At 39.9% G+C, this 137156-nt stretch overlaps 1 protein-coding gene and 1 long non-coding RNA gene across 4 annotated transcripts; both read left to right on the top strand.

Moving 5' to 3' along the window:
• The first annotated feature begins 1681 nt into the window (after positions 1-1681).
• LOC124144725 lies at positions 1682-6053 on the top strand. Of its 3 annotated transcripts, none has more exons than XR_007221916.1 (3): positions 1682-1700; positions 5628-5717; positions 5987-6053. It is a non-coding gene; the product is annotated as an uncharacterized LOC124144725 (long non-coding RNA). The 3 variants fall into 3 exon arrangements; XR_007221915.1 differs by lacking the exon at positions 1682-1700 and adding an exon at positions 3285-3784; XR_007221914.1 differs by lacking the exon at positions 1682-1700 and adding an exon at positions 3802-3889.
• A 33905-nt stretch (positions 6054-39958) lies between these two features.
• Positions 39959-108832, top strand: LOC124144757 (collagen alpha-2(IV) chain-like). The gene is made up of 41 exons (XM_048398681.1): positions 39959-40012; positions 56195-56287; positions 61592-61726; positions 66899-66943; positions 68981-69043; positions 76872-76994; positions 77640-77675; positions 78131-78193; positions 79059-79250; positions 80176-80229; positions 80878-80940; positions 81252-81296; positions 81915-82034; positions 82460-82664; positions 83147-83446; positions 83783-83961; positions 84707-84791; positions 85889-86004; positions 86161-86338; positions 86631-86747; positions 86855-86944; positions 87293-87400; positions 88057-88170; positions 88997-89158; positions 89669-89839; positions 90238-90381; positions 90667-90801; positions 91065-91240; positions 91739-91802; positions 92887-93066; positions 93650-93757; positions 96053-96124; positions 96774-96896; positions 97998-98102; positions 98990-99124; positions 99521-99655; positions 102800-102955; positions 103493-103609; positions 104053-104244; positions 105689-105975; positions 107480-108832. Exons 1-41 carry the CDS (start codon positions 40010-40012, stop codon positions 107735-107737), a joined length of 5247 nt encoding a protein of 1748 aa, XP_048254638.1. The 5' UTR covers positions 39959-40009; the 3' UTR covers positions 107738-108832.
• The last annotated feature ends 28324 nt before the right edge of the window (positions 108833-137156 follow it).

Raw genomic sequence — 137156 nt, 5'->3', positions numbered from 1 at the left:
CAGGCTCATTGACTTGGTTGATTGCATGTCCTGGAATCTCCTTTAAGTGTATCGATGCTCATGGTGTCGACCACTGGATTGTCTGATCCAGACTCCATTATTTACAGAAGCTGTCATAATTATAGCTGGAATATTGGAATAGTGTGGCGACAACACCCATACAAACCTGAAATAGCTATAAAAAGATAACTTATGGTATATGTCTACAAGAACACACACCATTGAATGTGTTAAATATTTACTTTTCTTTATAGACAAATTTGTTTATTATTTGTGAGTCTTATGTCACTAAGAATAGATTGTGTTAATCTAGTCGTCAGGACATGCTGTATTATATTCTGACACCCTGAGGGAATTTGGGGTTACAATTAATCCCATCAACAAGGGTAGATCAACTCAGTGGCCAGGTTCACAGCCTGTCGTACCGGCACTGGATTGTCTGGTCCAGATATGATTATTTACAGACTTTTTGAATATTGCTGAGTGGATCCTGTTGTACCCACACATCTTGGGTCGTTACTCGTAATATCAATCACTGGATTGTCTGGTCCAGATGTGATTATTTGCAGACTATTGGAATTTTTGCCTAGTGTAGCCTGTCGTACCCACACAGCGTGGGTCGTTACTCGTAATATCAATCACTGGATTGTCTGGTCCAGATGTGATTATTTGCAGACTATTGGAATTTTTGCCTAGTGTAGCCTGTCGTACCCACACAGCGTGGGTTGTTACTCGTAATATCAATCACTGGATTGTCTGGTCCAGATACGAATATTTACAGACTGTTGGAATTTTTGCCTAGTGTAGCCTGTCGTACCCACACAGCGTGGGTCGTTACTCGTAATATCAATCACTGGATTGTCTGGTCCAGATGTGATTATTTGCAGACTATTGGAATTTTTGCCTAGTGTAGCCTGTCGTACCCACACAGCGTGGGTCGTTTCTCGTAATATCAATCACTGGATTGTCTGGTCCAGATACGAATATTTACAGACTGTTGGAATTTTTGCCTAGTGTAGCCTGTCGTACCCACACAGCGTGGGTCGTTACTCGTAATATCAATCACTGGATTGTCTGGTCCAGATGTGATTATTTACAGACTGTTGGAATTTTTGCCTAGTGTAGCCTGTCGTACCCACACAGCGTGGGTCGTTACTGTAATATCAATCACCGGATTGTCTGGTCCAGATGTGATTATTTGCAGACTATTGGAATTTTTGCCTAGTGTAGCCTGTCGTACCCACACAGCGTGGGTTGTTACTCGTAATATCAATCACTGGATTGTCTGGTCCAGATACGAATATTTACAGACTGTTGGAATTTTTGCCTAGTGTAGCCTGTCGTACCCACACAGCGTGGGTCGTTACTCGTAATATCAATCACTGGATTGTCTGGTCCAGATGTGATTATTTACAGACTGTTGGAATTTTTGCCTAGTGTAGCCTGTCGTACCCACACAGCGTGGGTCGTTACTCGTAATATCAATCACTGGATTGTCTGGTCCAGATGTGATTATTTACAGACTGTTGGAATTTTTGCCTAGTGTAGCCTGTCGTACCCACACAGCGTGGGTCGTTACTCGTAATATCAATCGCTGGATTGTCTGGTCCAGATGTTACTATTTGCAGGTTAAAGTTCTCCTCTTGAGAGGGTCAAGTGGTCAAATAGCCTGTATACTGACCAGATACATCATAGCATGGGTAGATTTAGATTACAGGGTGTCTTAAGGGTGTTTTGTGTTGTTTCTGGTTAAAGTCCTCCTCTTGAGATTGGTCAAGTGGTCAAATAGACTGTATACTGACCAGATTCATCATAGCATGGGTAGATTTAGATTACAGGGTGTCTTAAGGGTGTTTTGTGTTGTTTCTGGTTAAAGTCCTCCTCTTGAGAGGGTCAAGTGGTCAAAAAGACTGTGTATACTGACCAGATACATCATAGCATTGCTAGATTTAGATTTACAGGGTGTCTTAAGGGTGTTTTGTGTTGTTTCTGGTTAAAGTCCTTCTCTTGAAATGGGTCAAGTAGTCAAATAGACTGTGTATACTGACCAGATACCTCATAGCATGGTCAGATTTAGATTACAGGGTGTCTTCAGGGTGTTTTGTGTTGTTTCTGGTTAAGATCCACCTCTTGAGAGGGTCAAGTAGTCAAATAGACTGTGTATACTGACCAAATACCTCATAGCATGGTCAGATTTAGATTATGGGGTGTCTTAAGGGTGTTTTGTGTTGTTTCTGGTTAAAGTCCTCCTCTTGAGATGGGTCAAGTGGTCAAATAGACTGTGTATACTGACCAGATACCTCATAGCATGGTCAGATTTAGATTATGGGGTGTCTTCAGGGTGTTTTGTGTTGTTTCTGGTTAAGATCCACCTCTTGAGAGGGTCAAGTGGTCAAATAGACTGTATACTGACCAGATTCATAGCATGGGTAGATTTAGATTATGGGGTGTCTTCAGGGTGTTTTGTGTTGTTTCTGGTTAAAGTCCTCCTCTTGAAATGGGTCAAGTGGTCAAATAGACTGTGTATACTGACCACATATGTCATAGCATGGTCAGATTTAGATTACAGGGTGTCTTCAGGGTGTTTTGTGTTGTTTCTGGTTAAAGTCCTCCTCTTGAGATGGGTCAAGTGGTCAAATAGACTGTGTATACTGACCAGATACCTCATAGCATGGTCAGATTTAGATTATGGGGTGTCTTAAGGGTGTTTTGTGTTGTTTCTGGTTAAAGTCCTCCTCTTGAGATGGGTCAAGTAGTCAAATAGACTATGAATACTTACCAGATACATCATAGCATGGTTAGATTTAGATTTACAGGGTGTCTTAAGGGTGTTTTGTGTTGTTTCTGGTTAAAGTCCTCCTCTTGAGATGGGTCAAGTGGTCAAATAGACTGTGTATACTGACCAGATACCTCATAGCATGGTCAGATTTAGACTATGGGGTGTCTTCAGGGTGTTTTGTGTTGTTTCTGGTTAAAGTCCTCCTCTTGAGATGGGTCAAGTGGTCAAATAGACTATGTATACTGACCAGATACCTCATAGCATGGTCAGATTTAGATTATGGGGTGTCTTCAGGGTGTTTTGTGTTGTTTCTGGTTAAGATTCACCTCTTGAGATGGGTCAAGTAGTCAAACAGACTGTATACTGACCAGATACCTCATAGCATAGGTCGTTTCTGGCTAAAGTCCTCCCCAAATCCACACAGATGACAAATCCACACAGATGACATATCTACACAGAGGACAGATTCACCCAAGGGTCCAGCACCTGACATCCACCAGTTTCTACCAGGTTTATGAGTGGCGTTGCTCCAGACAACTGGTTGATATGTCTGTGAGTACCAAGTATGCTGCCTCAAAGTCTTCGCAGGTTTGCCATGTTTGAGCTGAGGGGTTTGCTCCAATTATTCATAAAGATGGAGATGTCATGTAGCTGGAATATCTGTGACTGTGACAAACAAACAACAGTTTCTCAACTGTAGACAAGGGGGAGGTAATTTGCAACATTGGTGGAAGAGTAAGCTCCCTTCGGTCTGTTGTTCTGAGGAGGATATTTGAAATTATTTTCTTGACCCTGACCATTATTTTTTATTTGTTGGATCACAGATTGTCAAAGTCAGACATCTGAGTTGGGATCAGCCAGGATCAGCTGCACATTGGAAGCCCGCGCCATTCCCCAGACCCTTTGGTAGACTGTTTATCCTGGAAGAACAAGATTGTGTCGACAGGGTGGTCTCTACATCTTGACTTGTTTGCAATGTGTCTCGAGCACAAGCTCCCCATCCCTGTAAGTCCAGTACTCACTCACTCACTCACTCACTCACTCACTCACTGGACATGGGTCAAGTGGTAAAAAATACTCTGTTCTGTGATCAGATACATCATAGCATGGGTAGGTACAGATTACAGGTTGTCAAGGGTGGTTTGTGGTGTTTCTTGTCATTCTCTGGACATGGATCAAGAGGTCAAATAGACTGTTTTATAATGATGTGAGGTGAAAGTGGGGTTTAACATCACATGCTTATATAGCAACAAGCATGGATGTGTGTGTGTGTGTGTGTGTGTGTGTGTGTGTGTGTGTGTGTGTGCCAATTTTATTGTGGTATCCCACTGACATACCATTTCGCACTTTAACATGAATCTGCAACTCAGACACAGGATACTGACTCGAAGAGAACCAGTCCTTGTTTTAGCCCCTTATTGCCTAGCACCAGGCAGGGTAACAACAAGTCCCATTCTTTAATGTCCTTGGTATGACAGGGTTACATATCAAACCCCCGGCCTTTCGCCCTTTGGGCAGACGCTCTATCCACTAAACCACGGAGGAGGTTCTGTTGTTTAGTGGTCAGATACATCATAGCATGAGTAGACTTAGATTACAGGGTGTCTTAAGGGTGGTTTGTGGTGTTTATAGTTAAAGTCATATAGTTTCGCACTTCGGGCAGACGCTCTACCCACCAGCCCACGGAGGAGGTTCTGTTGTTTAGTGGTCAGATACATCACAGCATGAGTAGATTTAGATTACAGGGTGTCTAACTCTTTCAACACTGTAGGCCAGTAGACCAGCAAAGATGTCATGACTCCCCAGGCACCATAGGCTGGTCTACCAGCCAGCGTGTATACAAGTAAACAACAACAAATAAGTATACATCCTATACTCGCGTTAACAAGTCATGTGACTACCAGAAACAAGAGTTGATGTATTATGGGGTGTTTATTTAGAAAGTTTCTGTAGACAGCTGAATTTTCTTAAAGTAAACTTTGCATTGCAATTTGACTTTGTACACGCATCTGTAATGGCTGCGAGTCATGATTCAGATAGCGATGAGCTGTCAGACAATGATTTCATTGAATTTGTTGGTGGTTTTGATATGCTTGAACTAAATCCTGAGGGTGAACGGGAAATTCGCGAACTTGTCTGGTCCACACTCAATTATTTACAGACCGCCGTCATATAACTGGAATATACTGAGTGTAGCTTTGAACAACAAACAAACAAAATAAATATATGTATGTGTGTTACTTGATGCATGTCATCGTATTCCAATTGCTTGGATCGATGCTCTTGATGTCAGTCACTGGACTGTCTGGTCGATTATTTACAGATCACCGTCATATAGCTGAAATATTGCTGTTTGTAGCATAAACAATCTAAACAGTCCCCCTTTCTATTAGGGGGCATGTTTTTTTTTATATAGTTCAGCTCAACCTGATCTCAAATACAATATCATAGAACCAAACAAGTCATCAAAGTGTTATTTTTAGAAAAAAATTCATGTAAGGTGAAGAATAATCCAAGGGAGATAATCCACACATTCAACACCTGTCAGTCAACCTCCTACTATCACCTGTGCCATCTAGTGTTTGAAAACATGTTAGTTCGCTGTCTGTGTATGATATTGGATAGTAAAGTGATTTATTTCAGCCTTTTGTATTTTTTCCTCTCTTTTTTTCACTCGTCTTGCTAACCAAGGTTAACAAGAAGATATTTTTGGGGTGTTGCTGCTGCAAAATATGAACTTTTATTATTATTATTCTAGGATCAAATATAACATTCATATAACTCAAAGGCATTCATATTTCAACTATTCAACAAGAAAAACTGTTAAAATCCTTTGTTATATTTTCAGGCGAAGAAAACTGCCACATCCAAGGGAGATAATCCACTTTCATCGCACTTGCCAATCAAGCTCCTTCAGTAACCTTTGCTGTCTAGTGATGTAAGAATAATAAATCCTATTGTCTTTGTATGCTACATGATAATATTCTAATTTGTTTCATCCTTTTTGTGTTATTTCTCATATTTCCTTACCTTGGCTAACCAGTTTACCTGACCTAACGAGTATACCTCAAGTAGGCAGCAGCAGCAGCAGCCATTACACCCCTGTTCTGTTGTTCCATTGAAAAATATTACACAACAAGGTTAAATAGCAATCATGTTACCAAAATGAAACGTATTATTTGACAAATATTTTATTTATTGTTTCAGGTCCATGTCAATTCTCACCTGTGCAACACCTGGGTCACCTACTTTCCTCCATCTTCCCGAGGCAAGGGAATTAACTCATTATGCAAGTCCTGTTTCCACCCTTACCGAACTATGTTGGAATTTCATGGCTCGATCATAGCACCACCAGTGGCAATTCCGTGTTATGGCCCTACTATGTCCTTCCAACTGACCAGTCAGTTTCCACCTCCCTCTCATATCACTTCCATTTGCTTCAAACAATATGGCGGCGCACAGTCAAGATGATCTGATCAATAATCAAGACCTATATTGTAATAAAATGGGTCTTCGCCCAGTTGACGGTACACATGCTTTTGAAATCCTGCTGTTAAACGAAAACTGCACGATGGAATCCATGTTGTTTACGAACCGATTTTCTAGTTTCTTACACGATTTTGATTGGATTATGCAAAGACTCATTAGTCCAGCCACAATGTAACTCCAGAATTTCGAGCCTAGTTTATAGTCAGATAACTCCCTTGCCTCGGGAAGATGACTTTCCTCCTGCTGCCCGAAGATAAGAAAACATTAATTTGTCACTGTTATCACATTTTCTGTTACAGTCAATCTATTTATAGCTTCCTTATCTGTTACCTTGTCTGTTTTTCACTCATTGTTCACCTGTGATTACCTTTAATTAAAGAATGGTAGAAATTAAAACATTTTTTCATGAATTTTCAAGTACTACTCAAACATAAATATACCAGAACACTAAAGAAACAGGAATACTTTTCTTCAACAAGTCTCTGGGAACTTGGTGTGCAGGCGTTCAATGGCTGTGGGAACTTGATGTACCAAGGGAAATAACTCTGGTTGGCTTATGTTGAAAGAGTTAAGGGTGTTTGTGCTGTGTCTGGTTAAAGGTTCTACGACACAAAATCAGAATCAGTTGTGCCCGAGCCTTTCGTGGCCTTTCGTGGTCTTGCGAATAATGAATTTCTTTTACAATCATGGAGTTTGATTAATTCCAGCTTTTTCTTTGCTGTCAGTCATTTTACTTACTGGGATTTCTTGTATGTCTTAGCTTTAAGTACTTTATTATGGCTTTTGCCAATCTCACCATCTATTTTTACTTTTTCCCTGACAGCACATCCAAGCCCTCATCGAAGTTTCCAAATTAACTTTGCCCGACTCTTGCAGTTGACACGATGGACAGCACTGTGGGCTCTACCATGGAAGTTACGAGTAAAGGTTGCATCACAAGGTAATGACTAGGGCATTCACTCACCCACCCACCACTTCATTCACCCCTTCACTCTCCCACCCACCCACCCACCCATTCACTCTCCCACCCACTCACCCACCCATTCACTCACCCACCCACCCCTTCAGCCATTCACTCAGGTGGTCAGGCTCGATGACTTGGTTGATGATGTCATCGTTTCCCAATTGCGTGGATTGATGCTCATGATGTCAGTCACTGGATTGTCTGGTCCAGACTTGATTATTTACAGACTGCCGTCATAAAGCTGGAATATTGCGGAGTGCGGCATAAAACAACAAACAAACCAGGGCGGGTGGATGAGTGATTGTTCACCTGGGTAGATGGGTGATTGTTCACCTGGGTGGATGTGTGATTGTTCACCTGGGTAGATGTGTGATTGTTCACCTGGGTAGATGTGTAATTGTTCACCTGGGTAGATGTGTGATTGTTCACCTGGGTAGATTGGTGATTGTTTACCTGGGTGGATGGGTGATTGTTCACCTGGGTAGATGGGTGATTGTTTACCTGGGTAGATGTGTGAGTGTTCACCTGGGTAGATGGGTGATTGTTCACCTGGGTAGATGGATGATTGTTCACCTGGGTGGATGTGTGATTGTTCACCTGGGTAGATGGATGATTGTTCACCTGGGTGGATGGGTGATTGTCCACCTGGGTAGATGTGTGATTGTTCACCTGGGTAGATGGATGATTGTTCACCTGGGTGGATGGGTGATTGTTCACCTGGGTGGATGTGTGATTGTTCACCTGGGTAGATGTGTGATTGTTCACCTGGGTAGATGTGTGATTGTTCACCTGGGTAGATGGATGATTGTTCACCTGGGTAGATGGGTGATTGTTTACCTGGGTAGATGGGTGATTGTTTACCTGAGTAGATGGATGATTGTTTACCTGAGTAGATGGATGATTGTTTACCTGGGTGGATGAGTGATTGTTTACCTGTGTTGATGGGTGATTGTTTACCTGGGTGGATGGGTGATTTTTTACCTTGGTAGATGGATGATTGTTTACCTGGGTGGATGGGTGATTGTTTACCTGGATAGATGGGGTGATTGTTTACCTGGGTGGATGCATGATTGTTTACCTGGATAGACTGGGTGATTGTTTACCTTGTTGATGGGTGATTGGTAACCTGGGTGATTGGATGGGTAATAGTCAATGGTCCGATGGTGAACAGTTCTGATTATGACCAATTAGACAAGGTGACGACATGTTTATATACACTTAATATAGCACCTACCTGACCTTTTTGCACCTAGAAACTTGCATATTTATCTGTAGGATAGTTTTTATCTGTCGTCTTTATCCTGCTGAGAAAGCTGTCAAAGCTTCAGTGATGTCAATGTCACTTGTTATGAAAATAATAAGAGGGGTAGTTCCTGTCTATCAGATCCTGATGTCCTGTTTGTCTTCACCTCTGATGTAGCCGGGGGGTTTCATTACCCAAGAATCACACACGAACTCAGGCATCAAAGTTGCGACTAAAACAGTCGCCAATTCAACCTAAATTTCAATTTGTCTACTGTCTAAAATTCAGAGGTAGCCGAATGACTACCTTGAAAAATATCTTGTGGCGACTAAATTCTATTGCTTCACATTTGAAGACACAAAAATAAATAATAGGTGATTGTGGAAAACATGTCTGCTTATAATTGTACTTCCGTATAATTCCTCCTTAAGTCGACAATGAACAGAAATACATAAATATCAATGTAATTAGTATTTTATTTCAGTTGACAATGCTCACTGGATAAGCAAGGATATACCTAAGTAATCTAGTAATATAAATTGCATCATTGTTTGAGTCACAAATTACAAAAATTCAGTTGTTTCCATGAATATACAATTTTAAGACAAGTGCTATAACTTGTACATATAATAGTTACTTGATAAAAGATGATTTCAAATGCTTTTGGCTACCTACGATATTGACTTGACTTCTTGATTTTACCACTGGCTACCTGGAAAAAAATGCTTGTAGCCTAAAGGCTACTTGGTAGAAATTTAAACTTGAGGCCTGGTACTGATTGTCCAGAACACTTTTACATGCCCTTTGGAGTGTTCAAATTAAGCATGAAAGTCAAGGGGTCTTTGTCATAACCCTAATGGTTAGATAACATTTTTCCATACAGATATTTGTGCATTTTATAAGGATGATTATGCACAGTAAGTGTTGATATGTGTTAATATGTATACATATTCTAAAAACTTGTGAAAACTGTACTGGAGGCCGCCTGGACCTCAAATACAATAAACTTCTGTTATTCTGTTATTCTGTTATTCAGTATGTATTGAAGAAGAGCAACAAGTTTACTCAGGTCTGAGTTTCAAATTCTCATTTCAGGTCTTGCCTGATGACACAGCTCCATGCCTGTGAACTCCCTATACCATGCTGTGCTGTGCTGTGCCGTGCCGTGCCGTGCCGTGCTGTGCCGTGTGTGTGCCGTGCCGTGCTGTGCCGTGCCGTGTGTGTGCTGTGCCATCCCGTGCCGTGCCACACAATATGTCTTAATGTAACAAGTCTGTCCCAGACTGGGTAGGTTCCCCTTTTAGAGTCTTGGAGTTAGGGAACCAGGGATAGGGTACAATGCCCCTTTTAGAGTCTTGGGGTTAGGGAACCATGGATAGGGTACAATGCCCCTTTTAGAGTCTTGGGGTTAGGGAACCAGGGATAGGGTACAATGCCCCTTTTAGAGTCTTGGGGTTAGGGAACCAGGGATAGGGTACAATGCCCCTTTTAGAGTCTTGGAGTTAGGGAACCTGGGATAGGGTACAATGCCCCTTTTAGAGTCTTGGGGTTAGGGAACCATGGATAGGGTACAATGCCCCTTTTAGAGTCTTGGGGTTAGGGAACCAGGGATAGGGTACAATGCCCCTTTTAGAGTCTTGGGGTTAGGGAACCAGGGATAGGGTACAATGCCCCTTTTAGATTCTTGGTGTTAGGGAACCAGGGATAGGGTACAATGCCCCTTTTAGAGTCTTGGGGTTAGGGAACCATGGATAGGGTACAATGCCCCTTTTAGAGTCTTGGGGTTAGGGAACCAGGGGTAGGGTACAATGCCCCTTTTAGAGTCTTGGGGTTAGGGAACCAGGGATAGGGTACAATGCCCCTTTTAGAGTCTTGGGGTTAGGGAACCAGGGATAGGGTACAATGCCCCTTTTAGAGTCTTGGTGTTAGGGAACCAGGGATAGGGTACAATGCCCCTTTTAGAGTCTTGGGGTTAGGGAACCATGGATAGGGTACAATGCCCCTTTTAGAGTCTTGAGGTTAGGGAACAAGGGATAGGGTACAATGCCCCTTTTAGAGTCTTGGTGTTAGGGAACTAGGGATAGGGTACAATGCCCCTTTAAAGTCTTGGGGTTAGGGAACCAGGGATAGGGTACAATGCCCCTTTTAGAGTCTTGGGGTTAGGGGACCAGGGATAGGGTACAATGCCCCTTTTAGAGTCTTGGGGTTAGGGAACCAGGGATAGGGTACAATGCACCTTTAAGGGTCTTCTTATGAACCATGTCAAACTGCACCAATCTGTCCACATCTGTCAACAACCCTGATTATCTGGAAAGATAAACATAAATAAAGAATTGAATGTTGAATGTTGAATGTTGTTTATCCTAGTTTCGAAAGCCTGCACACAGGCTACACTGGTGTGGTGAGAATCTTTTAACCCCTTGTATACAATGTATGATGGGGGAGGGGGTCCATTAGTGACGGAGTGTTTTGAATCTGACAGTCAGTCAATCAAAGATATATTTGTGTTTATGAGATGCATTATGTCAGACAAAGTTAGTTTACACGATATCTTTTGAATCACAGATATCGACATAGACATACAGTAAAATATGTTTATAACGAACACGCTTATAACGAACTGACGGATATAACGAACTGATTTTTTTGTCCCGACTATTTGCTATAGTTATGTTGTATATATGCTTATAACGAACTACGGTTATAACAAACTAAAGTTAGTGGTCCATTTGAGTTCGTTATAACCGTAGTTTACTGTATAGACATATAGACATATGCATATGGACACAGACATATAGACATAAACATATAGACATTGACATATAGACGTATACAAAAAGACACAGACATATAGACATATTGACATAGACATATAGACATATACATATAGACACAGACATATAGACAAATAGACACAGACATATAGACATAGACATAAGCATATAGACATTGACATTTGACTATAGACATAGACGTATAAACGTATACATATAAATATAGACATATACATATAGACAAATAGATACATAGACATACACATATAAACGTAGACATATACATATAGACATTGACATAGATGTATACACATATAAACATAGACATATACATATAGACACAGACATATAGACAAATAGACACAGACATATAGACATAGACATATAGACATAAACATATAGACATTGACATATGACTATAGACATAGACGTATAAACGTATACATATAAACATAGACATATACATAAAGACAAATAGATACATAGACATAGACATAGATGTATAGACATATAAATATAGACATAGACATATAGACATATAAATATAGACATATAAACATAGACATATACATAAAGACAAATAGATACATAGACATACACATATAAACATAGACATATAGACATTGACATAGATGTATACACATATAAACATAGACATATACATATGGACACAGAGACATATAGACAAATAGACACAGACATATAGACAGACATATAGACATAAACATATAGATATTGACATATGACTATAGACATAGACGTATAAATGTATACATATAAACATAGACATATACATAAAGACATAGACATATAGACATTGACATAGATGTATACACATATAAATATAGACATAGACAAATAGACACATAGACATTAGTGCTGGGACGAGTCCAAATTTACTACCCGGGTACCCACCCCCTATTACCCGACCCTACCCGGGAACCTGCTGTAGGTCTCAAGAGATAGGTACAAAATGTCTGATTCGGAAACGTTTGACCGTACTCCTGTCAAAATGTATTTAGTTCAGGTATAAAATGATCTGGTCATGCATACACTGAAGTTGACTGAAGTTTTATTCATGCAAACATATAAAGTCAGAAGGAATGTGTGCATAGTCGGAAAGAAATGGGAACATTAGTCACTTATACTGTAACCATAGAGTTCCAGATACTTTTTTCCATTAAACAACATAATCACGTGACAAACCATGAGTAGTCCTGTGGGTACCCGGGTCCTACTCAGTACCCACACGACCTGAGTACCCGAGTACCTGAGGTACTCGTCCCAGGACTAATAGACACAGACAAAAGGACATAGACATGTAGACATATGCATATAGACAAAGACATACAGACATAGGCAAATAGACATATAGACATGGACATATCGACATAAACATATAGACATAGGCATATAGACCTAGACATACACATAGACATATAGACTTAGACATAGACATACAGACATAGACTTATAGACATAAACATACACATAGACATAGACTTAGACATAGACATATAGACATAGACTTATAGACATATAGACATAGGCATATAGACCTAGACATATAGACATAAACATACACATAGACATATAGACTTAGACATATAGAGATAGTCATATAGAAATAAACAAATACATAGAGACATTCACAAATAGACATAAACATACAGGCATAGACATAGACATACAGACATAGACATAGACACAGCCACATTGACATAGATTCAGAGACACGTAGACATAGACATATAGATATGGATTAATTTCAGTGATGTAAGGCCATAGGCCAAAATACATTTCAATAGCTTTTTTCGGAGGAAATCCAACATATTCACCAACTGATTTATAGAATGATAAATATTTGTGGGCTTAAAGTGCAACCCTGATGGTGTCAATATTACATGTAAAGTAATCTGTTAATCCATTGCCTGTTCTAACACAAGAGGATAGATTAGTGTACATTGACCCAGAATTATTTAGAAATTTCCCATGATGCCCATATAACTCTGGAATAGAACTGTATGACTGACAAGATCAAATGCTTTTGTAAAATCGATAAATATACAATAAAATCTTCCCTCTTTTTAGATAAATATTTTAGGAATCAGCCTGCAAGCAGAATATCTGGTCAACAGTTGAATAATTTGTCCTAAAACTGGCTTGCACAGATAACATGTTATTTCTATCACCCCACAACTCCAGTCTTTTCTTGAATACAACACAGAGTAGTTTACAAAATGAGTCAATAAGGGATATTCCTCTCTAATTATTAGGCTCTTGGATATTTCCTGCCTTGTGCTTGTGCAGTGGACAATAATACTGTTTGCCCACTGGGGGGGGGGGGGGGGGGGGGGAATGTATTTGATTTCAACGCTTATAAACAAGAATATATTTCTTCCTCTGTAAATGGTCTGTTTAGATCATTTGGGTTGTTAAAATGTTCTATGGGATGGAGACAGATTAATGTCAGTCATAGCTGAGAAATCAAATAAAGTGTCACTGACATACATGGTTACACCACAGTTCAACTTTTCAATTTTTCATGGTGATTGTACGACTGCTTCTCCCGCTTTGAAGGATTTTTCCAAAAACACCTGGGATCCTTTCTTGAATATATTTATACAGTTCTTTGTTGCTAAAAATAACCTTTTTTTCCCCTGAAAAAAAAACAGCTTCTTAAGATCATTTCATAGCCTCTTGTGAGTATCAAAGCTACATGTAGTACCGGTAGCTCTATGAGCCCTCAGGGCTGCATACTGTATTCGATGTAATAAGCGCCCGCCTCTGATTAGCGCCCATGGCGATATTTGCTAATATATTGGCTACTGAACAATCCCAGTTAGCACCCCTTCCGAATGATCAATGTACACAAGACTTATTTTTTCGCGTATAATACGTACTCGTGTGTTATATGCACCCTTAATTATGGGCAATTAAATTCTGGAAAAATTTATCTGCCGTACATAAACATTTCAGGCGGTCAGCATAAACCACGAAATATATCTTTCAACTCTGTTTTTTCCCCCACCAAAATAGTATTTTAATAAGAGCCCCCTATTTCTAATTTTGAGAGTGCATAGGCGCTTATTACGTCGAATACTTGTGCTGTTTTAGTCCTACCGAAATATCACAAACACAATACCCATTATTTATTTAACGATCATCATGTTGTATATTTACTTAGTTCTTGGTTTGGGGGAATCATTTATGAAGAAAAGGGGAGAGGTATGGCCACTCCAGACCAAGACGGAGTATGGCGGGTGTCCCACCTTATATGGTAACAGCTATAGGCAATATAATTAATGTTCATTACTTCTGATTACATTATCTGCCCATTGCTTGTGCTTGAAAAAAATACAAGGCAATGACAATGTAGTTTGTTCCCCATGCCAATCTTCTAAATTGGAAGAGAAGCGAAAACAGTGCCGACTACCCTCATCCTATTTTTGTACTTCCGTCACTGTCGTCTCGCCTCTCGCCTCTGGGTCGAGCTTCAGACCAGTATGGCGGTGCATGGTCACGTGACGTTATAGATAATTTATCAACGTAATATAAGTCTTTTTCTTTCTGTATCTGCTTTAAAATAGCAATCCCTGGCCTTATTAATACATATCAATTAGGAGTGAAATTATGACATTTCTTCCATTCGAAATCTGGCCCCATACACTGACGCTTGGGGCAGTAAACGTCATCTATAAGTTGACCCGTTTTGTGGCCAAATTCAACAGAAATTTGACCGCATAAAGCGCCTTTGTCAGCCGTCTCAGGACCAAGGTCACAGAGTTCAAGTACAGAGAGTGTGACGTCATCATCGCCAGTTCTGACGTCACAGGTTTCAAGTCGGCTGTCGGGAGTCCAACCAGTATCGAGAAGGCTTTAGTGTAAGCTTGGTTCCGTCTCTTAACGTCTCAAATATTGCGCTGGGAGAGAGGAAAACAAGTTCAAGCAGACTGGTTTTTATTAAAATATTCTACGCGTTCTTCTATAGACGTATCCAAGTTCAGTGCCTTGGGGCGTAAAGACGAAATCGTTATTTAATTTTGGTTCGTATTATAGACCAGCTACATTTGGAATGATATGTACCATACACAGCAAGCTGTGTGCATTGTTCATTCTTTTTTAAATTCATTCATACAGATACACATACATCTACATATTATTTTTATATATTTACTCACGGTAATGAATCTCTTGATTTTTCTTACGCCCCTTTTTATTAAGCATTCATTACTTGCAGCTCCTGTGCATAGCTTTGATAAAAGAAAATGGGAATGAGTCATCAGTAAACGTTTCCAAAAGTTTCAGTTTTCGCTCTGTAAATAAGTGAATCCTTAAAATCCTGAAAATTGCAAAAACGAATTTAGATTCAATCTAAATGTATATACTAGAACTACATATTCAGTACTGTCTTTTGCCATCTCTATCGTGAATAGTCTGACTCGGTGCCACTGATGCATGGGCATGCTTGCGACCCCTACGATGTATGTGTCGGCCACTCCCACGCTGAGAAACGCTAGCTCCTACGGGCCTGTTGTACATCACAAAACCACCCCCGGCGTCCTACTATTCCATAGTCTTTTGTATATTACCGTACATATTCATATTTAATCTGGCAATATCTAATTCATTTTTTACGAACCTCTCAACACGTGTAGATATGACTAGGGAAATTACATCCAAATTAACACATGTATTACTTATCTTTTGTAGAAATTGTACATGCATAGCTGAATGAAAAGTCAACCGTGGCGTTCAGTTTTATAAGACATTATGAAAGCGCGTGGAAACAGAAGCAATGTGCTACACGTCATACTTCGGATCAGGCATGACGCCACAGTTTCAAACCTGGCTTATGGGAACGGCTGTTTTAAAATATTTACCTGCCGCTTCAGTCAGTTCTATCATATTGAACACTACACCACACTCAGCCCCTCTTACCACAAGCTGCTGGGTACCGTAACGGCTTTTGTTCTGTTTGCCAGCCCCTTCAGTCAGTCAGTGAGACAATGTTTGTTTGTTTGTTTGTTAACGCCCTACACCGCAATATTACAACTATATGATGGCGGTCTGTTAATAATCAAACCTGGACCATTCAATCCAGTGATTGATATCATGAGCATCGATAGGGATGTGATGACATGCATCAGCAAAATCAACGAGTGTGAGCACCGGATCCCGTAGTCGCTTCGTAGGACAAGTATAGTCGCCATTTACGGCAAGAATCGGATACTGAAGACGTATTTTACCCCGGATCTTCACGGGTCAGTGAGACAATGAATACACCTGTCATGGAGTGAGTGAGTGAGTGAGTGAGTTAGTTGGCGTTAACGCCGCTTTTAACATGTTACAGTTATATCGCGTGTCAGCTTAATGTGGGAGGAGAGCCCGAAGTGATGTAGGTCTTAGACGTTTACCACCTCGGTGAAACCCACGAGCACGGGTATGGTGCTGACAAACCTTGAAACATACACAATCATAGGTTTCTGGCGTGCCACAGTGAATCGCGGCGCCTTAGACGATTGGGCCACCCGTGCCCCCTACCTGTCATGGAGCAATAGCATCGGCCAAACCCAGCCCACCCAACCCAACCCAACCCAACGCAAAGCCAAGCAAGCAAACAAGAAAGCAAACGAGCAAACAAACAAACAAACCAATCCTAGGCCAGCTATATGTACATAATGCGTGCAGTCAAGGATAACAAACCAGTGGTCGATAGCATGAGCAAATCTATCTAACACCAGGAGACATAGCACAGCACAGCACTGCACACAATCGCTAAGGTCACATATCTTAACCCGAGTTTAAGTTGAGTGGTTTTGCGACAGGCCTGGGGTTCTTTTGTGTCTTCCTGCATGGCCCTGAATCCCAACAGAAAACCTGCAGCTGAAGTTTTGTAACGTCGTGGCTAGCCTCTCATTATTTGAACAGTAGTCGTGACACAGTGGGGTATGTATGGTCTCAGAGGGCCCTTATAAAAGAACAAAATAGGGTCTGTATTGTCTGAGGGGGCCCTTATAAAAGAACAAAATAGGGTCTGTATTGTCTGAGGGGCCCCTTATAAAAGAACAAAATACTTGAAAATAGGGTCTGTATTGTCTGAGGGGGCCCTTATAAAAGAACAAAATAGGGTCTGTATTGTCTGAGGGGGCCCTTATAAAAGAACAAAATAGGGTCTGTATTGTTTCAGGGGGCCCTTATAAAAGAACAAAATAGGGTCTGTATTGTCTCAGAGGGCCCTTATAAAAGAACAAAATAGGGTCTGTATTGTCTGAGGGGGCCCTTATAAAAGAACAAAATAGGGTCTGTATTGTCTGAGGGGGCCCTTATAAAAGAACAAAATAGGGTCTGTATTGTCTGAGGGGGCCCTTATAAAAGAACAAAATAGGGTCTGTATTGTCTCAGGGGGCCCTTATAAAAGAACAAAATAGGGTCTGTATTGTCTCAGGGGGCCCTTATAAAAGAACAAAATAGGGTCTGTATTGTCTGAGGGGGCCCTTATAAAAGAACAAAATAGGGTCTGTATTGTCTCAGGGGGCCCTTATAAAAGAACAAAATAGGGTCTGTATTGTCTCAGGGGGCCCTTATAAAAGAACAAAATAGGGTCTGTATTGTCTGAGGGGGCCCTTATAAAAGAACAAAATAGGGTCTGTATTATCTCAGAGGGCCCTTATAAAAGAACAAAATAGGGTCTGTATTGTCACAGAGGGCCCTTATAAAAGAACTTCACCAGAATGTTTGTTTGTTTGTTGTTTAACGCCGCACTCGGCAATATTTGAGCTGTATGACGGCGATCTGTAAATAATCGCACGAGGCCCTAATGAAGACTATTGAAAATATTGGAACCCATGCAATTACGCTGTATTCATATAACACATCAACTTTGATTACTGGACAAAATAGTGTATGTGCTTTGCGACAGAAGTGTAGAATTTTTAATACATGAAGCAAAAATGTTCAGATGTTGTTAATGTTTGTTGTTTAATGCCGCACTCGGCAATAATCCAGCCATATAAAGGCTCTCTGTAAATAATGGAGCATTGACCAGATAATCCAGTGATTGACACCATGAGCATCGATACGCAAATGGGATACGAAGACATGCAGCAACCACGCTGGGATTAAGCATTGTCTCACAAACAATTAATTATGCTTCAGACTCTTCAAATTATAAGAAATTGGCTGATACCAAAAATTTGGAAAATAATATTCAGGCGCATAGTTAAAATAAACATCTGGTTTTGCAGCTGCAGCATGCGTGCAGACAAAATATCTAGTCTCCATATAAAAATCCAGCTATATGACGGCGGTCTGTAAATAATCGAGTCTGGACCAGACAATCCAGTGATTGACATCTTGAGCATGGATCTACGCAATTGGGATACGATAACTTACATCAACCAAGTCAGCTAGCCTGACCACCCGATCCCGTTTGTCGCCTCTTACGACCAGCACATTCGCCTTTTACGGCAAGCATCGGTTGCTGAAGACCTATTTCTACCCCGGATCTTCACAAGTCACATATACTTATCAAATCTGGCATGTTCAACTGCTTTCGCGAACCTCTCGAAATGTTTAGGTATGACAATGAAAATGACATGCTAAACATTATGTATGTGTATGAAATCGGTAGCGAGTCAAAGTTTTGAAAACAGAGATCCTGAGTTCGAATCCCAGCTTGTAACAACATTTTTAGTTATCGTTTGTAAATATTATAAATGCATAGCTGATGAATCTTTATTTGCTACACTTCATACCTAGCATCAGGCGTTAAGTCACAGTGTCAGACTTGGTTTCTGTGAACGGCTGTTTTCAAATATTTGTGTGGCTTCAGTCAGTTCTATCATATTGACCTGGCCAGCGGTTTTCATGGTACATGTGCTTTATACAAACTTGAAGCCCTGCACTGCCCTCCCCGCCCCGCCCGGCGACTAACGGGATCGGGTGGTCAGGCTCGCTGACTTGGTTGATACATGTCATCGATCCCCATTGCATGGATCGATGCTCATGATATTAATCACTGGATTGTCTGGTCCAGACTCGATTATTTACAGACCGCCGTCATATAGCTTGAATATTGCTGAGTGCGGCGTTAAACAACAAACCAACCAATCAACCAACCCACTGAATCTGGCATGTCCAATTCTTTCGCGAACCTCTCAAAATGTTTGGGTGTGAATAGGAAATTTTTTATTTGTGTCTGTGGCGCAGTTGGCAGCGCGTTATGTTGTTGAATACAGAGCTCATGAGTTCGAATCCTTGCTTGAGCCAATCTTTTTAATTATCTTTTGTAGATATATACATGCATAGCTTAATGAAATCTTTAACCGTGGCGTTAAAATGTTAAAAGCCACCATCAGGGCACGTGGAAAACAGAAGCCATGTAAATTATTTGTTTGCTTCACCTCATACTGAGGATCAGGCGATTCAGGTGTGAAGCCACTGTATCAAACCTGGTTTCTGTGGACGGCTGTTTTCAAATATTTCTCTGCCGCTTCAGTCAGTTCAATCGTATTTAATACCACATTCACTAACCACAAGCACAGGCTGCTGGGTACCAAAACGGATGTTTTTTCTAAAGTTTGTTAGCCTCTTCATTCAGTAAGTTTGTTCTGTTTGTTTGTTTGTTTGTTTAACGCCGCACTCAGCAATATCCAGCTCTATGACGGCGGTCTGTAAATAGCCGAGCCTGCACCAGACAATCCAGTGATTGATACCATGAGCGTCAACAAGTGTGAACTATAACAACAACCCATTCCACATTTTTATGTTTTATCACAATGTATAAGTATTTAAATATATTACTCACTTTTATACAATACAAAACAGCCTATCTGCCACGTGCATTACCGTAGTCATTTAAATACACTGATGGTCTTCTTTCATATATTTCGTGGCAATGTGCATTCAAACGCGCATCTTTGAAGTATGCATACAGTTATATACGGTACAAAATAGCCTATACGCCAAAAACATTACCGTAGTCATATAAATACATATACACGTATAGTTTTCTTTTGTATTTCGCGACAAAGTACATTGAAAAGCGCATCGATGAAGTAAACAATTGCTATATGCACTCCATTATCTGTTATCGTCTAGCTCTTTAGCTGTAGGAAATGCACGTCGTTAATAACACGTCGCGTGCGTGATACATTACCGTAGACACCAAAATAATCACAACTGAAACTTACGTTTCTCTGATTTAAGTCTCAGCTTTATCTTCCACTTTGTATCTTGATATCTATACTCTCAGCAGTCACCCGACTTACCGTATTTGCCGAAATTATTATATCATGAAAATTATAACTAAAACTACACATATGAATGTTTACCGACTTTATCGAAGTAAATGTCATATTCCTCATCTGAACACACTGCCGCAGTTTAACGTATATGGACTACGTATGTATTTTTCATTCTATCAAATCAGTATTAACGATAGTGGTAAATTCTTACCGTAGTTACCCATGCAAGTAGGCATGACACCCCACACATAGAATTGTCATGTAGGTTGTACTTACTCTATTAAAATGTTACAATTACTCAATTTATCTGTAAACTAATGATTTGTTATTGCTGTTCTTACTCTAGTAAATGTGTACCCCATTACATAAGAACTCTATGCGTATTTGCCCTGAGCTCCAGACCGTATCATTTCAAGATGTTACTGTAGGCACAATGGGACTGTTGGCACATTGGAAATGTAAAGAAATGTGTATTCGGGTGAAGTAGTTTAAGGAATTCGGACGCAAACATGCCGCCGTTCAAAGCCGCCGTGTTTCTCTATCACATCACTTGGGGCAGGCATGGTTCTACACGTTACGTGTGATAGTCACCGTTTCAACTTGTGGATAACTGACGTAGGACACTAAATGAAGTGTAATTCACATCAGTTTCAAGAGGGCAACACTATTTATATATTTGATATTCCAGGCAGCCAAGTACACTTACTGGACCTCAGCCTTGCTAGTCTAGCCAGCATGTACCCAAAGACAACTCTGCTGATCAATATGAAGTAAATATTTTGACACAACTGTCTAATTCTGTATGAAATCTGTCCGAAAGAGTTAACTCTATGCCCCTGAATCCTCTGCAGTTGCCTAAATTTAATTGCAAGGGACATTCTGCTGCTTTCGAAGCACAGTTTAAGACAATGGCTTCTCAGCTCTAACCCTCATGGCGCCTGCCCGTCATCTGGCTTCGCATGCCGCTCAGTGCCGCAGTGTGATGACGTCGCGGTGATACATTGTGTAACAACGTTCTCATTGCTGCACACAGTGTAACCAAATTGTATAACATTCAACTAGAGTTGATTGTCTCTGCAAAAGTATCTGAACTCAACAAATCCAAAAGGCATATGCACTGTGTAACCAACGATGTTTGTTGATTCTAACATTCTATGTTTGCTATGTATACTACTCAAAAGAAGTTAAGGATCACCCGATTCTTTCATATTGGTAATGTTAATCTGTCATGGCATTGTAATGTGAAAGAATCAGGTGATCTTTAACTCCTTTTGAGTAGTATATTTTACATTAACTGTAATATTGAAGCACATGAATGAGGCTGTTACAAAGATAATGTTACAGTCTGACGACAGTTTGGAATTATATATCTTGAAGAAATCCTAGTTGCATCCATATATGTTTCAGTGCCAGTGCTCTTTCCTTAGTGAAAAACGCAACTTCGGGATGATTAACATCGGAAATTTTCAAAGGACAAAACATAAAAGATGTTTCAACAGCTAAAACAAACCTCAAGTTACTCTGCTGGCTTGCTGCCGGCCGCATGGAACTCTAGGTAGGAGAGTGGTGACGTGCCTATACTCATGAACTAGTTCTGCTTTCGAAATGCACCACCTCCAACGCCAACTCTGCTAAATGGGACCAAGTATACTACCAGGCTTGGTTTTCACCTCTGTTGACAGTCGTGATAGTTCCTTTATTTCGGAATAATATGATCGGTTATTTGTCATTCCTGCAAGGTTCCTGACTGACAAGTGACAACCACGGGACCGTTCGTAAAGGAATGTGTGTACCTTACATTTCCTATAACATAATTTTAACAACCAGTGTGATGGTTCAGACGTGTATCTATATTCTCAGTAGACAGTATGTTATTATTTCGGATTTTTGAAGATGTAACAACTTTAAACAACAAACAAACAAACTAATATAGGTAGGCCAAATTACCCAACTTACCATTGCATACAGGTATCTGACAGCATGAGCAGTGTCATGAAAGCCGTGCCTTTGACAGCTTGAATAGGTATTAAATTAGATTTAGAGGATGAAATTTGGAAAGTCATGTATATATATATGAACTGTTTCAAACATCAAAGCGAATTCATATTTACAATGAAAACATTTTGTCATTCAGAAATCTATTATGTATAAATCTTGTGTAATTACTGTTACTATTTGTGTTACTAATTCAACCATTCGAGTTGTGTATGGATAAAATATTAAAAAGGCTGTTTAACCTTAGATCCATTTTGACAGTTTTCTCTCTTTAAAACACTCTATTCCCTTACTGAACTATATGCTCAGTATTGTGTTTGGTATATCACGCCTTGGTGTGAAAGGAACTTGTGAACATACCAAAATTAGTAAACTCCGCCAAATTCTAAGGGTGTTAGTCATGATAAACGTCTCATTTACTCGATTTAATCTTCCCAATCTTGATGTACTAAATCTACGTTCTAGTTCAGATCAATTCTGTATAAGAGAATATTATTATTTAGAAACTGAAACCACGTGCATCCATCATATGGCCACAACATAAGATCAGCTGTTTGACCTGACGTCATCCACAACACTACACTCGAGGTCAAATCACTCGCACCTGTCCAGACACACAGCGGCAGTGTTAGCCTACACAAATAAAATTACAGATAGCAACTCCATTGAACGAAAAAATAAAGCATTTACTCATAGCCATTAACATATCAAATAAAAGTTAAAGACTTGCGATTTATTATCATCATCGAGAGTAGACTCGACATAAATAATTTGTAAATCAAACCAATCATAGCGCAATCACAGTTTCATTGAAAGGAAAAACAAATCCAAATCGAACTATAGAGCACGTGGTAACCTTAAGTGGTTAACCCAAAAGCAAATATCAGTCATCAGTAATACTAAGGAACACATTTGCGACAAGACTGTGTGATGCTCTTGGGTCCATGGGGGCCTTTGAATGGTAGTTATTAGTATATTTGTGGGGCGCTTCCTTCAGTTTCTTTGCAGTGTGGGACTTTGCCATGGTGCGCCTGGTAAACAGCAGTCTTGCCAGATTATCTACCAATTCATGCACTTTGTGTTTCACCAGAGCAAAGTTCCGACATGATCCCTAGATCCTACTTTGAACACTTTGTAGATCTTTGTTTTAAGATAATGTTTATTAACATCCTTGTCACCCGAGGCTGCATGACATTCAAAGTCGCACATATCTACTTACACAACAAGTTACAACATCATCATAATTATAGGACAAGATTACACTATTTTGAAGAGTATAAAAAATGAAAGCCACCAGTGTGATCTCAATGGGCATCTTTCATAATTGCATTTAATACAGAACACCCAGCTGTTATATCTAACAATGGGTGAAGCTTTGGTGGCTATGATATCATATATGTAATGTCCAACAATGTTGAACATCATATAGAGTAAAACAGCCATTCCGACTTCCCAGCCCATACGATAAGAGTTTTATTCACCTCTACCATAAATAAAAGTTGTAAACCTGAGAGACTGTACAACAAAACCTGTTTCAATGTTGCATTGTCAGAAGCTGATGAATTTGTCTCTTTTTATCTGTAACATATTGAAACTTCCTACCGCAGGGAGTGAAAAACAACCTTGTACTTCCCCGTAACGCAGATCATACACCACTTATGTTTCTATATTTTCACATCATGTGAAGTGACATTTTCATGTCGGTTTTATATTTATGCCCTGAAGTTAATATTAGTTAGTCAATCGGTCAATTAATGTGCGATTTCCAAGATACATCTAAGAATTCGCAAGCGTATTTTCGCTTACGTTCAAGGTCATGCAAAGCAATTTTTAATTTATAGTTAAAATAGTGCGCTTAGAAATGGTTGAGTATATATAAATATAAAATACCATAATAAAAAAAATATTCTTTATATCCAACAAATATGTTTGCTCTTTAGTTTTGCGAATCTATCAAATGTATCTGTCATTGTGGTTTATTCCGCTCCTTCGTAAATCACCAAAACGAGGCAATTCTACGCCATTTCAAGGTAAGTCTTACACAGCACATACACAACAGCAGTAAAGCTGGAATGGCTATATCTCCCGTGAGAATTAATGGATCTTGTACATACTTAGCCCAATGATAGTATGATGGCTTCTTCAGAGATATTCCAAGTACGAATATTGTGTGTCTATTATTACGCGTCTTTAGTAAGTCACCAAATGAGACCATTCTACGCCATTTCATGGCAAGTCGTACACAGCGCATACACAACAGCAATATCCCTGGAAAGGCTATATCTCCAGTGAGAATTTGTATATCTTAAACATACCTACCCAATGACAGTATGATGGCTTCTTCGGAGATATTCCAAGTACGAATATTGTGTGTCTATTATTCCGCGTCTTTCGTAAGTCACCAAATGAGACCATTCTACGCCATTTCATGGCAAGTCGTACACAGCGCATACACAACAGCAATATCCCTGGAAAGGCTATATCTCCAGTGAGAATTTGTATATCTTAAACATACTGACCCCAATGATAGTATGATGGCTTCTTCGGAGATATTCCAAGTACGAATATTGTGTGTCTATTATTACGCGTCTTTAGTAAGTCACCAAATGAGACCATTCTACGCCATTTCATGGCAAGTTGTACACAGCGCATACACAACAGCAATATCACTGGAAAGGCTATATATCCCATGAGAATTTGTATATCTTAAACATACTGACCCGAATGATAGTATGATGGCTTCTTCGAAGATATTCCAAGTACGAATATTGTGTGTCTATTATTCCGCGTCTTTCGTAAGTCACCAAACGAGACCATTCTACGCCATTTCAAGGCAAGTTGTACACAGCGCATACACAACAGCAATATCACTGGAAAGGCTATATCTCCAGTGAGAATTTGTATATCTTAAAGATACCTACCCAATTGATAGTATGATGGCTTCTTCGAAGATATTCCAAGTACGAATATTGTGTGTCTATTATTACGCGTCCTTCGTAAGTCACCAAAGAGACCATTCTACGCCATTTCATGGCAAGTCGAATGCGCATACGCAACAGCAATATCCCTGGAAAGGCTATATCTCCAGTGAGAATTTGTATATCTTAAACATACTTACCCCAATGACAGTATGATGGCTTCTTCGGAGATATTCCAAGTACGAATATTGTGTGTCTATTATTACGCGTCTTTCGTAAGTCACCAAACGAGACCATTCTACGCCATTTCATAGCAAGTCGAATGCGCATACGCAACAGCAATATCCCTGGAAAGGCTATATCTCCAGTGAGAATTTGTATATCTTAAACATACTGACCCCAATGATAGTATGATGGCTTCTTCGGAGATATTCCAAGTACGAATATTGTGTGTCTTTTATTACGCGTCCTTCGTAAGTCACCAAACGAGACCATTCTACGCCATTTCAAGGCAAGTCGAATGGGCATACGCAACAGCAATATCACTGGGAAGGCTATATCTCCAGTGAGAATTTGTATATCTTAAACATACTTACCCCAATGACAGTATGATGGCTTCTTCGGAGATATTCCAAGTACGAATATTGTGTGTCTATTATTACGCGTCTTTCGTAAGTCACCAAACGAGACCATTCTATGCCATTTCATAGCAAGTCGAATGGGCATACACAACAGCAATATCCCTGGAAAGGCTATATCTCCCATGAGAATTTGTATATCTTAAACATACTTACCCCGATGATAGTACGATGGCTTCTTCGAATATATTCCAAGTACGAATATTGTGTGTCTATTATTCCGCGTCCTTCATAGATCGCAAAACGTGAGCATTGTACGCCATTTCAAGGCAAGTCGTATACAGCGCATACCCACAGCATCACTGGAAGGCTATATCTCCGTGAGAATTAGTGTATCTTATACATACTTACCCCAATGATAGTGTGATGGCTTCTTAGGAAATATTCCTAGAACCCCCATTCCCTATACTACTCTTAAGCTATCCGCATCCTTGGCTGCCAGTGAAAAGACCAGGATAGGGTCAGTGGAAAGTGATGTCTGTTTGACACCTGAATGTCATGCACAAGCATCACTTTGGTTTCAACACTGTCTGCCCCTTGCAATGATTGCACGTGGCATGTAAAAACTTGGCATGGTCCACTGTGGCTAACTGTGTCAATATCAGATAAAACTATGCATTGATTACCCCTGTAACACTGTATGCATTTCAACAAAATCTTGAAACTGTCCAAATTACGGGTGTGTCTGTGTTTTGATATTGTGCTTGTAAGCTATATAAATAGTTACATTTTGATTTATATTAATGTAAAACTACCAGTAATCCGTGGGGGTTCCGTGTAAGAATATGGGTCCCCAGCAACCCATGCTTGCTTTAAGGGGATCTGGTTGTCAGGCTCATTGACTTGGTTGTTTGCATGGCCTTGTATCTCAATTAATTGGATCAATGATCATAGTGTCGATCACTTGATTGTCTGATCCAGATTCGATTGTTTACAGATGGCCGTCATATAGCTGGGATATTACTAAGTGTGTCATTGAAAAACAACCACACCAACCTGAATTAGATATAAAATATAACTTTCGGTATATGTAAGAACACACACCATCAATTGTATAAATTAATTACTTTATAGATAAACGTGTTTATTGTTTGTGAGTCTTATTTCATGAAACATAAATCGTGTTATGCTTGTGTTTTGGTCATCAGGCATGTTAAAAGTAATATCAGTCACTGGATTGTCTGGTTCCGGTCATTTACACACGATTTGAATATTGCTTACTGCAGCCTTCAATTATTTGCATGTTGGTCTGGTGTCATAGCTTTAAATTGTGGCTGTAAGTTTGCAGATGTTTTAAAATTATACAGTTGATCCGGGTTATTCCGCTCAGAAAAATGATGTTATCTTCCCCATAAGATCTACCAAGCTGATTTAGTAAGGCAAACGACCCGCCATGTCAGACTTTTGACCAACCAAATTGGAAATACTGGATGGCCTGTCTCATCTTGCCGATCCGTCAAAACGAAAAATGTATGATTGAGGTAACCGTGAATGCAAGCATATTTAAGTTATACTGGACCTAATTCAATAACATTTACAAAAATAACACTGGGTATTACAGGTTTGACATATATTTGTCCATAGTTTTAATATTTCATTTCACCTTACTTATATTTCTACTTAAAAAGAATTTACACAATGTATACTGGCTATAATGTTTAGAAAAGACATCCAGGGGTGTCACGTGACTAAAATATAAATCAAACAACACGATGATGCACTTTCAGTTCTGTCATTTCTTCCCGAAAATACAATTCTGAAACCAAATCTCAGCTATATTTCCAAAAATGCCTGGTCTCTATATATGGCGAAATCCATAGTACATATAGTGTTAAGGATAAGAATGTGTAGATCGAATAGTGGTCTTGGTCAGTTTGCAGCCCACACTTTGATAATAACATGTCTTATTCATTTTTATGAATAAAAAAAATTGAATGCATACCAGAGATACTAAAAAACGTAATTTGTATAACTGAAGCAGTGTGCGCGTTAAGAGCTGGCGATAACTGGTACAGTACATGGACTATTTCCACTGATTTTCATTCCCTATCGTAGCTCATAGTTTCACAAAAATTCAAGTTATTGGTACAGTCAACCTTGTACTTGGAATATGTATGAAATAACATGAACAAATGGCGATAACTGGTCGGTGACCAGTTGTAGATTTTGTGATTTGAAAGCATGATGAAACAGGCTTGTGCTGGAGTATGGTAGAAGATGTGGTTTGGAAAGTTTGAAGCCCTTTTACAAAATTGAGTTCCAGAATTTTATACGGAGTGTATGGAGACATGCAAGAAGGGCTTCGGGGGTCCAGAAATATGCACTCGAGTACCCGAGGGGTAGGAGTACCCGCAATTATATATCTGTTAAAAAAATGGCAATCATCCTATCATATGCAGAATGAAAGAGTCACAATGACATGGTAGATCACTGAGAAAAACAATGTGATCGCGTATCAAATAAAATACCTTTGAAATTTGTATGCTGATTCGCTGAAGCTTCATTGAAATAAGAATTGTCAACTTGAGAAAATAAATCGCTTACATCTCAATATAACACACGCCATGTTCAGGGTTAAAAAAATATTGCTCACGAGATCGTCACGTGATCATTTGTTGCAATTGGTGATTGGCTGGATTTTGGCGGTGGATTCTTAGGTATACCTTTTCTGATAAGTAAGATCATTTGATGCCAGCGCCCAAGGAAATTGTCAATAAATGACAAAATATCACAAATTCACAAGTCAGTATTTACCTTTTTCTTAATTGAAAACAAAACATTGAAAGATTACAAGGCTTGTAAACAGTTGAGTAAGAGATAATTAAAATGAGATACAGTGCACAATGTTAATATTCAATAAAGTGATGTCCAGTTATTAATAACATGAAAATATTGAATTAATAATAATTAACGTCACGACGCTAATTTAGAATGACTAGGTATACTGCTTGCGACAGTTTAATAGTTTCGCAAAACATCCCTTTTAAACAAGAAATAAAGTACTTTTGTAAACCAGAAAATATCCTTATGAAATGGTTGTAAATAAGTGTATTAATACGAAACAATAACCAAAAGAAAAATTATTGACACTTTTATTTGATTTGATTTATTACTCATGAAAAAGAAAGTTACATAAACTCTATTAACTTATTGAAAGTCGACCCCAATTCCGCTTCCGCTTGTCTGAATTCCGCTTCCGGTGTGTTGAATTCCGCTTCCGGTGTGTCTGAATTCCGCTTCCGGTTTGTCTGAATTCCTCTTCCGGTGTACCTGTATTCCGCTTCCGGTCTGTCTAATTCCACTTCCGGTGTACCTGAATGCCGCTTCCGGTGAACCTAAATTCGGCTTCAGGTGTGTCTGAATTCCGCTTCCGGTCTAACTTAATGCCGCTTCCGGTCTAACTTAATGCCGCTTCCGGTGTACCTGAATTCCGCTTCAGGTGTGTCTGAATTCCGCTTCCGGTGTACCTGAATGTCGCTTCCGGTTTGTCTGAATTCCGCTTCCGGTCCTCGAATTCCACTTCCGGTGTACCTGAAATGCCGCTTCCGGTGTACCTGAATTCCGCTTCCGGTGTGTCTGAATTCCGCTTCCGGTTTGTCTGAAATTCCGCTTCCGGTGTAACTGAATTCCGCTTCCGGTGTACCTGTATTCCGCTTCCGGTCTGTCTAATTCCACTTCCGGTGTACCTGAATGCCGCTTCCGGTGTACCTAAATTCCGCTTCAGGTGTGTCTGAATTCCGCTTCCGGTGTACCTGAATGTCGCTTCCGGTTTGTCTGAATTCCGCTTCCGGTCTGTGTAATTCCACTTCCGGTGTACCTGAAATGCCGCTTCCGGTGTACCTGAATTCCGCTTCCAGTGTGTCTGAATTCCGCTTCCGGTTTGTCTGAATTCCGCTTCCGGTGTAACTGAATTCCGCTTCCGGTGTACCTGTATTCCGCTTCCGGTCTGTCTAATTCCACTTCCGGTGTACCTGAATGCCGCTTCCGGTGTACCTAAATTCCGCTTCAGGTGTGTCTGAATTCCGCTTCCGGTGTAACTGAATTCCGCTTCCGGTGTACCTGTATTCCGCTTCCGGTCTGTCTAATTCCACTTCCGGTGTACCTGAATGCTGCTTCCGGTGTACCTAAATTCCGCTTCAGGTGTGTCTGAATTCCGCTTCCGGTGTAACTGAATTCCTCTTCCGGTGTACCTTTATTCCGCTTCCGGTCTGTGTAATTCCACTTCCGGTGTACCTGAATTCCGCTCCCGGTGTACCTGACTTCCGCTTCCGGTGTGTCTGAATTCCGCTTCCGGGTTGTCTGAATTTTGCTTCCGGTGTACCTGAATTCCGCTTCAGGTGTGTCTCAATTCCGCTCTCCGGTGTAACTGAATTCCGCTTCCGGTCTGTCTAATTCCACTTCCGGTATACCTGAATGCCGCTTCCGGTGTGTCTGAATTCCACTTCCGGTGTGTCTGAATTCCGCTCCCGGTGTACCTGACTTCCGCTTCCGGTTTGTCTGAATTCAATTTCCGGTGTGTCTGAATTCCGCTTCCGGGTTGTCTGAATTCTGCTTCCGGTGTACCTGAATTCTACTATCAGGTGTGTCTGAATTCCGCTTCCGGTGTAACTGAATTCCGCTTCCGGTGTACCTGTATTCCGCTTCCGGTCTGTCTAATTCCACTTCCGGTGTACCTGAATGCTGCTTCCGGTGTACCTAAATTCCGCTTCAGGTGTGTCTGAATTCCGCTTCCGGTGTAACTGAATTCCTCTTCCGGTGTACCTTTATTCCGCTTCCGGTCTGTGTAATTCCACTTCCGGTGTACCTGAATTCCGCTCCCGGTGTACCTGACTTCCGCTTCCGGTGTGTCTGAATTCCGCTTCCGGGTTGTCTGAATTTTGCTTCCGGTGTACCTGAATTCCGCTTCAGGTGTGTCTCAATTCCGCTCTCCGGTGTAACTGAATTCCGCTTCCGGTCTGTCTAATTCCACTTCCGGTATACCTGAATGCCGCTTCCGGTGTGTCTGAATTCCACTTCCGGTGTGTCTGAATTCCGCTCCCGGTGTACCTGACTTCCGCTTCCGGTTTGTCTGAATTCAATTTCCGGTGTGTCTGAATTCCGCTTCCGGGTTGTCTGAATTCTGCTTCCGGTGTACCTGAATTCTACTATCAGGTGTGTCTGAATTCCGCTTCCGGTGTGTCTGAATTCCACTTCCGGTGTATCTTCCGGATATAACACTCACTCACTCACTCACTCACTCACTCACTCACTCACTCACTGTGCCTTTGGTTATGGAACCGGCAACGGTTGGGTTCCCCTTGGTGTCTTTGTTGGAGGAATGGGGAAACCTTTTTTGTAAATCCTCCACTAGCACTAGCTAGCTAGCTACACAGCTGAATGAATCGTCTACCGTGTCGTAAAATAAGGCATGATTAGTGTTCTTGGAAAACATAAGTAACGGAAATGATTTGTTTGCTGCACCTCATACCTAGGATCGGGCTTGAAGCCGCACTATCAAACTTGGTTTCCGTGAACGGCTATTTTTCAGATATTTTTCTGCCGCTTCACTCAATTTAGTCACATCAACAACTTCTCACGACAAGCACGGGCCGATGGGGGAGGGAAACGGCTGTTTTCAAACTATTTCTCTGCCGCTTCACTCAGTTCAGTCCTATCAACAACCCCTCTTACGACAAGTTGGTTGGTTGGTTGGTTGGTTGGTTGGTTGGTTGGTTGATTGATTTGTGTGTGTGTTGTTTAACGCCGCACTCAGCAATACTCCAGCTGAGTCTGGACCAGACAATCCAGTTATTGATATCATGAGCATCGATTCGAGCAATTGACATCGATGACATGCATCACCCACGTCAGCGATGTTCCGGGGTCAATACACATGACTTTCCCAAATGACAATGATCTGATAATGAATGAAACCTTAGTAGCTATGATACCATGTATATTATGTCCAACATTGTGCAACATAAACCAGAGCAAAACGGCCATTCAGCCTTCCAAACCACATACTGTATGTCACCTCTTCCATTAATACAAGTTGATAATGTAGAACCACTGCACAACAAAGCTGTCTTTAATCACGTGCACTAACGCTGTGTTTGACTGTCACTTTAGGCTGGCTACAGGTTGACATCCAACAGACTATCGCTCATGTGTAGCACAGCGCATACCATTCGTTCACGAGCTTCGTAGTAAAACAAATAAAACGTTTGTGTCCTAATGACAACGATAAGCAATTAATTATTTATAGTTCAAAAAGTGCGCTGAGAAATGGTGAGATCTATATAAATATAACATACAATATTCCACAAATATTATTCATACCCAACAAAGAGGGTCGCTCTTTCTGTTTTCGAATTGATCAATAGTATCTGTGTTTTGTGGTTTAGGCATCTTGTGCGTATTTACAAAACTTGAAATATCGTGCAACGTGCAACGCACGTATGGTATTCAATTTTAGGCCCCGGGAAGAAAACCTGCACTGGTGGTTAACGGGAGATGTTGCGACCTTATAACCTCCAAATATATTAGCCCACGGCCACACAAACGATCCTGTACGCGCACAGGCTAGAATGTGTTATTTCACAGCGCTAATGTGGCCAGCAGTCATCTTAGTCATATCGCGGTATATCCGAACGTGTATTAATAGAAAGGGTGTTTTCCAGACAATTCACACCCGTCTGCAAATCCGCTTTGGGCTACTTTTCTGTACTTTCGGAAGTTCTTATGTCTCCAGTTTCAGTCCGCAGTCTCTTGGCACTGCTCACTTTGGCCCAGGGGCACCCCGAACGGGTTCAAACCCCCTTTCCAGCAGGAACTCTTTTTTAAAGAACTTCTTAACAGTTACATGAACCCCCAACTCAACTCTCACCCCTCAACCCTGGCCAATCGATCCCCTCCCTTTTCACCGCCCGACTAATCGCTTTTCTCCCTTTCCCTTCTTTCGCTTCGATTATCCGGGCCCCGCTTTTACCCCGCTTCTTCCCCGCTTTTAACCCGCTATTCTTCCGCAGCTTTCGCTTATATCGCTTTTCCCCCTTTCCGTTCTTTTGGCTCGATTACCCGCCCTTTAAACTCGCTTTTGGTCGCTTTCACCCAGAATTCCGGCTTTGCTTTCAATATTGTCTTACATTTCATCACATTTTTTCAGAAAATTTCACTACAATTTTGAAATTTTGAATCAAATAAAATTTTCAAGTGTTCATTTTACCCATAGTTTTCAAACACAATATTGGGAATTAACTTCTCTTCTCATCTCTTCTCTTCTCTTCTCTTCTCTTCTCTTGCATTTCATTTCATCACATCACATTTTTCCAGAAAAATTCACTAAAAAAAAATATAGAGAATTTTAAAGTGTTCATTTTACTGCCTTCATAGTCTGTCTTACAGACCCTGATACAAATATTTATCAAATACAGCCCATGCAAGTCTATAATGTTTGGCAAGTCTAGATCACTGCAGTCTGAAAATGAAGAGAGTCACTGGGCTCCTTTTTATTATATTTTTATTAAGATAACTGAACAACTGTTTTTTTATGTACGATATGTTCATTTCAGAGACTAGATGTTAGTCTACTGCCTTCACTATGTGGCACAATTTGTTTCTTGTTTTTCTTGCGATTTCCTGTTGTCCTTCAATGCAGTTTTAACTCTCTTTCCAATTGTCACCATTTATATTTGTTACACCTCGTCTGCAGGTTTTATACTGTTAATTACTTTACCTTCACATCTTCTGTTGTCTAAAAACAAATGATTGCATAATTATACTTTATTTTTCCAATATAGGAAAAATCTTTTATTCATCGTACATGTAGTTCCATTTTTGTACTACTTCTTTCCACTTTTCGCACAAATCCACCACGTGACTACACCGGCTACACCAACTGCGCCGAACGCCAAAAAACGCAGTTTGGACAGCCGGCACCAAGCCACCCGGAAGGAAACAGCAAAGCACCAATCACAAGCGAGATCACTAATGCCAAAGGCCGTCATTTCCTCCATCAACTGGCCATGGCGGAGCACGGAGCCGAATGTCGCTGGCTGGCATCTTCACACCAAAGCGTGCTCGCTCGGTCTCGTCGCATCTCCATCGACGGAGAGGACAGTTATGCACATGCATCTGAAGGTAAGTTCATTCATATATTTCACTCCACGTCTTTTGTTTATCGCACAGAGCGGCCATTCTGTCAAACAGGGACGAAGCACGTTCCAAACCATATCCTCCCTTGGCTGTTTGCAAGTTCTTAATTTTCATCACAGAAATTGTCACCTGTTTTTGCCGCTCTCTTGTGCACATTGCAAGTGTTTTCGTGGCGAAGAAGCAGGCAGCGTGCTTCCTGTATTCTTGTAAGTATGTGTGTGTGTATTATAAATGCTTAACTTCACACACTGACCACGCCCTATAACAGTAATTGTACCGTATTTCATCCCACAGAAGAACTGCTCTATGTTATCATTAATCAACGTGCACCATTCACCACACCGCTCAGTGTAAACAAATCTAAGTATTCAACTACCGTATTTCCCACAAAACACGTCCTTTATTATGAGTATGTGTTGTTTATAGTACTTTTTTCTGTTGGAAATGTATTTGTTCAAAGTCCCACCCCACATTCAAACTAATACTTGTCTCTCATTGCTGGAAATCTGTAATTCTTTAAGCATGTATCACTTGTCTCAGCAATGGGCAAAGGGGAACATCTCTGTCATTCTTCAAGGTTCAAGCAACTTGGCGTCACCTCATGACCAAATGCGTTTACCTCATTGACTGATGCAGCTTTGTCAGCCATGTTCTTATGAATACAAATATACTGACCCAAATCCCTTCGCTGTTTTCTGGTTTGTATTCCAATTTATGGTCAAAATATAGCCGCAATATAAGTAATGATGTAGGTAGGGTAACCCAGACTTTCCCCCATATCATGTACACACTTTGGGCGTAGTACCAGATCTAGTAGATATTGAAGCTTGTAGAATCAAACATAAACTACCTCCCTGGTTGTTGTTCACATGGTGTCAGTTATCCCCTCTATATCATTAGGCATATCAATTCAACTTTCCATAGTCATTGTAATGTAATCTGTCCCAGGGATATGGGAGACAACTCTGATTGACTTGTTTAAATAGTGATTTGCAGGGCGCTTCAATTGAACAGTAAAGTTATAATGTTATGCTTTTCACTAAAAATCCATTTATTATAATTCATGTGTAATTTCTTGATATCCTCAATTGATCATAGTACATTTTAGAGTATTATTCTGTAGTATATTTCCATGTAAAACACTTGATATTTCAAGTAGAGTTTCTGTCAAACTCATTTCCATGTACATGCTGCTTGAAGTATAGCTACTATTCTTGTACTGTAAATAATGGCTAGTACATTTTAATGGATTTATGGTCCTGATGTTTATTAAAAATTAATATTGATCCTGTTAACCATTCTGTTGATCAATAACTATTGTAAAAGGGGGTAGGCTCATGTCATCTAGACCAGTGTTGACATAAATAACAGAGAGCACTAAGTAGGTACAAAGACACTTTATTGTAACTATGCCTATAATAGTCGATGAGTTGTATGTTGTATCTGTTGCACCAAGCCAAGTTGCAAACTTGATGAGAATACAAGTTTTGTCAGGCATGTTCTTACGAATACAAAGATACTGACCCAGATTCCTTCGCTGTTTTCAGTCAATCTGAGTGATTGTGAGCTGGGTAACATATGCATTTATTATGCTCCATTCATTGATCAAGTTGTTTGTCTTTATTCCATTGCTGCTGTACAGGCCTGCCGAATCAATGTCACACGACCTCGTCCCTCTCCCCCCTGGCTCCCTCCCCCCCCCCCCCCCCCTCCTGTCAAGTTCATTGTATCATCGATTATTACATTTAACATCTGCTTTTTCTTCTTCTAATAAACCTATTGTAAAAGTCTCTTTGTGTTACCACTTGATTGTAACCATGGTAACAGTTCTGTAATTATTCCAGTACCATGAACCAGGAAAAGTGACATCTTTATTGAAGCCTTTATATCTAAATTTCCAAGAAATAATTGATGTTTTTGTTGGTTACCAAGGTATCAGAGCATTAAGAGTGGTGGAGTAATTATATTTTAACTTGTTTTGGCTGTGAATCTCTTGTGCTCATTGTGTTGGACATTGTTGCAGACCCAAGATGGCTGTGCAGCGCCGACACAATCTCCTGACACAACTTACCACAGCCCCTGATATTTTCTTCTTTATGGAAGATTGTGAAAGGTAGGCGATTTTATACTTTGGTCTCATTGTGCTTAATAATATTTTTATGTGGTTTACTGTATTTGCAGTATTAAGCACCCTGCTCTATTAATAGCAAGGATTTATCTGGAATTCCAAACAACGTTCTGTTTGTTCCCTCGGCAGTCAAATTGGGAAAGAAATTGTATTACTGTTCCAAATTTGGGAACTTCAAATTGGGAATATGTTCAGTCTTTTGCTGCAGACTTGTGGTCGAATAGAGACAATCCCGAAATAGATTTACGCGACAGGTCCTTTTTTGTGTGTGTATATTACAGCAATGGTGAAAGAATAACTGTTTTTGTCAACAATGCAGTTTACTGGGCCAGGCTTAATTAGCACTAACTGGCTAAGGCTGCTGATTGTGGCACCCACTTCATAGGTTTTGTGTTCCTCTTCAGTCATCAGGACAAGTTGTGGTTGTGTTTGTGTGAGGGTAGGTTACCAGCAACTCTTTCTTATCAAGCACCCCTTTACAATCAAGCACCCCTATACAATCATTAGGGTTAGGTACCCCTTTCCGATCAAGCACCCCTTTACAATCATTAGGGTTAGGTACCCCTTTACCATCTTTAGCATTAGGTATCCCTTTTCGATCAAGCACCCCTATACAATCATTAGGGTTAGGCACCCCTTTCCGATCAAACACCCCTTTACAATCATTAGGGTTAGGTACCCCTTTCCGATCAAACACCCCTATACAATCATTAGGGTTAGGAACCCCTTTTCGATCAAGCACCCCTTTACAATCCTTAGGGTTAGGTACCCCTTTTCGATCAAGCACCCCTTTACAATCCTTAGGGTTAGCTGTGTGGTAGGGCATGGGTTAGCTATCTCTTTTAAGTGATCCAAAGTAATTTTTGGAAAATCTATTCCCTTTTTATCAAGTTTCGAGCACCGTCGAGCACCGTCTCTGACAACAAATGTAACTTGTGGTTGGTTTCAATAAGCGCCACGCCACACTTTGTCAATTTGCCAAGCTCCCGGGGTGCTTACTACAGCTAACATTTAGTTCTATGTCTATGTTTTTGTTTTAATTGTCTTGCAACCATGGATACATATGATACAAAGTATTCCAGAGAATCTCTTCATTTTCAGGAGAAATCTAGAGTTTTTCCGTAGTTTTGTAGACTTACTTGGGAGATTTCGGTTATTTCTTCTTTTAGTGTCTGTAGGAGAGACGAGTGCTGTTGTTCCTGACAAAGTATGACACCGACATCTGAAGTGTTTCAGCAGTGCATGTCCCTTTACCTTGTCCATATACCATGTCCATAACCCATGTCCATAACCCATGTCCGTTTACCATGTCCCAGACTTGTTTATTTACTGCCGTGGCAATGCTGGAATATTGCTGACTTAAGTGTATAACTTTTATTTTTATGGGAGAGTGCAAGGTCGGTGGTTCAATCCCCTGGTTGGACGGTAAAGGTTGTTAGCTTGTACAAGCAGACACACACACACACACACACACACACACACACACACACACACACACTCTCCGCTCCACTCCACTCTACTCCACTCAATGGGAGAACTCTGACAAAAATTAGTAGAACTGGATCTAATTGTGTCACCAACATCTGAAAGTGTTTCAGCACTACATGTCTATCAGTCTGTATACCGTGATATAACTGGAAGTCTGTTAAAAGCAGCATTAACACTCACTCACTCACTCACTCACTCACTCACTCACTCACCCGATACTCATCCCATTCTTAGCTCTATCAGTCTGTATACCATGATATAACTGGAAGTCTGTTCAAAGCAGCAGCACTCACTCACTCACTCACTCACTCACTCACTCACCCCGATACTTATCCCATTCTTGAATCTAGCCTGGAATTATCCCATTCTTGAATCTAGCCCGGAATTAACACACTTATGTAAAAATGTTTATTCAACCGTATGCATAACTTTATTAAAGAGACTATATGTAAATCTAAAAATGAATGCCTGGTTTGGCCTGATTTTGTTTCGAAGTGTGTCACCACCATACCCATGCATGCTCATGGAATTTAGTAAATGTCTAAGACCAATATCACATCATTGAACTCAACTGTGCTCCTTCAGGATATGGTACAAACAGCATGAATGTCGTTCATGATGTAATTTCAGTAACATTTGACAGAAAAATGTCAGCAATTAGTCCCACATTTACCTTCACGTCTTATGTTTTCTGTAAAAACAAATTGTTGCATAATTATTCTGTATTTTTCACATCAACCAATGTCTCAATTTGATCTTCTTCCTCAATAGGTCAACTCTTTTCTCCTCGTTTCCACTTTTCACACAAACCCACCACATGTGGACGTCCACCCAGCTCATGGTCTCCATTTCACCGACTACTACACTTGCACAAGTCTCTTAGAATATGGTTATTAGTTCCAATCGTAATTCCTTAAGTACATCAATAATAAGAGCATGTTGTCCCAATAAAAGACTGGCCTCGTTGTAGACAAGTCCATTATAATCCATTATAATGTACTTATCATTCAGTAGAGACTTGGAGCAAGTCTAACCGATTACCTGCCTTTCCGTAACCCAATCACAGGCTAGATCACCAACGGCCTCTATGAGCTGGCTAGTGCACATTTCTTGTGCCCAGCATCACCAACATGCTGGTTCTGTCTGGTCAAATCTCCATCGCTGGTCAGGGACAGCTGTAAGTTCCTTCGTATATTTGACTCAACAGTTTGTATTTCTTGCATGTAGCTGCCATTCTGTCAAGTAGGGAGGAAGCATGTTGGAAGCCATGTCACATGCCTTGGCCATTCGCAGGCCTCCAAGACATTGTCACCTGTCTTTGTCGCCCTCTTGTGCGCATTCCAATTGTTTTTGTGGCGAGGAAGCAGGCCCTCTATTCTGTATTCTGTATTCTTGTATGTATTATAAGTGCGTACCTTCACACACTGACCATGCCCAAACAGTGTAAACAAACATTAGTATTCAACTACCGTATTTCTGACAAAAAACAATTCCTTTATTATGAGTATTCATTCATTATGCTCCATTTATTGACCCAGTTCTTTGTCTTTATTCCATTGCTGCTGTACAGGCCTGCTGACCCGATGTCACACAACCACGGCCCTCTCCCCCTGACTCCCACTACCAAGGAAACAGTTTATTGTCTCATCTTTTTTTATCTTTAAAATCTCTTCTTTTTTTTAAACACACAACCTTAAAGTTAATAAAGACGCAACCTTAAAGTTAATAAGGTTGTCAGCACTAATCATTCGTGTTACCAGTTGATTGTATCCATGGTGACAGTACTGTTATTTTTCTAGTATCCTGAACGGGGAAAAATCCCATATTAACACCTTATTTATAAATATCCATTAAATTCAATTTGTAGTTTCTTTCTATGGTATCAGGGCATTAACATTTGTATAGTAATTATGGTTTATCTTTCTTCCTTTGGCTATCAATTAGTTGTGTTCATTGTGTTGGACATTGTTGCAGACCCAGACCAACATGGCTGTGCGGCCACTGACATGACCTCTCCCCAAATCATCCTGACACAGCCTCCTGAGATTGCCTCCTGACACATCAATCTGACACAGCCTCCTGACACAGCCTTCAGACACATCCTTCAGACACATCCTTCAGACACATCCTTCAGACACATCCTTCAGACACATCCTTCTGACACAACCTCCTCACAGCACCTTGATATTTACTTCTAGATGGAAGATTGTGTATGGTAGGTGATTTTATACCAATGGTAGCAGCTGTATTCGCCGTATTAAGCACCCCGCTCTGGTAATACATTCGCATGGTAAGGTACTGTTTTGTTTGTTTGTTTATTTTATATCACTATATTACTGTTATCAAACAAGGTTTGGTGCCGCCAATGTTGGAACCAAGTTTCTTCTCTATCGCTTTTTCTCCGACAACAAATTTAACTTGTGCCTGGTTTTTGTACCCACATTGTCAATTTTCCAGGCCCCTGGGCACTTATTATGGCGAATATGGTGCTAACATATTGCCTCTGAAAGTATCTATTTTCCAGGCCCCGTGGCACTTATTATGACGAATATGGTGCTAATATATTGCCTCTGAAATGAAAGTATGTTTACATTTTGTTTGAACTCTTCATTTTCAGGAAAAATCTATATTTGTCAAAGCATTATACACTTGCTTGGGAGCTCTTGGATATTTATGTTTCAGTACATAGTCTTATGAGACACTAGCCCTCTTGTACCTATCCAAGTATGTCAGAGTGGGTATGTGTATATGGAAAAAAATTCCGTATACCATGTATACCAGTGTTAAAATTACTATATCAAACCATTGCTGTTGGGGCTATCATAGCCTTGCTTCAAGTCTGTAGTGAATAAGTCCATTGATGCGCAGTAATTCTAACCTTTTAATAGGCAAGTCTATGGGGACAGTACTCTCAGGATGCCGGTTGTTTGTTGGGCCACCTTGTTTTTATTATTATATAGTCTGGGAATTATGGTTTTAACTAATATTCATTGGGTTTAGAGACTTGTGTAGGTCTAGGGTTTTCAGTATATATGTTACAGGAAACAAGTATAATCAGTGATTAAGTCTAATAACTGGAAATTTCAGTGATCATGTCTAATAACTGATTCACTCGGTGGTTATGTCTAATTACTGAAATCTTCAGTAATTAGACATAATCACTGAAATGAACCAAGGGATTTTATACTTATAATTATGAGTGAATGATATTCCACCGTGTAATATTTTTATTCATTATAAGGTCATGTGCATCTGACAACAATACCGCTTAAAAAAGTTAAGAACCTCCAGATTCTCTTATATTGCTATGGTTATACTTTCATGGCATTACTATGGTAATATAGAATCAGGTGGTCCATGACGTTATATGAGTAGTATAGATTATCACTTGTATGACCTAGATCAAACTAACCTAGTTTGCTTGATTCCATATGAAAACAGCAGAAGAGGAAAGGTTCTTTCGAAAAAAATATATTAATTTTTTTAAAGACATGTTTTCATTGACTAAGTGTTAGTGCTTCCATGTTTCTATTTTTTTTGGTCATTTTTCCAGATTTTTGCACACTATTTCAATAAGACAGAATAAAGCATCTGCTAGTCAGACTAAATTGACTTTATATCCTTGGTTGTTACCCTGACAACTGTTACCAAGCAACAGCAACAAGACTGCTACTGTCAGCTGTTTTCCATCTGTCAAGCCATCACCTTCCCCTTCCTCTAAATTTGTCTACCTCTCATCCCTCAGACAGGATGCTATGTCCTGCACCACTAGTGTTTAGTGTCAGACTGGGAAGAAGTATTTTATTGAAGTTAATTGAGAAATATATATATAAGTCTTTCCTGTGGTATGCTAAAAAAAAATTAAACATAAATCATCATGAATCTTTTAGTTATCCAATACTACGACATTATTTTATCGTGTTCTAATTATGGGATGTTCATAGGTTTTGTGGAAGATATTGTTTGTTTGCTCTAGAAATGAGATGAAGCTGGTATGCAGTGTGGCTCATGTCCAACATGAGCTAGAATAGAAAACAACCCAAACATTGTAAACAGGGACTGATTCCACGGTGATTGTCTTCAAAACCTAAGCTCTTTGATGGTGAAGGTTAGACCATGATAAAATTAAGCCCCCCCCCCCAAATGTTCTTTTGTACTGTGTTTTCCATAGTGGTGCTGTTGGATGCATGTCAGTACAGGTGGAAATGGTTAGTAGTAGTCTGTGTACAGTAAACAATAAGAAAACATGACACAAAACAAACCGTATTCACCGTATTAATCACTGTATTAACTTCTACACAAATCTGTAAATACACAGAAGGGGTATATTATTATCATGAGACTATTATCAAAAATGTTTTATTTACATCGACGTTTGAACTTTGTTTGTTCACTCTCAATCTCGAATCAGATTTAACTCATTGTTTGCTTTTAATAAGTGCGCCCCTTTGTGAATTTTGTAAGCTTTGGACATTTATTATGGCGAATATGGTATTACAGAAGTATTATGAAGATATCTCTAATAAATAAAGATGAGAAATATCAGGCAGATCAGGATGAAACTAAAGGATGAAGTCCTTGAAAGGCATTATGAAGTGGGAAGGACATGAAGTCATGAAACCTTATATGGAAAACAAGTTCTTAATTGTTTGTTCAGGGCTACTTCTTGGCCATCATCAGGTCAGTGATCAGGTCTCACACCCACGGACCTGTATATACTGTGTAAAGAGAGCAGAGCATGGTTGTATACAAGGAGCCATGATCCCAGGAGTGCTCACCCTTGGTATGCGAGATCCTTGTGGGAATATTGTAGTTACGCCCCCACATCTGTTTCCCTCATCAAGGCAGTGCAAGAAGTGGATAAGCTACTGAAACCTTGACACTCCTATCATTGAAGCGCAATCCATCAGTGAACCCTACCATGTACCCTTTGTCCTATCTCAAACACAGAGAGCACAAAGCATTGCAAAGTGCTGCCGTGACAGTTTGTTAGATTGTGTGGCAAAGGTTCCCACTTCTGTACTCAACAGTACATGATCCTGGTACTTGCGTAACAAAGTTGGACAGCTTTGTTGGGTCTTGTTGTCTTCTTGGCTAATTCACTGCTTGACAATTGAAATGTTAATTGTGAGATCATGAGACCTGCAGAAAGTTGCTTTAAGGTAGAGGCCTGAAAACTCCTTGAGGTCATGAAGTAGCTTACTGGTTTTAGGATTCACATGTCACTCAAACATTCTTGGTTCACTTCTCCTCTGTAGACATAACTTGTGAAGACCATTGTTTTTGTCAACATACATGTTGGTGGGGACTTGTTGTGAATCTCATTGACATTGCCAATTAACTCTATGAAGCAGTCATTGCCTTTGTGAACAAAATTTGACAGTAGTGCATAGTTTTCACTGACTTGGCAACATTTGTGTTAATAATAATAAATAATGACACATAAACATGTATGACATTTTCCCACCCAAATACAACAAATACATGTAATATTTCTTCCAAAATGTTGAAGTGAAGATATGTAAGTTTTCAACCGCCTCCAACTTTAATTGGGCATGAATTTTCCATGAAGGAAACTTTTCAAAGAAAGCAAAATTATTGCCTGAAGTTATGAAGCGGTACAAGTGTGTGCAAAGATTGCTCTACAGATATTCAGCTTTGTAAGAGAACCGCCAGGACATCCTGTTAGGAAAGCTTTAGGAAACAACGTCTGTTTTCCTCTCTGCAGGGTGAAAACAACAACACGAGTTTACAATAAACAGGAGTAACAGAAGGGGGATAGCTTTCATCAGTCTTGTTCTTTGACTCAAGTTTATGAAAGCAAAGTAACAATGATAGATTTAATGCTTTAGTATTTGCTGAAGTTAATATATTAATGACTTTCCATAACAAGTGTTTTTGTTTTTTTCCCAATTTCATATGTGTGTTTATTATGTACATTTCTGTTTGAATAGTGTTAATATATATGATATATTAAAAGGTCTAACAATTATGTGCTCACCATCTAATGCTGTACTCCTTCCATTATTCAAGACTTTCTACGAATATTTCTGCCGTGAAGATTCCGGGGTAGAATAGGTCTTCAGCAACCCATACTTGCCGTAAAAGGCGACTATGCTTGTCATGAATGGCGACTAACGTGATCGGGTGGTCAGGCTAGCTGACTTGGTTGATACGTGTCATCGATCCCAATTGCTTAGATCGATGCACATGATGTCAATCACTGGATTGTCTGGTCCAGACTTGATTATCTTACAGACCGCCGTCATATAGCTGTAATATTGCTGAGTGCAGCGTTAAACAACAACAAAAATTCAAATATTTCAAAGAGCGTCATACAACTCTTGCGTAAAACTTGCTTGATTTAGGTTACATCATTCAAGGCTTCAGTAATGCTTTCAAACATTTTACGGTATGTTTTTCAGGTGAACAATTGACTTGCTTTTGCATGTGTTTGTGATTCATGCCACAATTGGACAGGATACGCTAACCTTTACATAACTGTTTGATTGTGACCCATAAACATGTTCATGATAAAGTCGGATTCATACAATCGACTGATTTTAGCAGAGATTTCTTATGAATATGGAAAGGGTTTTATTTGGTAATATGACAAAAGATTGATCTCCAGTTCTGCACAGATAGATCAGTAATTGAGATGGGTTGTGTTTGTTACCTGGGCCCTGTTCCATAAAGCGATATTAGCACTAAGATGATCGTAACTCCCATACTTTAACATAGGTTTAGAATGATTGTAGCGCTAAATTCGCCTTGAGGAATGGTGCCCTGGCCAGGAGAGAGATACAGTGGTGCATACAGTGGTTTTCAGACTGGTATGACTAACATTAAAGTATTGTCATGCCTGAGGCTGCGGCAGTCACAATACGCCTACCTCACACGTCCATACAAATAGCAATATTTACAATAGTCTCGATACATTATGAATTGTATTACTTACATCTTTTTTGAAGAAATTGTCCATATTCCATGTGACTGGCTGACAAGAGTTTTTCACCCTGTTTGTGACATCGCTGGTGAAGTTAGTCTTGTTCTAATCCTATCGTGTGGTTAGATTTTACTCTTTGTTTTGTGATAGGCACTTAGCATGGTAAGGTAAAGCTTGCCCAAATAGTATCAGGTCAAGTCATTGCAAACCCTTGTACTTCAAAATCAATACAAAATTGAAATATGAGTCAAAACATGGGTAGGATTATGATAACACGAGTTGTAAATTTACAATGAATTGATACGGTGGTGAATTGTGACACTCCTGCTGACACTATTTTGTGATCTAGAGTTAGCCCCATTGATAAAGGAGATACCGCAATGCTGAAACTTGCATTGCAGCACCATTATATTAATTCTATATCCCATCTCTTTAAAGCCCTATTGGCTGTTCATCTCTGTATTCTCCACATGAGGATTTTGGGTGGTGGGGTAGCCTCGTGGTTAAAGCGTTTGCTTGTCACGCTGAGGACTTGGGTTTGATTCTCCAGTTGGGTACACTGTGTGAAGCCCATTTCTGGTGTCCCCCACCCTAATATATATACATACTCACTTTCTAACGCCATGATGATTTATTCAATGAAGTCTTTCAGTACACTATGACATGGAGACAACCCACCCATGTCATTTTCACCAAATGCCCTGTCTGATACTCTGTGACATGGAGATGATGCACCCATGTCATGTTTCCTACATGCGCTGTCTGATTCTCTGTGTCATGTTTCCTACATGCCCTGTCTGATTCTCTGTGTCATGTTTCCTACATGCCCTGTCTGATAATATATGACATAGAGATGACGCACCCATGTCAATTTCCCAGTCTGATTTGAAATCTGTAAGCTGAACATCAATTATCTTCACACATCTTCCTTCTCACCTAAAGAACTTACCAAGCAGGTGTTTCATCAAGTGTCTTTGACTTCATTTCAAAACTACATCTGCAATAATGTACATTCATGATTGAGTTTGTTGGTTTGCCAAGTTCCTAGAACTCTGAAAGATCTGGGTATTTAGGTCATGTTAACTGAATGCTATATATATATTTAGAGTCCGTGACCAACAGATTAAGTTAACTCATTATTTGAAGTATTTGTGTCCCATATTTGGAAACACCCCCTCCTAAAACAGCCAACATGATGAGGATGGAGATCACCAGCCCCAGGCTGGGTATTGGGTCTGCTTCATATAAAGCCGGTTCCTGTTCATGCATGCTCTCTGTACCTAGGGCTTGACCTCAGTCAAGTTCAGATGTGTAAAATGTGCCTCCCAGCAAATACTACTGTGGCCCCACATCTGGGACATCTTCACCCCTCCCTCCACTGTGAGGTGCCACTACATTCTGTACAGCTAAACATCTAACATTTCCCCTGAGCTGCCCTTCAGACCTTTCAGCATGGACAGAGGTAGAAGAGGAATTGATGATGGCTACATCACCTCCAACATCTGATGTTTCCTCTTCTCACTACATCTTGTATCTTGTTGCAAACTCTGTTGCTCTCTGAAATATGTTCCAGATACATTTCTTTTGGCAAGTAGTTTTGTTGGGTCATGATCTGACATTTAACATTTCAGCCAACTAACCCCATACAGCCATCAAACCACATTGAGGTCATAGATGACAAAAAAATCCCGTTTTTGGTGTTGTAAGCTGTTAAGGGTTAAGCTGTATATATGCTTAAGAAAGTCTGAGAGTGACAGATCTTAGTGTAATCAGGTAACTAAGGACCAAGACGTTTCCTGGGGCTCAATGGCAAGTTCCCATTATGTTTCAATCCTGTCTGTTTCAGTGCAACCAAAGTTTGTCAAATTTAGAAACTATACCCGAAAGCTCCATGGAATATTTTGTCTTGGCCCCACAAAGCATTGTCTTATAAAGACAGTTTCCTGCAGGTTAATTCAGACTGAAGCAAACAAATTATTTTCTTGAATTTTCGTCAGTCGCAGAACCGCCCAAAGTGTGGGCTTAGGGAGACAGCCATGTGCACTTCTGTCTGCTTCCGGTGTGAAAGCCTTGAAAGTGATATGTTCCACTGGCACTGTGAGGCTTATGAAATATTCTTTATTCTAGTGCACTCATGTTGACACTCAAATATGATCTCGATCTTTGAAAGATTTGACAAAACAGGACTCCATTATACAGTATTTCGCTGTGAGAACCAATCTAAGTCTGGTTTCGACATTGAAATATCACCTATGTGTGAACACATCTGTGAAGCAACTCATTCTGGTTTATCCACATGCTTCAGAAGATTCGCAAGTATTCGCATGATGCCTAATTCTCTGGTGCCAACTAATAAGCATAGACTGCAAGTCCAACTGGTCCAGGGGCTACCTGCAGCATAGTCATCACATCATCTCAGACCTCAGAGTCTGGAAATACACATTTCCGGTCAGATTACTCCAGAGTGCAGTGGTAACTCACTAATTACATACAAAGATCAGAACTCGTTCCTGTAGGGTTTTAACACTCTGTTTGATGTCAGTTAAATGACAGATGCTATTCCTCATCGCAGATGGTATAACATTTTCCCTGTCTTAACTCAGCATTTCATGATGTGGTCTAGATATGGAAGGGTCAATGCCCTGACAACTGTCAAATAGTCAGAAGTGTCAGCGTTATCAAGACCAATTCTTTAGCAAGTGACAATAAGTTATTCCTTTAGTAGACCACTGACATCAAAACTTGGCTTATGTAATGCTTCATTGAATATGGTAATTTGTAAAACTTTATTATACCCCCGACCTAAATGGGCGGGAGTTTATCGTTATACTAAGGAATTCCGTCTGTTCGTCCTTCTGAGGACATTTATGTGTGAGACCCAAAAGTTAAAAACTGCTGCATAGATTCTTTTCAAACTTGGTGAACACTTTTTATGCCTTTAAGAGAGGTGCAGTGCAAAGTTTGATTTCAATATTTGGATTTTCTTAACATTTGTGCGACCTATAACTTGAAAACTACTGCATGGATTCTTTTCAGATTTAGGGAACAGATTCCATACTTGATTTTTAAATGCATATTTTCTGAAAAAATATGATGTTTTTCAAGTTGTGAGCTTATAAAAAAAGTACTTCAACATTTATGTGATCTGTGACTTGAAAACTACCATACATCATGGATTCTTTTCCAATTGGGGTTACAGTTTCCATACCAATAGGAGGGTGCAGTGCGAAGTTTCTTTTCAATATTTTGATTTTCTAAGAAATATTACTTTTTTCATGTTTGACTTAGAAATATTTTGGAGTTGAACTCAGGGGTATTAGTGAGCCCTGCTCACTTTTTGTCTTAATTGTTTTGTTTCTCACCATTTGATGATCCTTGGGGGGTGGGGTATGGGAAGGGGGTTATGATATTTTTTCGCTGAAACACCAAACACTAATTAGCAGTGAAAATTAGTAGTGAAAACCTAAATATTTTCATCCAAGTAAATCGTCAGTGTGCCAGGTATTTGGCAATTCTGTCTATAAAACAAAAGGCTTGAGCGCCACAGATAAGCGCATATGCTTATTGGACATGTATTGGATCGTGAACAAGGTATCTTGATACGCTATGGATAGAAAAATTGTTGTATCATCCTACCCCTGAGTATTATCTTCAGAAATGGCAGGTATCACATACATGTCCCATTGTTGGAGCTCACTGATCACAAGTGCAGTCCTCTTCTGTTCATTCAACCATGCTCCATTGACACACCTGGGGGCTCAGAGATTTTGCCTGGTTACCTGGTGATTGCACCACACAGAAGAATGTCAGGACGAACATTGGTGTTGACTTAGTTAATGTCAACCGTGAAGAGTTTGTCTTAAGCAACCCATGAATATAATAAGAATTGACAAGATTCACCATCATGGCGGTGGGCGTTATTTTCAGTTACCCAGAAAATGCTTCAAGAGCGGTTGTATACAGACAGATACAATCTGTTATGAGTCATTCAACATTGCAATGCTGCAGTCAAGGACCCTTAAAAACTCCCATTGTCTAAGAAGCCGTTCTCAAAAATAGGTGTGAAAGGTGTATATATCAGGATTGCTGATAGTGTATTTCACCTGGTGAATACGGGAACTGACTTCAGTTTGTCCAGATCACCATGGTTAAAAGTTCAGAAATGTTATTCTCATTTCTCATAATTTATCACATCGATCTATGCATGGCTGTCCGCCTCTTCCTTCTTTGTATTTTCATTAGGGGAGTATCTGAAAATGTCATGGGAAAACTGTTTCAATTTCTTTATCATCCACTTTTACAAGATATATCTAAATGTCAAAAAAATATCCACAACACTACATTGACCTTCCAGAAGTGTTCTCTTGCCAAGAAAACTAAGGCCGTTAGCATTAAGGAACATTTAGGAGTGCACAGGTTATGCTTGGCTGGATAAAACTGATTTGTTGTGATGAACCTAGTCTGTCTTACAGACCCTGATACAAATATATCAACTACAGCCCATGCAAGTCTATGATGTTTGGCAAGTCTAGATTACTGCAGTATCAGAAAATGAAGAGAATCACTGGGCTCCCTTTTAATTATATTTTTATTAAGATTACTGAACAACTGTTTTTTCTGTACGATATGTTCATTTCAGAGAATATATGTTAGTCTATGATGAACCAAGCCTGTGAGATTGTAGCTGTAAGGTGTTGGTTAAGGCTTTGAAAGGCATTTAGAAGTGATACACATAAGGAAGAGAAATTATGGATGTCAACTTCAGTATCATGAGGTGAATGATGAAGGAGTAAGCATATACTCTGAAACGTCGTGTTCTTTAATATAAAGAAGTTGACGTCCATCAATTCTCTTCCTTAGGTATTTGTCAGTTCAGTTGCAGCAGTTCTGGAAATATTAATGGCCTGTGTTTGATTTTGTTCATGAGCAAACTTTGCTGATATATCCATTCCTCTGTGAATTATATACCGGGGTAGATATATATCTTCGATTCAATTGGAGAAACTCTTGAACGTCATCTCCTTTCTGAAGGAACTTGAACAATGAAAGTATGTGAGGTGTTGATAAAGAAAATATTCTTTTGTTCTGAATTAGCTGTTCAACTGTCATGGAACCTGGGTTTGGACATCTAGCAGGATCTGCAAGTAGACACACTTACCCTTTTCACAAACACCTGGTGTCATCACTGATTATCAGCGGTCCATTCGTATAATTTTTATCCCTATTATTCCCCTTACTCCCGATGGACGAGACTTATTATTCACTGGGGTTGATGTTTTGAATTTCTATTCCTGTAGACAGAAATGCCCTGAGTGTTGGAGAAGTTGCTCCCTCTCCTCCGTGTTCCTGCTGATCATTCTTGTGTCTGATCCTTCATCTTGGTCTATACATCTTCAATTTCAACTGGCAGAACAGGAACTCTCCCGACATAGCTCTCTGACAACTAGAACAAGCCAGACATGACACAATCTGATAAGCTCACATATTTCCCTGGTTCACCTATTGCCACCATATGTCATATCATCACAAGGTTAATTATCTTAAATTGGGTTACGTTCTCTTGATGTGAAGCAGCTTGGCAAAGATTGTTATTTCTTCCAGGCTCCAAGATCATTTGGATTAGCTTACCATATTAAATCAAATTATAGTAATACTGTCAGAAATGAACCTTTTCACCACTTGACTAGAATAGTTGACCTCCAAACTAAGCACTATGAACATAGCCAATCAGTTCAAAGAACATAAAAAGATTTACTTTTAAAGATAATCTCATGTGTAGCTTTGAAACTTTTGATATGACAATGTCATAAAATTGAATGGAATCGAGATAACGTTTCTCATTCTCAATTGGAATATTATTTGTGAGTAAGTAAATAGGGTACACTAGAAACGGGTTTCACAAATCAAACCGATTCTTCGGCACGATGTGTGAATGCTTTCACCATGAGGCTACCCCAACGTCCTGAATTTTTAGAAAAAGTAACTAAACATCTAAGGATGTCTTGTGAGTGCATACATGTTTAATTACCGTAAGTACTGTAAGCTCAGGTGAAGATGATGTTGATGTTTCTACTGGGAATGTTGGCGCAATAAAATCTTGTATCTTGTATGTTGGACGAGACATTTTGTACACAGTACTGCCAGCCATCAGTATTGATGACATGTGTATGCTCCACCTTCTGTATAATTACATACTTGTCAGTCTCCCTGCATCTCCTAGCCCTGTCAAAGGGCTACATGTGCTGTAAACTCATGTGTTGATTTCTTTATGACTACTTTATGATCTGTGAAGTAGCAATGATGTCTCAGTGATCTTGGCCATGTTTTGGGGATCTCATTTCATAGTCCTCAGTTCAGTGCAAGCATGACCTTCTGTGAACCCAATAACACTGCAGTGCCTGAACTGCTGTTTAATTGTTCACAAGGATATATACATTACGTTGGATAATGTGATGCTCTGTGTAATAAAGAACAACTGGAAGACATCATGAGAAATTTCCACTTGACTTGAAATAAATAAACATGATCACTGCTTCTTTGAGGTCAAGAATGAAGAATGAAGAATTTATTGTACAGACCACCCTCGTAGAGCAGGGTACAAACCATCTACATATGGTAATAAATATAATTCTAGACATTACACACATTGTATATATAGAGATATTACATGTCATTTTTATTCACTATAGTTGTAGTAAAGATTTAACGTTGTATCTAAACGTCTATAAGATATGTCCTTTTTTATAAATGTAGGAAGGAAATTCAGTTTAATGTCAATTAGGAAACTGAAGGTGGTGGATCAGCTGTTTTTAAAACTTTCAGTCAAGTTCTTGTTGCTTTTAACTGCATCATCGTTCACAGAACATCAGTGGTCAAGCTCGCTGACTTAGTTGATGCATGCGAGGATCGATGTTCATGACGTCAATCACTTGATTCGTATCCCAATTGCGTGGATCGTTGCTCATGACGTCAATCACTGGATTTGTGGCCCAACTGCGTGGATTGATGCTCATGACGTCAATCACTGGATTCGTATCCCAATTGAGTGGATCGATGCTCATGACGTCAATCACTGGATTTGCATCCCAATTGCGTGACTCAATGCTCATGATGTCAATCACTGGATTCGCATCCCAATTGCGTGACTCAATGCTCATGATGTCAATCACTGGATTCGCATCCCAATTGCGTGGATCGATGATCATGACGTCAAGCTCAGGATTGGCTGGTCCACACTGGATTAATTACAGATCGCCATCATATAGCTGGAATATTAATGAGTGCGGCGTTAAACAACAAACAAACAAGCAAACAAATCACATTACATCATGATATTGCAGTGGCTCAGGATGATAAGATGCCTCTGCATTCTTTCAAATTTCCATATTGGAAAAAAAATTGAAGCTTCAAGTGTAATGATTGACTTACTTGTGATAATTCAATTCATACTATTTGTTTGGTTTTAAATTTAATGATTAAGTACAAATCATCTGCCCATTAAGACAATTCAAAGTCATGATATTGAAATATATGCACAATTTGCTGACTGGAGACATTTAACTGTCGTTGTTAAACAGGAAACAGCTGAAAAACTGCTTTACAGCATTAAGTTATTTACATTCCACCTACGCTGCAGCAGAATTGACTTTCTAGTGACAACAGTGTCAGCTTAAAAACAGGCTCACCTGTTCTGCACATCTAAACTTTGATAAAATGACTAGCAACACATCCTTAGTGAGTCAGTGGCTGCCAAGCTACAGGAGATGAAGTTGAAGTAGGGCGAGATTTGTGGAGGGGGGTGATGTGCAAATAGGTGCACTTGGAGGAAGAGAGGGGGGGGGGGATGTTAGCTGATGTGCAAATAAATGCACTTGGAGGGAAGGGAGGGGGAGTTATGTTTGCTGATCAGATATTAGATATTGTGAGTGGGAGAGTCTATACAACATGTGCTCATTAGAGGGGAGTCATGTAGGTACATGAACCGAGGAGGGGTAGATGCATTTTGTAGGGGACGTAGCTATGAGGAATGGGGAGCAATATGAATATAGATGCACATTCGAGGGGGTCAGAGTCAATACATATACATGCTAAAGCTGCATGGAAATGGTTGAATGGGACTGTCTACATGCATATATAATGTGAAGGTTGAGGAATATCAATACCTCCATTTACCTTTAATAGAAGTTGATTTGGAGAGGGAGAAAACCTGTCGGCCTTGGTGTGTGATGGATTGATATTAATTGTGCTTTACTGCTGATCTACCTGTGTCAGTGGTTAAACAAGGGGAGGTGTGTGTTGATTGGGGGTGGGGGGGGGGGGGGGGGGGGGGTTCAGTACTTGCCTGTCAGCCCACACATCAGGGGGTGGGAGGAGGCACATGAGTAATATATCAAAAGTGGAACAGACTATCCATGTCACCCGTCTAGCATTTCAACTTCCTCAGCAAATATCGCCTCTTTTATTGCGTGTAGGTGGTGGAAATTTACTTTTACCATCCACACGCAGCCCTTTCTATTGCTTGTTATTCTTTAAGGGAAAACATATTTGTACACTTCATGGGAAAAGAGTTTATATTGTTCTGAACATGTAACTAGGCATGCTAGGGAGCCATTCAAGATTGTTATTGAGGTTGACGTTTTGCTAATTATATCTGTGGTATTACATCAAAAGTATTGTCACTCCGAGAGTTTTCTTGGGTGATTCAATCCTGTCAACATCACACCAAAAAACTTTAAAAGATTGTGGTGGTGTTACTCTGACTGGCGCTCGGCATTAACATGATTAAGGGGATAACCGAAGGACTGGTCGGCTCGGAGTCAGTATAAGGTGTCTGAGTGGGGTAGCCATGTTAAACTGTGGCATGGTATCTCAGTGGCAAAGAACTATAAAACCGGTATAAATCCAGACTAGTACATGCAGCCACAAAATCACTGACATATACGTGTTGTAAATTAATTCAGACATAATTTGAATATGTTCGTTTTATTGTTAATTTATATTGGTTCATAATATTTTCACTTTTAATGTTGTCATTTCACTCAGAAAAAAATAGAATAAATAAAATAAATACTCAGTACTGAAGAAATGACTTTATGTCATTTAATTGGGATTTGATTTTGTGTCAATTTTTATCATAGGTTTGTTTTGAATTATGTAGTACATTCAGATTGCACGTTTTATGGTTATTTAAAAAAGTAAAAATAATACAATATTGATCTACAACTGAAGTAATATTTTCTCTTACATAATTTCAATTTTTTTCAATACACATCATTTAGTTTCATGTTAGCCTTTAAACTAAGCCCGTGGTTCAAATTTGAAACAAAACAAGCAACTGTTTGTGGTTCTGATGAGGCTATGTATACTCACCTTGATAACGTGTGTGTGGCGTCATTTACCATCTAACCGAGGTATTTGCACTTTCTATTTAAAAATAGCTTAAGATTTTAGTTTTTGTCATATTTAAACACAGAACAGTTTGAGGATGAATGTTCCATTAGCCTCAGCCAAACAGTGGAATGCTGTGGTCACGATTTCTTGTGGCCAACATTTGTGTTATTATTTGTGGGAGGTTATGCTATGTAGGCCGATGAGTAAAAGGTTTTTCTCCAGCTGGGTTATCAGCACCGGGTAACAAAAGGTTGAACAATGTAATGTAGGCGGATCTTATCCGTGATGATTTCCTACTTACCACTGTGTAGGTTGTGTGTGAAATGTCAAGGTGCCAATACCATGGCAGGGTCTGTTACCTTACGTTGTAATGCATTCGTCATTATTGTGAATAAGAACATTCAAATATTCAATTTCTTTCTTTTCTGAAAGTATTTTAGTTATCAATAAAAAATTAAAAAATATGGAGATAGCGTGTGTTTAACACCACAGTTAATAGTCCAGCTATGTCATGTCAGCCTAATAAGGCTGACTATTATCCTGATAAACCTGTGGTTATTATTATGAACACAATGACAGTCACAGATATAATTTAGTCCCTTCTTATGACAATGAAGTAAATGAAAGTGAAATGAGAAGAGGAATCTGATTGGTCGATAGGAGGGACATAGAAGGGACATAACTTGTAATAGCCACTGCTGGCTCTTCTATTGAGACCAGAAATTCCAGCCTAGTTTGACAAGGGCGGAAACTGGACTTTTACAGTCAGTTAACTCTCTTGCCTGGGGAAGATGCATATAGGTGGAATATTGCTGAACATCCCTTATAGTCTTTGCCCAGTGATGTAGTTGCAATGTTTGTGTGTTGGGGGCACGTGTCAGCTTAGTCATTCTTACAGTATCTGAACCATATTATTTTCCCTACTGCCTAACCCTAACTGTAGTGCTATGGCCCTAAATGAAGCAAGTCTAGATGTCACTGGAGAATGTAGTTGCTTGTTTTTGTCAAAATTATGTATTTTCTAAAATTGAGGGTTCATCTACTGTGAGCTGTATGCCTCCACCTTCTTCTCCATCTTTCCTAAAAATGTGGATGTTGTACAAACACTCTTCTAAAATCCTCTTGGTCTTGTCATAACTTGCCAGTCATAATTAAGACATGTTTACCCTCCCAGATTTGATTCCCAGCACTGAGTGTACATATTACGCTGTTTGCAAACAAATGATGAGCAGTCATTAATCTGTGATGCACCTAAGAGCCCTTCAATGTAACAATTCATTAAACAGGATGTTTTTTACCTGACTCCTGTGTTCTGTACACACTAAACCTTATAGATTGTAGGCGTCCATGGGAAACAGGTGCTTGTTGGGTTGTAGGTATTGGTTAGTCAAACATAACAGAATCAACACAATGTCATTTAAGAAGTGAAGATTTTTCTTCTTGAGGACATAAAGACTCAATTGAAATAATATTTATTGTTCAAGGAACTATATACTCTACTATCTGGTGCTCTTTTTTTTAGTATAGGTAAAGACACTTTGTGAAATCGTGGCATTCTCTCTGTGTACTTGGTTGATCATTAACCGATAGATTGATAAGTATTGTAAAATTTGAGCTAGCAGACAAAAAGTGGGTTAGGAATGTCTTTGCTGTGACTGTCCATTGGTTTGTGCCTTGTTTGTTATTGGTGACTTCAGCAGAACCAACCAGATGAGTTGAAAGTTATGAAACAAACTGAATTCAGGAGACATATTTGTGCAGATGCTTCTTTAACTACTTATAGAAAATACTGCTTGGGATTTTTTTCACAAACGTCTCTCCTGCGGAAGAGTCTGTTTGCTTAAATTTAAAAAACAACAACCTTTGAAATAGATATGATTTCCTTTGCCTTGTGGATTACTAAAAAAGGATGCATGTTCAAAGAATATAATTGAGCACACTATATTGAATGAATGGAGCACTGCTTTGAATGCTGCAGTGTGACCAATACCTTACTCTATTTAGCACCCAGTGAATGTAGTATGTAACTGTTGACTAAACTTGGTGTATTGGTTGTTTCAGCAAAGAGCAAGAGGTGATGTCGATCCCAAACGATGTGGAGCTGGATGCCAAACTGGAGGAAACTGCAGATGTATAGGAGAAAAAGGCTCCAGGGTGAGTAGCTTATTGACATTAAGTTACCGTATTTGACATAATAAGTGCCCCGCTCTAATAAGCACCCACGGCAATATTTGCTAATATATTGGCTAGTGAACAATCTCATTTAGCACCCCTTCAGATTGATCAATGTACACAAGACTTATCTATTCGTGTATAATACGCACTCATGTGTCATATGCTTTCTTAATTATGGGCAATTTAATTCTGGAAAAATTTATCTGCCGTACATAAACATTTCAGGCTGTCAGAAATTGACGATATTTCAGGTCTGGTTTTGTCACGAAAAATGATGTTCTAATAAGAGCCCCCTATTTCTAATTTTGAGAGTGCCCTGGGCGCTTATGTCGAATATGGTAAATGCGCTCCAATGGAAGGCTTTTCTATTGGAATGCTGCTATTTTCATGAATAAAATACACTAAAGCCAGATCAAAATACTTTGTTGACGAAGGACTGCTTTCATTGTTTCACCTTTGAGTCCAAAATTTCAAAAATGCTTTGTTTGAGTGGAATTATTAATCATAGAACTTTTTTGTTTTTATGCTGAATACATTTTATTTCATGAGTTTTAAGGTAATTAATATCAAGTCCAAACCTGAAGACATATGTTATTCTTCCCTCCCAGCACAGAGAATAAACCCCCCAGAAAGTATTTCTTGGCTTGGCCTTTCATTCATTATGCACAGATTCTGGTACAGCCTTACTGATGGCAAAGACAACCAGATAAGAAGTTACTGTGTTACAAATTTGAAGCAAAAGGCCTCAAGGGCTTTCACTTTCATTACATATACAGATGGTTGCTGGTACTTGATTCACTGTGAGAGGATTGTGGTGAAAAGCATGAATGTAAAGAAATATGTTGGTAACAAGATATGTGCCTTGTTCAAAATGTCAAGTTGTTTATAATCCTAAGAATGCTGTAAGTTTTTTTAATCCTTTGTCAACAAATTCACCTAATTAGGGTCAAAAGTGTTGTAATAGAAAATGAAGTGAACAATTTGTAATCGAAGGTACAAATAAGCCTGGCAATTGAAGGAAAACAAACAGTTGGCAAAAAATATTGCTGCCTGGAATCATTTAGGCACTTTTACAGAAAAGGTGGCAGATATATTCCCTGGTAAGAGGAACAAGATGGTGACATTTCTGAGGAATTATCTTTGTTTCAATGACTTTTCCTTAATATTTAGAACGGAAGTTTGTATGAAATTGAAGTAAAAAAAAATTTCTGTTGCTACTTTTGGTGTTCATCAAGGCCCATCTTTGATGTAGGCTGTGATTAACATACCATCCGTAATGGCTGATATCGAAACTTGATTTATGGGCACTGATTTCAAAGATCTGACCTATGAAAATATTGGACAAGATGGAGGGCATTCAGCATGTCATGTGAGACGATGCGCCCAGCAGCTGCTCAGTAGATACAGCCTCCCCTTTTCAGCATCTTTATCAGAGGGCAAGAACACAGGGGAACTTCTCAGTAATCTTCTCCCATGCTGCACAGAAAACTGCACCCATATCCAGAAGAAAAAAACATCCTTGGAAACAACACTTGACTTAAGCATTCATTTTGAGACACAGAGATCTGAACATGCCTTAATGCAGTCTTTTTGATTGATGGAGAGAATTACTTGAAGATCCTGAATGATATAAATTTCAGAAGCTAAACATTACTCACACTTGTTTATCAGTGAATGTAACACAAATAATATAGATTAAGGCTTTGGAAATATTGGTGCAAATAGCAACGCAATAAATGTTCACTAACACAACAAAACTCTCTCTCTCTTTCTCTCTCTGTCTCTCTCCCTCCCTCCCTCCCTCTCTCTCCCTCTCTCTCCCTCTCTCCCTCCCTCCCTCACTCTCTCTTTCTCCCTCCCTCCCTCCCTCTCTCTCTCTCTCTCTCTCTCTCCCTCTCTCTCCCTCTCTCCCTCCCTCCCTCTCTCTCTTTCTCCCTCCCCCCTCTCTCTCTCTCTCTCTCTCTCTCTCTCTCTCTCTCCACATCTGTGCCCCTCACCACCTGTTACTACCCTTCTGAAAGAAGGATGGATGTGCAGTTGCTCTTGGTGATGTTTAACTGCTGCTGCTTCTTCAGTGTCTTGCTGAAAGAAGGACATAAACTTTGCTGCACAGCTTGCACACAGGCTGCATCTTGTAAATGGAATGAATTAATTCTGCTGCCCAGATTTTACAGGATGCTTCTTATTTTGGGTGGGGTAGCTGTTAAAGCTCATCACATTGAAGGCCTGGATTTGATTCCCCAGATGGGTACAATGTGTAAAGCCCATTTCTGGAGTCCCTTGCCATCTTACTTGAATATTCAGAGTGTATTGCTGAAAGCAGGGCGAAACCATCTCACTCACTCACTCACACACTCTTCAACATACTGAGGGTTTCTGCTTGTCTTGAAGCCAGGTGAACCATCCCCTGCCTTGAGAGATGTGGGCAGTAATTACCCAGGGGGAGCGAGAACAGAATAAACACAGTAATCGCCAAACATCAGCTCCCTCCCTAGCCAAGCCACATGACAGTGTTTAGGCAGGGATACCACACATCCTCACAGCAACACATATAAATATGCCACTAATGGTGAGGAGGCCCCATGAGTCAGACTAGTTAGAGTAGCTTTACTAGAATATACTATTTTAGATATTCCTGCCCTGTCTGAACAAATGGATTCATGAGGAACACTTCCTGTTACAATGCCCTCTGTACAAAGACCTGAGACAGGAACTATATTCATCACCCACCTTGGCTATGCACACGATATCTCTAAGAATACTTTTAAATCCACCAGAGCCTTTTGCAAACATTATCACCAATTTCATTCACAAAATGTTCAGGCAAAGAAAAATCTTCTTCTTCTTCTTCTTCTTCTTCTTCTAACCTTTTCAGATAAACCTAATATTTCAGTGTCATATGATAATATCCAAAAGATTCCTTCTGGTCCAAACATTTGAACACAATTGCAGAAGTATTCTTTCTTGCATGCTGAAGAATGCACTGATGATTGACTGATGCACATGCTAATGTTGGTCTAAGAATTCCCGCTGAGTAATGCCATCTTGTGACCTCTCAGAGTCGTCATAAAAACGTTGATTTGTGCAATTCTTCATTTTGGTTGAATACAGACATCTAGGCTTCAGTACCTGAAGTGCTTCTAATGGACTAGTTATTGCAGTGCCATGTTATGTGTCATGCAAATTAATGTCTTAATTTTACACAAACCTCTAGACCCCCCCCCCCCCCCCAGCCACAACATCCACTTGATTAGTGGCTATGATAGCCAATGATATATTTTGGAATAGTGCTGACTGTAGTAAAACGAATAAGGAACTCCAATGTCTCTCTTCCACACATCAAGGTATCAGGCCCTGGCTCAGCACCAGAGTCCATTGTTCTGAAGCCAAAGAAGTGAAATCAAAGTAAAGCCCCCACAAAACTGCAAGGGTATTGATGTTGCCAGAGTTTTAGAACGTTGGAAGTCACCGTGACTATCAACTGAATGCCTGACTTGTTTTGGTGTATCTTTTGTAACTTCAAATTATGTGTAATAGCTTAGAGGCTACAAGTTGGTTATCATTAATTTCTTTCACCCCCGTGCACTAACTTCTGTCCTTACCATGCCAGGAAACACCAGCCTTTTTTCCCTTGTTAAGATGTGACCTTAGATTGAGTCTAAATAAGTTCACTGCCTCAGTTTAACTCTCTCATCTATTCCTAAATTTAATTCATTCCCCTATCGTTCATTGGCTCCCATATTTATTGTTTTCTTAAGATCACATTCTTAATTTAAGTGTTTCTTGAAATTAAGTCCTTTGTTATTTGCTTGGAGGTTAACATCATGTTTCACTGGTTCTCAACATTGTCATGAGAATCTTTCATTGATGTTGAAAATCGAATCCTTTGATTTCAATTTATTAGATCTAAAACTGTAAAATATCCTTTTACAAGTATTCCAAGGCTTAACAAATTGATAATGTCCTTATATGAATCATAGTAAGACCTGATTATTCATATGCCCTAAAAAGTTCTCCAAACACCAACCTGAAGCTTTGATGTCCTGTGCCAGAACTGAAGCATGTGTTTATCTCACACCCAATTCTTGTGGTGATCCTCAATACACATTACCTCCTGACCAGGCCTGTATAGCACTTTACAATCATCGTCTCCAATTGCCCTGTTTCTCTGAGCCACTGTCTATCAGGCATCAGATGCTTTGAGGATTTTCTCCATCATCAACTCTGCTGGTCCGTCTCTTCTGTGAAGCACAGTGTGTAACAGATCCACCCAGATGACCCACAACAAAAATAGAGATACAAAACAGCTGTTGAGTAACCTCTACGGCTTAATTTGTCTTCATTAACTTGATTAATGTCAAATCAGACTTGACTGTTTAATTGTAATTCCCTGGGACTTGTACCAGGTGACCTGTCTGGTGGTGCTTGAGGCAAATTTGGCCTGATGAGAAAAACAGAACATAATGTTAAAAGAATTTCAAAGATATGCAACATTTACTAACAACCCTGTCTGAAGTATCAGAACATGTATTTAAAAGACTTACCAACACTGAGACCAGAACCTGGTCCTACAGTTAGGACGCTCATAACTTTCAACTCACTTGCTATGTTAATATTTGAACAAGTCACTGAGATTTAATAAAGGCAATGTGTCTCTTTAATGGCACCAATGGTAAGATTAGTCATAGATATGTCAGAGGGATTTGTTGCTGTGTGATATGACTGATGGTATTTCCTATGATAACTCACACAGACCGGATATTGTCTTGCCTTGCCGTTTCTTGTTATAACCACAGACAGGAAACACTGTACATTTATGCCCCTTCCCATGAGCTGGTGGCAGAGGAAATAGCTAACTATGATTTATGTACATTGTTATTCTTGTATGTATCCACAGTAACATAGAAATTCTTTAATAACCTTGTATTGTTGCAGAAAGGAAATAAAGCCTTGTAATCATGAATCATATTTGTATTCAATTTCTTTGGGGAAGGAAGTTTGGGAGAATATTGCAATGATAAAAGTATAAATGTCACTGTGACTAATTAAACTTGCCTTTGCATGTGTTTGTGATGGGTGCAACTGTTGTGGCAGGATAAGCTCACCTTCTTTTCTTTCCAACAGCTGGTATCATATCTATAAAGCCTTTACTAGACTAGCATTTCTATGATCAACTTTACTATCATATCTATGAAGCCTTTACTAGACTAGCAATTCTAGGTTTGACTGAAGGTTCGTATGTATGTTGACTTGAAATACTTACATTTCTCTACTTGATTGCAGGGTGCACCGGGAGCCATTGGACCATCTGGTCCCCAGGGTAACCAAGGCTTCCCTGGACCCGAAGGCCTTCCTGGACCCAAGGGAATGAAAGGCGACATTGGCCCCAACGGCCCACTTGGAGAAAAGGGAGCCCGGGTAAGTGAAGTCCTTCAGATGTAATGGTCTTAAACAGTTGAAAGAAGAGTTTCAGAAAAGGTCCTCTATACCTCATGCTTGTCCAAAGTGTCGGCTAAAATAGGGATTGTGTGGTCAGGTTCTTTTGACTCTTGTGGAGCGTGTGTGCATCATTTGCCTACACAAAATTACACTTTTAAAATTATGTTAGTGCTCTAACATGCAGTTTTTCAGTCTGACAGAATTCTTTCATATATTTGTTTTGTCAAGAGAATGAATTATTCCAATGTCTTGCGACATTATGTATTGAGTCAGTGCATAAATTGTTTTAACCTTTTAGAAAATTGTTTTTAAAGAAGACATTACATACAGATCCAGAAATTCAGTGTCTTTGCAATTTTTATAGATGCTTCAATAAAGTTAAATTTTGCTAATAATCAGAATTTTAAACACAGGAATATTATGATATTGTGTCGGTTATAATTAATTGCAATCATGGAAAAACAAAAGGCAAAATAGACCATGCGGCAAAATAAAGTAATGTTTAGTGGGTTAATTTTCTTTAAAAAAAAGAGTATTTATCTCCCAAGAGTCTCCGACCAGTGAAGAATAATTCATCTGTAGGGCTGCTGAGTGCTGTACGCAGACAGCCTGACAACCTCACTGACTATATGTCAGCATTCCATGGAACATACTGCCGCTTCTCTGGAATACTGTCCTTCTGTTACCATAGCAACCCCTGTACCCATTTGCTATTTGTTACAGTAATAATCTTGTTGTGTAAATATGTATACTACACTATTGTAAACTGATTTGCCTATTTCGAAGGAAATGTTTTGTGAATGATGAAGTTTGGACTTGGCAGTTTTGTGTTTTATTTCTCTTGTATTAATCTGTGTTGGATTAAAAGTGGTGTTTAACTGAAGTATTTTCTGATTCAATTTTGAAATTTTTCAAGAATCCATATCTGGAGCAAACTTTTCATTCACAGGCAAATAGAGTTTTTGCATGCTTATAGAAACACATTTTTAGAGTTAATTGTGTCTACAAGCAGAGATAAAGGACATCTGGCTGCAGAGAAATTCACATCATAAGCATTTCAGCAATTGAATTTTATGATTTCTACCATGTAGACGGCTAAAATTGGATTGAAATATCTCTAGATGTGGTCTTAATGTACTGTCTCAAAAGTGTATACATTACTGAGATGTAAAATCCAGATTTTAATTTGATGTTATATACATTACAGTAATTTAAGACCAGGCAATGAGCGTTTCTTAAGATCCTTCCCCACCAGAATACATAAACTAAAGAGAGCAGAGCCAGGGAAGTGGTGGATGGTTTAGCCAGGACTGGAACCACAGTATGAGGACTGGCAGCACCTGATATATTCCTCTACAGGATTATATATACCTCTGACCTACATCCCAGGGCACCACCCACGACTTTGTCTTGGAACACCAGTATAGTACAGGACTAGACTGGCTTCATGTCGCCTTTAGTGGGGAACAGCTAGGTACAGACAGCCTCAGATTGGCTTCATGTCACCATTAGTAGGGAACAGCTATAGGTACAGACAGCCTCAGATTGGCTTCATGTTGCCTTTAGTAGAGAACAGCTAGGTACAGACAGCCTAAGATTGGCTTCATGTCACCTTTGGTAGGGAACAGCCAGGTACAGACAGCCTCAGATTGTCTTCATGTCACCTTTAGTAGGGAACAGCTAGGTACAGACAGCCTCAGATTGTCTTCATGTCACCTTTAGTAGGGAACAGCTAGGTACAGACAGCCTCAAATTTGCTTCATGTTGCCTTTAGTAGAGAACAGCTAGGTACAGACAGCCTCAGATTGTCTTCATGTCGCCTTTAGTAGGGAACAGCTAGGTACAGACAGCCTCAGATTGGCTTCATGTCACCTTTAGTAGGGAACAGCTAGGTACAGACAGCCTCAGATTGGCTTCATGTCACCTTTAGTAGGGAACAGCTAGGTACAGACAGCCTCAGATTGGCTTCATGTTGCCTTTAGTATGGGAACAGCTAGGTACAGACAGCCTCAGATTGGCTTCATGTTGCCTTTAGTAGGGAACAGCTAGGTACAGATAGCCTCAGATTGTCTTCATGTTGCCTTTAGTAGGGAACAGCTAGGTACAGACAGCCTCAGATTGGCTTCATGTCGCCTTTAGTATGGGAACAGCTAGGTACAGACAGCCTCAGATTGGCTTCATGTCACCTTTAGTAGGGAACAGCTAGGTACAGACAGCCTCAGATTGGCTTCATGTTGCCTTTAGTAGAGAACAGCTAGGTACAGACAGCCTCAGATTGGCTTCATGTTGCCTTTAGTATGGGAACAGCTAGGTACAGACAGCCTCAGATTGGCTTCATGTTGCCTTTAGTAGAGAACAGCTAGGTACAGACAGCCTCAGATTGTCTTCATGTCGCCTTTAGTAGGGAACAGCTAGGTACAGACAGCCTCAGATTGGCTTCATGTCACCTTTAGTAGGGAACAGCTAGGTACAGACAGCCTCAGATTGTCTTCATGTTGCCTTTAGTAGGGAACAGCTAGGTACAGACAGCCTCAGATTGGCTTCATGTTGCCTTTAGTAGGGAACAGCTAGGTACAGATAGCCTCAGATTGTCTTCATGTTGCCTTTAGTAGGGAACAGCTAGGTACAGACAGCCTCAGATTGGCTTCATGTCGCCTTTAGTATGGGAACATCTAGGTACAGACAGCCTCAGATTGGCTTCATGTTGCCTTAAATCATTTTTATTTTGAAGAATAATTATAGGTAATAGAAAAAGCAGGGTTTTGATGCAAAAATGTTTGTTCATGAGACACTTTGTAGGGATGGAATAAAAGGATTTTCATCGGTTGAAATAAATTGATGATAATTTGTTGCCAAGACTCTAGGAGCAGTACCTCATGTATTGTGTCTTTCTTTCCCCAAGCATCTAAGTATTAAAGCCTAATGGTGTAACCACCTCCACTTCTACAGACAGTGATGTTCTGGCTATAGTTCTGGCTTTGACTCTTTGGAGTAGAGATGTCTGGTCTCTAGGACCATTGGTGCCTTCCGTGCCCTTGCACTGCAGACATGAGAGAACCCCCACTGACTCACCCAGTACCTCTAGGAAATGCCAGTGTGGCCATTCACTGACCTCGAGAGTCTGACATGGCATTCTGTGATGTGATCAAATGGTAACAGTAAAGTTGAAACAGGTTATCCATGATCAAGGTGTTGATAGGAGTTTTAAAATTATCATGAAATTTTGTTTTTCTGTACTTATGGTATTAGAAGTTAAATAAGTCGATTAACCATTACATATAAAATTACTGCTTCCAATAAATGAGGGGCGGTTGGGGAGCCTAGTGGTAAAAGCGTTCGCTCGTCACGCCAAAGACCTAGGTTCGATTCCCGACATGGGTAGATTGTGTGAAGCCCATTTCTGGTGTCCCCCGCAGTGATATTGCTGGAATATTACTAAAAGCGGCGTAAAACCATACTCACTCACTCACTTAATAAATAATGACTGTAAACATTGAAATGAATTAGTCAGATGATGAGTTTTCCCAATTGCAAAATAATGTTTTCTTCACTAGATGTATTTTAATAACTGTAATATCCACGATTTGGTCAAAGAACCTACTAGGAGGTTAATTCTATCGCACTTACCGGTACTCTTTGACTCTCCCATTCAGACAATTAGGAAGATGTCAGCTGGATATTTATATTCAGTCAAATGATTATACTCTGAAGATTTAAAACATTTAGGATAGCATAACTTTTTCATATATATATACATAAACCTGTAAATATCTCCATAGAAAGGACTAATGTAAAATATACCCAAGGATTCATAAATGAAATAGAATTTGATAACTTTGGCCATCTCCCATTTTGCCCCTCCATCTGAACAGCCCTGCAGCTGTTGAGTGGGCAATGTGTGTAGACTATAGACAAAGAGAGTGGTTCATCTGTTGTAAAATAAAGAGTAAACAAAGCTCCTAGACAGCCATTTACTGTATGGAATTTTGCCAAATCAGTAGCTCTAGCTGAACAACCCCCTCTATCCCTCATTTCAAACTTATCTTCTGGGATCATGGTGCTCTGACTTGCAGGGTGTACTAAGTTTCCCCAGTTAGGCTTACATCAAAAACACATGATGTATTCCAGTGATATGACCCCATTCAGCAAGTTTCTACAGACTGAGAAAACTGACATGAATTTTTCTTGTTGGTATCTACCGTTAGGAAAGAGATCAATAACTTGGACTTTGTCCAGTAGCATCACATGGTACCTTCCCCTTGATCTTTGTAATTTCCCCACATTTAATGACAAAATTATAAATGTTTTATTTCTTCCTTTTGAAGTATGTATGATAGAGCTGGGACGGGTAACTCGGGTACTCGGGTCGAGTGGGTCCTGAGTAGGACCCGGGTACCCACAGGACTATCCAGACCCGAGGTTGTTTCATCGCACAAATTTACTATATAACTACATGGTTACACAGGCTCTAATGTTCGCATTTCTTCATGACTGTGGACACGTTCCTTCTGACTTTATAACAAAGCTAAAACTTCAGTCAACTTCAGTGTTTGCATGACCACATAGTTTTACATGTGTATCTAACTACATTGTGCCAGGGCTACTGTCAAACTATTACCAAATCGGACATTTTGTACCTATCTCTTTGACACCAACAGCGGGTACCCGGGTCGGGTCGGGTAATAGGGGTGTGGGTACCCGGGTAGTAAATTTGGACTCGTCCCAGCCCTAATGTATGAGATGAATTAGCAATGAAGTGTGTTCCATCATATCACATTATGCTGTTTATCTGAACTGGTTCCTAGAATCTGGATTCTAGAATCACAGGGATTACAATAAAATAGTGACCGGCAGTAAGGCATGGTGGTCATGCTGAAAACAACATGTAGATAAAGGCTGTGGTTGCTTGTTGATGGACAGCTATGGCTGAAAGATAAGAAACATTGTGACTTATATCTGTATCCTGCAAAACATCAGATGCCAAAAGAATAGAAGGAATTGCTGAAGTTTCTAACAAATCATGATCCATGGTTTGATAAGCTTGTTGGAAGAGACCATGTCTGACCAAGACTGATGGGACTTCGTGGTATGCCAACTATGTGATGATTTGGGTTCACTGTTTGATAACAAATGTTTTATTTCACTCCACAGGGAAAGATGGGGTCACCTGGTTTCTCTGGCATCAACGGTATTCCTGTAAGTATATACTCCACCCCATACAGCAAGCATGGGATGAAGAAAAGTAGCTGTCAATACCAGACATTGAAATTATTATCCGTGTGAGGGTTTTTGTTTCAGTTTTAATATTTTGTTTCTGAATGTATTGAGCAGATTTCGTTTTTTCACGTGTATTAGAGTAGGACCTATTCACATGAGAATAAGGAAAGCAATTTTACTGATAATACAAGGCTTTCATTGAGAAGCATTGTTAAGTAAGTAGACTGCACTTCTGCCAGCATCAGGACACATGTTATATCTTGCTTATCACAGTCTGCCACTAAAATAGGGGATCACCACGGGGTCCTTCATGCCAGCACTAGGTTATCTTGAAAGGATGTGATGTCTAATCAGCAGAATTTTTGAGTTTCTACAACAGGATTCTTGAATTAATCTGGAAATTTCCAGGCTCTTTTTTATTACCATCAGTATTTCTGATTCATTTAACTTCAATTAAGAAGTTGATATGAATTCCAAATATGTTGGACCTGTAAATCTTGGATTTTTAGTGTAATGGATCTAGGGCTAGTAACATAATGTAGTTGTCAGTAATCACATAATTGGCCAGCAAAAGACGTGAGAAGCAGTATCAAGAAATTAACTATATTGGGTATAGTGATTAAAGTTTGAAAATGTTTGATATTAAGTAACCTCCTACAGGATGATGCACACCAAGCCTTTGTGTGACTCAGTGACATTGTAATGTGAACTGAAGTAGTTGCAGAAGGGTAATTATTGGCAATATGGTCTTTGTGCTTGATGACGGAGCTGCCCTGCCCTGTTCCCACATGCTTCTAGTTCTCTGACACCCTTCAGCCTGGTCCTCACATTCCAAGACAGCTCTACTGCTGTAGTGCATTGACCCAGACACTGAAAATGGACCAGATTCTACCACAAAATGTGATCAAGTTCAATGAACATGTTGGCTTACTAGATGTATTTATACAGATTTGGCCTCAGTTGAGTCACAAAAAAACATATCCTTGTGGGCAAATTGGATGCACATGTTCTTTGAGTGTTCCTAACAGGGCACAACAGAACAGCATCAGAAGATGGCTTAGCTTGAAGGTATTGCTTGTATGTAGGCCTCGTTAACTGTCAAGACGACAAGGACGTCAGTCAATTGGTTGCACTGTTTAGGGAATTTGAAAAATATTTGTCACAAACTGATATTTTGTGACAATTTGATCATGTTAAAGTACTGTTTTTAGATTTCATTGATGAGTTGAAGTAGTGTGACTCCAAATACTTCTTGGGGGATGGAATTATGTCTTGTTCTTTCAATGACAAGTTTTTGGCAAAAACTAAGTTGACAAGACAACTGTCAGAGCATTTAAGAAATATGAAACAGGAATTATTACCATTTAAGGTGGTATCAGCCAGATCCTATTTCTCTATCCACCAACAACATATATTTACTGCTTATTACGCTTCAGCATATGTTGAGAGATGAATGAACTGAGGAGAATATACCCAGCAAGTCTGGCTGCATGATATGCTATAACAATAAACACATGAGGCATAAATGTCAGCTCTCAGACCTGTGGAATTGATAAAACACACTTGGTGCTAACTTACAGCTCAAAACTTGTGCCTGATAAATGGTTTCCGCTGTGGCTAGAACATGCTGCCCTACGGGATTTACTTTTTGCTCAAACTACATGAATAGAGTTTTTGTTTCAAAATCACACGTCAATGTCAAAACAGGCACCAAGTAGCTACAAGACTTCAGGATGAATGAAAATAATTTTGTTTTTCAAATTCCGCTGTATCTGCAAGATCAGCAAGACTAGACTACCTTTCTTTTGGAATACTCTGCTTGAAAACCTATACAAAAGGATTTCAGATGAGTTTTTTTTATGATGATTTATGATATTAAGTTGGAATGAAAGGTGTTAAAAAATGAAAATTGCCTCATTATATCTCAATGATGAATTTGTTATTTTGTTTGTTTGTTTTCAAAAGCAACTCATTTTGAAGTTACCTCCTGTTGACATTGTTAGCTTTTGTTTTTAGGGTTTTCCTGGCCCACCCGGACCTCGTGGTGCTTCTGGTCTAGATGGTTGCAATGGAACTCAGGTACGTAGCTCACATTCATGTTTAAAGCACTACATATATATAGTGTTAATAGATGTTGTCCATAGTCCTCATACTGTTGGATGGATGCAATTGAAAATGGGTACGTAGTGGTAATACCGTATTCGATGTAATAAGCGCCCACGGCGATATTTGCTAATATATTGGCTAGTGAACAATCCCAATTAGCACCCCTTCCAATTGATCAATGTACACAAGACTTATTTATTCACGTACAATACGCACTTGTGTGTTATATGCACCCTTAATTATGGGCAATTAAATTCTGGAAAAATATATCTGTTGAATATAAACATTTCAGGCTGTCAGCATAAACCACGAAATTTATCTTTCAACTCTGTTTTTTCCACCAAAATAATATTCTGATAAGAGCCCCCTATTTCTAATTTTGAGAGCATCCTGGGCGCTTATTATGTCGAATACGGTAGATGTTTTTTGTAGTCCCAATGCTATTTGATGGATGCAGCTGGAAACAGGTATGTAGCTCGAGTATGCTTTCCTGCTCACCAAATCAACAACCCTGTAAGTTGATGTACTTAATGAAGTCAGTTTGGTATACTTTGAAAAGGCCATCCCAAACTTGTCAACAAGGCCCATGGCTAGTACATTTGTTCTCTAGCATATTTGAATTTAGAGGTATATAATTTGATTGATGGGTTTGGCCTGTGTATTAAATATTATTGGATGATAAATTCTCTGGGTTGCTATTTCAGGGATAAATTATCAGAACAATAAATCGAACCAGGGATGAAAGTTATGATCCTACTTATGATGGTCTTTCCCAGGGCATGGTTCCTCCATGTTGATATGAGACAGACAGGAGGTGTATGGATTCAGCAACACTCTCTGCTCAGTGGAGGGAATGATACTGGGTGGCAGTGTGTCTAACTTTGTGTTGGGGGCATGGGTGGCCCAGTCGTCTAAGGCACCACCATTCACTCTTTCGTCCCTTGGGCATGGCAGAAAGCTATGATTGTGGGTTCGCCCCAGTTATGTTTCTAGGTTTGTCAGCACCATACCTGAGCTTGTGGGTTTCACCGAAGTGGTAAACGTCTGAGACCTGCATCACTTTGGGCTTTCCTCCCACAATAAGCTGACACACCGCAATATAAGTGGAATACTGTTAAAAGCGGCGTTAATCCCAACTCACTCACTCACTCACTCACTCACTCACTCACTTAGTGTTTGGGCTATGTTTACTTTAGGAACACAGCCCCCATGAAGTGGGCTGAGCTAGGGAAATTTCTATGCTTGGTAGAAGAGGACATGTCATCACCGACCAGATACTCATAAAACCCAGAATGCCATGAGCTGGGGCTTCAAGAATGCAAGATTTGCACTGTAAATAGGATGAATGTTCTCAGCACATGGGCCTGGTTGCTCTTGCAGCAGTATAAAGGCAACAGTCCCAGTGGGGTATATTTCTGGCTTTATAGCACTGACATTCTGTCCTGTCTGGAGCCAGGTTGCCATTTATTTAGAGATGGATGATAATTAGATCACTATCACCTTTCTCTCATATGGATCATGAGTGGAAGTTGGACCTTAGAAAAGGTTATATGTGGTTGGGAAATGATCCTGTTTCTTCCTTGTTGAGAATCTAAGATAAGATCATATTTGTTGCAATACATGCCATTAAAGAACAGATGTGAAGTAAAAGACAGCTACAAATTACATGTACACAAACACACCAAATATGCACTACTTAAATCAAATATTGAAATACTCTTTGGCATATCTTTCAGGAGATGTTTTCAATAATGTAGAAGAATATAGGAAATATATTAACAGGGTAAGGATAAGTATATATCCTTGCTTTAGTCTCTACTGTTTAAAACAATTCTGTTATGTGATGCACACCTCACTACATTGCATCAACAAGAATAAAGGAAATATATTAACAGAATAAGGATAAGTACATATCCTTGCTTTAGTCTCTACTGTTTAAAACAATTCTGTTATGTGATGCACACCTCACTACATTGCATCAACATTTTCCTTGAAACATGACAACCATGGGTCTGTTGACCAGCCTGTTGATGGTGAGTGTCACGCCTTTCCTGTTTCTATCAGGACATATTTATTATGGCCATGCCAGGGCTACATGGTGTACAATAAAGTATAAACACTGACCACATGTGTGCAAACAGGGCCTGCTTGATACAGGATGGGCACCTCTTTATCAAGCTATCTCAGTATTTTTAAAAGCTATCAAGCATAACATGAAAATTTGCTGCTCCAAATTTAAAAGTGTTGCTGTACTCATCATCTTATTTAGATTAAACTGATAGAAGAAGCTGAAGAAAATTTATTGTACATAAACACCCACAAGGGACAGAGTACGAGACATGAACATGATTAGTTATAATGAAAAGTTGTAAACATTGACATACACAATGAAATACAAATATTGATATGTTTTCTGAATATAGTTTCAAGTTTCATACAGAAATAAAACCAACATAGATATGTTAGAATTTCCATTTAATTGTGTTTTTGTGCACTAAGTAGAATACTAATATAATTTGTTCAAGAAATCAAGATAAACAGCATAGTTTATTTTCAAAGAATTTATGAACCCCTGTCCTCATCAAACTCGGGAAGGTATTCCAACAATTAGTCTGCATCAACAGATTCCCTTTATGCACTCCCAACAACACACTGGCATCTCACACCTCCCAAGCAGTGCATGTCAGATGCTGCGATAGTATCAAGTTCCAACATCGAATTCTAACACTTGGTGGAGATAAACCTAGGGCAGTCCACATGCTGCCTCCCCAAACTTGATGGCAGGTCACCATCTATCACTTCCATATGAACACCAACCCAACCACACAAGTCAATGGCTACCATCCAACCACCCAATTACCCCTCCACCACAATGCCACAGCTGCCACTGTCCAGTCGACTCACAACCCCATGGATGTCACTGTCCAGGCTACCCACCACCCTCCATCCCTTGGCTGTCACCATCCAGGCTACCCACCACCCTCCATCCCTTGGCTGTCACCATCCAGGCTACCCACCACCCTCCATCCCTTAGCTGTCACCATCCAGGCTACCCACCACCCTCCATCCCTTGGCTGTCACCATCCAGGCTACCCACCACCCTCCATCCCTTGGCTGTCACCATCCAGGCTACCCACCACCCTCCATCCCTTGGCTGTCACCATCCAGGCTACCCACCACCCTCCATCCCTTAGCTGTCACCATCCAGGCTACCCACCACCCTCCATCCCTTGGCTGTCACCATCCAGGCTACCCACTACCCTCCATCCCTTAGCCGTCATCAGTCCATCATATCTCCACCCAATGGCTGCCACACGCCACCATTCTACCATCCCACACCTCACAGTCAACATCCCATGGCTGGCGCTCCCCACCTATTTGACATCACACCACCTCATCACATGAAGGCTGACAAACAACCCGCTTTCTGTTCCATACCCCTCCCAATGCCTACCACCACAATCCAATCTGGTGTATACCATGCCCTGCTGACATGGCATATACTATCTACTCCTATAACCCTGTACCTTCATACCAGACCTACCTCCTGTGGTCAAGCATGCACAACAGCATATGCCATAACTGACTTTGGCAGCACAGGAACTGCCTCCATGGGATTATTTAGTGCTAGTTGTGTTGATGAGATGTGGAGGTGTGGGGAGTCGGAAATGGTGGTCAGTGACAGTCCACTTAGTCTACTTCACAGGTCCTGATCTAGTTCACATGAATCTAGGGCACCAAATTTGGTATACAATGAACCCTTGATAGTCAAATCTAAGATAACCACAAGACTTCACAACTGGAGCCATCGTACATGTCTTGAGCACAATGTTTGGGATATGAAAATTTCCCAAGAAAAACATGTTGATCTTTTGTGTAAATTAAGCCATACTTTTCGAACTATCAGTCAAGATTAGCTTGCCCTGTATTTGCCATCAATTCATTAAAACAAATACTCAAAATACCTCCCCATAGAATTTCTTTCTGTTCTAACTGCCCCTGACACTTTATGAATTATATTGCAATGTAGAGTTTATGTTGGACTTTTGGCAAGACAGAGCATAGCTTATTTGACCAAGCCAAGTGGCCTACTGCTGGGGATGAAATGAGGTCATGTCTTGGATGAATCTGGATGCTGGTGGTCTAGAAAAGATCTGGTTACACAAGTGATTGGGTCTATTATCAGTAGAAGCAGCATGAGGGATAGCCCTGTGATTGCAGGAGGGTTCCCACAGGGGGTCCCTGTAGGCTGTCAGGACAGGGCACCTGCCTTCAGGATCACAATGACTGACACCACCTCATGTTGTGGTCATGGGCACAGATGATGTCTACGCTGACCAATTGCTTCTGACATGGACATCTTGATTGGTAACATGCATGGTGTTCCTCAGGTCATGAAGTTCAGAGTTCTGGTGTAGCCTTCTTTCTGACTGTCATCGAGATCCCAACCACTGAGAAAGGATGTTCTGCTATGGTTTTAGCTGAGATGAGAGACAGTGATTAATGGTAGTCCACAACATGATAAAATGATAAAACACTGTACAAATTACTTTGGTATAATAGGGACAGAAAACTTCCACAATAGACACAAAAGAATACAATAACCTTAGAGGAGGATATGATCTACATTTCAGCGGGGTATAAGTTTTTCAGTTGTATTAAACGTCATTGACTAAACGTCATGTAAGGAAAGATAATAACAAATACATCTGCAGATAATACACTACTTTCATTCTAAAATTATGATCAAAACTGTATGGCTTTGAGAATTCATATACTAGAATTACTTGTCTTAGTCAACAAGTACTTGGTAAAGTGGCTAGAATTACAAGTCTTAGTGAACAAGTTCTTGGTAAAGTGGCTAGAATTACTTGTCTTAGTCAACAAGTACTTGGTAAAGTGGCTAGAATTATAAGTCTTAGTGAACACCTTGGTAAAGTGGCTAGAATTACTTGTCTTAGTCAACACGTTCTTGGTAAAGTAGCTAGAATTACTTGTCCTAGTCAAACACATAGATTATCCTCGCTTGACACAAGAATGTCACCTGATTCCCGCTGTAGCCTATTGGTACTGTCTATAATAATATAGAGGCATAATCAGCAAAAACATACAAGAGTAAGTAAGAAAGATCAGTGAACAAAAATGCCTTTTCTGTGTCTTGCACCCTCAAGTGTAGAGCCTCCTTGGTAACATGGTGAGATAGAACTGTGAGATCGGAAATAACCCCAGTGTTTATTACACATGGGTGGGTCTGCTGACTCTCACAACCTGGTTACACAGGATGTCAGAAATGGCCACAACCTTCCATTCTTCTGGCACACTGAGGGATTCCTGGATATGATGTTAGCCAAACAATGTACTGATCAGAATCATCAAGGCAACATGTACTGGAAAGAAATTGGAAAACGGGTCTAGTTTAGCTCTGGCTTGTCACAATGGTCTTCAGCACCAACTTGAAGAGTTTCAGCATTGCTGATACAGCAACATTCTAACCTTAATGATTGAAGAGGCCATTACTCTTTGATATGTCAAAGCTGAGAAATAAACACATGTATTCCGTCTGAGTATTTCAATCATTTCTTTAAAAAATCTTTAAATGTTTGTTTCAAAATGTTAAAAGTCTTAAGACGTTTCATTCAAAATCTTTTTAAGGAGTTTAAATGTACCTTTTTATATAATGCCATTGAGGTATGCTCCAATTCTTAAGGGACAATGTGGGAGAATATGGCCATAGTTTATCACTGTGGCAAATTCTTCCTAGGTCAGCAACCTACAACCTCAGACATATCTCACTTATACATATGATGTCAATCAGAATGGATATTTGAGCTGACTTGAAAAGCGATGCACAGTGTTGGTGTTTGTAGCATGGCAGGGGAAACTTTATTATATATGAAAGAGAAATTGTTTATAAATGACTTAAGATTAGGATATCCACAATCTTCAGGTCGAAATGCCTTACTATATTTCAATTATTTGACAGTACTTGAAGGATCCTGACTTTTTCCAATAAGAAATTGTTTATAAATGACTTAAGATTAGGATATCCACAATCTTCAGGTCGAAATGCCTTACTATATTTCAATTATTTGACAGTACTTGAAGGATCCTGACTTTTTCCAATAGAACTGACATTGTCTGTTGAAATAGTTCAAACCCATACCAAGACAGTCATATAACAGACCAGTGATAAGGCATGTAGATGCATGGTCCTTGGTTCTTTGACATTTAAAAAAAAATTAATTTGGATTCTTCATCCATTTTTGCTGAAGCAAATTTCTGTTTGTAGCCTGACATGTCAGACTGTCAAAACTTAGAAAATGTATATTTTACAATTTTGAATTTGATAAGGTGGCTACAAGATCGTGACATATTAGTTGCATTGTTTTTTAGATAATGTTAATCAGGAGAAATTGTATTTTTCATCTCTAAAAAAAAAGAACAAAATGCCCTTATTCTTCAGTCAGATTAACGATCAAGTGGTCTCCATACTTACCACAGCAGTGTTGATAGTATTTATATAATAGGTAATAATTCATGCAAGTGAATAAATAGATTGTATGCCTTTTAAGAAGTTTAAGAAAATCAAATAAAATCAAATCAGTGTAGACATAATAAAGTTCTGAATGGTGAAAAAATTGAAATGAATCACATGACTATCCCTGTGTATGTATATTGTATAAGCTGATATTGATATGTGTTGTATGAAAAGAAAGATGGAACATTTAAGGTATAGCCAATTGCACTTTTGTGTGTTATTGGGTAATAGCCTGACATTGATCAAGATACAGATATTTTATGGGTCATTTGTAAATGAATACAATATCCTCTTTATTTGAGTTATCTCCCCTGGCTAGGCCCTCGGTGGATGCAAGTCAATCTGAGCCCAACCCGTACTCGGCAGAGCCCGAAACTTGACAGCGAGTGGGCAGTGGTCAAGGATGGCATTATGAGTGGGGGAATTGCACCTTGTTAACCCTTTTACATGCCTTGTGTCAACATCAGTAAATATCTACTTTGGCACACAGGATTATGCATGTAAAGTGTCAACAACAGAGATTAGTGAGTCTTACTCATCTGCTGAAACAGATACCTTTGAACACACAATGCCATTTAGAAAGTGGTCAAATGTAACAAATGTTATATTTGGGATAACACTTTCTTTGTAAAGTACAGATTCTTGTTCTTTTTGGGGTTGAGTCCCATCCGGGATTCGAACCCACACTGGACATAAAAGGTAAAATAGTGGTGAAAGATATATGAATGGATCACTGAAAATAAGTGATGACACCAGTTGTTTTCAAACAGAGCAACACAGGTGAGTGAAAGAGGCCTTTCAGTTTTATGTGTATGAATGACCAGATTGTTTAATACATGTATCTAAATACGTTTTGCCAACGCTATGCTAAAAATGTTCCCAATCGGACATTTGGAGACATCTCCATAGACCTACAGTGGGTACCCAGGTAGGCTCGGGTAATAGGGGGGTTGTACCCGGGTAGTAAATTTGGATTCGTGCCAGCCCTACTGGATTGTCTGGTCCGGTCGTCATCATACAGCTGGGATATTGTTGAGTGTTACATTTACCAAACAAACAAGCATGTCACTCTCACGATGTACACTTGATCAGTGATACAACATTCAATCATATATTTGAATGTCAATCATAGCTCCGTCATGAAGTATAACCTGAAAACTTAATGATTAATTTATTTGTTTCTTAGCGTTGGTATTATCTGACCAATATGCTTATCACATGTCGCAATGTATTTACAAAGACAAATTTGCACCTGTGTTATAGGGAGATCCTGGCTCTCCTGGTCTGCCTGGTCTTCCCGGAGAGGCTGGTACCTCTGGTCTGGACGGTCTTCCTGGTATTAAGGGAGAACCATCACCTGTCGGAGTCACCCTCCCAGGACAGAAGGTAATGTAGTCTAAACTCATCCATACGAGTCAATTGAGCCCATTCTATGTTTGTTTGAAACAGAAAATAAATAAAAATACCTACCCTCCCAAATTGTCAAAACCCCAGCTTTTTCAGCTTGCATACAAAAGAGCTAATTTCGGAAACACAATTACGAGCTAATTTACTTCCCGAGTCTAGGCGAAATATTTAGAACGGTTATATACATCTCAAACATTATTTCATTTTTTTAAATCTTAAAATGTTCACTAATTTTGGGGAAAAAACCAATAGAGTGATGAGTGAAAAAATATTGGTTGCCCAATGAAAAATGTAATAACCCAATTAAAATAGAAACCCTAGAGTAAAATCTCAATTGCTCAAAAGTAACCAGGAGCTCTGTTTGAAAGGCATATTAATACATATTAAACAGCATGAATGCTGGTTTGCCTAGGTGTAAAGTTAACAAACTTTTGAATGTGTAGTTGGATTTTAAGGGGAAAATGTAACCATATATGTTAATTTTTTAAAGAAAAATGTAATCTCAGGTCATTACATGAGTTGTAAACCTGTATCTCAACTTGTTTGCATTCAGTTATCATAATTATCTATAATGCTTTTAAGTGTTTGAATTGCCTCTTGATATTATTGTCTGTCATATTACAGGGAGAGCCTGGAGCAGATGGCCTACCTGGGTTGCCTGTGAGTACATACGATATACTGTACTGTCTAGGTTAATTTCAGATAAGCACAGACATTGTTTGAACTTTGTGCTTTGGAATCTGCCTTCGCCATAAAATTGAAACATGAAAAAAATTAAGATAAAAAGCAGTTTTTTTATTTTGCTGACCAGAAATAAGTAAAATGTCAAAAAAACCCTCTGTTTACCATGTTTACTGTCACTATCAATACAAGTAAATTATTTTTAATACTATAATTGAAACCAGTTATTGTTATTTATCCTCCAATACTGGCTTCCTCAGGTCTTATCGCTACAATGAAATTGCATAGCAATGAGGTTTTGATCAGTTTCCATGACATCACAATCAAATGTCATCACTTAGCAGCACTTGTAAATAGAAACCGTACCGTACAGTTTACAAGAATAGGACAAATCTGTGTGAATATCCAAGTAAACATGTGTTTGTTTTTTACAGGGAAGTCACGGAAGAGATGGACCCATTGGCCCCAAGGGAGAACCTGGCTTGTCAGGACCGCCTGTATGTAGATTAGTGTTTTCCTTGTTAAAAATGTTTAAAACTTATCAAATAAGAAATTTAACACAGGTTAGCTTATGACATGTGTTCAAATATCTATACCATTACTTAAGCAAAGCTAGAAGCTCCGAGAACAATTTACAAATTTTACAAACATATTAAAACATTTCACTGCTTTCAATTTATGTTACTGCTGCAGCTGTTTGTCACAGAGTGAGCCGTTCATGTTACTGCTGCAGCTGTTTGTCACAGAGTGAGCCGTTCATGTTACTGCTGCAGCTGTCTGTCACAGAATGAGCCGTTCATATTACTGCTGCAGCTGTTTGTCACAGAGTGAGCCATTCATGTTACTGCTGCAGCTGTTTGTCACAGAGTGAGCCGTTCATGTTACTGCTGCAGCTGTTTGTCACAGAGTGAGCCGTTCATGTTACTGCTGCAGCTGTTTGTCACAGAGTGAGCCGTTCATGTTACTGCTGCAGCTGTTTATCGCAGAATGAGCCGTTCATGTTACTGCTGCAGCTGTTTGTCACAGAGTGAGCCGTTCATGTTACTGCTGCAGCTGTTTGTCACAGAGTGAGCCGTTCATGTTACTGCTGCAGCTGTTTGTCACAGAGTGAGCCGTTCATGTTTCTGCTGGAGCTGTTTGTCACAGAGTGAGCCGTTCATGTTACTGCTACAGCTGTTTGTCACAGAATGAGCCGTTCATATTACTGCTGCAGCTGTTTGTCACAGAGTGAGCCGTTCATGTTACTGCTGCAGCTGTTTGTCACAGAGTGAGCCGTTCATGTTACTGCTGCAGCTGTTTGTCACAGAGTGAGGTACACATTTGGAATGACAAACCTACAGCAATGTAGAATTTACTTTGCAGGGTCCATTTGGAGAACGAGGACAACCTGGCGAGAAAGGTAACATGGGTTTGGGCACACATGGAGAGAAGGGACAGAAAGGCTCGCTTGGACCCCCTGGCAACCCTGGACCCCCAGGTGGTTTAGGAGCTCTCACCAACCCCCCAGGCCAAATCCAGGGACCGAAGGGACTAAAGGGAATGCTAGGAAATGAGGTGGGTGGTAATGGTATATACTGTAAATCTTGAAATTCAGGGGAGCGTGAATCAAAGGCGAAAAATGCGAGTGGTCTTTGCTCGCATTATTAAACATCGAATTTATATCAACAATAAGACATTATCACAAATCATGTGCATCATATCGTGATAAGAATAAGAACACTCTGTGGTTACACTTGACTGAGTGTTGGTTTTGTCATTAATTGGTACACGTCGGAAACATTTCTTAATGTACATATTTCTCTATATGTTTCTCTGGTTCACGTTTCTTTTGGCGGTGAGTTTATTTACATTTGTTGGAAGCTTCGTATCCACTGGTTCAGCACTTGAGGAATCAGCATCTTTGATAAATATTGTTGACTATGTTGTAGAACTCCATTCAATCATTATTAGAGTGATTATCAAGGTCATTTTGACTATTGCAATACTTAAAAACACTGTTGCAATACTACAGCAATAATATTTTTTATCTTTTCTGAATTTATGCCAATTTGTCTCTTAATACAAAATGTTAACTATTGATATTTTGATCTGTCATACATGTTTTATAGCATGGACATTGCACTGCATCACTAGTTTGGTCAGCCATGACACCTGTAAATATTGAAGATCTGGGGGAGAATAGATCTTCAGCAACCCATGCTTGCCGTAAAAGGCGACTATGCTAGTCGTAAAAAGCGACTAACGGAATCGGGTGGTCAGACCCGCTGACTTGGTTGATGTATGTTATCATATCCCAATTGCGTTGATCGATGCTCATGAAGTCAATCACTGGATTGTCTGGTCCAGACTTGATTACTTACAGACCGTCGTCATATAGCTGGAATATTGCTGAGTGCGGCGTTAAACAACAAACAAACTCACTCAGAGTATCTGTGAGCACCACAGCGGTATGCTGTAAGTATGATGCTGTCTGTTTCAGGGCATGAAGGGTGAACCTGGTCTGCCTGGCATGAAGGGACCCTCTGGTTTTCAGGTAGGTCCTCACACTCTGCTTCACCTGTCACTATCACCTCAAAGCAACATGCTTGGTCTTCTTCCATATAGTGAACTTTTGTTGTGAACCAGGTCAGTAATGATGTGACAAACATATCAGTTGACAGGTATTTGTGTTTTTACAAGATGGCGATTAGCGAATCAGATAGCTGGATCTTATTATGAGTAATGATAAAAATCAATACATTAATATCATGACATCAGCTGACAAATATTTGTGTTTTTACAAGATGGCGATTACCGAATCAGATAGCTGGATCTTATTATGAGTAATGATAAAAATCAATACATTAATATCATAACATCAGCTGACAGATATTTGTGTTTTCACAAGATGGCGATTAGCGAATCAGATAGCTGGATCTTATTATGAGTAATGATAAAAATCAATACATTAATATCATAACATCAGCTGACAGATATTTGTGTTTTCACAAGATGGCGATTACCGAATCAGATAGCTGGATCTTATTATGAGTAATGATAAAAATCAATACATTAATGTCATGACAGTATGTCATCATTGCATGAATAACAAATATAATGATAAACTCTGCTATTTGACAAGTTGTGTTCCTTATTGTATTAAGGATGCTGTTTCTATTCCTGTTTTTACTATTTATTTCAGGGCCTACCTGGTCCACCAGGAATGTTTGGCGAGAAGGGTGTACCTGGCATTGCTGGTCCTCGTGTGAGTTGACAATACTAATATCTCTACGATACAATTGTACTGAGAATCAAACTTATTAATAGCATTTATGTCAAAGAAATGAAAGCTCAAGTCATGTTCTTTGACTTCTTTGTTCTATGATTCTATTTCATAATCTTTTTGCTTTTTAAAAGACATCAGAAATACATTGCTAAAATAATTTGTGTATATATTGCTAGTAAGGTACAGTTAGGTGTACGGATGCCAAATAAGGACTGCTTGAAAGTAGTAAATGAATTGTTTGTTGTGAAAGCTTTATTAGCTGTTCATTGTTTATTGTTGATGTTTTTCAGGGTAAACAAGGTTATCCTGGTGTTCCTGGGCAACCTGGACAAAAGGTACCGTCAGCTAAGTAAAAGCGACAAAACCATTTCCATATTCATAAGCAGTCTGTGCCAAAAACAGAGTCAATTGTACGATTGTACAATATCCTGGGCATGAGTTAAATAATTTTGTGTAGTGGATAAGATCCTGCTTGAGATATTGTGGATCAACATGCTGACATAACGCAGAAGCAGACACTTGAGAGTTTCATAGTTTATGAATGCCAGGAAAGCATTTTTTTGTTTTTAATTTCTTAATTTACGGACATGTAATGGAGGTGGGATTATATCAAAATTATAAAAATGTTTTTGGAAAATCAATCTCAAAGTAAGAAAAGAAGTGAAAGCCAAAGGGACACATAATTGAAGAAATGGAGGTGAACATGGAACAGAATTGAAATGATTACAAATATTAATGTTAAATTAATCGGAATAATATCCTGAATAAAACCTTGTGGTTTTTAATGATGTAATAAATGCGATCAGAGTCAGGGAATCATTTATTTCAATGCTTTAAGATATGTGCGTGGGTGCGTGCGTGCTATGGGGGGTGAGTGCGTGCATGCGTGCGTGCGTGCGTGCGTGAGTGAGAGAGGCATGTCTATATCATGATTTATCCTGTCTGTTGTGTAGGGTGATCGAGGTATGGATGGTCTTCCTGGTCTGCCTGGCCTGCCTGGAATGAAGGGAGATCGTGGTCTGGGTGGTATTGATGGTCTTCGTGGTCAGAGAGGTCCCCCTGGTCCTGCTGGAGTAAGTATGGTCTATAACAGTAACTACCCTTTTGAAATAGTCATGGATCAAACATCATTTCTGAGTTTTGAAACATTTGTATCAGCCGAAGACAGAATAGGGGAGACAACTCTCACTTGCAAACGGCAGAGTGAAAGCACATGGTGCCAGTCACACTCTTGAGTACGACTACTGTAATTAAACAGATAATGAACAAAGACTTCATTGTCTTATTCTTAGAAAAGAATAATTGTCAGTATTAATTTTTATAATGGTAATAGCTAGGGTGTGATTAACAGATTTTTTATTTTTGCCTTATAAGATATAAGATATGAAACCTGTCACTTATGTTGTGTGAACATTGAGTACCTTGAATGAATGCTTTACAATACCATAACCCAGGTGAAAGAAGTGTCTTACTCACCTCCTAATGTTACACTGTGTAGGGACCTGGAGGAGATGGTCCACCAGGTCCAGTTGGACCTGCTGGTCAACGTGGTCTGCCTGGTGATCCAGGACTGCCTGGCCTCCCTGGACCCCAAGGTTTGCGTGGTAATGATGGTCCTTCCGGTGGCCCTGGAATCCCTGGCGTGCCTGGTACACAAGGTCTTGATGGTCCCAAAGGAGACAGGGGAGACTCTGGAGTTTCAGGTATAGTTTATCTGTTCATTCAAGCAACACAACACTTACCCCAATTAACTTAACATGTACAGTCGAGCAATAGCTGTTCATCTAGAGACAAATTCTCCATTTTCACAGAAATTATCTCAAGACTTGCGCTGGACATAAGACTAAACTACTGAGATGAGTGAAACATCTCCTGTGAAAAAAGACTATGTTATTTTCTTATCAACGATTATTTTTTTCTTTGAAAAGAGGAGCCAAACAAAAGTTAACTGCAATAAGTCAGTAAAAAGTCACACACATCTGTTTGATTTACAACTTGCCGCTCGTATAAAGATACAACTTGCCGCTCGTATAAAGATAAATATCAAATGATCTGTTGGTATGTCTTGTCCTCTATGTGACTATTTGACAGTTGGTCAAGGATGGCAATTGAAGGCCCATCTGGACATTTGTTGAAGAACTTAGCCAAATGCCACAATGGAACTGATGCCTCTGTTTATCATCAGGTATTACTGGTCTGGATGGTCGCCCTGGTGCTCCTGGCCTGCCTGGACAGAAGGGAGAGCCTGGTTTTCCTGGTGAATCTGGAGGAAGTATTCCTGGAGTCCGGGGACCATCTGGCTTGCCTGGTCTGGATGGTATTCCTGGTGGCAAGGGAGAGAGAGGTGCTAAAGGTCTGCCTGGCCCACCTGGAAATTCGACCAAGGGTTTGCCTGGCCCCTCCGGTCCCAAGGGAGAGAAGGGTCAGGGAGGTTTCTCTGGTTTGCCTGGTCGTGATGGTCTTCCTGGTCTTCCTGGAGATAAGGGTCAGTTGGTAGAGATACTCACATTTTATATTCCCTGTGTTATTAGTAAGAGTCATGTTGTTATTTATCCATCTTCAATTTGAACACACTGTTAAGCACACATTGTAAAATGAAATGGAGTGTATGCTATGATCCGATTGATTGAAATAAAGTTTGGAACATGGAAATATTCGGGACTTTTCACTGCATTTAAATAGATGTCTTGTCTAAGTATCTTAGGTCATCGGTTGCAACTCAATCTGCCTGGGATCAGTACTCAATAGCACACTCAAATCTGAAAACTCATTATGTTATCTTTTAAGTAATGCGTAAACAATATTGTTCCTATGTCCACAGGTGATCGTGGTGGTTCCTGCAGCCTGTGTCAGAATGGTCTTAAGGGAGAGAAGGGTCTGTCTGGTCTAGATGGTCTGTCTGGTCAACCTGGTATACCAGGAGATTCAGGACCACTTGGAACCAAAGGAGAGCCTGGAGAGGATGGTCCTCCAGGTCTGTCTGGCCTACCTGGTCTCAGGGTTAGTATCTGCACTCAATTTACAGAAGATTTCATCAGCTTGGACATATGTTGACAATTCAAGAATAATGCAAGTTATCTATACAAAATTCAAATAACCAGTACTGTGTAGCTGATATGCACAAAGGTTTGTGAAAGGACAATGGATACTGTCTTCCAGAGACATAAATATGTTATTGTGCACTCGGGTACGTGAACTTTGAAATGTTACTTGCCCAGAGAAAAGTTTTCTCGTTCAGCAGTGTAAAGACACCATGTTTGCAATTTGAGGTTATTGGTGTTAAATCATGATTCAGGGTCTTACAGTTTCCTCTATCACAAAACAATATGTTGTAAGTGAAATACTGTTCAAAGCAGCATTGAAACCCAGGTCAGCCACTTAAAATTGTTTCAAACTTCTTTTGAAAAAGATCCCAGATAACCCTAAGTGCCTCAATTTGGGGGTGGCATCTCAGAATGTCATGCATGTGGCGTGTGTTATCAAAACACAATCACCATCCTTAAACCCTTATGACAAGTTTCATAATAAGTGTCTGTACATGGATATTTCAACCACATAATTCCTTTTTTGTACAACAGCTTCAGTTAGGTATGACTGGACAAGTTGTAGCATGGTAAATGCTGCACAATTGCTGAAGCAACTTTAAGCAATAATCACTCCCCTATCTTGGTTGTCGCATATGGCAGATCAACTGACTATTGTGTGTGTACATTGTATGACATTGGCCAATGTCTCTGTATTCTAGGGTGAGGATGGTCTACCTGGCCTGCCTGGTATTCAAGGTATAAAGGGAAATGATGCAAGGGCAGAGGTCATCCCTGGCCCTGAGGGTAAGTACCTTGACCAACCCATTTTATAGCTTAAATGGACAGAATTATCATTAAACTGCCCACCTGTTATCAAAAATGAGCAGGCCACTGTAACTTAATAATGCCCTCATATTGCTTGACGATGGGCCATTATCACGCTCGTTGTTGGGTGACGTCATTGGATAGGGATAGGTGACGTCACGTTCAATTGTGACATCATCCGGTTTGTTCTCTGATGTTTCCATGTTTGTAAAAGTGGGTCAATGACATTCGTGTTGATTGCAGTAAATGTTTCCAAACCGATATTGTTGACCTCAGGCTTCTGCAAATGATAATGCCCTGAAAAATAGCGTTACCCTTATAGTATTGATGGCTGTCATTCATATGAACAGAAAGTCTGGCAAAATGAGGGTAATTATTTTAGTTCACCTGGATGGTGGAGGCATGGGTGGCCCAGTCAGCTAAGGCACCACAATTCACTGTGCAGAGTTGCGTCCCTTGGGCACGCCAGAAATCTATTATCGTGGGTTCGAATTCTGGTTTGCCCTGATTATGTTTCTAGGTTTGTCAGCACCATACCCATGCTTTTGGGTTTCACCAAAGTGGTAAATGTCTGAGACCTGCATCACTTGGGTTTTCCTCCCACATTAAGCTGAAACTGAAGCTGTTAAGCGGCATAAAAACCAACTCACTCACTCACTCATTTGGATAGTGAGTGAGTATAGTTTTTGCTGCCTTAAGCAATATTCAAGTGATATAAAAGCACAGGACTCCAGAAATCATATATTGTGCTTCCATTAGGCTGCTGCCCCTCATCTTGATAGAGCCATCAGATAGATAGCTATATATGTTTAGAAGGAATATTAACAATATGTTTGTGTGTAATGACTGCTGGTTACCCATTTCCAGTGTAGGTATAAAACTGCTATATTGGTAAACATTGTAATGTTTGAGTCTACAAAGGGGTTTTGAAGTAAAGGAATCAAACTTGCTTGGACTTAATTATGTTGAGTTCCTCATTAGAATAAGAAAACTATGACCAACAGTCACAGAAAGCTAGGGAATTGTTACCTGTATGATAGTATGAAATTTTCATTAGACTTTGGATATTTTGACAGGTTTCAAGGGTGAGCGTGGTGATGTTGGTCTTCCTGGTGAGTCTGGTCGCCGAGGTCTGCCTGGTCCTCAGGGACCCCCTGGGGCTTCCGGTCTACCTGGAATCAAGGGAGAGAGGGTATGTCAAATAGGAAGTCATACTTCAGCCCTACTTCATCATCCTATTCATTTTAAAATGAACATTCTTAATCGGGGCACAAATAAGTTTGATGCCCATGAATTGGAATCACTGATTCACTGAATATTTCATTGTTCTTATTGGTTTCTGTATCAGGGAATGAAAGGTCTTCCTGGTTTAGATGGTCGCCCTGGCAACTCGGGAGAGCCTGGTATTCCTGGCTCAAGAGGACAGCCTGGAATTGGCCTGCCTGGCTTCCGTGGTGACCGTGGTGACCCAGGAGTGTCTGGTCTGCCTGGTCTTCCTGGTATGGAAGGACAGAAGGGAGAACCAGGTAAGCTGTTCAATGTTCACAAGTAATAATAATAATGATAATAATAGAAAACTTTCAGCTCCCTGGGGAGTATTCAACCCAAATGTTCTTCATGTGTTCTTTCAAAGAGACCAATACTGCAATATCCCATGGTTTTGTTCATAGCTTTAAATGATGGAAATAGTTTTGTTAAAAGATTTCAACAATTTGTTTCTGAAGATTTTTGGAAGTGCTCCGGATCACAACATGATTCATAGTTGACTGTTAGAATCACAGTTATCACAGTTTGAACATTATACTTTTTATTTTTCAGGAATACTTCCCAGTAACATCAGGGACACATTGAAGGGCGAAGCTGGACAACCAGGTCTGCCTGGTCCGTCAGGTATTCCTGGCATGCCAGGATTGCCAGGACAGAAGGGAAATCCAGGTGAGAATGTAACTTGACCCCTCTGATGGTTTAATTGCTCTAAACTGCTAATGGAATGAAGCCTTCTATTTGTTGTTGATTAATGATTTATAATCAACGTCTTTCAGGTTTGCCTGGTAACTCTGGTGTGGATGGCCTACCTGGATTTAAGGGAGAAGGTGGTCTGCCTGGTCTGCCTGGATTGTCTGGTCCAAGAGGTGAGGCAAACGGCGATGAAGTCAGTCTTTCTGTTGATGCTGCATCTAAGGTGTCACCATATCACACATATACAGTGAAAAACTACACTACAAACAACAGAAATTACAAATCAACTGACACTACTAACTACAGAAACAATGAATCAACTGACACAAACTACAGAAATAACAAAAAGGTGACACTACAAAACAACAGAAACTACAAAACAACAGAAACTACAAAACAACAGAAACTACAAAATGCTGAAACTACAAAACAACAGATGCTAAATTAACTTACATTGCTTGTTACTTCTTGTTTCACCATTCGTTTGTCAAGTGTTGAGTCATGTTGATCTACTGTTGCAGGTCTGCCTGGTCCCCGTGGTGACAAGGGAGAGCCAGGATTGCCAGGATTGCCTGGAGCAAATGGTCTGAAGGGAGATGGTGGTCTACCTGGTTTGCCAGGCATTTCAGGTATATACTCATTTGGAATGAACAAATATTCCTGCAAAAAACAGTTGTGTTTTACTGAGTTAGAAGTTTGTCATACAATGAAATGAAATTGGTTCTCAGGCATTGACTTTTGAAAATATGGTGTGGGTGGTAGTTTTTTTTTGCTTGTTCAAACAAGTATGTAACCAAATAATCATTTGTGTACCATCAACCTGGTAAAGGGTCTCCCTACATAAACAAGCATACTAACTCCTATTGCATGACCATAACACGAGATGCACAGTGAATCAGTGCCCATGTAAAGGGAAGTAACTGCGTGCTATATTGGATCGCATTGTTTTTAAGTATTAGGATTTTTAAACTTTTTTTTGAAAATGGAAATATAAACGAAACGTGCTGCAGACATTATGATTATGGGTTTATTTTAGCCTTGTGCCAAAAGGAAATCTTGAATGTATATTTGGATCTTTTTCCTGTTGGTAGTTTTGAGTGAAGCATTGATCTGGAAAATATGCAAATCAGGAAAATAATATTGGTCTATTAACACTATTATTTTTTTTAGCCTAACATATTGAATTCTTCTGCAGCATGATAATAAATGAGTTTGTCTGCATCATCACTCTCTTCTTCCAGATTGTCTTCAATGTATAATTCACCATTTTGTAACTTTGTTCTAGGTTTGAAGGGAGAGCCTGGCTTTCCTGGAGAAGCAATGGTAGGACCCAAGGGAGAACCTGGTCTGCGTGGTCTCCCTGGAGAAGGAGGAATTGTTGGCTATGCTGGCCCAGAGGGTACGTGAAATAAGGGCAGATAAACCTGTGTTCACAATTAAGTGGTTTCAAATGTAGATTTGATACATGTAAATTTCATTTGAAACAGATCACACCAGCTTGATGCACTGATGTAGTCATCAGCCAAATCATGGTCTAGAATAGTGAGTGAGTGAATATGATTTTATGCCTCTTTTAGCAATATTCCAACAATATCATGGCATGAGGCAACAGAAGTTGTACCCATGTGTTGAATCGAGACACTTTGGCGGGACAAGCGAACGTTTTAATCACTAGACTACCCTACTGGCCCAGGTCTAGAATAGATTTTATATCTCTTCCAGAACAATCAGAATGCAGGAATCAGAATTCTAAAATATAATGGAAGAATTATTCTGTTCTGGAGTTCATTCAGTCAGTGACCTGTGAAGATCTGGGGTAGAATAGGTCTTCAACAAACCATGCTCCCTGTAAAAGGCGACAATGCTTGTCATAGAGGCAACTTACGTTGCTCGCTGACCTGGTTGATGCATGTCATTGCATCCCAATTGTGTGGATCGATGCTCATGACATCAATGATTGTCTGGTCCAGACTCGATTATTTATAGACCGCCGTGATATAGCTGGAATATTGCTGAGTGCAGCATTAAACAACAATTGCTATTGTGACATATTGTCATCACAGGTACGAGAATAATTGTAGATTAATCAAATCCAATTTTAAAAATGCATTCTTGTTTGAGGATACAAGGAGAAGGCGATCTAAGATGTTGTGAGATGTACTCATTCCTTTTCTTAGAATAAAATATGTTTAAGCTGAGATTCATGGAGACTTTTCGTTTGCTAGGTTTGCGTGGTAGTCCTGGCTTGCCTGGTCTCAAGGGGGAACCCGGCCAGCCTGGTTTGCCTGGTCTTGATGGTCTTCCTGGAGTGAAGGGGGAGTCTGGACGGGATGGACAATCTGGCTTCCCTGGAAACGATGGACCGGAGGGTCTGCCTGGACTTCCTGGTGAGTAGGATGTACATGAAGAGTGCTAAGACCTCCTTCCAGTTGAAATGCATACTCTGATGTGCAGATGTTGAGAGTCATCATTAGATACAGTTCAGATCAAGTGTATAATAATATTGTCATTTATGACTTGCCTGTTGTTACCTGCTCTCCCTGAATATTTTCTCCATTTATTTCTATTCATTATATGATGCAAAGATTTCCACAATATTCATTTGCCGACTCCCAAGTCAGGTCTGATAATTTAAAGTATTCACTTGACTAAAACTAGAATGGGATTATCTGTTTGGGGTGATATCTGTGTTTTGGATCTCCTAACACTATCGTAGTTTGATATATTGAATCTGCTTTCATCTTCTTATTATATAATAAAAAACTAATAGACTATATGACGTCATTACCTGTTTTTATGGACCTGAAAAATGCAATATCGAACTCGGACTTTGTCCTCTGTCATTGTATATTGTATGTTGTTGTGAAGCACTAATTGTTGTTTGTTGTCCTCCACAGGTGAGCCTGGCAGTAAGGGTGACTCTGGTTTGCCTGGCCTCCCTGGACTCTCAGGGCCAAAGGGTGAGAGTGGTCTTCCCGGACCTGCTGGACAATCCGGCCTTCCTGGACTTAATGGCGTCAGAGGACAACCTGGACAACCTGGTCAAGATGGTTTGCCTGGACTGCCAGGTCAGTAGAAGAAACATTTGTCGTCTTCCCTTTAGGATTTTCTGTAATAGAAATTTGTGGTTATCATATACAGCCAAACAATCCTTTTTACCGATCCCCAGTAACCTATGCTGGTCGTGAGAAGGAACCAAATGGATGGAATGGTCAGACTGAATGGTTTGGTTGATGCCGTGTAATTGTACCTTGACAGCATGGATTGATGCCCATGATGTCAATCACTGGTTTATCTGGACCAGACTCGATTATTGACTGGCCACCATCATATAGCTGGAATAATTCTGAGTGCGGCATTAAACAACAAACAACAATTTAAACAGTGTAATTGGATCTCAGATACCAGATAATGAACATTGTCAGTGTCTGTTTAACAACTCATTTCTACACTGCTGATGCTGCAGGTGTGAAGGGTGATTCTGGACTGATGGGTTTCCCCGGTGAACCTGGACGTGAGGGACTTCCTGGTCTTCAGGGTTTGGCTGGGATCAAGGGAGAACCTGGTGCAGCTGGCTACCCTGGAGAAATTGGTCGTGAGGGCATTAGAGGTAGGTAATATTTGGTGACCCTGATTCTCGACGCTTGATTTCCTGAGGTATTAGTTGTGGAAGTGTCAGTGGAAGGTGTTATAAAGTGACCCTCGTCCTGGTTTTCAGTTATGTAGGATCTTAGCCAACAGATAATCTTATTGACAATGGGTTGATGTATGTGACATGTTCATATTTAGTTAAAGATAATAAGTTCAGAGGTAGCACCTTGCTGACTATGAAAAAAGAGTGATTAATATGTTCTAATGCTGCTTGTGTTTGACAGTAGGTGCCTGTTTGTTTCAGGACCTAAGGGCAACGGTGGTCTGCCTGGTCTGCCTGGTCTGAAGGGAGACGCTGGTGAGGCAGCACTGCCTGGACTTCCTGGTGACCGGGGTGAAGATGGTCTACCTGGATTATCTGGCGAACGTGGACAGGATGGTGGGCTTCCAATAATTACAATCCTGTTAAAATCCATACAAACAACTTGCTAAGCTATATTCAACCCCAGATATTACAAGTGGGATATAACACACAATCTGTTATATTGTATACTGTTATAATTCCAATTAGAGAGACAATTGCTTTTATCTAAATGTGAATATAAAACTTTGATTTTTGAGGGTTCCCAGGAAATTTCTATCCAGACAATCCAAACTGATACAGAGAGACTACATAGTTTAACTGTGCGGACTTGTTTGAAGGTCTGCCTGGTCTGTCTGGAGAAAAGGGAAACCCTGGCGAGCCTGGTATCGGCCTGCCTGGCAGAGACGGTGAGCCCGGCGTGTCTGGCCGTGACGGAGAACCTGGACTCCCTGGTCTGTCAGGACCAAAGGGAAATCCTGGACCTGTAGGCTTCCCTGGCCTCAAGGGAGAGAGGGTATGCATTCCCACCATATGATAAGCTTGTATTTTCTCCTATAATATCGGTAATCGGTATATCAGCAATCTAAATCGAATATAAATGTATGTTTGTTTGTTGTTTAATGCCGTTCTCAGCACTATTCCAGCTATATGACGGCAGTCAGTAAATAATCGAGTCTGGATTGACATCATGAGCATCAATCCACGTAATAGGGATACGATGACATGCATCAACCAAGGCAGCGAGCTTGACCGGCCGATCCCATTTTTCACGTCTTATGACAAGCATAGTCACCTTTTACAGCAAGCATGGGTTGCTGAAGACCTATTTTACCCCAGATCTTCATGGGTCCCAATATTAATGACTGTAGATATAACATTAAGATGTACCAGATGAATTTCAGGTTGGAATTTGTCATTACATTTTGCAAAAGCACAGGCTCATAGATGATGCATATATCTCCACTGATAAGTGTTTCCTAACTCGTTATGATTGTATTTTGGTCATGTGTAGGGACAGCCTGGTCTTGATGGTCGCTCTGGCCAGCCTGGAAGAGATGGTCTGTCTGGAATGAAAGGTACGTCATCTACATACCATATTTTCTAGAGTATAGTGCACACTGTTTGAAAAAAACCCACAGCTGTGTGGAAAGGGCTGCGCATTACACACGCCATAATGAGTTTTGACGTTTTGAAGGGAGCCTCGATGATGACTGGTTATTATTATTTAAATATACATGTATATAGTAAATGCTGCAACTAAAATAACAAGATATTGGAATATATTATCACTGAATGGGTATGGTGTAATCTTTTTCTGCGCATAATACTCACACAAAAAAATTCTCCAAAATACTGAATCCCTTAGATTGGAATGTGCATTATGCTTGGGTGTGCACTATACTCATACGGTAAAATTCAGTAATTGTAAACATTATGTTTGAAGACAAGAAGTCTTTTTGTGTTAAGATTTTGCCCACATTTGTATAAAGACAAGGTAGTAACTTGTAATTCCTGTAATGGTTTTATCAACATTTACCTGTAAATGTTACAAATATTCTTATGATTATGTTATTGATATGATAAAGCAATCCAAAAAACAAATACATATGCTGATGAGGTTGCCAGCAGCCACTACTTTCACGTTCAATACATCATTGCAATCTTAAATTCTCAAGAAACTGTTAAGTTATGTTCCTAATATTCTTAGATGTGGGTTTCAACATGTGTCATTGAAATAGGGCAACAAATTTGGCTGCAAGTCATTTGTCACGGTAGGATAAGTTGGGCGGTTCACTAAAAAATTGTATTCATACAACGTTGTATTCATACATAATTTCTGAAGTTACTTCGTGGAGTAAAGTTACGTCTTAAACATCTATTATGTTCAGAATGAAACCATTTATGATACAGAAATTATGACCCTTTTGTGTTGCCATATCATAAATATATATTAGGAATATGAAATATGTATTATGCTCACAAAAGACTCACGTAATATGTTTTTAATTCTCAATACGAGGTATTTATGATAGAGAAACCCACATGGCTAAAAGTCTATTGATCACATCTCCGTTCTTCTTATAATTCCATAATTCTGGCGTTATACCTCAAAAAACAAATTACTTGATTTGTGACAATGTACTGACATTTTGATTGTAGGAAACTCTGGTCTTCCCGGCCTGCCTGGAGCTCCTGGTAACAAGGGAGAGTCTGGTCTGCCTGGCCTGCCAGGAACTTCTGGCCTCAAGGGTGATGGGGGTCTTGATGGGCGGCCTGGCCTGCCTGGTTTGCCTGGTCCTAAGGGAGAGAGGGGATTCAATGGACGGGATGGAGAGCCAGGTAAACACAGATGCATGTGGACTACCATTACAGTGTCACTTTGTAGTAACATGAAGTAATTACACAATGACCTATGAGCAGGGAGGACCTACCGATTATCGGACTATAAGTGCAATAATGCGACATTAAATCCAATTTCAGCTCATCTCACCTGATATCGGTTCCCAGTAAATTATTGTAATGCATTTTAACACAATCTAATGAAATTGTCCTTATATCTCCGCGGATTTAAAATGCAATCTTCATATCTGTAGCCCAGTGAGTGTACCACTAGGCTACAGAGGTGCTGATAAATCACTATGCTTTTAAGCATGTCTTTTTCAAGTACCGGTACCGTACGCCAGCAACAGATATTTTATGCCCGGTTCCTAAGGTTCATGTAAAATACATTGTATGTTTGAAACATTAACATATTGATAAGTGTTGTTTTACGTTTCTTTTTTCGGTTTATAAGTAAGAGGAAACACTTACACTCGGGTTTTTATCCTTCAGGTTCACGTTGTGTAGCATGAGATCAACATAAAACATTTGTGCTTCATGTGAAGTATGGACAGTTACCATGGTAACTCATTTATCTTTTTAGGTCTTCCTGGACTTAAGGGAGATGTCGGTGACTCTGGTCTGCCTGGTCTCCCAGGTTTGTCTGGAGCTAAAGGATCACCTGGTCTGTCTGGTCTGCCCGGAGCCCCGGGTATGTGAATCTTTCTTTAGCATGGATAATGTCACAAACAGGAAAGCTCTTTGTAGTCAGTCCATTTGAGTGAGTGAGTGAGTGAGTGAGTCCTTACTGACACCACTATTGCCATACATGTGAGTGAGTAAGTGAGTCCTTACTGTCACCACTATTGCCATACATGTGAGTGAGTGAATTTTTACTGTCACCACTATTGCCATACATGTGAGTGAGTGAGTGAGTGAGTGAGTGAGTCCTTACTGTTACCACTATTGCCATACATGTGAGTGAGTGAGTGAGTGAGTCCTTACTGTCACCACTATTGCCATACATGTGAGTGAGTGAGTCCTTACTGTTACCACTATTGCCATACATGTGAATGAGTGAGTCCTTATTGTTTCCACTATTGCCATACATGTGAGTGAGGGAGTGAGTCCTTACTGTTTCCACTATTGCCATACATGTGAGTGAGTGAGTGAGTCCTTACTGTCACAACTATTGCCATACATGTGAGTGAGTGAGTCCTTACTGTTACCACTATTGCCATACATGTGAGTGAGTGAGTCCTTACTGTTACCACTATTGCCATACATGTGAGTGAGTGAGTCCTTACTGTTACCACTATTGCCATACATGTGAATGAGTGAGTCCTTACTGTTACGACTATTGCCATACATGTGAGTGAGTGAGTGAGTCCTTACTGTTACCACTATTGCCAAAAATGTGTGAGTGAGTGAGTGAGTGAGTCCTTACTGTTACCACTATTGCCATACATGTGAGTGAGTGAGTGAGTGAGTGAGTCCTTACTGTCACCACTATTGCTATACATGTTAGTGAGTGAGTGAGTCCTTACTGTCACCACTATTGCCATAGATGTGTGAGTGAGTGAGTCCTTACTGTTACCACTATTGCAACACATGTTAGTGAGTGAGTCATTACTGTTACCACTATTTCCATACATGTGAGTGAGGGAGTCCTTACCTTTACCACTATTGCCATACATGTGAGTGAGTGAGTGAGTCCTTACTGTTACCACTATTGCCATACATGTGAGTGAGTGAGTCCTTACTGTCACCACTATTGCTATACATGTGAGTGAGTGAGTCCTTATTGTCACTACTATTGCCATACATGTGAGTGAGTGAGTCCTTACTGTTACCACTATTGCCATACATGTGAGTGAGTGAGTGAGTGACTCCTTACTGTCACTACTATTGCCATACATGTGAGTGAGTGAGTCCTTACTGTTACCACTATTGCCATACATGTGAGTGAGTGAGTCCTTACTGTCACCACTATTGCCATACATGTGAGTGAGTGAGTCCTTACTGTCACTACTATTGCCATACATGTGAGTGAGGGAGTCCTTACTGTTACCACTATTGCCATACATGTGAGTGAGTGAGTGAGTCCTTACTGTTACCACTATTGCCATACATGTGAGTGAGGGAGTGAGTCCTTACTGTTACCACTATTGCCATACATGTGAGTGAGTGAGTGAGTCCTTACTGTTACCACTATTGCCATACATGTGAGTGAGTGAGTCCTTACTGTTACCACTATTGCCATACATGTGAGTGAGTGAGTGAGTCCTTACTGTTACCACTATTGCCATACATGTGAGTGAGTGAGTGAGTCCTTACTGTCACCACTATTGCCACACAAGTGAGTGAGTGAGTCCTTACTGTTACCACTATTGCCACACAAGTGAGTGAGTGAGTCCTTACTGTTACCACTTTTACCATACATTTGAGTGAATGAGTGAGTAAGTGATTGAGTGAGTGAGTGCCTCAGTCCTTACTGTCACAACTATTGCCATACATTTGAGTGAGTGAGTGAGTGAGTGAATACATCAGTCCTGACTGTCACCATGTTTGCCATACATTTGAGTGAGTGGGCTGTAAGGCTACATTTAACAATATTCTAGCACTATCACGGCAGTCATGTGAATATGAATTGTAAACACTTACATGTAATAGCGTAATATAAGAGGTGCTGGCTTTATCAGGGTCATGCTTGCTGTAAATGGCGACTATGCTTGTCGTAATAGGCGACTAACGGGATCGGGTGGTCAGGCTCGCTGACGTGGTTGTTGCATGTCATTGCATCCTAATTGTGTGGATTGATGCTCATGATATCAATCACTGGATTGTCTGGTCCAGACTAGATTATTTACAGACCGCCATCATATAGCTGTAATATTGCGGCGTTAAACAACAAACAAATATATCAGGATGATATATAATCAATCACATATAAAGTTCTTACTATGAGCAGTGTGATGACGTTACAATCTGTGCTTTCTGTGTCCAGGAGAGAAGGGTGAGTCCGGATTCCCCGGTCTGGACGGACTTCCCGGTCAGTCTGGACAACCAGGAGAGAGAGGTATGTTGTACACTTCCCTCTGCCAACTTTCTAACTGCTTTATATCAGTGTTATATAGATTATTGCACTTTGAATTGTTTACTATAAAATGTTGTGATCACATTTTGTGAGTATAGACTAAATATCACCTAGGCAGACATTGGGGAACAAACCCTCACGCTTATCAGTCGATAGTACTGATAATATTTCATTCCTACATGATACTGGAAATTGACTGGTTATATTTTGATTCATGTCGACATATGTGGACTACTTTGGCTAGAACAGTAGGAATAACTGGTATATTTCAAGTTCTTGTAAATCTCATGGCAATAATTTTCCTGAAGGGAAAGTAGTTACAGTTTGTATACTTGGGACATACGACCCGTGAAGATCCGGGGTAGAATAGGTCTTCAGCAACCCATGCTTGCCCCAAACGGAGACTTTGCTTGTCGTAAGAGGCGACTAACGGGATCGGGTGGTCATGCTCACTGACCTGGTTAATGCATTTCATTGGATCCCAATTGCATGGATCGATGCTCATGAGGTCAATCACTGGATTGTCTAGTCCAGACTCGATCATTTACAGACCACCATCATATGGTTGTAATATTGCTGAGTGCGGCGTTAAACAACAAACAAACAACCAAACTTGTGACGTACATTGTAGGTTTGGATGGCCCGGCCGGCCCTCCTGGTCTTCCTGGACGCTCCACACAGGGTCTGAAGGGAGAGCCTGGACGTTTGGGAGGACCTGGCAATGATGGACGACCAGGACTCAAGGGAGATCCAGGTGAGAAAATCTTACTTTGTGTGTATATTTTGTGAATGTTTCAGTAATGTGGATGGAGTACACAGATAGATTGTATTTATCATATAATGGGTAGGTTTCTCAGCAGGATAAAGCCAACGAATAAAAACGTCATAAGTTTGGGTCATACATGGATAGAGATGCAAATGTCAATTGTTCATTATTGACTACTTTCACTGTTTATAAATATACATGGCGTCACCTTTGTCATTTGGCAATTGAAAAACTATCGGGATAATTGCTATCATTATCAAAAGAATAGTCTAATATTCTGAAGGAAGATTTGCAATGTTTAGGTAATGTTTGTGAGAGACAGGAAGAGATTTTTGAGTACAGAATTGGAGAGTGACATTATATGATAAAGAGGTGATCACGCTTGTGTTTTTGGGGATGGTTAAGGCGAGCTGACTATTTAGTATTTATTCCAAATACAGGATATTTACCATCCCCAAAACACACTCTCGTAATAACCTTTTTTTCACCTAATATATGAAGGTTGGCGGAGAAATAGATCATGTTTCACTTAATACATGAAGGTTAGTTGGATACAGAAATGGTATGTACAAGATCTGGGGTAGAATAGGTTTTCAGCAACCCATGCTTGCCCTGAAAGGTGACTTTGCTTGTCGTAAGAGGCTACAAACGGGATCGGATGGTCAGACTCGCTGACTTGGTTGATGCATGTCATTGTATCCCAATTACGTGGATCGATGGTCATGATGTCAATCACTGGATTGTCTGGTCCAGGCTTGATTATTTACAGACTGCTTTCATATAGCTTGAATATTGCTGAGGGCGGCAAACAAACAAACAAATGTTGCAATTAGCTGCAAAATTGCTGATGCAGCATTCAGCAATAATCCCAACGCTCAGACGTTTTACACAGCAATTCTTCAGACTTGTCCAAGGATACACATGATAGGTAAAGTAACCCAATGGACCCAGGTCTTGTTATCAAGAATTTCACCCTTTCATATTTGAATGATTTCATGACGGTCATGTAATGGATGATGTCCCTAGCTTGGTACGTGTAATGGAGGTGATGTTGAGCCAGTAGGTAGCTGACGACTTCTTATGTTGCAGGTATGCCTGGACTGGATGGTCTGCCTGGTGTGAAGGGAGATCCAGGACAATCCACCGACGGTCTTCCTGGACTTAAGGGAGAGTCTGGACTACCTGGACGATCTGGTCAGTGTTAATTAAATTATGATGTTTAAAGAGGGACTATGGTCTTCTAAGGGGCCACAATTCGCTTTGCAGAGAAACCTATGATTTTGGGTTCGAATCCTGGTTTACCCCGATTACCTTTCTAGGTTTGTCAGCACCATACCTGTGCTCGTGGGTTTCACCAAAGTGGTAAATATCTGAGACCTGCATCACTTCAGGCTTTCCTCCCACATTAAGCTGACACGCTGTGATATAACTGGAAAACTGTTAAAAGAGATGTTAAAACCCAGCTCACTCACTCACTCATGACCTTTGTGAAACTGAGACATTGTCTTGGTGTCATTAGTGACCTGTGTGAAACTGAGACATTGTCTTGGTGTCATTAGTGACCTGTGTGAAACTGAGACATTGTCTTGCTGTCATTAGTGACCTGTGTGAAACTGAGACATTGTCTCGGTGTCATTAGTGACCTGTGTGAAACTGAGACATTGTCTTGGTGTCATTAGTGACCTGTGTGAAACTGACACATTTTCTTGGTGTCAATAAGTTCCTCATTAACTGCTAGATTGACATACATGATAAAGTTTGAGTTTTTAGACAAACAACTTGATTTTGCTTTTGTGGACTGCCAACTGGCCTTATCATAGTACCCCTTCATTGCAACTGTGGCTTCCATTTTGTTTGAGCTGTGATTTTCCTTAAGAAAAATAGCAATAGGAAAATCATTTCATCATCTGTTTATAGGACAGACTTCCCTATAATGACCAAATTTGAAAAATAGCTTCATGACATTTTGGATGACACTCCTAGAAAATAAAAAATTATGAAACCCTGTGTTCTGTTTTGTGTTTCAACAGATTTCATTTGAAATATAAGGTGATGATTTATGATTTCTTGTTGCTGCCCAGGTCTGCCTGGAGATCGTGGTCAGTCTGGAAGTGATGGTCTGCCTGGTTTACCTGGCCTCAAGGGTGACCGTGGACAATCTGGATTCCCCGGAGAGCAAGGACGTGATGGACTTCCTGGTCTTTCTGGATCCAAGGGTACGTTTCTTCGTGGTTTTATTTTTCATATAAACGAGTATTACCTCTTTATGTCATTTGCCTTTTCTTTTGAAGATTTGAACCATTAACAGTATAGTTTTTGGACAAAATAAGTTTCAAAGTACCTAACAGGGTGGATTGATTAACTGTACTTGATGCATAGGACGCTTTAGCGGAAGGCAGATGCACCATTTCATTAGGCAGCAGATTGTAATCATGATCAGTCAAGTTTTCATGTTTGGTGTGTGCCTTATCTTCCTGTACGTAATACATTGATGATATTTTGGGATATCAAATTGTAGTAAACACTTTGTAGCCTTAGTAGCTTGTGATGTTGTACATGAAAAATGTAACCATATTGAATCTCAATTGAATTCTCAATGACCTTTCATTCAGGTAACTCTGGCTTGCCTGGACTCCCTGGCATCTCCGGTCAGAAGGGAGACGGTGGTCTTCCTGGTCTTCCTGGACTCCTGGGACCAAAGGGAGAGGGTGGTCTGCCTGGTCTGTCTGGTCTGGATGGAGCACCTGGTTAGTTACTATTCATATACACTGCTGCAGTTCTCTGCCTGGTCTGTCCGGTCTGGATGGAGCACCTGGTTAGTTACTATTCATATACACTGCTGCAGTTCTCTGCCTGGTCTGTCTGGTCTGGATGGAGCACCTGGTTAGTTACTATTCATATACACTGCTGCAGTTCTCTGCCTGGTCTGTCTGGTCTGGAAGGAGCACCTGGTTAGTTACTATTCATATACACTGCTGCAGTTCTCTGCCTGGTCTGTCTGGTCTGGATGGAGCACTTGGTTAGTTACTATTCATATACACTGCTGCAGTTCTCTGCCTGGTCTGGATGGAGCACCTGGTTAGTTACTATTCATATACACTGCTGCAGTTCTCTGCCTGGTCTGTCTGGTCTGGATGGAGCACCTGGTTAGTTACTATTCATATACACTGCTGCAGTTCTCTGCCTGGTCTGTCTGGTCTGGATGGAGCACCTGGTTAGTTACTATTCATATACACTGCTGCAGTTCTCTGCCTGGTCTGTCCGGTCTGGATGGAGCACCTGGTTAGTTACTATTCATATACACTGCTGCAGTTCTTTGCCTGGTCTGTCTGGTCTGGATGGAGCACCTGGTTAGTTACTATTCATATACACTGCTGCAGTTCTCTGCCTGGTCTGTCCGGTCTGGATGGAGCACCTGGTTAGTTACTATTCATATACACTGCTGCAGTTCTCTGCCTGGTCTGTCTGGTCTGGATGGAGCACCTGGTTAGTTACTATTCATATACACTGCTGCAGTTCTCTGCCTGGTCTGTCTGGTCTGGATGGAGCACCTGGTTAGTTACTATTCATATACACTGCTGCAGTTCTCTGCCTGGTCTGTCCGGTCTGGATGGAGCACCTGGTTAGTTACTATTCATATACACTGCTGCAGTTCTTTGCCTGGTCTGTCTGGTCTGGATGGAGCACCTGGTTAGTTACTATTCATATACACTGCTGCAGTTCTCTGCCTGGTCTGTCCGGTCTGGATGGAGCACCTGGTTAGTTACTATTCATATACACTGCTGCAGTTCTCTGCCTGGTCTGTCTGGTCTGTCTGGTCTGGATGGAGCACCTGGTTAGTTACTATTCATATACACTGCTGCAGTTCTTTGCCTGGTCTGTCTGGTCTGGATGGAGCACCTGGTTAGTTACTATTCATATACACTGCTGCAGTTCTCTGCCTGGTCTGTCTGGTCTGGATGGAGCACCTGGTTAGTTACTATTCATATACACTGCTGCAGTTCTCTGTCTGGTCTGTCCGGTCTGGATGGAGCACCTGGTTAGTTACTATTCATATACACTGCTGCAGTTCTCTGCCTGGTCTGTCCAGTCTGGATGGAGCACCTGGTTAGTTACTATTCATATACACTGCTGCAGTTCTCTGTCTGGTCTGTCTGGTCTGGATGGAGCACCTGGTTAGTTACTATTCATATACACTGCTGCAGTTCTCTGCCTGGTCTGTCTGGTCTGGATGGAGCACCTGGTTAGTTACTATTCATATACACTGCTGCAGTTCTCTGCCTGGTCTGTCTGGTCTGGATGGAGCACCTGGTTAGTTACTATTCATATACACTGCTGCAGTTCTCTGCCTGGTCTGTCCGGTCTGGATGGAGCACCTGGTTAGTTACTATTCATATACACTGCTGCAGTTCTCTGCCTGGTCTGTCTGGTCTGTCTGGTCTGGATGGACCACCTGGTTAGTTACTATTCATATACACTGCTGCAGTTCTTTGCCTGGTCTGTCTGGTCTGGATGGAGCACCTGGTTAGTTACTATTCATATACACTGCTGCAGTTCTCTGCCTGGTCTGTCTGGTCTGGATGGAGCACCTGGTTAGTTACTATTCATATACACTGCTGCAGTTCTCTGTCTGGTCTGTCCGGTCTGGATGGAGCACCTGGTTAGTTACTATTCATATACACTGCTGCAGTTCTCTGCCTGGTCTGTCCAGTCTGGATGGAGCACCTGGTTAGTTACTATTCATATACACTGCTGCAGTTCTCTGTCTGGTCTGTCTGGTCTGGATGGAGCACCTGGTTAGTTACTATTCATATACACTGCTGCAGTTCTCTGCCTGGTCTGTCTGGTCTGGATGGAGCACCTGGTTAGTTACTATTCATATACACTGCTGCAGTTCTCTGCCTGGTCTGTCTGGTCTGGATGGAGCACCTGGTTAGTTACTATTCATATACACTGCTGCAGTTCTCTGCCTGGTCTGTCCGGTCTGGATGGAGCACCTGGTTAGTTACTATTCATATACACTGCTGCAGTTCTTTGCCTGGTCTGTCTGGTCTGGATGGAGCACCTGGTTAGTTACTATTCATATACACTGCTGCAGTTCTCTGCCTGGTCTGTCCGGTCTGGATGGAGCACCTGGTTAGTTACTATTCATATACACTGCTGCAGTTCTCTGCCTGGTCTGTCTGGTCTGTCTGGTCTGGATGGACCACCTGGTTAGTTACTATTCATATACACTGCTGCAGTTCTTTGCCTGGTCTGTCTGGTCTGGATGGAGCACCTGGTTAGTTACTATTCATATACACTGCTGCAGTTCTCTGCCTGGTCTGTCTGGTCTGGATGGAGCACCTGGTTAGTTACTATTCATATACACTGCTGCAGTTCTCTGTCTGGTCTGTCCGGTCTGGATGGAGCACCTGGTTAGTTACTATTCATATACACTGCTGCAGTTCTCTGCCTGGTCTGTCCAGTCTGGATGGAGCACCTGGTTAGTTACTATTCATATACACTGCTGCAGTTCTCTGTCTGGTCTGTCTGGTCTGGATGGAGCACCTGGTTAGTTACTATTCATATACACTGCTGCAGTTCTCTGTCTGGTCTGGATGGAGCACCTGGTTAGTTACTATTCATATACACTGCTGCAGTTCTCTGCCTGGTCTGTCTGGTCTGGATGGAGCACCTGGTTAGTTACTATTCATATACACTGCTGCAGTTCACTGCCTGGTCTGTCTGGTCTATGCAGTTCTATGTTATTATTGAGCTTGTTTAGTCAGTGGTGTTGATATTATGTTGATACACTTCATACACTGCAAAATATGTTAACAATGACTGAAAAGTAGTTTGTTGGAATGTCAACCCTTAACTTTAGCATACTTTTACTTGTCCTTTTTTAGGTCAGCCTGGTGGCTTTGGTTTGAAGGGAGAGCCTGGTTTGCCCGGTGTTGTGAATTACGAACAACTTCCTAAAGGAGATCGAGGATACAAGGGAGACCCTGGTCTTAATGGTCTGCCAGGTCTGTCCGGACCAAAGGGAGAACCAGGACGCCCTGGTAAGAGAGACTGCTTGTTCTAATGTAATGGTCAAATACATATGTTATTTTGGAATAACTATTTTCTTGATTTAGTACGTTTGTGGAGGATCCTGTGGTAGGACAGGTCGTGTGAGCCCACTAAATGTTCCAGTGATCAGACTGGGTGAAGTGTCATTGTAACACAGAGTTGTGGATCCTTATATCAATCACTTGATTGTCCTGTCTAGATATTTTAGGATACAGCAGTCAAGACAAAGCTTCAGGTTATATATAGGCAGTTGTCATATAGCAGGAATATGCTGCATTAAACAACAAACAAACACACAGTTGTGAAAAAATAACATTCTTTGCTTTGGGACTAGTTTTTGATTTCCTACTGATGTACACGTACAGCCGAGAGGAACATAAATGTTAGATGTTCCTCCTTGTGTTTTTCTCTTTGCTAAGGCAGATGCAGGTTTTTTATACATGGCACATTGCACAGAGAGGACACAAAATGCTGGAATAGTGTTAAGACATGACATTTTTCAACAAACATTATGACCTGATTTTCAGGATCTCCTGGTATTCCTGGTGAGCCTGGTCCAAGTGGTCTGCCTGGATTCAAGGGAGAACGTGGTAACTCTGGTCTGCGAGGTCTGGATGGTCTGCCCGGTACTGCAGGAACACCAGGTAATCCTAATTACTGATGCTAGTATTGAAAACAGGGAGGTGGCAGTGTTACAATGTCCTCTCATGATGACAAAGTTCTTGCATCCTTCAATATGATATTACTGGAATATTGCTGAAAGTGGCATAAAACTGTGCTCACTCACTCACTCACTTAAAAAGAGTGAAGTTATTTCCAGAATGTTTGTTTTATTATAGGCAACATTAACCTCGGTAGTTATCATCCCATTTTTTTGCAAAACGTGTACACTGAACAAAACAATTTCCTGAACATTTTGTGGGATATTTTTTAGTAGTGAAGACTGAGCACACTATTTCAGTGAAAATATCCACAGGTTAATCAGGATCCCTTACTTTTTGAAAAATGATACAGAAATAAAACATTGGTACACGTTGTTTGTATGGTATACCTGACTATTGTAAAACCTGAACTCTCTCGTCTGAAGGTCAGCGTGGTCCATCTGGCCAGCCTGGTGACCGGGGTCTGCCCGGCCGCTCCCCACCCACCGGCTTCCTCCTGGTGCGCCACTCCCAGTCCCAGGAAGTACCCAGCTGCCCACGTGGTCAAGCCCAGATGTGGGATGGTTACAGCTTGCTCTACATTGAAGGAAATGAAAAGTCACACCACCAAGACTTAGGTGAGACAGCTTCTTCACAGATAGCAGAGGGTTCCTGTATCAGCTCCGGGGTAGAAAGGGCCATCTGACTTTACGAGGACTTGGTGGCTACAATGTTGTGATGTGCAGATGATGCCCTCATCTGGAGCCTGTGGTGTATAAACATATACTGTCCTCTAAAATCAAATGGGAGTGTGTGTTGACATCTGATTGGTTGAAAATCAGTGCAGGGCTTGTGTTGCGTTATTGTTCTAAGCTATGTCCCAGATTTCTTATTGGTGTTAATGATTGCTGTTTTGCATTAATGATTAAATAAGCTGTCTGTGAAGTTATCATTGTTGACATATTTATTAAGTATTGACCTCAATCTGTTTTTGCATTTATGCCTCCATAAATGCAAAAAAAGATTGACGGCAATTCTTTATCATAGGAATATTTAGTTGATTTTTGCAGTTGAATATGTGGAGTAATGCAACCGGTAGGTGATCATCTTTAAAGAATTAAAGTTAAAAGAGCAGTTGCGTGTTTGCTCGTCAGCTATATCCTGATGTACCCTATTTTCAAACAGTTAAGATGGCATTGCTGATATTTCGAGGGATGAGTGAATCAAAACTCAAATTCTGGTTCATAACAGTAGGTGATTTCTTTAAAGATAGAATTCAGCTACTTTCCGAAACAAAAGAAAGTCCTTGATAAATGTCATGATCTCCATTTCCCTGTCTGTAAACTTCGAAACAACTGATTGGTTTGGTACTTTAGCAGTGTTTCCACGTATGAACAGATATGTTTTGGCTCACAGTTCTCAACATAATTCTTGCAGGTCGTTTTGTAAACACAAACAGTGATTGAAAGTTTGAAACCTATTCACAAAATATAAATACTTGTCAAATTATGGTGTTCACACTATTCCACTCTTCCTTTTCATCATGACAAGGGCACCAAAATTCTGAATGATGACGGAATGTTCTGACATCACACCTCTCGTTACAATGCGACAAATCACTATCAATATGGCTGTTTGAAAATAGGGGTCGGTCGAAAATAGGGTACTCAACGATATATGTTATGAAAGATTCAGTCAACTGTTGATGCCCATCAATCAGAAAAAAATGATTGTTTACTGACGATGAAGCTGCACTATTTGTTCAGCTACTTGGTCAGTTCAGATTAGGACAGTCATGATGTCTGTCACTGGATTGTCTGGTCCAGACTCGATCATTTACAGACTGCCGTCATATAGCTGGAATATTGCTGAGTGCAGCGTTAAACAACAAACAAGCAAACAAAGATAAGGACAGATCATTTATAAAGGTTAAGTTTCAAAAAGTGTAACTATATAGTACATTGTTTACAAACAACATATGGTCATGAGTGAAAAAATAGTTGCTTGTGCATCTTTGAGTTGTTAGTTTCATATTTAATCCAACTTTTTGGTTATCAACTCAATGTTTTTCTTGATTTTCAGGATGGGCCGGGTCCTGCATGCCTCGTTTCAGCACCATGCCTTTCTTGTTCTGCAACGTAGATAACGTTTGCAACTACGCCAGCAGAAATGACAGGTCCTACTGGCTCTCAACAACTGCCCCTATTCCCATGATGCCTGTAGCTGAGGGAGAAATCCGTCCATATATCAGTCGCTGTGTTGTGTGCGATGCTCCCGCTAATGTGATCGCCGTCCACAGTCAAACGCTTCAGATACCAGATTGTCCAAATGGATGGAATGGCCTCTGGATAGGTTACAGTTTTGCCATGGTAAGTTTATCAGTGTCCAGAAACTGATTTCTGAAAGAAATATTGCTAACTTCTTTTTCTGAACTTCTATGCCATTGATGAGACTTTTATTCAGTTATCAAACATGTACATTAGAATCATAGTTTTATTTAAATATCATTATTTTCCTATTCTTTCCTAAGACAGCTTTAATGCACTAACCTTTAGTGGTTGATCTGATTGATAATATCATTACTTAAGAAAATAATTTCTAATGTCAGTAAATCATTATTGTCCAATATGTAGAATAGTTGAGAGTAGCTTGTAAGATTCAAATTACTTACTCGTGTATGCTTCTGTATGTGTGTCGAGTATTAACACAATGTATATCCATATTGTCTATTAACACAATATATATCTGTGTCAAATATTAACACAATGTATATCTCTGTCGAGTATTAACACAATTTATTACTCCCCCATGAAGAGCTCAACCATTCAATAAACATACACTGTATTACACATTGTGTAATCCCAAAGCATGTGCTCATGTACTGCGGAACAAGTGTCACTAACAAATATTGAAAACTCCCAACATCCCTCAGCTTATTCAATGACATTGCGCATAGTAATGATAGATCACTGAGAGGAGCTTATGCACGCTCGATGACCCCAGCAACCCTGTTGCTAGGCTGACATCACATGGCATTGTTTTGCGATGATCTTGCAATGAATCCCCCAAATTATGTCTTAGGGCATTGAGATTGTAAGCTTCGTGGTGCAGAGCCCCGCTCCAAAAGGTGATAGTAGCACAGGGACAGTCCTAAGACTATGAGTTACGTTGATAACAATAACTTTATGGAATGGACTCAAGTATTAACACAATGTATATCCATGTTGAGTGTTAAAACAATATATATCTGAGTCAAGTATTAACACAATATATATCTGTGTCATATATTAACACAATGTATATCTCTGTTGAGTATTAACACAACGATATCTGTGTTGAGTATTAACACAATGTATATCTGTGTCAAGTATTAACACAATGTATATCTGTGTCAAGTATTAACGCAATGTATATCAGTGTTGAGTATTAACACAATGTATATCCGTGGTGAGTGTTAACACAATGTATATTTGTCTTGAGTATTAACACAATGTAAATCTGTGTCGAGTGTTAACACAATGTATATCTGTGTTGAGTATTTACACAATGTATATCTGTTCGAGTATTAACACAATGTATATTTGTGTCGAGTATTAACACAATGTATATCTGTGTCGAGTATTAACACAATGTATATCTGTGTCGAGTATTAACTCAATGTATATCCGTGTTGAGTATTAACACAATGTATAACTGTGTCAAGTATTAACACAATGTATATCCGTGTCGAGTATTAACACAATATATATCCGTGTCAAGCATTAATGCAATGTATATCCGTGTCGAGTATTTACACAATGTATATCTGTGTCGAGTATTAACACAATGTATATCCGTGTTGAGTATTAACACAATGTATATCTGTTGTTCCAGCACACAGCAGCTGGTCCTGGCGGCGGTGGCCAGTCTCTCTCCAGCCCTGGCAGTTGCCTTGAAGACTTCCGAGCCACTCCATTCATCGAATGTAACGGTGCTCGTGGCACTTGTCATTACTTTGCTAATAAATACAGCTTCTGGCTCACTACTATAGAATTAAATGAACAATTTAGTTCACCACGTTCACAAACACTTAAAGCAGGAAACCTCCGGACTAGAGTTAGTAGGTGTCAAGTTTGCATCAAAAATGTGTGAGATGGTCATAATATGGTCTCTTGTTCATAGTATTGTAAAACATGTAGGCGATATTGATGAGTCAAGAAAAGGGAAATTTTGTCTTTTGTCCTAAAGGCATGAAAAATGTGATGTTTTTGTTTGTACTATTATGGAAGTCAATTTTGATGTCTATAATTTTATAACTGACTACCAGGGCAAGCCAACTCGTGCCTTATAACTGATTCAATGGTGCTATGTTTTCTGCGGCGAAGACGTGAGAGTTTCATGCTCAAGTTTACTCTATTTTCTATTATCGCATAAGAAACCTATTTACGTCCGGGATTGCCTGAATAACTCTTTACTTGACAAGGCACAGACTTAGTGTAAGAGAGATTGGACAGGAAAGCAGTGCAAAGCACCGAAGGATGAGAAAATCTTTAACTGTACAATAACAACATTACTGATGCTCAAACTATCTGAAGGTACTCAACTGGTTGGTCAGAAACTAGCAATACTGATGTGCTTTGTCAAGTAAAGAGGTCCTATGATCCCAGCAACTGTGATTATAAAATATGTCACTGCCATCAATCATAACTTAATGTATTTCTGGATTATAGTTCCCCGTTTGCAGCATTCTTGTGATGTATTGTCAATACAGCCAAATAATAGTCATGCATTTTATACCCTACTGATGCCTTTTAAATGAAATCCGGCCAAACTGTTTTTCAGTGTTTTCTTTTAAAAACAAATTTGTCAATTGTTTTCATTGTCTGAAAAATTGAAAGCCCCTGTGAAGATGAGTTTTGTTAGATACCTCGGATCACAAAATTCCATCTGACAGGCTTCTGTCCTCTTCGGAAGCATTCTTCTGGCATAGAATACTCATGTATATAGATGACGTTTGTATGCTGGTCTTGTATGGTCGTTTCTATTGTATAGTACAGATTTGACACTCTTGTCTCTTTCTCTCCTAGTCATAGTGTTTCGTAAGTGCCAAATTTCTACCATCACAACCTCTCTGCTCTAGTAGTTCTTCTAGAGGTAATAGGCATAATGTGCAATGTTCTGAAATCAACAATTGATGAATATATGAACAAACATTTGATAAGAACAATAAAGTCTTTTACACAAATACTGCTTGGTCTTGTTTTCATTAGTATCTGGAGTTCTGAGGATAAGCAGCTACATCAGGGTCCACATGCCAGTTATGTCACAGCATGTTTGTTTTGTTTGTTTGTTTGTTGTTTCACGCCACACTCAACAATATTCCAGCTATATGACAGCGGTCTGTAAATAATCGAGTCTGGACCAGACAATTCAGTGATTGACAGCATGACATCGATCCACACAGTTGGGATCGATGACCTGCTGTAACCAAGTCAGCGAGTCTGACCATCTGATCCCGTTAGTCGCCTTTTATGACAAGCATAGTCGCCTTTTACGGCAAGCATGGGTTGCTGAAGACCCATTCTACCCCGTGGGTCTCACAGCATGTCAACTAACTGGTGGAGGAAATCCCAAAGTCATGCAGGTCAAAGTTTAGCAATTTGGAGGTTGTTGTTGTTGTTGTTGTTTTAACACCGCACTCAGCAATATTCCAGCTATATCTGTAAATAATTCAGTCTAGACCAGACGATCCAGTGATTGACATCATGAGCATCGATCCATGCAATTGGGATACAATGCATCATGCATCAACCAAGTCATCGAGCCTCACCACACAATCTAGTTGCCTCTTGGGAAAAGCATATTAGCTAAAACCCACGAGCACGGTGTGGTGCCCATGAACCAAGGACTTCCAGATTTTAAAAACAACCCTAAAAGGACTGTCCAAAACTGACAAAATAATAGTAAGGCCTCTGAGCCCCTATGTATCTCTACCTAAACGGTTGTGCTGTCTTGATAGGGGGTACAGTCGTTTAGGGCACTGCAATGTCCTGTGTAGAGTAGCATCCCTCTGATGGTCCAAAAGCCTACGATCGTGAGTTTCCAGGCCTGGATTTGACCTTTTTGATGTTTCTACATTTGTCACATTATACCAAGGAAGAATCTATAATCTGTAGCACATTATGTCAACACTTCTCACTCACTATTTAGACAACAGTATGTTTTGTAATATTCTTTCTCAGACCAAAATTTACAAATCGAGAAAAGGTATTGAACTAGAGTAAACAACGAAGTTGACAGTATTCCAACTTATTATTTTTTATTGTAATCAAGATGAACACCAAAGTATGCCAGTTATGTATAAATATCTCATTTCAATTGTGGATAGTTATTTGTTCTGCTTGTTTATATTAACATTGGATGAACTTTCTGACATAAATTTATAATCAGATGAGCTGCAGAGCCTCAAGCCTTTACATGTATATTGTATTTAGGATATGAATAATAAGACATAATATTTAAAGTTAATGTATTTGTTGTCGTAAGAGGCGACTTAATTCGATCTAGTGTCCAGGTTCTCTGACTGTGGTTAATTGTGTGTCATCGTTCGCAGATGGCGCAAATCGCTGCTCATGCTGCCAACCACTGGTTTAAGTGGCACGGGCGTGACTATTTACAAGCCGCCATAATATAGATGACTGTGGCGAAGAAAAGCATTGACACCCAAGGGCCATGTTTCCTTGGTATGACCTTGTAAATGACATACCAGTCATGTTGTCATTCAGACATATCTTCCATCAAATGACGGCCTCAGTGGTCTAGTGGTAGAGCATCTGCCCGCAGAGCGGAAGGTCGGGTTCGATCCCCGCCGTCATAAATATTTACCTTTTGAGATGAGACTTGTTGTTACCCTGCCTGGCGCCGCATTGAGGGGCTAAAACAAGGACTGGTCGGCTTGGAGTTAGTAATACTGTCATGATATCTCAGTGGACATAGACTGCAAAATCGACATTAGTCGGGACTATTACATCCAGCCACACACACGCTTTATAAGTGCAATAGTCTTGAACGTTAAACCTCATTTCACATCAGCTTAAATAAACCTCTTCCCTCAAATGTTCTGATACAAGTTGTCTTTAATAGTTTTTCATCGTGCAAGATATTCGAAGTCCAATGCAACGTGTTTTTACACATGTAAAGTTGAGTTTAACAACAAATTAGTCAGGATGTGTCTGTTTCGTAACGAATATTCGATACACACTAGAAACAAACAACAACATAATTACATGATTAAGGTCATATGTGAAAATGAGGTACAACGCAGAAATTTTCCCAGACATCGTTCGTGTGTTTGTCAAGTCACAACTAAACATGACAATAAACGTACGCCAGTTTCGTGTGAACATTATATTTTAGCAAACTAAGGTGTCTGGGGAGAAGTAAAATATGTTAGATAAACAAACAAAGCTGTCCCACCAATCCTGGTAACGACATAAATATTTGTATTGAATACGTCTCCTAGCTACATCTTGTCAGCGCCAAAATACAACAAGAGCAACCCATGCTATTAAGGCGACTATTTTGTCGTAGGAGGCGACTAACGGGATCGGGTGGTCAGGCTCGCTGACTTGGTTGAAACATGACATCGATCGTAATTGCGTGGATCGATGATCATGATATCAATCACTGGATTATCTGGTCCAGACTCGATTATTTACAGACCGCCGTCATGTAGCAGGAATATTGCTAAGTGCGGCGTTAAACAACAAACCAACAAACCAGCCAGTTACTTACTATTGCCGTTTGGCTACAGTCAGCAGTAGTTGCAATCCCTGAACAGTTTCCCTCTGTGTAAAACCGACTCAGCTGACACGTGTAGCCACCTGGAATCTTGCAGTAGGAGGCTGAGAGACATTCCGGGTCGTTCAGGCAGATCACCGAGCACTCGATCCTGCTTCGGGCTCCCTTGGTTGTCACAACGTCACTGTTTGTTCTTGTGAACGGGCAACTCCTGAACGAAACACGTCTTCTTTCAGCAAAGATACGCCCAGAGTACGCCTGTAGCAGCAGGAAGACCAGGGCTGGCTTCATCTTCCATACAGTCAATCGTTGCCTAATTGATGTGTGTCTTAAGAAATCCCCTTAGGAAAAAACCCACAATTATTTTGATGCAGAAAACAAGATCGGTTTTGAAACGAATATGCACACTTATTAATACAGAAGTTGCTACATTAATATATATATAAATATATATATATATATATATATATATATATATATATATATATATATATATATATATTAATACAGTAGGTCTTCAGCAACCCATGCTTGCCGTAAAAGGCAGGCGACTATTCTTGTCGTAGGAGGCGACTAACGGGATCGGGTGGTGAGGCTCACTGACTTGGTTGATGCATATCATCGACCACCAAATTGCGTGGATCGATGCTCATGATGTCAATCACTGGATTGTCTGGTCCAGACTCGATTATTTACAGACCGCCGTCATACAACTGGAATATTGCTGAGGACGGCGTAAAACAACAAACAAACAAACAAACCAAACTTATACAGAAGGTTTTACATGTATATCCAAATGGCGATTTGATAGCGACGCATAGCGCTATAAATATAATTTCTCAACAAATGTGCGCACGGCAATACAGCTACAACATTGTTTATGCTGCTAGCTACATTTCTTGTGTGCGTTTTAAACAGTTTCGGAAGCTTAACAAGTTGGGTATACACGTTTCTATAATTCCAACTTTATGAAACAACGTTTGTCTGAGCCCTTGTTCGCCTTCTGGATGGATTTCTGTGTTTGTTTGTTTGTTGTTTAACGCCGCACTCAGCAATAGTCCAGCTGTACGAGGGTGGTCTGTACAAAATCGAATCTGGATCAGAAAATCCAGTGATTAATATCATGAGCATCGATCAACGCAATTTGGATACGATGACATGCATCAACCATGTCAGCGAGCCTGACCACCCGATCCCGTTAGTCGCCTCTTACGACAAGTATAGTTGCCTTTTAGGGTAAGCATGGGTTGCTGAAGACCTATTCTACCCCGGATCTTCGCGGGTGTACTGGATGGAAAGAACGATACGAGCAAATCATTTGAGAAAATACATATTATTGTTTGAAATGTCTGTGTTATTCGTGCTGAAATATACATCGATCAACACAATCTTTCAAGCCACGCTTTTACTGGTTTCAGTGTTTCTGAAGTCGAACATATGATGACGAGGAATCAACGCAAAATAAATACATATCTTTACAAAAATGCGAATAATAGCGTACCAAAAATGATTCAAAATATTTCTGAATAATTTGACAGTTTTCTAATTCCCCCTCATTACACAATGTTGCCTGGGTGCTGTCACAATATAACTACTTCCTTGCTGCAATCTCACAACTCAGTGTTTCCCATCTTTCCACTGACTTAAAGTGTTCGAGATGTGTAGCCGTTTTGCATAATTGATTAACGTTATACTTTAGAATTGATTTTCACATTGTGCGAGGTCGATGGAGTAAGGTCATTTAAAGTGTAAGGGCAGCAATGTATGAAAGTAAGAGCTTGCGATGTTTATCACAAAATGAAAGTCAATTCATATTTTTCCATATAATTTTTTTGGTATTACGTAGGAGTTTTACATAATAGCATCCCGTACGTGGGACATACTTTGTCTGTATGTGCGCAAAATTACTACCAATATTGTCTTGTACTAAAGTAATACACCAAAAGCTAGCGATTACATGAGCATTTGGACCTGTGAAGACCCTGGTTAGAATTGGTCTTCAGCAACCCCTGCTTGCCTAAAGAGGCGACTAACGGGATCGGGTGGTCAGGCACGCTGACTTGCTTGATGCATGTCATCGTATCCCAGTTACGTAGATCGATGCTCATGATGTCAATCACTGGATTGTCTGGTCCAGACTCGATTATTTTCAGACCGCCGTCATATAGCTGGAATATTGCTGAGTGCGGCGTTAAGCAACAAACAAAACAATAAAAAAAACATTGGCTGGCGTTACCAGTTATTGTTCTATTGGGTCACAGATGACATAGTCGTCATGGGGACACAATTCGCTGTGCAGAGTTGCGTCCCTTGGGCGTTCCAGAAATATATAGTCGTGGATTGGAATCCAAATTTTCCTCTGATTTTGATTCTAGTTTTTTCAGCACCATACCGTGTGTGTGGATTTCACAAAACTCGTAAAGGCCTGCAGCCCGTCGGTCTTTCGTCCCACACCAGGCTGACATGCCTTGATATAACACCGTCATTGCAATAGGGCTAAACACTAGTTTAGTAGTATTATTGGGAGTGAGCGATTGAGTTGGGTTTAACGCCGCTTTTAACATTATTCCAGTTATATCACGGCGTGTCAGCTAAATGTGGGAGGCAAGCCCGAAGTGATGCCCGAAGTGATGCAGGTCTCAGTGAGTGAGTGAGTGAGTGAGTAGGGTGTAACGCCGCTTTTAACATTATTGCTGTTATATCCCGGCGTGTCAGCTAAATGTGGGAGGAAAGCCCGAAGTGATGCAGGTCTCAGTGAGTGAGTGAGTGAGTGAGTGAGTAGGGTGTAACGCCGCTTTTAACATTATTGCTGTTATATCCCGGCGTGTCAGCTAAATGTGGGAGGAAAGCCCGAAGTGATGCAGGTCTCAGTGAGTGAGTGAGTGAGTGAGTAGGGTGTAACGCCGCTTTTAACATTATTGCTGTTATATCACGGCGTGTCAGCTAAATGTGGGAGGAAAGCCCGAAGTGATGCAGGTCTCAGTGAGTGAGTGAGTGAGTGAGTAGGGTGAAACGCCGCTTTTAACATTATTGCTGTTATATCCCGGCGTGTCAGCTAAATGTGGGAGGAAAGCCCGAAGTGATGCAGGTCTCAGTGAGTAGGTGAGTGAGTGAGTAGGGTGTAACGCCGCTTTTAACATTATTGCTGTTATATCCCGGCGTGTCAGCTAAATGTGGGAGGGAAGCACGAAGTGATGCCCGAAGTGATGCAGGTCTCAGTGAGTGAGTGAGTGAGTGAGTAGGTTGTAACGCCTCTTTTAACATTATTGCTGTTATATCCCGGCGTGTCAGGTTAATGTGGGAGGGAAGCACGAAGTGATGCCCGAAGTGATGCAGGTCTCAGTGAGTGAGTGAGTGAGTAGGGTGTAACGCCGCTTTTAACATTATTGCTGTTATATCCCGGCGTGTCAGGTTAATGTGGGAGGGAAGCACGAAGTGATGCCCGAAGTGATGCAGGTCTCAGAATGAGACACGTTAGACACGTTTGAGCCTTGACAAATGAACACTTGAAATATTGTTCACATACGTTCAAATGTAATATTCAAAGGAACTTTAGGGAACAATGATTAAAGACCAATGTTAAACATCACCACATATTGTGAGATGTAAAACAGGGTTTGAAATTAGCCATGAGACTCAAAGGGTACTTGTCATGTGAAAAGTTGAAAATTTAGGGGGCTTCCTTAATTTAAATACTATAGCAACAAACCTGGAGGACCCCAGGGCAACTTTATTTTCCAACATATACGAAAACAGTTCATAACATTAATGATTCCTGTTAATTTCAAACACTGCCTAAGATTTTTGTCATTTCTTTTAAGAAAAGTGATTAATAAATTTAATGGCATGAAAAACATATATGATTTAAAGTATCATCTTCCTATACTGGTCCCTATCTCAGAAAGAATGGGTCTTTAATCTTCAATATGCCAACACGACATTTCACTGGCATGAACAATCCGTGAAGATCTGGGTTACAATTGATCTGCAATCCATGCTTGTCGTATCTCTAATGAGATTGGGATATCAGGCTCGCTTATTCGGTTTATGCATGTCCTGGCGGTCAGGCTCGCTGACTTGCTTGATGCATGTCATTGTATCCCAATTGCGTGGATTGATGCTCATGATGTCAATCACTGGATTGTCTGGTCCAGACTCGATTATTTACAGACCGCCGTCATATAGCTGGAATATTGCTGAGTGCGGCGTTAAACAACAAACCAACCAACCAATTGATTGTCATGATATCAATCACCGGATTATCTGATCCAGACCTTATTATTACGGACGCTGTCATATAGCTGAAATACTGCTGAATGAGGCGTTGAACAACAAACAAACAAAACTGGCATGTGCAGCTTTGAGCCCCATAAATCTGCAGCTTCCTCATCTGTTTCTTGGAAGGTTTGAAAATGTTAACTTTAATTTAGGCAAAAATCAATTACTAAAAATAGGTTCTATTAAAAGCACGTTTATTCTACATCATAGTAAAGTCTTTCGTCTGTGTTCTCTGAGAAATGAAGTGTGAAAGATTCTTTCAGATTATTTACCATTTTCTTTTTGGAAGTGATTCAAATTTTTCATTCTTGAAGCAGGAACAGCTCTGAGTCAGATGTGTTTCTATATAGCATATCAAGGTTACTGCCTTCTGTGCCCAGTGGATCTTGAGAAGTAGTTTTTAAAGATTAAACATAATTTTACTGAGGCAAAGTTACGGTCAAAACATGCTATTTACATACCATAGTCAGTGGCCACTTGACATATATTGAATTATCTGAACAAATAACACAGGTGTAATGGCTTACAATTGCGTGCTTGCAATTTAAACTAAACGGTAATTTGGAAAGAGAGTTTTTTAAACAAACTTTAGGCTGACAATATTAGAGAGATACTATTTAAACAGCGTTGTGTTTTTAATGAGAAATAGTCAAAACAACCCAAATTCACACTGGATACCCTTACGGCGCATCTGTGAATACAAGAATGCTTTCCATTCACAATTTGCGGTCATTATATTCATGAACATTGCTTCATTATTTCCTGAGAAGAGAGAGGATTGACACCAGTGAGCATGTCTTGCCTCGGCCGCACCCAATGCCTGTTGGTGCAGTCGCGTGCAAGTCTTGCTAGATCCGTGTCTACAACTATATCTATAAATGCAAAATATCCTTTAAAAATATTTATAGTAAAGAAAAAAAACAACCTTATGTATCCACGGGCTGATAAGGTATCCCATGGCACATCACATTTTGCTTATAAAACAGCTCACATCGTCGTTGCCAAATTTAAAATTCACTTCCTGGTCGCCATTTTGTTCAAGAAAGTTCAAGGTCGTGTTGGATAGTGCTAGACTAACGCTTAGTCTCTGAAAATATATAATTTTGAAAGAAACAACTCCATTTAAATTGAAAAGGAGCCCTAGTGAGACGGGCGATTCCTGAACCTGAGGACAAATTTGCTATTGCATTGCAGAAAGGGCTTGGCAGAAGGGAAAAGAATATGGTTTAAGAAATGTTTACAATCAAAAGGCCTGTGCTTCATGACTTGGATTGCCGGGTTTACACTAACACCATAATTTCCTCCGTAGGAAAAATGGATTTGTGTTACCCAAACTTTTATGGAAAAATGTTCTGCATTATGTAGATAAATTAAAGACAACGTCTCGTGACGTGATGGCGGGTTTGGTCAGAAACTGAACAGGCAACAGAATGTGAACTAAAACTTATTGATGCTAAACAGAAAAAGAAACTTAGTTTTTCACAGCTCCTGGAAGTACTTTGGGGGATCATGAAATTATGTCATACAGTGTTAAACACCAATACAGAATTTACAATGAACAATTTGTGTTTGTTTGTTTGTTTAACGTCGCACTCAGAAATATTCCAGCTATATGAGGACGGTTTGTAAATAATCGAGTCTGGACCAGACAATCCACTGATTGAGATCATGAGAATCGATCTTGGTATTACTATTGAAGCAAAATTTATAAAAATCGGCAGGGAGATTTAGTACACATTCAGAAATCTATACAATCTCCAGTGGAATGTATAGATGCGTACGTGACAGCTCTGTAGACCATCTGGTTTTCATTTATACATCAGACCCGTGAAGATTCCGGGGTAGAATAGGTCTTCAACAACCCATGCTTGCCGTAAAAGGTGACTATGCTTGTCGTAAAAGGCGACTAACGGGATCGGGTGGTCAGGCTCGCTGACTTGGTTGATGCAATCACTGGATTGTCTGGTCCAGACTCGATTATTTACATACTGCCGTCATATAGCTGGAATATTGCTGAGTGCGGCGTTAAACAACCAACCAACCAACAACAATAATACATCAAGAGTTTTCTGCTGGCACTCGGATGCCTTATTGTGTTTATAAATGGGGATTACAGTGCTGAAGGAAAAGGACAGGATGGATCATGTGAAGCTGTGATTTTTCAGTCAGCCCTTCACAGCATGTGTAAGGACATGCCAAACAATGCCTTTCACTCAATACCTTGCTGTCTACGTCATTTAGCTAGTCCAGTGTACGATTTCTTCTTCAATTTGAAAGATCGTATGCTGCACACGCGCACCCACGCACGCACGTACATATGTATTCAGTGGATTTCGTATGAAATGACAATGAGAAAGTTTTGTTACATGATACAACTTGATCATCATTTCCAAAGCACATGGAATTTTATTTGATTCTGTAGTATTGTTTTAGTATGCCACTATTCATTATCATCATAGACTGGAGACTGTTCCCTCCCCTCGGGGTAGACCTGTTCGTGGTATTTTTCCACTGGAGGTTATGAGGTACTGGAGGCGGTGGTAATATACAGTCCGGTTCCAAGAAACTAATTTTTTGCGGACACAAATATTATCAGTGGTCATATTCCTAGCAGTTATCACCTTAATACTCACACAGACAACAGCGCAACATTGTCAGCCTTTTACTGTAATTGGTACTAAATACCGAGCTATGAAATGATATCTTGTTTGGCTTAATGTGAGTCCTAATTGATAAACATAATTCCGAAGACATAGATTATTTACATGAGGGATCGGCTCGTCCAGCCGTCTCAGGTGCAGCTACTCCTTTGAATAACTATAAACACGCCCCCCCCCCCCCCCCCCCTTACCAACCATGCCAGAATCCCCCGATAGTGGGTCTCTATTCTAGATTCTCTCATCTGATTATAATCTTTGGACCACTATTGACTATCAAACGTGTATGAGATCGATGATCAATGTTCCCGTGCACACGTGTTTCCATTAACTCACCTGACTCGATTACTTGCAGATCACCACCATCATTACAGCTGCCCGAGTGCACTGTTAAACAACAATCAACCAACTGTTCGTAGTTAACGTTCCAAACTGTGCCAAGTATTTGTACAGAGAGTGTTGTGTCCCCCTCAGAACGTTATATACACTGTGCATATGTTGGAAAAAACACGAAAATCCTCATCCGAAGATGTTTTATCTTATTTATAAGCCCAAAGTATTGTCAACACTTTCCGTGAATCTTAGGAAACGGTCGTAAAATATCTCTGACTGGTGTATAATCATGTTCTTTAAAATGAGATTCTTAAAGCATTGTGATTTATTTAGTGTTTCACTCCCGAGCCTATAGCTACGAACGATTGATCCATTAAATGTAAAATGAACAGTATTTTGTGTGTGAAATCGGGGAAGAGGGTAAACATTGGTACATTTGTCTGTAACAAATTCATGAAAATGAGTTGGTAGCATTAATACGAGAAACGTTGGATTACGCTTTGGGATATGTTTGTTTGTTTTTTTAACGCCGCACTCAGCAATATTCCAGCTGTATGATGGCGGTCTGTAAATAATCGTGTCTGGATGGGACAATACAGTGATTGCTTTAAGATATCAATGATATACACCTTATATGACATCATATTTATTTTGTGTCTATTATTCCGCTCCTTCGTAATTCACCAAATGATACAATTGTAACAAACTTCAAGGCAAGCGTATATAGCAGGTAGGCAATAGGATTATCGCTTGAAAGGGTCTTTCTCCAAAAGGAATAAGTGTATCATATAAATACTTACCTAAGTAATAGTGTTATGGCTTCTTAGTTTTAATTCTAAGCATGAATATTTTGTGTCTATTATTACGCGTCTTTCGTAATCTACCAAATGAGATCATTCTAGGCAAATTCAAGGCAATCAGTTGTTAGCTCCTACGCAACAGTAGTATCGCTTGAAAAGGTCTTTCTCCCAAAGGAATAAATGTATCATATTAATACTTACCAAAATAATAGTGTTATGGCTTCTTAGGATATATTCCAAGCATGAATATTTTGTTTCTATTATTACGCGTCTTTCTTAATCTACCAAATGAGACAATTCTAGGCTATTTCGAGGCAATCCGTTGATAGCACCTACGCAATAGTAGTATCGCTTGAAAAGGTCTTTCTCCTAAAGGAATAAATGTATCATATTAATACTTACCAAAATAATAGTGTTATGGCTTCTTAGGATATATTCCAAGCATGAATATTTTGTTTCTATTATTACGCGTCTTTCGTAATCTACCAAATGAGACAATTCTAGGCTATTTCGAGGCAAGTTGTACATAGCGACTACGCAATAGTAGTATCACTTGAAAAGGTCTTTCTCCCAAAGGAATAAATTTATCATATTAATACTTACCAAAATAATAGTGTTATGGCTTCTTAGGATATATTCCAAGCATGAATATTTTGTGTCTATTATTACGCGTCTTTCGTAATCTACCAAATGAGACAATTCTAGGCTATTTCGAGGCAATGCGTTGATAGCACCTACGCAATAGTAGTATCGCTTGAAAAGATCTTTCTCCCAAAGGAATAAATGTATCATATTAATACTTACCAAAATAATAGTGTTATGGCTTCTTAGGATATATTCCAAGCATGAATATTTTGTTTCTATTATTACGCGTCTTTCGTAATCTACCAAATGAGACAATTCTAGGCTATTTCGAGGCAAGTTGTACATAGCGACTACGCAATAGTAGTATCGCTTGAAAAGGTCTTTCTCCTAAAGGAATAAATTTATCATATTAATACTTACCAAAATAATAGTGTTATGGCTTCTTAGGATATATTCCAAGCATGAATATTTTGTGTCTATTATTACGCGTCTTTCATAATCTACCAAATGAGACAATTCTAGGCTATTTCGAGGCAAGTTGTACATAGCGACTACGCAATAGTAGTATCGCTTGAAAAGGTCTTTCTCCTAAAGGAATAAATGTATCATATTAATACTTACCAAAATAATAGTGTTATGGCTTCTTAGGATATATTCCAAGCATGAATATTTTGTTTCTATTATTACGCGTCTTTCGTAATCTACCAAATGAGACAATTCTAGGCTATTTTGAGGCAAGTTGTACATAGCGACTACGCAATAGTAGTATCGCTTGAAAAGGTCTTTCTCCCAAAGGAATAAATGTATCATATTAATACTTACCAAAATAATAGTGTTATGGCTTCTTAGGATATATTCCAAGCATGAATATTTTGTTTCTATTATTACGCGTCTTTCGTAATCTACCAAATGAGACAATTCTAGGCTATTTCGAGGCAAGTTGTACATAGCGACTACGCAATAGTAGTATCGCTTGAAAAGGTCTTTCTCCTAAAGGAATAAATGTATCATATTAATACTTACCAAAATAATAGTGTTATGGCTTCTTAGGATATATTCCAAGCATGAATATTTTGTTTCTATTATTACGCGTCTTTCTTAATCTACCAAATGAGACAATTCTAGGCTATTTTGAGGCAATCCGTTGATAGCACCTACGCAATAGTAGTATCGCTTGAAAAGGTCTTTCTCCTAAAGGAATAAATGTATCATATTAATACTTACCAAAATAATAGTGTTATGGCTTCTTAGGATATATTCCAAGCATGGATATTTTGTTTCTATTATTACGCGTCTTTCGTAATCTACCAAATGAGACAATTCTAGGCTATTTTGAGGCAAGTTGTACAGAGCGACTACGCAATAGTAGTATCACTTGAAAAGGTCTTTTTCACGAAGGAATAAATGTATCATATTAATACTTACCAAAATAATAGTGTTATGGCTTCTTAGGATATATTCCAAGCATGAATATTTTGTGTCTATTATTACGCGTCTTTCGTAATCTACCAAATGAGACAATTCTAGGCTATTTCGAGGCAATCCGTTGACAGCACCTAAGCAATAGTAGTATCGCTTGAAAAGGTCTTTCTCCCAAAGGAATAAATTAATCATATTAATACTTACCAAAATAATAGTGTTATGGCTTCTTAGGATATATTCCAAGCATGAATATTTTGTGTCTATTATTACGCGTCTTTCGTAATCTACCAAATGAGACAATTCTAGGCTATTTCGAGGCAATGCGTTGATAGCACCTACGCAATAGTAGTATCGCTTGAAAAGGTCTTTCTCCCAAAGGAATAAATGTATCATATTAATACTTACCAAAATAATAGTGTTATGGCTTCTTAGGATATATTCCAAGCATGAATATTTTGTTTCTATTATTACGCGTCTTTCGTAATCTACCAAATGAGACAATTCTAGGCTATTTTGAGGCAAGTTGTACATAGCGACTACGCAATAGTAGTATCGCTTGAAAAGGTCTTTCTCCCAAAGGAATAAATTTATCATATTAATACTTACCAAAATAATAGTGTTATGGCTTCTTAGGATATATTCCAAGCATGAATATTTTGTGTCTATTATTACGCGTGTTTCGTAATCTACCAAATGAGACAATTCTAGGCCAGTTTGAGGCAAGCTGTATATGGCACTTAGCAATTCTGCCCCATTTCAAGCCACTTCTGTAATAGTAGTATCGCCATAACACCTACCCAATAGTACTATAGCTGGAAAGGCTCTTTCTCCCAAGGAATAAGTGTATCGATGAGTGTACCAAAATGATACCATGACTGTTTCTGGGAATATGTTCTAAGTATTGTGTGTGTATCAATCTGCATCCTTGGAAAATCACCAAACAAGTCCATATCGCTTCTTATAGGATAAATAATGCTTTGTTTCCAAACTTATTACAACAGTTTTTTTCAAAAGAATGTGAACAAATCACAAAACAGAATAAGGATGCAGTATTTACTTGTTTAATCCTTCAGCTGGAATGTAATCTAAACCCACTGCCTTGCCACATTTAGCATGATTAACTGCCATCTGGACCACCTCATGCCTTGTATTTGCCTCGAAAAAGACCAGTGTCAACAGGGATAACAGAACTCCTCCATTAGGAACATCCCCTATAATTTTCTGGAAATAGGCCTTATTAAAATAAATCACCGAGTTCCACATTATATAAAGACTGATATTCACGGTTCCACCTATTGAGAACAACATTCTTATTTGTAATAATACAATCCTCCTGGATTACCTCCCCTGGTATAGAGCTGCGTTTTTCATCAGCTATACCAATTTAGTGTATTGGTTTAAAAAAGTCACGGCTGTCTGTTCACAATAATCCAAAAGCTGCTGCTGTTCCTTTGCCTGAGAGTCCTCTAACATTAAGAGAGTCACTTTGTCAAATGATTTTTTCTCATACCCATACTCATCTTCTCCCTAAGGCTGATTTACAATTAAGCCATTCCCGTTCTGAAGAGATTTCATTATCCCATGCACTGGGACTGAAGTGCGTTACATCAATAAAGTTTTTTTAAATGACTTGTCCTAGAACAAACAAACATTTCTCTGAGAGGTTAACCCAGCTTTCCTATCAAGTTCAGGATACACACATTTTAAAATATATATTCCAAATTCTATACAATGGAAAGTGTCCTTCACTTATAAATCAAACCTGGTGCAGAGGCGGATCCAGCTTGTTTTATCTATTTTTGAAAATTTGTGTATTATTGTTTTCTTTTTTTGTTTATAAAAAGAAATACCTGTTAGTAAAGTGGGATTCCGTCCAGGGTAGAGGAAAGCCCATGACATGTAGCACAACTCAGTACATCTTAGATTCTTTTATGGATATAACATACTTCTCACTCACTCACTCACTCTCACTCACTCTCACTCACACATTCACTCTAGTACTACACATATACTGCATATGTCAAGTATACATAAATTATTGAACCTTATATATCATATTGCATTGCTGTAAAGTACAAGGTGTCTAACATTATTGTTTTAGTAGGAAACTAAAATTAAAACAAAAGCTGCTCCTCATTTTCGAAAAGTTTATGATACAATATCCAAGCTTCATACAATTTCCGCTGATTACCTGTCTTGAAAGCAATATCTTTTTAATGTTGTATCAGGAAAACCTTCCTCTTTATAATCATGAAAATAAGGTTTTCTATTTTAAAATTTGCATCTATAACTATAGAATTTTACAATACCTAAAAGTAAATCGAACACTTGATCTGTTTTCAGGTTGTCATTAAAGGCTGTGTATTAGTTGGTTACAACAGTAAAAATATAAATATGACATGTTGGGTGTAGGGATTAGAAAGGACTATTATCTATTGCGTCTTTCAGTTCCTTACACTAGTACTCAACATTGTCTTTGGTATTGTTTGTAATTGTAATCTGTACAGCCCCCTGACCATTCACACGCGCCATTAGTCAATTGTTCCAGTTATTGAAGTGTGCTATAAACCAACAAAACAAACTTCCCCACTGTGGACAGTGGAACCATATATAGGGCGGCGTCTATTTCAACAGCAGTACACTTCGCGAACTGTGTTATGAAAACAACTTTATGCACCAGTGATTTATGTAATTTCCAGTTTACCCCTTCAGCTACATTGTAGACTCACACAGGCAGCCAGTAACAATAGAGTTGTTGCTGTGGATCCATAACACAGTATCCCTCAATAACAAAGCGAGATCACACAATAATTTAAGGACAATTTATTGCTGGCAGTGAATAAAATATTGCTAAAATATTGTCACGTATCCCATCAAGCACCAATGAATTTCACATTGGTATGAATCAATCGACATCTAGTTGATACATTGTGGTACATTTTCCAGTTCAACATGGTTTTACACATTGTTATACATTAGTTACAAACAAACCGAGGAAACACTCTGGCACAAATATAGTGGTGGCAGTCCTCACTGTTACCAAGCATTAAAGACATTTCGTGCATCAAAAATATGGACGTGTATCAATAATACGTTCCAATTCCAACCGGTATAGACTCATTGCATTATTGTTACTCAGAACGCTGTCTGTCTATCTGTCTGTTACTCAGAGTGTTTTGACTCCCCATCGGCATATGTTGGAGCTTCACTAACATTATACATGAAATAGCCTTCAAATGCATCCCAAAACCAAAATATACACCGCCCACAACCCAGTTCCTTGCTGGAACAAAGAAATTATGAATGCATGAAAACAAAGAAAAAAGGCTCTCAACCAATCAGAGAGGCTGTTCAAAATGGAAATTGGCAAAATAACTAAGAAATATATTTAAAAAATAATTATTAAGGCAGCAACAAAATTATCATTGGCAAACTTTCTGTAGTACCCTTAATTTGGCAAACAAAATACCAGAACCCTTTAGAAACAAATTAAGCCATAAAGGGAATTTCAAAATCAACTATTCCACCCAATATTCTGAACTTATCCACAAACTAAGGAAACGGTAATGATATTGCAGCCCTCCTTTCTAAAACTATCAGCTCCACCAACCACCCTACAACATTCCAAAACACTATGAAAAATCACACTAAATACAACCACAAACCAGCACACACACAGTGGGAACCTGTTCCTGCTGCCCGTCTCCCAATTGCAAGTCTCCCCCAACAGGGTGTAGCTAGCCTTGCTCCAAGGTTGTACTGAATGATAGGGCCAAGGGTGTAAAATTACAGCTTAAAACAATGTATACCGAGATTGACCAATGATCAATATGGAAATTTTCAATGTCATGGAATGATTTTGTGATAGTATCCATTGTCAGTTTGTCAATATGCATTGTGGTATATCGGCGATTAGGGTTAGAATTGGTCCGGGGCAAGTTTGTTGTGTCAGGCAACTCATCATCGAATGGATCGCGTTGTCGGCGTGTTGGCGTGCCCGACGGCGTGAATCGTTGCTCCTTGTATCAATCACTGGATCGTTTGATTATTTACAGACCGCCATCATAAAACTGGAATATTCCTGAGAGCGCACGCACGCACGTACGCACGCACGCACACACGCACGCATACACACACACACACGCACACACACTTTTATCAAACTGCAGCACTGTAGCCATTTCAAATAAAGACCATATGCATATGTCTGTTTCGAATATTCAGCAGAAAATATATATATTAACCAGTTTTGAGTGGCGATTTTTTTCAGATTTTTTCAAGCAGTCGAATATGGAGGATAAAGGACCCTACACTGATTGTTTACTTAAGAAATTCATTAGCCAAGTAAGATGATATAACCAAACACCAGTTGTGATAACCGGCGATAATGTAGCTGATTAAACCAGTTAGAGTTTGCAGGTGTGTTGGAGTTTAAACTATCCATCAATTGAGGCTGTAGATAAGCGTGTTACTTACTATTTAAAATATAGAACAGTTACAATAAACCTTATGAACATCTTCTGACAAAACTAGGGATTTTTATCTATAAACTGTTAAAAACGCCAGTCAGATTAATAATTGCCTACTATTCAGGCTGTGAGCTAGACTAACGCTGAGTCTATATAAAATATTGATATAAACAAACAACTGTATTTCAATTGAAAAGGAACCCCAGTGAGATGGAGATTCAGACTTTTGGAAAATCTAGACTTGCTTCATTGAGGACTAAGTAATTACAGTAAGGGCTGGGCGGAAGTTTAAATAATATGGTTCAGGGACTGTGCCAAAGGCTAGTTGTGAGCATGTATCTTCAGAACTTCATTAATCACCTGTCTTCCTTCTGGCGAACCGTTCCAACAAATAGAGTTGTATGTAAGTCATTTTCGCATCTCGACTTCTGTACCGACATTGGTGAAACTAATATATGTGGTGATTATTAGCACTAATTATGATAATGTAATTCGAAAAAAATAAAGACGAAAATATTTTCGTTGCTATTTTGCATGAGAAATGTTTTTTATTTTGTATACTTTGTTTTATAAATACGTAGTAGTTCTATGTAATGCCATTTAATCAATTTACACATCATCGACTGGCATAACAGCAAAAACCTTGTTATATGAGAGTTTGACTTCACAACCGTAACAGGCGTTAATATGTCTCCAAGATGACATACCGAGATGTGTTTACATCTAGTATTTGAAATGTTAGAAAAACAAGAAAAATAATGAAATAATAAAATTCACAAGTTCTCATCTTTAAATGTTCTGTGGCAATAGATACCTATGGTTCACCATCTACAAAGATAATTTAGTAGTTCAGTTTCTGGGAGCTTAATTATCCTTCTAAGGAAAAGTATGTGTTGCACATCTGGACCTAGTCAATAAGAGTAAAATATGTTTATACCAGGTACTGAACTTTGTATAAATACGCCCGTCATACATTTTATGAAGCAGAAGTTCTGCGAAGATTTTTATGTATCAAAGTTCTTCCTGTATCACACTATTTCGTAGGGTATTTATACATAGGTTTAAAAAGGGTACCCGGGTACTGTATGATTCGGGTAGATCCATTACTCAAGTTGCGCTCTAGTACTCGGCGCACGTGAGTTTTCGCTCGTGAGGGACAACGTCACGTGCGGATGTATTTTAAAGTGTCTGAAGCACCTGATTCAGGAAATATTACCTACTACTAGCACAGATTTGATAGCAACTGTGAGCTGCTACTAGTGGGTACAAAGACGGTCTCTCCGTCTCTAGGGACTAATATGTAATGCTACTACTAGCTAACAGTAACAATTAAATAGTATAGATCTAACCATATTAGGATGTGTGTTCACAGGGGTGCATTTCATTCCATACTGGAACATGCAGTGTCGAACACAACACTTCGCAGATGGTAGGATGTCTGTCATCATTTTGTTGTTGTTGTTTTTTATCTCCGGTCTATAGACAGGCTAGGCTTTGTATCTTCATATGGTATGTATTTTATACATCACCTTATGTACAAACAACCAATATAGATATAGTAATCAGGTCCTAAAATAGAAGATCGTTATGGTTTTCTTTCATACATGTCATTGTATGCGTATTTGTTTTGATAGAACTACCCATATTTATAAGAACTTATCGTTACAAAATGTATTGGCAAACAAGGTTTATTGTCTTTGGCAAATCGCCCTGACGTGATGAGAAAAAAGTAATCACCCTTGGCGGGGATGGCGATCGGTTTTCGATCCAACATTTATCGGTTAGATCTAGCTTTTTGTTTATCTGTACTTACTTGCTCATTGGTCATAATGTTATCTAGTCTTTGTGCACACATAATTTACAGTCTACAACCATTCACTATGGTTCTTTCTTTTTATTTTCAGATACTGAGATGGAGAACGTCAACGGGCCGCTGAGCCTGCACATGACGCATGTTTGTACTCTATGTCTGCAGGCCTGGTATGTGTGTAGGACTATATATATCATCAGGGAAACATCTTATCTCATCTGGATTATTAGTGTGAACTTGCTTTGCTGAAAGGTCTGTGTTCTTGGTTCAAAGTGAGGTCCATTTCTGGCGTTCGCTCCATTGTGAGATAAGGCCCACTCACTGATTCACTACAGGCCCTCTTGTTTGTTTGTTGTTGTTGTTGTTGTTGTTGTTGTTGTTGTTAACATTGAGGGAATATGTAGACATATGAGATTAATAAAGGATCATAAAGATCTAAGGGCATCCGGCAAATTTATAGTATGTATTCAATATTGTTATCATGCATCAACACACACAAAGTCAGCGGGGTAGGACGTTACTCGTAATTTTAGTTTACTGGATCGTCTTTTACAGATGCGATTATTTGATTACTTGGAATACTGCTGAGTGCAGCCAACAATTGTATGTATTTTGGCCAGGTGTCATTGCTTTACATTTAGGCTGTAAGTTTGCAGATTTTGTTAAACTGTATAAGGTGTAAGTTTGCAGTTTTTGTTAAACTGTATAAGGTGTAAGTTTGCAGATTTTGTAAAACTGTATAAGGTGTGTTGGACCTAATTCAATCAAATCTACAAGACCTGTAATATGGAGGTTTGACATAATAAGGATATTTGACCATAGTTTAAATATTTCATTCAGCCATACTTAAATTTCAAGTTAATGGCTGGCTTTAATATCTTCAGACAACATGTGTGTACATTGCAAACTTTCTGCTCTCCTGTGCATCGCCCAGTGTGTTGTGTCAGTTTCAACCACGTGAATTTCGTGCAGCGCGTGCACTACAGTCGCTCCGACTCACGGCGGACGAGAAGCCTATAGTGAAGCGGCCTTAGCCAGGTTATAAAACTTGGACAGACTGTAGACAGGTGCGTGAGCCTGTAAGACATATGGTACCCATGGAGATTGGAACGTTTGACAAGCAACACATGAATCTGATTGCCAGGGGTATAAAGTGACACAGTAGCTTGGTCGTCCTGTGAAATTTTCAGAACTGAATGCACCGAGATACTATTTCCTTCACTCTACACCTACAAATGACAGCCTCAGAATAAAGCAACTTTGTTCAAAGATGTTCTTTAATAAATCCGCGATTAATGATTCTGGAAAAAGCAAGGACTCGATCTGTTGTAATATGTAGCTAAAACTGAAAACAGTCTTGGAATATTATGTATAGCATGTTCATGCAAGTCATCAGGTGACAAATCCCCCAGGCCCCCACAAATTTGAAAGAAAAAATCATCTGACTGTTACTTTAAGTCCAACTTGATGAGCGAATTTCTATCTAATCTGTCTCTCCTATACACGATTTGGAACTTTGTATTTCTACGTCAGGTACTCACCAATATGAACACGTCAAGATCATATTTGTTGCGTAGAAACAGAAAAAAATATCAATTCTAAACAGGCCTATGTAGCAAAAGGCACCATTTTACAAATTGGTCTTTGTGTGTCAAGTGTCAAGAAAGAATACCTATAACTTTTAGAGACATGGTCCGGACAAACACACCACTATAAACTGTCAAAGTCAAACTTGTTGCCCTGGCAACAGATATTGTTTCAAAAATAGTTCCTTCATAGCAAAAGGCGCAACGTCAGCCCTTGATTAATACATGTACCAAGTTTGGTTGAAAAATGTCAGACTAGTTTTTAAGTTGTCTATTCTGCTCGCCTGTAGCACCTGCCATATCCACACAGTTTGCGTGATAAAAGTAAGTATTTATTGCCTGTAGCACCTGCCATATCCACACAGTTTGTGTGATAAAAGTAAGTATTTATTGCCTGACGCTGTATAGCAGTACTCCTGCCGGGCGACGGCGGCCTGTGAACAAACCAGACAATCCAGTGATGGATGGACCAGAAATCCAGTGACACGATAGTGCATTCACTGATTTTGATGAAACTAATAAAACTAAGAAGCGAACACATAATGCAGATTTCTCCTTGAAAGTTTAATGAAGTTGACCCAGGTTTAGTATGCTATATGATCATGATGACATGTATATCGCCTCACCAAATTGGCACTTAAGATGTAGCTGTAGGTTGCACATATTTGAAAGCCTGACAAAGTAATAATTTGTCTACAATATCAAGCTAGACTTAACGAGTCAGTTATCTTTGCACCTATTCAATCACAGTCAAAGTCAAACAAAGGAATCAACAAATGAATCAACTCTAAATAATTGTAGTTACACTAGACTACTGTTCAAGGTTATGCTTGTCACGTGCACAAGAGGCGACTAACGGGATCTGTCAGGCTCGCTGACTTGGCTGATGCATATCGACCATCGTTTCCCAAAGATCAATGATATCAATCACTGGATTGTCTGGTCCGTCATAGAACCATTCAATCTGAACACAACAGACCATGCATGGGGTGATTTTAGAGTATCATACATTGTACCCTATCATAATTATATCATACGTCATTCCTACTTTCAAGACCGCCTCCATGGTCTAGTGAATAGAACGTCTGTCTGGAGGGCGAATGTCGGTGGTTAGATCACCTGGCCTTACACTGTTACCAAGAGACGGTAAAAGTTGACCAGTACTTATTGTTACCCTGTGTGCTCCATGCTCGCCGTTAATGGGATAAAACAAGGACTGGTCGGCTCGGAATCAGTATATTGTGTCTGAGGATCTGTGAACATCCGACTTAGAATGGCCTTCAGCAACCCATGCTTGCATTAAGAGGCGACTATGCTTGTCATAAGGGTCGACTTAAAGGTGATCGGACCGGTGAAGAAAAGGTCCGGAGTAGAATAGGTCTTCAGCAACCCATATGAGAAAGGCGACTATATGCTTGTCGTTAGAGGTAGGTAGCGCGATAGGTAGGTCAGGCTCGATGACTTGGTTGATGCATGTTATCGTATCCAAATTGCGTGGATTGATGCTCATGATGTCAATCACTGGCTTGTCTGATTATTTACAGGTGAGGTGAAGCGTGGTTTAATACAGCCCATGCAAGTCTATGATATTTAGCAAGTCTAGATTATTGCAGTTTCTAAAACTGATATGTCCCTCCTCTTCAAACCTCACTTTGAAGTCCAATAAAATTCAATACACATCACGCACACAATTACACTCACAGGTTTTTATTCTGTGGGAAATTCCCTGTTTTGTCATATCATCCACTGTCATTTTAGGCAAAGCAGAAAATGACCTCTTTTAATTAGGTACATGATAGATCACGCACTTTTTTAAACATTACTAAGTCACAATTCACGGCGTTATTTACAGCATTTTTTGAAATTTAAACTTCGGATAATTACTGGGAGAAATGAATTTTAAAAAGAGCATATTAGTGATCACAGAAATCTGTCGTTTATCAAATCACTAATGATCATTCCAAAACGTCGCCGATAACCCTAGAATCGTTTAGAATGTTTTGGAAAATAAGCAAACACGAACGCCGACATAAACTTTCCGCCATATGTATATTGGATAGTGTTTACAAATCCCGTTTCACCTACGTCGAATTATGCATGAGACGCCTATTACATCACGTATATTTCACACTCAGCTAGTATACTTTCATCCTTGAATGCTTTGGTCCTTGGTCCTTGTCCTTGTTACCGACACCAAGTGTCCAGAAGAAATAAGCATAATAAATTAGGTTCGGAAACGAACGCTGTGCACGGAGGAAAACTACACTTCTTAGAAATGTAGCAATGTGTGAAGCCCAGTTCTGGTGTCCCCCGCCGTGATATTGCTGGAATATTGCTAAAAGCGGCGTAAAACCATACTCACTCACTAGAAATGTAAACAAAGCAAAATTCAGACTTTACACAGTGTAGCATTTTCTCCTATTTTGAGCTATCTATCCATTCGTCTATTCGTTGCATACATTAGCGCAACATTTTCAGACTATGCATGGGGAGAGAATCGTAGAAAGAATTAGGGAATTAAAAATATATACATTGCAATGATTTGGTAAATTTAACAACAATTGTCAAAATTTCCGTCCTGCGTGACGCCATGACTGACGCAAAATCACGCACAACCACATCGGTATTTCTTGAAAATATACAAACAAATCAAAGTACACAGATTCTCGGAATGTTTCTGCTTACTTACGTGTCACAATTCTCTCACAACCTTCACTTTTCAGATTTTATAAAAATGTGCGTTAGAAAAATAACTCGGCATCCAGCAGGTAAACACGATAGATGATTAAGAACCAGCTATTTGGTCTACAGAGCTGTCACACACACACATCCATATAGTATCTAGTGGAAATTGTATGCATATTTGTCAAATTGTACTGTTTATTTGTTTCCTTGTTGTTTAACGCCGCAATCAGCAATGGCAGTCTCTAAATAATCGAGTCTGGACCAGACACTCCAGTGATTGACATCATGAGCACTGATCCACGCAATTGGGATACGATGACATGCATGAACCGTAGGCGCCTCTTACGGCAAGCATGGGTTGCTGAAGAGCTATTCTATCCCGGATCTTCACGGGTCTCAGTTTGTACTGAATCTCCATGCTTCAAACTTTGGCTGTAACATTAATACCAGGAACATTTATTATTTAGAAAATCTATGCCACGCTAAGAAAAACAGTAATTAGCTTAGTAGTTCAGTAGATGTATAGTAAACGAAAACTCTTTTGGCACTTTAATTCATATCAAGGTCCTCATAAGTACTTAAAGTCAGTTGTGAAGAACTAAAGGTTTCTTTTTCGGCATAGGGTCAATATTTTTTTAGTTCACTCCTGTTGTCTGCTCAATTTCTGTCCACACCCGCCGACCCGTGAAGATCCGGGGTAGAATAGGTCTTCAGCAACCCATGCTTGCCGTAAAAGGCGACTATGCTTGTCGTAAGAGGCAACTAACGGGATCGGGTGGTCAGGCTCGCTGACTTGGTTCATGGATGTCATCGATCCCAATTGCGTGGATCGATGCTCATGATGTCAATCACTAGATTGTCTGATCCAGACTCGATTATTTCCCAGACCGCCGTCATATGGCCGGAATATTGCTGAGTGCGGCGTTAAACAACAAACCAACCAAACAACCACACCAGCCAACGCAAGTCACGTTTTGTCATATGGTATAATTTCTGAACATAATGCAGAACCCTTTTCCACTACACAATTGAAGCTAAAGTTTGTGTTAACATAAATCCATTGTTCTTATAAAGAAAAGTACTGCATATAAGTGCAAATCAGGCAAAACGAGTATGTGAGACAGAGGCCTTTTGATTGAAAATATTTCTTTAAAGTTTACTGGTTTTCAGGCCAAGCTGAGATTTGTCTTGATACCACTGATAGCTGTCACTGCCAAGTTTTTGAACATGCACCGACAAAGGTAATGACGTCATGTTTTTAGCTCTGACGTCAGCATTTTCAGGCCGTCTGTGAAAGATTTAGATCAAGATTTGCTCTGGGAGGTTTCAACCGGACTGGTTTCCTTCTGTGTGTGGCGCAACAAGTTCTTGGTACTAGTTTATATAAGCTCCTCACATCGATGTATTGTTTCCTACACATTCAATACGGTATCAATATCGCGGGTAGCATGCAAAGTAATAGAGCTTTTTCTTAAACGCAAGGAAAACCAGTTCCACGCTTTTGTTGCGCCCGAAACTTAGAGACGGGGCCAAGCTTTCGTCTGTGTCCAGCGGCCAGCGCAGAAGCACCATCCAACACGACCTTGAACTTTCTTCAACAAATATGGCGACCAGGAAGTGATTTTTAGAAGTGATCGTGATGGTGTTTGCTGTTTTATAAGCAAAATGTGATATGTCATGGGATATCTTGTCAGCCCGTGGATACATAAGGTAGTATCTTCACTATTAATACTTTTGAAAGATATTTTGAAAGTTTAGATAAAGTTGTAGACACGGATCTAGCAAGACTTGCATTCGACTGCACCAACAGGCACTTGGAGCGGCCGAGGCAAGACATGCTCATTTGTGTCAATCCTCTCTCCTCTCAGGAAATAATGGAGCAATGTCCGTTAATATATTCTGACCGCTAATTGTGAATGAACCGCATTCTTTTATCCATAAAGTCACGGCAAGTTTATCCAGTGTGAATTGGATTGTTTTGACTATTTTTTAGAAAAAACACAGGGAAGCTGAAACTCGGATGATCGCTCTAATATCGTCAGCCTGAAGTTTGTTCAAAAGATAAGCATGCCATTGTTAGCCATTACCCGTGTGTTATTTGTTCAGATAATTTAAATTTATTGATGTGGCCATTGACTTTGGTTTTGAAAAAGCAGGTTTTGACAGTAACCATGGTAACTTAAAATTGGCACAGAGACCATAATCTGTTTTTTGGTCTCTGCTTGCCCCAGTGATATCTTATGATCTTTAAAAAAGTTCTTTTAAAAAAAAATTAACTGTGCACAGCAAGCAGTAACTTTGATATGATATGTAAAAGAATATTGTGATTGAGAGCTGTTAAATTCCAGAAACTTCAGGCTGACAATTAATATTAGAGCGATCATCTGAGTTTGGATGATCGCTCTAATATTAATTGTCAGCCTGAAGTTTGTTAAAAATATAAGCATGCTATTGTTAGCCAAGTACAGCTGTGTTATTTGTTCAGATAATTTGAATATATTGATGTGGCCATATATTTCAATGTCATTTTCAAGCATGCATTTCCTCTCCCTGGCTCTCTGCAGGTGAGCCTTGTCATAGTCAGTGGATGTTGAATGATGCTGTCACAGAGCTGTGTTCCTTGCCTCGGCCATCTTTTCATTGTCACATACCCTCCAAATCAGCTTTGCTTGACTCTTGTTTCAGGTCTTGCTTGCTGGCCGCAGTTTGACCCAACAGCCACACAGAGGTAGAGATGCAGTCACAGTGTGGCGTGGACAGACCAGTGCCATCCAACCTGGACTTGGTGACCAGTGAGAAGTCTTCAGCACTCATCCTGGTGACAGTCCTGGGTATCTGGGGTGGAGAGGCACTTTCTGACTCTTCAGATTGAAAGGTGAGACCTTTGTTCATGGCAGCGTGGCCCTTGCTGAACTATGACTTGATTCTCATGCCACTGACTTTCATCATGATTGTTTTATTAGAAACTCTCAAGATTTACACATGTCTTGTGCCAGCAGTCCAAACAGCAGTTGAGATGTATATACAGTCTGACACTTTTGGGCGTGTCAGCTGAGAGTGGTCACACCTGGTGGCTCGCTGCACTTCATTGGCTGTACACAGCCCCCTGGGCAATTTATCAGTTTAATGAGTAAAGATATGGCTTTATGGAGTATGAACATTTAATAGTTTCAGTTTTCATTTTTGTTGAGAAATGTGAACTTTAGTTCAATTACTTTATAAAAACATGCATGTATGGATTTAAAAATAGGCAAAGAAAATACAGAATTTGTTTACTGGACTAACATTGGTGTTTGCTAGATGTTGGATCCAGGCTGATCCTAATGCAACAGGAGAGCAGCCTATGACCAATATAAAATATGGTGGGCTGTCATGTCACTGTAGATAACAAAGAAGGAAAGCAATTGTGGTCTGAGGCCTTGTGATCTGAGTGGCCATATAGACTATGTTTTTGTGTTAAATTGCAGCATGGTATCTCAGTGAGTTAACTCCTTAGAACTGGCCTGAGTCTGGACTAGTACAAACACACACACACACACTCACACTCACACTCACACTCATACACTCACACTCACACACTCACCTCACCTCACCTCACCTCACCTTGACTCAACTCACCCATCTCACCCCAACCCACCTCTCACCTCACCTCACCTCACCTCACCTCACCTCACCCCACCAGACAATCCAGTGATTGACATTATGAGCAACAATCATCACAAGTGAGACGTGATGACATGCAATCTGTCGCTTCTGAGGACAAGCATGAGTTGCTGAAGCACTGTGCTACCAGGGGCAAACTTAGGTTCATGTTTAATGTGGATGGTCTGGAAATGAGATTCAGACTTAAGGATGGTTTGTGTAGCTTCAGGTTGAAGACTATCTCTAGAAATGGGTCAAGTGGTCAAATAGACTATGCATACTAACCAGATATTGGTTAATTAATTGTGTTTAGATAACAGGGTGTCCTCTGGAGATGAGTCAAATGGTCAAATCAACTGTGTCCAGTGTCCAGGGTGTCTTAAGGGTGTTTTGTGTTGTTTCTCTGAAAATGGTCAAGTGTTCAAATAGACAGTGTATAGTAACCAGACACATCGTACCATGGGTAGGTGTCGATTACAAGGTGTCTTAAGGATGGATTTGTGCAGTTTCTGGTTAAGGTCATTCTATGGACATGAATGAAGTGTTCAAATAGACAGTGTATAGTAACCAGACACATCATAGCATGGGTAGGTGTCGATTACAAGGTGTCTTAAGGATGGATCTGTGCAGTTTCTGGTTATAGTCATTCTCTGGACATGAATGAAGTGTTCAAATAGTGAGTGAGTATTGTTTTACGCCGCTTTTAGCAATTTTCCAGAAATATCATGGCGGGGGACACAAGAAACGAACTGGGTCTCCGGCGTGACGAGCCAACGCTTTAACCACTAGGCTACCCAACCGGCCAAAGAGCAGATACACCATAACAGGGGTAGATTTAGATTACAGAGTGTCTTAAGGGTGTTTTGTGTTATATCTGGTTAAAGTCTTTCTCTGGACATGGGTAAAGTGGTCCAATAGACTGTGTTCTGTGACCAGATACATGACAGCATGGGCCTCTGTATGGGCAGATGAACGTCATGTCTGACATGTAAATGTCATGCACCAGTGTCACTTCAGTTTTGACCCATGAAGATCGGGGTAGAGAATAAGCCTTCAGCAGCCCATGCATGTCACAAAAGGAGACTGAGGGGACTGGGTGGTCAGGCTCACTGATGCATGTCATTGTATCACAGTTGTGTAAATTGATGCTCATGATGTCAATCACTGGAAGGTCATGTGCAGACTCGATTGTTTACAGACTGCCGCCATATATCAAACGGTTTCACACAGTCTGCCCCCTTGCCATGCCTGCACGCGGCATGTAAAAATATAATGGCATGGTCCACAGTGGCTGACAGTGTCAATATCATTATCAATTCTATAAACCCCTGACATGCGCCATTGATGACCTGTGTAACACGATTCACTTGAAAAAATCTTGAAACTGTCCAAACTACAAATGTGTAAATGTGTGTGTCTTTTGATCTTGTGTGTGTAAGCTATATGAATACAGTTGTTACATTTTGTTTTCTTCAGCGTTATAACTACTGGTACCCTGTATGGT

This window comes from Haliotis rufescens, unplaced genomic scaffold (assembly GCF_023055435.1).
Source record: "Haliotis rufescens isolate VD_foot unplaced genomic scaffold, xgHalRufe1.0.p SCAF_180, whole genome shotgun sequence".
Taxonomy (NCBI): domain Eukaryota; kingdom Metazoa; phylum Mollusca; class Gastropoda; order Lepetellida; family Haliotidae; genus Haliotis; species Haliotis rufescens.
Note: the sequence above shows the minus strand (reverse complement) of the source record. Positions and strands in the feature narration are given on the sequence as shown.

What these genes read in the sequence shown, in the direction of transcription:
- LOC124144757 (XM_048398681.1), top strand. An exon ending in AGGGAATGCTAGGAAATGAG is followed by an intron (nt 79,251 to 80,175) that starts GTGGGTGGTAAT and finishes TGTCTGTTTCAG; the next exon opens with GGCATGAAGGGTGAACCTGG. An exon ending in TGGTCTTTCTGGATCCAAGG is followed by an intron (nt 99,125 to 99,520) that starts GTACGTTTCTTC and finishes CCTTTCATTCAG; the next exon opens with GTAACTCTGGCTTGCCTGGA.